At 46.1% G+C, this 144179-nt stretch overlaps 1 protein-coding gene and 1 long non-coding RNA gene across 4 annotated transcripts; one reads left to right on the forward strand and one right to left on the reverse strand.

Annotated features, from left to right (window-relative positions):
* Nucleotides 1–5795: 5795 nt before the first annotated feature.
* CUL1 (cullin 1) lies at nt 5796–75077 on the reverse strand. 3 transcript variants are annotated; one of them, XM_058655001.1, is made up of 22 exons: nt 74948–75077; nt 46783–47083; nt 33392–33566; nt 32450–32617; nt 30198–30248; nt 29905–29995; nt 29095–29258; nt 24243–24405; nt 22934–23064; nt 18206–18313; nt 18011–18117; nt 16459–16507; nt 15625–15756; nt 14582–14699; nt 13664–13740; nt 13207–13338; nt 11762–11854; nt 8137–8184; nt 7974–8056; nt 7391–7496; nt 6901–7014; nt 5796–6302 (listed from the first exon to the last, which is right to left on the reverse strand). In XM_058655001.1, the coding sequence occupies exons 2-22, from the start codon at nt 46920–46922 to the stop codon at nt 6222–6224; spliced, it is 2331 nt and encodes a 776-aa protein (XP_058510984.1). In that variant the 5' UTR covers nt 46923–47083; nt 74948–75077; the 3' UTR covers nt 5796–6221. The 3 variants fall into 3 exon arrangements, with proteins under 3 accessions (XP_058510984.1, XP_058510983.1, XP_058510985.1); XM_058655000.1 differs by lacking the exon at nt 74948–75077 and adding an exon at nt 74663–74817; XM_058655002.1 differs by lacking the exon at nt 74948–75077 and having other exon boundaries at nt 46783–47089.
* A 153-nt stretch (nt 75078–75230) lies between these two features.
* Nucleotides 75231–100798, forward strand: LOC131477967 (uncharacterized). The gene is made up of 3 exons (XR_009244223.1): nt 75231–75554; nt 75928–76070; nt 100611–100798. It is a non-coding gene; the product is annotated as an uncharacterized LOC131477967 (long non-coding RNA).
* Nucleotides 100799–144179: the final 43381 nt, after the last annotated feature.

Genomic DNA, 144179 nt, shown 5'->3' on the forward strand with positions numbered 1-144179 from the left:
CCGATGGGTGCTGCCGCCCTGACTGGTCTGGCCTGCCTCTAGGCTTGGCTTTCATGCTCACCAGCAGGACAATGCCCACATTTCCCCGATCAGCTCTGCCCCCTTACAAGGGGGTACTGTGGATCCAGCCTGACATGACTTGCACCCAGTCCTGGCTTTGCCATTGGGTGCCACAGTTGAGCCCAACCTGGCCTACCGCTAGATCTGGCCCACACAAATGCTGAATGCTGAAGCCCTGCCTGCCTGGTCCTTTCCCCAGGCCCAGCTGTTGTGTTCCCCAGCGGGAGCTGCAGCCTACAAGGAGAGTTTCTCAAGTTCCCCTGCCAGGCCTGCTTCCAGTCCCAGATATTACATATGCTGGTGGTTACAGTGGCCCTGCTGGACATGGTATGCCCTCAGCCCTGGCCTCTTCCGCAGCTCTCTGTGTGAACTCGTGGGTGCTTCATTCCCACAGAAGTGAGCCCACAAGTCCCTTACAGAGCCCCCCCAGATCCAGTTCTCTAGTGTCTTAATGGGTGCTGTGGCCCAGCCTGACATGGCCTACCTTTCAGTGGATGCTGTGTCCCAGCCTGACATGGCCTACCCTGTGCTCCAGCACTTGCAGACTGGTACCGTGGCCTATCCCAGTCAGGCGTGCCCCCCAGCCCCAGCTTTTATGTGTACAAGTTGGTGGTGGGTGACGCTATTTACCCAGCCCAGGTCTCCCACATGGGTGTGTGCCTTGGCCTGACCCAGACATGTCCTATTTCCCCCCTGAACCAGTCCATCCCAGCTCCCTCACCTGCCGGCAAGTGCAGTGGCCCAGTCCGTGGAAGACCCCAGAAGTCATTCCGTCCCTAACCATTCCTGCAGTATGTCCCTGGACCCTTTTCTCCAGGCAGTCCGCAGCACCTTGCCCCTCCCCTGCCAGGGTGTGTGTCTGGCCCAGTGTTTCCTGCCTTCTGTACTGTACTTTTGAAAAAAAAAAAAAAAAAAAAAAGTAAGAATAGGCAACATGCTGGCATACTGGTATAGTTAACGCAAATTTGGCAAAAATCTGGCTCATAGTACGTGCCAGCTCCTGGCTGTTTTTCACCCAGCAGTGGTGTAACACTTGCCTGGGTACAAGGCAACCTATGCGGTTGTCTACAGCTAGGGACTTGTTTGCAGATTAATATGATATATAAGTAAGAACTTACGTTGCTGTTGCCTGTGACTCCAATCTCTTACATGTTAATCCTAAGTTCTCTCCCAGTTTGTTCTTTTTAAAATTATTTTTTGTTTGAAAGGCAGTTACAAGAGAAGGAGAGCCACTCCCCGAATGGCTGCTCTGGCTGGAACTAGGCTGGCTCGAATTCAGGCGCCAGGCACTTGTTCTGGGTCTCCCATGTGGCTGTATGGGGTCCAAGGACTTGGACCATCCTCTGTTGCCTTCCCCAGGCCATTGGCCAGGGACCTGAAGTAGAGCTACCAGGATTTGAACCGGTGCCCATGTGGGATGCTGGTGCCATGGAAGGAGACTCACCGTGCTTCGTCTTGGTGCCGGTCTCCTAAAGCTAGTGCTAAGGAATGTTGTCTCTGTTCTCTCATATACCTGCTGCGGATTCACAGTAGGAATTCCCAGGGTTTGCTCTTGGCACTCAGCAGGTCACGTCTCAATGACGTCACTCCTCACTACCACCTGAAGGCCAGTTCAGAGGTGGCTTGGCTCTAACAGTAACCGCTGAGAGCTCATTGCAGCCACAGCTCTCTGTGCACCCCCAGAGTCAGTAACCGGCAGGGGGAGCAAGTCCAGCCAGGTGCTGTGCAGCAGCTCCTCGGTCCCTGGTGTAGCCTTGGTGGGGCGCAGCGATTTTGGGCACCGACGGGTGTAATTTTTTTGCTTTGTTTATTTTCCTTGTCCAATGCCTGGACCCCCAAGCTGGCCCAGCCTGAACCCAAAGGCCCAGAACTCCATCCAGGTCGCCTTTGTAGGTGCCAGCATCATGAGCTCGTGAGCGGTCTGCCGCCTCCCTGGATGCTTTAGCAGGGAGTTGGAGCAGAAGCGGGGGTGCTGACACTCTGAGATGCAATGTGGGTGTCTCCACGGGCAGCGACCTGCTGTTCCCCAGTTCCCTGGTGTTCATGGACAGCAAGCTTTTTATAGCGGGTTTAGAAATGGCACTTCTTGGGCCTGGTGCCATAGCCTAGTGGCTAAATCCTCAACTTCCATGTGCTGTGATCCGTTATGGATACTGGTTCTAAACCTGGCTGCCCCACTTCCCATCCAGCTCCCTGCTTGTGGCCCGGAAAGGCAGTCAAGGACAGCCCAAAGCCTTGGGACCCTGCAGCCGCGTGGGAGACCCAGAGGAAGTTCCCAACTCCCGAGCTTCAGATATTGTAGCTACTTGGAGAGTGAACCAGTGGACGGAATGTCTCTGTAAATCTGCCTTTCCAATAAAAATAAATCAATTTAAAAAAAATAAAAGGGATTTCCCTAAATATACTGAGTGGCTTCTATGACCATGAAGTTTTTTCCTGTCAGAGATACTTGACATACACCCATTTGATAGATGCTGTGCGGTCAGCTGGAGACCTTGGATTGTGTAGGTGAAAAAAAAACAGCTTTACATCCAAATCCAGGCTCCTCCCTCGCGCTGCGGCTACAGGCACCGCAGAACAGCACTGCTTTGCTGGTCAGAATCCCTTTCTAGGTTATCTTGTACGAGAGTACTTCAAAAATTTGGAAAACAGTTAAAATGTATATTACTAAAAAAAAACCTTGGATTTTTTTTTTGTGGGGGGGTGGTCAGGTTTTAAATTACACTTTCTACAGATTCTGAAGTATCCTTATAAAAGTGAGTTAGAACCACTCGCCCTGAAGCTGCCGTTCATTTTTCAGTACTTGCTGGCTCATGCCCTTCCCACTCTGTCCAAGGTGCTGGGGACGCCTGTCAAATGGGATATATAAACCAACAGAGATGAGTGAGGGCAGGTGGCAAGTAGGTCATTAAAACAGAATGTGAATAAGCATTTTTGAAGATTGTTATAGGAAAGGCAGATCAGATTTTATGGAGAGGAGAGGCAAATATCTTTCATCTGCTGGCTCACTCCCCAAGTGGCTGCAGTGGCCAGAGCTGCATCGATCCGAAGCCAGGAGTCGGGAGCTTCTTCCAGGTCTCCACGTGAGTGCAGGGTCCCAGGGCTTCGGGCCATCCTTTGCTGCTTTGCCAGGCCAGGATGGGAAGTGGAGCAGTCGGGACACAAACTGGCACACTGGGATCCCGGTGCTTGCAAGGTAAGGATTGAACCATTGAGCCATTGTGCCAGGCCCTGAATTTAAGCATTTTGGAAAAACTTAATGTTTTTGCTAAATGAAATACATACTTATTCCCTTAACTCTGTTGTAAGCGTTCCAGTGAGGCTGCCTCTGGCCAAGGAGGATCAGAAGTAGTGAAAAAAACACTCACCTGTTGGGACAGTCATGTTGTCTGCCACAGGACAGTCGTGTCCAAGTCCTCGGGCAGGTGAGGCGTTGTGACTTCTGTTAACATCACCCGGTGCAGCAAAGGAGCGAATAATGCAGACGTGAGTCGGCTTGCTTGCTTCCTCACATGGGGATGGGGAAACCAGCTTCAGAGGAAAACTATACTAATGTTCAAGATGTTCAAAGTATTTCATTCTTGGGGCCCCATAGTTCAGCTGCTTTGTCACAGGCAGTGACAAGGGCAAGATTCCCCTCTTTGTACACGTGACACCTGCCCCACCTGGAGGGTCTGCTGCCCTCAGGGTGTAGAGACAAAGTCCCCCTTGCCTGGTCTCCCCACCGGGCAAGAGGAGTTTGCTTGGGACCCAGCGGGCCACGCTTGCCCTGCTCCTCTGGGCTCAGGTCAGAGCCTGTTCTGCGAGGCTGCAGTGAATTTTTACTCCGAGTTGTCAAAGGAGGGGTTTCAGTGTCGTGTTGGATAGAAAGCGAACCTTCGCTTCCGGGTGTGGGTGGGGAGGTGCTGTGCCTACTCCGACTGGAATTCAGCAACAAGTACCCCTACCCTTGGTTCTAGTGGCTTTAAGAAATAGTTCCCGTGCGGCAGCAAATAAGGCTGGTGGTCGGTATGACCATCAAAAACATCCTGCTCGAGGCATCCACTTCCTGTCTCAGACGCCTGGGTTTGGGTCCCAGCCCTGCCTGCTGGGGCACAGCCTGGAGGTAGCGTGACCATTCAGGCGGCCAAGTCTCCACCCCATGGCTGGCGGGCAAGGCCAAGGCCATCTGGGGAGGGAAGCAGTGCGTGCAGCATCTGCTTCAACCTTCAAGTCAAGGTGAACAGGCATAGGTTAGTGACACGGGGCTTGGACCTGTCCCACCTCACGTCTGCAGGGTGCTCTGTGCTCACGTGACACTGTGAGCAGATCCAGTAGGGCACTGGCACTGGGTGTGTGGAGGCTGCCTGCTTCTCTAGTCCTAGGTGGTCCCGCTGTCCTGGATGGGAAAAATATTCACAAGTAGAGGCAGGAGTAACAGCCAGAAGGCTAAGTGCACCTGCAACACCATGGCACCATGTAGTACTCCAGCCAAGGGACGAGGGGCCAGAGGACCAGGGGCTGCGCTTCTGGGATGGCCAACCATGTGGCCTTCCAGGAACTGGTTTTGGCCTTTGCTGCACACATCCACCAACCTCGCCTTCATCTCACAGGAAGGGCCTTTGACTCAGACTCCACCTGAGCCTCGCTTTGTTTCTCCGTGACAATATCCAGTGTCCCAAGACACTCACCCAAGAGGTGCCAGCTTCTGCAGGCCCTGGAGATCCCAGCAGAACCTCCTTCCGGCATTCTGGTTCCGGGTGGGACTCGCGCAGGTGCAGAGTGGGGTCGTGGCTGCTTCACAGCGGAGGAGTGAATCGTGAGAAGCCATGTTGTGACTCACAGCTCAGGTGCTGGGGACAGTTTCCAGCAGAACCCGAGTCCCGGGCTCCTGCACTGCAAGGACACAGGATTCCAGGGAAGGACCTGAGGGGGGATGGCTGAGTAGGGGAACCCTTGAAGTGCTGGGCCCGTGCACCTTGCTGCATGACCCACACTGCTTTAGGTGAAACGGTTACGCACCAGGTTGCCAACCACTGCTCACCTGAGCGATCCTGTCACTGGCTTGCAGAGCTGGCCTTGGGCACTGAGGACTGCTGGGAGGACGGCTCCCAGCGCAGAAGCTGTGGCCCTGAGCCTCACTCCTAATCTCCCAGGCTGCTGCTCTGTGGCCTGACACGTGCAGGGAAGGGGGTCTCCAGGACGTGAGCAGAACCACAGCACCTTTTGTAAGAGCCCAGCAGGACTGAGCCTCTAAGCCAGTGAATCACCCCAGGGAGAGCGAGGTTTCCATCTGTGCTCCTGTTAGGCTAACTAGCTAGGGCCAGAGCAAGCCTGGGAGGAGGCTCCACTGCGCCTCCGGCTGCCAGCGTCCTCCAGGCCGATTGTCTGATTGTGCAGGGAGCAGGGCCCCAGGGGTCTGGGATGCAGGGCCTAGAGGCTCACCTGCGGCTTAAAGGCTGTTCCAAGGGAGTTGTAATTTCCCACACAGCATGTCAGGATTAACCCTTTCCATCCTCACAAGCGTCCAACAGAGTCCTCCGTGGCCACAGTCTCCGGTGCTGCGTTCCAGTCTCTAGGGGAGTGCGGAGAAACCAGCAAGCCAGATCACAGCATTGAAAACCATCTTCAGTCTGAAGGATGTGGCTCTTTTTACACTACAGGAAGACACTAGGAATAAAAACCTGCACAATCTATATCTTTATTTACATATAGAAATTAGTAAAACTTAAAACCAAATGCAACTTGTACAGAAATCCTTTAATTTTCTTTATTTCACACATTAGAAAATGAAACACACTATACAAATGGTTCTTCATAGCAGAGTACACGTGGGCCCGTTCAGACTCGCTCTCCAAGTGCTGGCCCAGCCGGCAGCTGGCCCTCAGGCAGCCAATGTATTGATTTAAATGCAGTCGCATGCAGCCCTCAGCATGAAAGGTTCAATTCCCCTCTGTTCTTAAATTAGGTTAAATGGCATCGGTGTCCATATTTACAGACTTGAAATGTGACAATCCTGAGCAGTTCTGGTGTGGGCCGAGACCGGCTGGTGGGAGTCCAGTCTCAGCTGTAAAAAGGGAGGTCCATGGTGGCAGGCTGGCTGCTACGAACTCGAGGTGTTTTCATTCTTTCCAACATGAGCTGTTTGCCGCGGGTCACGCAGTCAGACCCTTCTAGAAGGGCTAAGCCAAGTAGCTGTAGGTGTCCTTTTCACCATCCACCCGCTCCAGATACTCCTTCTCAATCAAAATGTCGATGCATTTCTGGGGGTTTGAAAACGAAGAGGAAATGAAACGGGAAGAGAAAGACAATTATGAGCCATGGGAACAGGCCAGCCTCACCTCGGGGTCTGCCCCTCTTGGGAGTTCAGTGGGCAGGAAACTGACCCCACACAAAAGGCCTGTCCCTGGGCAGCAGATACTGCCTGGAGAACAGAGCTGGGGCATCTCCTTTGCTGGGGTGCCGAGCCCTCTGCAGAGCTGGCCGGCAGCGCCCGGGCCCCACTCAGCCTTCCTGCCCACATCGGGCTGCCTCCAGAGCAGGACCGGTCACACCCTGCACCCGCATGCAGTGTAACTTGAGGGTCACCCAGGGCCCCCCACTCTGTTGCAGGGAGGTGGGTTTTCCTGCTGCCCTGAGATCACCAGCGTGAGTGCCCGAGCCTGCGCAAGCTGGCCAGGCTTCGTCTTTGTCGCAGTGACCCCCAACACAGGTTCACTTTGTGTAAATGGCCAAATGGTGTGCTCTGTATAAATGTATTCCAGTTAAAAATTGCGATGAAGTAGATTTTCTCGCGTGGAGTGATCACTGAAGAAGCCACCTGCCTTCGCCACATGGGGAAGGCCCCTGCCAGCTCCGTACCTTGATGACGGGGACCCGAGGCTTGAACCTGGAGGAGAGCTGCGTGAGAACCTCGCCGAGTAACTGCTGGTGTTTCAGAACCTTCCTCATCTTCATGATCCTCACAATGGCCGCCTGCGCAAGCAAAGAGACGCACTCCGGCTGCTGCCCGCAGCGCCAGCGCCTGCTGCCACCCGTCCCCGGGCTGCGGGGGGCTGGGGAGCCCCTCCTTCACACAGGCTTCCGTTCCAATGCGGCCACAGCTTTAGTGGACTCTGACCTTGTGAGCACTTTCACCAACAATCACAAAGCATTTTTAAAGAAAAAACCCAAAAAACCAAAACAGTAACAACAACAACAACAAAAACGCATCTTCAGGCCCGCGGGAGCTGCTCATCCTCTCCTCAAACCACCTGCCATGCCACCACAGCCCCCGCCATCCCGGCCGCCACCCCCAGGCCCACCCAATGGGGACAAGCAGCGCACGCCCGCGCCCACGGCCGCCGCTCACCTGAATCAGCAGTTTGCGGTCTTCCTCTATGTTCTTGTGTGTGGTTTCTTGCTCCTGCTTCTGCTCAGTCTTCATTGGCACATTGATGTTAACCCTTAGCTTCTTACTGTCAAGAGAGTCGGGGGCCAATCACTGTCTCAACAGGAGGCTGACTGAGGCTTCCGGTTTTCTACCTTGACAGCTCCTCCCACGCAAGTCCCGGCCACCGCAGGGAACGTGCTGCCCCCAGCTCCCCATGTCCCCAAGCAGGGAGGTTTCCTTCTCTGCTGCCAGCCATGCCATCTGTGCTGCAGGCAAGCCAGCTCCTTCGGCTGCCTCCCCAGGACGTCAGACAAAACAGAATCAAGACGCCTGGACACAGGAGTCTAAACTTCCTAGGCTTACTTGTCCAACAAAACCCCTAAACTCCGAGGCAAGTGGAAGGACCCCCAGAACCTCCACTATGTGGCCTTGAGGCTGGCTGTGTCCGGCTTGGGACCCAGCAGGCCGAGTTTGTCGTCTGCCTCAGGTTTCATAGAAATGCACTCGCAGGGCTGGGGGATGTCTATGGCACAGGACCACCTATTTATTAGAGTTTTCTTACTTTTTATAACCAAGATATAATTTTATTAAAGTATCTGGCTTCAGTTCCACCTCATCAACATTCGCATTTTCATCTTCCAAGACCTGTAAGAAAAAAAACGGCTGTTAACTACACAGCCTCCAGGGGCGGCTTCCTGGGAACTGCATAAAAACACAGCACGTACCAGCAACTTCGACTTCAGCAAAATCTGTAGGACCTGGGCCAAAATGTCCTGCAATTGAAGAAAAACATGGTGAGGTAAAAGGAAGATGTACTTCTCTTTACAGTAACAGCCCCAGACACCCCCATCGTCCATTTTCCAGGGGGCAGGGTGGGGTGGCGGAAAGAATCAACCATTTAATGACAACAGTCATCACCCAATCAGATCATGTCCACAGGCGGGAAACGCACTTCTTAGAGGGTCTCTGAATTTACTACTTCCTCTCCCTTCTAAAAACCAATCCCTTCCTGGCCTTGATGGATCAGTAATAAAAGCTGACACTTGTTATATGTGGCTGTGGGATAGAGGCCCCCGAGAGCTCTCACCCTGTGAGAGCACAACCATCACCCTCCGTGGTCACCCCCTGCATGCCCCCAGACAGGGCACTGCTTCTAATGCCCAGGCTGCCAGGGCGACGGGCTGCTGGCCTTGCCACTGCTCCAAAGCCCCAGCTCTGAGGCCACCAAGGGTCACTGTGTGAACTGAACCTGACTTGCCTGGACAATGTGTACAGTGGGGAGGGCGACAGCAGCTATGGCCTCAACAAGGGAATGCTGCCGCCGTGGCAAGGAGCTTAGACTAGGACAGCGTCCGGATTAGCAGGCCAAGCAAAGGTGGCCAGGCCACCTGCCAGCCTGTCGCCCGATCCTCATGTGAGCAAGGAGGATGAGCAAGGAACCCCAGGAGAGGCACAAGCTCACTCTGTTATTGGATGCTGCAAGAACATTTGGGACTGACTTGAATAATCTCTAATTGAATAATCCACAGTGTCCAAACGTGAAACTCTCTGCGCACCACGACGGCGCTCAGCGGCTTTGGGTTTGAGCCAGTTTGGACTTAGGGTTCGGTTTGCTCCTCCTGCAGCAGCCCAGGGAAGGAATGGCTAGACTCTACCCCAGAACACAATATACTGGCTCAACTAGGACGAAGCACTCCACGGACAAACAGCACAGAGTCATCTCAACAGAGCAAGATGAGCAGGAGGAAATCCAACATTACTCCATCAACTATAAAACTCCAACAAGGGAACCTCTGGAAGAAGCCACAACTATGTCACAAGGGACAGCTTTGTCCCTGAGAGCAGGAACAAGATAAGGAGACTTACTCTGACCACACCTAGTCAACATTCCAGCAGACTTTCAAGTTAGAATGGGGCAAAATGAAAGCATCCCAACAGAGAAAGGAGGAATTAGAACTGTATTTGCGGATGGCATGATTATATTTTTAAAAATCCTAAGGAATTTATTCCCTTCCCCAAACTACCAGAGCTGGTTACTGACTTTGTGAAAGTTACGAGTTACTTGGTGTGGAATCCAGCCATTTCTTTCTGTTAGTAATCATCAATCGGAGTAAGAAAGTTATTTCATTTACAATAGCATCAAAAATACTCAGAAAGAAATTTAACCAAAGTACAAGAAACACACACTGAAAACTGCAGAACACACTTGAAAAAGAAAAAAAGACCTCAACAGACAGAAAGCCGTATCACATTCATGGATTGGAAAATCACACTGCGACAATGCTAACACTGCCCAAGGCACTCCACAGGTGCAGTGCAGGCCCTTAGCAAGATCTCCACTAGCCTTTCTCCAGAAACGGGCTGGGAATTTCATGTGGCAAAGGAAGGGACTCAGAATAGCACTGAAATGTTTCAGAAGCAACACTGAGTTAGAAGTCTGCACTTCAACACTTCACTACAAAACAACAGCGATCAACACCCTAAGGGCAAAGGGGGAAAACATTCGAGTCACTGGAAAAGTACTGAGAACCCGTAACTCAACGCAAACATCCTTGGCCAACTGCCTTACAATCAAGTTGCTGGCACTAGTCAGTAGAAAAGTAATCTGTGAGTTCTAACACGCAATAATTCCTCAGTCATTATACCAAAAATCGCACACAACTAAAGAAGGAACAAAGTGGGCCTCATCAGAATTTAAAAAATTGTCTATGTGACTAAGTGGAAATACATCTCACTGAACAGGAGAGAAGGGTTCGCACGTCACGGATCTCCTGTGGGATGTATTTACGAGACCGTATGAAGATTTCTTCCAATTCAGCAATGATAAGGTCAATAACCAAACTGAAAAATGGGCAGGGGTTGAAAAGACATTTCACTGAAGACACACAAATAGCTAATAAACAAATTAAAAGCTTCCAAATAGCGTCTATTGCCAGGACAGTGCAAACCAACACGACGATGGAATTGCTTCAAGCCCACCAGGATGAAGCGCCAATGCAACAAGGAAGGAATGGAAAGCCACCGACGTGGAGGATGTGGAGCCCTCGGGCTGCTGGTGAGCGTACAAACCGCCGCGGCCAGCGTGCGCTGCTCGAACCCGCCAACGTGAACTACAGACACGAACCAAGAACTCCTCACCCGGTATGCACCCATACGCAGAAAGGGAAACGGTTCAAATGTCCACCAACTGCTGAATGCCAAAATATGGTCCATCCAGAGACTGAGCACGGGGCAAGTACCAGAGAGGGACTGAGAACATGCAGCAGGTGGCCTTGAGAACAGGGCACCAGGGGAAGGTGGCACACTCCAAGGCCACACGTTATGACTGCATTTAATATGGTGATTTTTTTTTTAAGATTTTATTTATTTTTATTACAAAGTCAGATATACAGAGAGGAGGAGAGACGGACAGGAAGATATTCCATCCGATGATTCACTCCCCAAGTGGCTGCAATAGCCAGTGCTGTGCCGATCCGAAGCAAGTAACCAGGAACTTCCTCCAGGTCTCCCAAGGCTTTGGGCTGTCTTCAACTGCTTTCCCAGGCCACGAGCAGGGAGCTGGCTGGGAAAGTGGAGCTGCCGGGATTAGAACCGGCGCCCATATGGGATCCCGGCGTGTTCAAGGCAAGGACTTTAGCAGCTAGGCCACGCCGCCAGGCCCAATATGGTGAATTTTAATATGCAAAATTGTATTATCTGAATTCTCAATTAAAAAACAAACAATAGTAAGAATAATAGTAAAATTAAGTAAAGATTAATGCTTAGTAGCAAAAGTCTAGCTGGAAAAAACATTTAATAACTGATTATTTGAGGGGACCAGCATGATGGCTCGACTGGCTAAATCTGTCTGCAAGTGCCCGAATCCCATATGGGTGCAGGTTCGTGTCCCAGCTGCTCCACCTCCAATCTAGCTCTCTGCTCATGGTCTGGGAAAGCAGTCGAGGACGGCCCAAAGCCGTGGGACCCTGCACCTGTGTGGGGAGACCTGGAAGAGGCTCCTGGCTCCTGGCTTCAGATCGGCTCAGCTTTGGCCACTGAAGCCATTCTGGGAGTGAACCAGCTGATGGAAATCTTTCTCTGTCCCTCCTCTCTGTAAATCTGGCTTTCCAATAAAAACAAATAAATCTTTTTAGAAAAGAGAGACGGTTACTTGAGTGAGAGAAAAGCATGCCATGGGGTGTGAGTGTTAAGACGGAAAGAAAAAATTCAGCCCTTTGTGAGCTATATTAAAATCCTGGGATAAGAGCAAATTACATTCATGACGCAAATGTCCATTTCAAATCAAAGACACCCATACTTTCTCCCCTTTCGTGCCACACACACACGAGCAGCTGGGTGACGTGTGGGTACCATTTTGATCTGCGTGCTGTCGGTCAGCTGCTGCACGGTGTACGCGTCCTCCGTGTTGTACTGCAGCAGGATTGCCATCTGGAACGTAGAGGCCTTGGGGGCCCCACATGTAAAACAAAGAGAAGAGAAATCTAAATGCGTAGAATCAACAACCCCGAATGCAGCTTAACTGAAGGATTCGTCAGTGGGATCAATCCTGCACTGCTAAACTGGTAAAGGAAGACAGTGAAATCATACCCACAGCCACTGCAAGGCCACGCGTGGCTCAAAGGGCATCCCCACCTTCCCCAACATTAAAGTGACCTTGACTTTTCATCTGAAGTGTGCTGTCCATGTAAAAATACAGCACACCCGCCTGCTCCCCTGCCACACAGCCACGTCTGGCACCAGCCCTGCCAAGCCACTTTGGCACCTGCGCCAAGGAAATCCGTCTTTGGTACATTATGGACCAGCACCTGCGCACTGAGTGAGCACATCTGTGAGGCAAAGCCCAGCTGTGCGCAGACTCACTGTTCTGAGCTGGAGCGTGAGGCAGTGAACAGTCACGCCACCTGACCCACGACAACAAGCAGGCAAGGCACTGGTCCACGGAAAGTGAAAGGGATGCTACGTGTCTGTTTCAGGACCCCCTTGGCAGCAGACCTGAGTGGGCAGCAGGCGTAGGGTTCTGAGAGGCTGCGCCGGCAGAGCCGAGGGGGTGAGCGGCAGGTGCGGAGGGAGGGACTCTGTGCTGGGGCATGCCTAGGGGTACACGTCTGTCCCATGTGGCTAGGAAGGACACTCAAGGTGACCTCTGAACGGGGTGGGACTCAGACCTGTAAGGATTTTATGGCAATAGAGTCACTGAAGTTTGCAATCCTCCAAGTTCTGAACAGTTAGAAGCACCGAGAGCTCGCGAGACTGTGACGGCCACCCTTCCCAAGCGCCCAGCTACGAAGCCCTTGCTCGAAACTTGGTCTGGCACACAGAAGCAAGGATTCAGAGCCACTCACCTTTCCCAAAGCCCCATTTGTCTAATCCACAAGAGGCAAATGGTACTAGCTACCCAGTCACACAGCACTCAGTACTGCTGTAGGGACTGAGGGTTAACATTGATCTGAAACTGCTCTGCCAAAGGCAAACAGCTGTCGCCGTAATGATGCTGAGGAGTCCAACTTCGTAAGCCCCCATCTGAACTTTTCACATGTTCCAGGGAGATTATGCTACATACTTAATATGTTATTTCATCAAATTGTTGCACCACTTCGAAAGTGTAAGTGTGAACATCACTGCTTCCTGGAGGAGAACCCTGAGGCCCAGGCCTGCAGGAACTTGTCCCTCTCCCGGAAGGACCCGGAATCAGCTCGGCTGCCTTACAACCTGACCTCTGGCCTTGGCCTGCTTCCCCAGAGGCTCTGCCAGTCATCTGATTCTACCAGGTGTCCAGAATGAAGCAGCGACCTTACCTGCAAAGTGTATCTGTTTTTGAAGCAGTTGGTCACCAGCTCTCCTTTGGACAGCTGGTAGAGCCACGTCAGCTTCCTCCCGCTGTGCCGGCTGGCGTAGAAGGCCGTGAAGCGCTGATAGCTTCGCTCCAGCTGCGGGCAAGGACAGGGCCAGTGGCACACGTGTGCACCCCTGGGGGCTAGGCTCAGCATGGCTAAATAAGGCACACTGTTGGTGGTTACAGGACAAGACTGGGGCTTCCAGAGGAGGGCATGTGACCGGTGAGCACTTGAACCATCAGAAGATACAACCAAGCAAGCTTTTACTAGGCACTAGCAAGGCTATTACGGACCATACCGGGTTCCACTCTATTCAAGTGGACCAGTCTGCTGTGGTGAGCTGTCACATAGATGGCCCATGCCCCCAACACCCCCAGTGCCCCTGCCAACAGTGCCGCCTGCCCGCTCCCACCCTCACCTCGGACGGCAAGGCGAACGTGCAGGACTGCTGGAAGGGCCAGGATCCGGAGCTCAGCACCTGAATGCTGAAGTCCACTGCGGGAGGGCGGGAGGGGTTCGGGACACACCGTCAGCAAAGGCATCATGACACACTCTGCCCGAATGTAAAACTCAGAACTGAACCTAGCAGGGTGTTAGCAGAAGTCTGAGACAACAGTTCTCTCCCTCCTTGTAACCTTTCTGCATGCGTGCGCTGGCTCAGGAAGGCGCTGCAGGAACTTGGGGAGCAGCTGCACGGACCCGACAGGGCCCCACGGCACTGAACTCGGGCACCCCAAAGCGGTGAGAGCAAACCGCTTCCTTTCCCATGGCCACTCACTACTGGAAACACACACACAGTAACTTCACATGAGCAGACAGCGGAAATCTTCATTTGTAAAAATCTTAAGATTGATAATGGAATAAAGTTTTGGTTTGGGAACAACAAAATTCCCAATTTTTTCATTTAAAACGACAAAAATGCTCACGTGATGAGCTAAATATAAGTACGCTGGCCTCTTGTTAGAGCAAGCCCTGAAGAAGGCACACAGCTGCCTCTCCCAGGGCAATGGATGCCCGCAGCTCAGGGCCCTGACCCCTAATCCCACCTGCAGTTACCAGGACCTGGGCTTAGCTAGTACATAGGCCAAGCAAGTTTCCTTAAATTTAAAAAAACATCTCCTGCCCCCTCCAAAAAAGAAAAATCAACCAGCTGGCAAGTCCCTCTCTGGAGTGTGGGCTGGCCAGTCCTCGGGCCTGGGACCCCACGGCAGGTCCCTGGGCCAGCACCGAGAGCTCCCCCGGGCCACCTCGGCAGGCACAGTGCGGCCAGGAGTGGACAGCCAGGCCCAGGAGGAATCCTGCTCGCACGCCGGCAGCTTTCCTCACACATACTCACAGTCCAGGGGTTCCGAATTCGTCAGGTGCTTTTTGAACTGCTCGTTCAAGTCTTTGCTTACACCGATATCTTGAAACATTCGCTGAAGCTTAGATGTATACTCAAAACCACAGGCTTGCTGAAGTGAACCCAGGCCGCCGTGTCATGAATTTGTACAGGGATGTATGCACGCAAGAGAAGGCAGAGTACGTATTATTACCTAACTGTATGAACCTACTAGCAAAGGCACAAATATCTACAGTTAATACACCATTCAATAGTTCAGGTAGGAGCTAGAGAGTTTGGTCTGTAATCGTAACAGCCGTTACTGGCGTTCCTAGGAGCAAGCTCTTGTGTCGCTGTGGGAGAACCAGGACGAAGGAACCTCTGCTCCTCACCCTACTCAGGATGGCAGCCACACTGCCCCGCCCCCCAGGGATGCTACTTAGAGATGGTGTCTGTGGGACACACAGGCTTTAGCTGAGGTCTGAACCTTGGCCTGTGTCCTTGTCTAAGACACAGAGAGCTTCCTCAGGGCTCCTGGTCACGGGAGGAGCCAGGGAGACGACCAGCCCTCCTTGGGGGCCCACCAGCTGGCACCCCGATCTTAGACTTTGTGGCCTCCAGAGTTGGGCAGACTCCACTGCTGTCGTGTGAGCCACACTGTCTGTGGTGCTTTGTGCTGGCAGTCTCAGCAGTCGGCCAGCCACACAGCTCTAATTTCAGATCAAAGCGAAGCATGCCACGAGACATGCAGTCACTTGACAGGCAGGCAAGCGGCAAAACACGCACAGGCTGGACTGCAAAGAAGCCAGAGGAAGAACTCCTGGCCAGCCAAGGCCCTGGTGGAGTGTTAGCCAAGTCCACAGCAAACCAGGATGGCCCACTGGCTCAAAGCCAACCAGGCAGGAGCCAGGAAGTCTGGGAGGGAGAGAGGACACCACAGCTCTGGGGGACTCTCTGCAGGGAGCAGCAGAGCTCACACTGCACTCTAGGCAAACTGCAGGCACCAACCACTACTCAGTGAGGCAAACGGGAAGGTTCAAGGTCAAGAGGAAGCTCACCTTTAACTTGGAGATCATGCTTGCTTCAGCGTCGTCGCTCGCGCTGTTCTGATGCACCAGTCGCTTGGCCAGCATCTTTGCGTAGAACTTCTGAAACACGTCCTTGTCCTCTATGTACTTGAAGACAACCATCTGCCAAAGCCCCGAGAGAACACACTTCACCAGGCCCGCTCCCAGGCTGCCTGGCCTGACCGCACGCTGCAGCAGCAGGCATGCTTAGCTGTGGCTGGGCCTGGCTGCCGGCATTTATATGGTTAAAAACAAACACAAAAACTACACCAGAGGCTTCAGGTATTTCCATTCACCTCTTAAAACCACATTAGGGCCCGGCGGCGTGGCCTAGCGGCTAAAGTCCTCGCCTTGAACGCCCTGGGATCCCATATGGGCACCGGTTCTAATCCCGGCAGCTCCACTTCCCATCCAGCTCCCTGCCTGTGGCCTGGGAAAGCAGTTGAGGACGGCCCAATGCATTGGGACCCTGCGCCCGCGTGGGAGACCCAGAAGAGGTTCCTGGTTCCCGGCTTCGGATCGGCGCAGCACCGGCCGTTGCGGCTCACTTGGGGAGTGAATCATTGGATGGAAGCTCTTCCTCTCTGTCTCTCCTCCTCTCTGTATATCTGCCTTTCCAATAAAAATAAATCTTTAAAAAAAACACAGTAAGTAGGACTAGATTTGGTAATAATGAACAAAATAAAATGCTAAATTTGTAACTCAGTTTAGGGAGTAAAATTATAGATTTGAAACATTTTCTCATTCAGACATCCTATATGAATAACCTAACAGACAATCCATGAAATAAACAGGGAAAACAAATGTGATTATGAAGCACCTTACCACTTGATTGAGTGTGTCTTCAAGCTCAGCCTCCTCTGGGTTCTTGGAACTGCAAGTTTTAAGAAGGCACGGTGTCGTGAGCCAGCCCGGCAAGCATCTGACCACACGTCACTTAGCCAGCCGGCCCAGCAGCGAGCCGAGTCGGTGTGCAAACGATCCGCGTGCAAGAGGGAAGCTAACTTCCCTTGCCTGCAGCTACGTGGAAATTCCATACTGTAACCCTATCGCCAGTACACGGACGATGAAACAGTCATTTGGAATATGCAACATGACAATCAACAGAAGATATTCATAGTCTCCAAAAATGACCTTTTATCTAGCCCTAATCTTCACACCTGGAGGCCAGCTGTTGCTCTTTCCCGGGAGAAGCCGAAGCCAGCGGCTACTGAATGACACTAATACCTGCTCATCATGGAACCCTCCAGAATATCTCCGCCCGGGTGACTCGGTGGACTTCACGAGGCCACCAATGAAAATCCAAGCATACACGTTCAGTGTCTGTCACACAGCAGAACTAAACATGGTGAGCTCCACGCTTGAAGTCATTACTTTACAAAACTGCAATGAAGCCCTTTTCATTCCTGGAAACATTCCATCCCAGGATCTGCTCAGAACACACCAGACCATCCCTGCAGTAAACAGGACCAGACCCAGCCCTCGGCATCTCACAGGCTCTGGGCGAAGACACACCCCCACTGACCGCTTCCAAATGCTTTCTCACCGTCTACCAAGATGACCATACAGTGTGCACTTAGTTAATACAGTAAATCACATTGAATTTATTGCTACTGAGCCTTCCTTACATTCCTAAAAATGAAGAAATACATTTTAGCTCACTGCTTCAATTTGGTTTGTCAACACTTTAGTGAAGACAGCCGAGAGCTCGGGCTGCGGGGCCCTAGCGTGCAGCTTCTGCTGTCCTGTCGTTCGGAATGGGCTTAGTTAGCCTTGGCGAGCTGCTTCAAACATGACTAATGAACCCCAAAGCAGTAGAATGTGGGCGTTGAAAGCCTGAAGAGGCCCCATCCCCTTGCATGGAAGTCTTACTTTGGTCGATTACCGTTGGGAATAGTAAAATACAGCCCCGAATACTTCTGAACCAAACTGGCAAAAGTGAAAAAGCAGCTCAGGAAAGTCAGAACAGACACAGAAAGGACAAATCAAATGAGAACTTCAGAAATATAACACGGAGGTGAGAACTGTATTAGACATGTCACCTCCAGCTCTTCATTCACATAAACTAATCAGGAGAAGTATCAGTTGAGAGACTTGATCAAAACCACAGACTGCAACAGTAACAGACTCATTTGAGGGAGACAGTTTGGGAGCACAGCAAACAGCAGGAGTGCCCTCGCGCACGACCTTCCGCTTTAAAGGACAAGTAGTGGGAGCTAGTGCAGGTTCCCTATTGCAAAGAGGATGTTACTACATTTTCAAGTATTTTCTAAAATGGCATGAAATATTTGTAAAATGTAATGTAAATTTCATTCCCTAAATACAAGCTGGTATTTCAAATAAGCTCACTCAGAAAAAAACAAAGTCATCTAAATACCTTTTCTTCAACAAGGAGTCACAGTATCGAGCCAGCAGCTCAGGGGACTTACTGGACGACTGAGCCATTTTGGTTACTGCATTGTTGTTGATGAAGCGACCACAGGCCTGCAGAACACAAGGCAGCGTGAGGCCCGGCGGCCTGAGCTCGCCCGCACGGAGGGTGCGGAGCCCGAGGCCCCAGCACGCGCCTCACCTTATCAAGTGCAGCCACGAAGCCGGCGTCGTTGTTGAACGCCGACATGACCAGGGCGTTGTACTTCCTGTGGACATCCAGCACGGTCTGCACGTACATTTTGGGGTCCTTGGCAGGAGAGAAACACAGGAGTTGATTACTATGGTCGCATTAGGAGGTTTAGATATTTCTGTAACAAGTTAACCAATAAGATATACTAATAATAAAATTATAATAACCACCTTTGGCTGTATCTCTGAAACACACGGGACATTTTATCTTTAGCTTTAATTCAAGAAAATAATTTTTCCACACCCAAAATTAAGTAGATTTCAAGCTTGCACTAAAAATGGTGAAATCTCAGCAGATTGATGAAAATGACATTTTCACAGTGACAGCTTTGATCAGCCTATGTTTTGGACGTTGGCCAACTGACAGCCAGGTGACAAGACAGAACTCAGCCGGCAGGTGATACAAGCATTGCCTGGGCTTGGCCACAAAGAAGGGAGCTCCGACACAGGCTGTGAAGTCAGAGCAACCCAAGAACCTCCTGCTCCTAAGATGGGCAAGGGAGAGGGATGGGGGGCCCCGGGCCAGCCCACAGCAGGAGGGTAGACTGAAGACCACAGGACACCATGAGAGCAATGAACTGCAATTGTAGGTGAGCAACGTGACAAAGGACACAAAGCTGAGAAAAAATAATAAAGACAAAATCTACAGCACACACAGTGTGGGGATCATCCATCAGTCACACTGCAGTTCGCCCCGGACAAGGCTGTCCCGATCACATGGAGGCTGCTGCTCTGATTCCCATTTTACAGATGAAGAAACCAAGTCACAGCTGAGCATCCTGCCTGACAACAAGAGAATCAGCACTGAACTCACACAGCATTTCCTCAACACCTGGGAAGAAGGACAAAGCCCATGTGCTAAGTCAGGTAGGAGCCAGGAACCTGGAAGCCTGGGAGGTGGACATGACAGCCCAGCCGGCAGAGCTCAACTGATGACACGGCCACAGCGCAGTGAGCGGAAATGGAAAAGTATATATAATCTTTATTAAAAAAAAAAAAGATAACTGTAGCTTTAATATTATAAAGAAATACAGAATAAAGACAATTTCAGGGGCTAAACTGTGGTACAGCGCATTAAACTGCAGCCTGCAGCCCCAGCATCCCACGCCACAGCAGCAGTTCCAGCACCTGTTGCTCTCTCTGAAGCACGTGGGCCCAGGCTGCCCACATGACACCTGTCTCCCGGCTTCGATCCAGCTCAGACATGGCCACCGCAGCCCCCTGGGGGAGTTGAACCAGCAGACAAAAAAAAAAAAAAAAAAAAAAAAAGGTCTCCGTCTCTTCTGTCACTTCCTCAAATATTATATTTATTGGAGAGAAAGATAAATTTTTCATCTACTGGTTCGCTCCCCGAATGCTGCAATGGCCGGAGCTACGTCGATTTGAAGCCAGGAGCTTCTTCCAGGTCTCCAATGTGGGTGGGTGGGTGCAGAGTTGCAAGGCTTTGGGCCGTCCTCTACTGCTTTCAGAGGCCATAAGCAGGGAGCTGGAGGGGAAGTGGAGCAGCCAGGACACGAGCCAGCGCCCATGGGGGATGTCAACACTCGCACACCAAGGATTAGTCACTTAAGCATTGTGGCAGCCTCACAGAAAAAACAAAACCATAATTTCAATAAAATAGAATTATGCTCCCTACCTGCACAAATATTTGATGAAGGACAGCATTCAAAGGGAACAGAAAGCGGGTGAGAATGAAGCAGGTGGGGTTTCAGCTCCCACTGGGGACACCTGCGCCTTGTATGGCAGTGCTGGACGAGCCGCACCCAGCTCTCCCTTTCAGCTTCCTGCCAGCCTGCACCCTGCGAGGCAGCAGGTGGTGACATCTCTGGCGCTGGGCTTCCTGCCACCTTGTGGAGATGGCAGACCCAGATGGAGTTCTGGGTTTCCATCTGGCACAGTCCAGGATGCTATCTGAACAGTGCTTCAACATTTCTTTGCCTTGCAAATAAATAAACGTGTTTTTCTTTTTAAATATTTATCTCAAAATTGGCGTTAGAGAAGACACATTTGAGATCTCGCACTGTTGCTCATTCCTCAAATGGCCAACACTAGGCATCCCACGTGGACAACATGACCCAGGCACTAGGGTCATTTTCTGTTACTTTCCTAGGCTCCTAGCAGGGAGCTGGATCAGAAGCGGAACAGCCACTGTAAGTGGTGGCTTTACCCACTATAATTTTTTTTCTTTCTTTTTTTTAAAGATTTATTTATATTACAAAGTCAGATATACAGAGAGGAGGAGAGACAGAGAGGAAGATCCTCCGTCTGATGATTCACTCCCCAAGTGAGCCGCAACGGCCGGTGCTGCGCCGATCTGATGCCAGGAACCAGGAACCTCTTCCGGGTCTCCCACGCGGGTGCAGGGTCCCAATGCATTGGGCCGTCCTCGACTGCTTTCCCAGGCTACAAGCAGGGAGCTGGATGGGAAGTGGAGCTGCCGGAACTAGAACCGGTGCCCATATGGGATCCCGGGGCGTCCAAGGCGAGGACTTTAGGCGCTAGGCCACGCCGCCGGGCCCGTCATGTTACTTTTTTAAAGTTGTTCCTCTTTCAGCTAGCGGGATTCTCCTCAAGTTGGCCCATAGGCCATGCCCTTTCTCTCCTCCGATCCCAGCAGGTGTAGCAGCCCCAGCAGCCTGACCTCCCCCACTTTTAACTTTTTTCTACAAAGGCTTTCTGTATTGCCACTACTGAACACGTCTGTGCTTTCCCCACTCCCATCAGCATGGAAGACCTCTCAAATTTTTTTATTTACTTGCAGAAAATTTCTAACGCTATGTAAAATGTGCAAATTTACCATCATGTCCTGCTTGTTTTTTCAGTCCAAAATGAAACATTGGGGTAACCTGCTATGAAACAATTACTGATCCTGCTGTTGTCCAGCTCTGAGCCAGGTTTAAATCCCACGCTGGCCTATCTGTGTACCAGTCTCCCAAGTCACCGCATCAGCAACACTCTCATGTGTCTTTGGTCAGAGCAATGGGGTGTCAGCATCGTTAACCTCAACCAAGGCTGCCAGAACTGCAAACACACCGGGACCTGCAGAGCAGGGAGCAGGGTGCAATGCCAACACCGTGCAGCCTGCAAGCCCCCGTTCTCCACGGGGAGCCAGGACCTGCATTCCCAGTGTGGTGGCTGGCAAGGGTGTCTGTGCAGGGCACGAAGGGCACGAAGGGCTTTACCAAGGCGGACTGCCACTTTTAATTCAGTACAGAAAGGCTATCACGAGGGGAATTCCCCTGCAGCCAGTTACTCAGGCATAGCCTTTACTGCCCACATCAGCATTTAAGTATGAAAACAAAATCCTAAGAAAAAAAAATCAAAGTTTCTAAAGTACGCAGCATGAAGATACTACTGGAATCATACTATGAATATACAATCTCTAGAAACTTCCATCTAGGCCACTTAGCAGTAAAGATAGTTTTCAACAAGATTAATAGTGTGATCACAATTATGGAAGGACCAGATGAATGAAAACCTTGGGAGGAGGCCCCCTTCAGGGATCTTACTTAGCAGAGGACACTGTTAGGGCACCGTGCAGCCCTTCAGTCCACAGCAAACACATGAGTGACCCAGAACGCCAAGGAGTTGGTGTTGAGTTGGTGCTGGAGCAGTGCAGAGAGCTGCCACATGCAGTGCGGCACCCCCTACGGCCGCCGGTTCAAGACCTGAACACTCCCTGCTGGTGCACCTGCGGAAGCAGTGGAGGCCCTGCACTCACGTGGGAGACCCTGAAGAAGCTGCTGGCTTCCAACTGGTTCAGCTCTGGCCATTGTGACTATTTTGGGAGTGAACCAGTGGATAGAAGATTTCTTGCTATGTACTTTACCTTTCAAATGAAGTGATCAATCTAAAAAAAAAATTGTACTATCATCTATGGCATTAAGATGCTAATTGTACATATCTCAGATACAAGGATTCAACTCAATCAGGCAAAACTCTACAAACATTAAAAATTAGGTTCTCAAAGTAATGAGATGCTGCTAAAATTATTATTATATATAATTATAAAATTATTATTATCCTTGTGCTAATGCAAGACAACCTTATTTGAGCCAGTGGTCTCTAGAAAGCCATCATGGATGACGTTATAATGTATCTTTTGTATTTACCATATATGATTAACAATTATTTCCTAATTATTGTGTAGCTGCACTTGTTCAATTTTTATTCTTTCTTACAGCAAATATTTTAGTTTCTACTGTATGCCAGTTACATACTGGGTACACCTGTTCCTCCTTGAGCTTCTTCAAGTTCCTGGCTGCCCCATCACTGGGAATGGAGACGGTGAGGAGGCAGCACCCAGCAAAGGCTGCGCAGAAGCACAGAGCGCCGAGGCGGCAGTGCAAACCGCGCTCCGAGAGCTCGCAGCGAGCAGCCCAGGGAAACACGCAGAGCATCAGGTTTAGAAAAACCATTTTTCTTAATCAGAAATGTTTTATGAGTTCAATATAAAACCTGTTCTTAAAGAACTAATTAAAATCTTCTCTCTTCCAGTGTAAGAACACAGTAATTATGAAATGATTTTAAACAGCACCTGAAATAATTCATGCAAGCATTTGCTAAAGATGTCTGAGAACTCTGCTTCAAAAGTCTCAACCAAGGTATGTAAGACTCGGGGTGACTTGTGTCTGCTGAGAGGTTAGATACAGCCGACTTCCAATGAAGGGCTACTTACATTCAGAGCTGCTTCTCCACACTTTTCAATTGCTGCAAGGCCCTGATTATGAATGTGTGTCTCCAACAGCTTTTTCAGTTCTCCTAGGCCATCCTGGATTCTCGAGACAAGGTTGTACATGCGCCCCAGATCTGGAAGAAGAAGGTAGCACTGAGACACACCGCACAGCACTGAGACACACTCCACAGCACTGAGACACACCGCACAGCACTGAGACACACCGCACAGCACTGAGACACACTCCACAGCACTGAGACACACTCCACAGCACTGAGACACACTGCACAGCACTGAGACACACTCCACAGCACTGAGACACACTGCACAGCACTGAGACACACTTCGCAGCACTGAGACACACTCCGCAGCACTGAGACACACTCCACAGCACTGAGACACACTCCACAGCACTGAGACACACCACACAGCACTGAGACACACTCCACAGCACTGAGACACACTGCACAGCACTGAGACACACCACACAGCACTGAGACACACTCCACAGCACTGAGACACACTCCACAGCACTGAGACACACTCCGCAGCACTGAGACACACCGCACAGCACTGAGACACACTGCACCCATTATGTGTTCTATTCAGGAGACACTCTTAGACAAAATAACCATGAGTTTAGCCCTTATGACTCCATACAATTTTAACACAATGTTTTCTATTTGGTATACAAATGCCAATGAAGTCATACTATTGCAAAGTTTACTTTTTCCTTAGGATAAGATGCCATTAACATAGTAGAGAAGTTTTCTATATGAAACCATAGTAATAATACTTTGTAAAATTGAAGATCAAGGTATCATTTGTATTTGACCCATAGAAGGCATTCAAACATTTGTGTAAACATGAATAAATCTATATGGGTATACTAAAAAGTCCTCTAAATTCTTCATTAAACATATGTATAGCCTATGTTCAATTTTTGAGGACCGTAGACAAAAACATTCCCAAATCTGAACTTGCATCCTTTAAATGAGCTCTGGCTGTGTCCCAGTAAACATGCTGCTAAGGAAAGCACAAAACAACCTCAGAGAATTTTCAAAGGAAGACCACCCAAAGTCAAAGTCAGAGGTAGAATTACCTAACGTTCAAGCACGTGGGACAAGCCGTAGAGGCACCCCGGAAGTACTCCCCAGAAGTGTGCCACAGGAAAAGCGCACCCTGACATCCATAAACACGGCAGCTTTGGAATGCGTTGTACTAACACTGCCCTTTGTAATACTGTCATTTCGGGGCAGACTCTCCAAGCTGCAGGTAAGACCACCTCCTTTCACAACTCTTAACGGCTCACCTTCGTTTTTGTCGGCATCCAGTAAATTCTGAAATTCTGTGTGGAAGATTTCCAGGTGTTTCTCGATGAGGACCTGTTCACACTTCCGGGCTAACTCATCCTGCGTGCTCTCATGCAGGTAGACCTGCACCCTGCGCTGCTCCTCCAGCAGACGCGCCTCCGCCTGCGGACAGGGAGCCTCAGTGAGTGCTTCAGCTGCGGAAGCGGCCAATTCAACTCACAAGCCTGCTCTAGTAAGACTCAGAGGGAGAACGCCCTTTGGTCTTAGGGTAAAAGTCAATCATATTTAAACAACCACGGATGTGTTCTGCAAAATGTATTTCTGTTTAAGACAACATGTCTTCACATCAGTTTCTTCCTTCAGAGACATTTCATCTCGGACAGCTTGAGGAACCTGGGCACAGGCACACTAAGCAGCTCTGCATTGTATTAAAAGTTACTTCAAGAGCCACATGAGCATACTCTCTGAATGGCCAGCCAGAAACAATCATGACCAACCAGACCTCAGAGACAGTGCAGCTTCTCTAATTAATGACTGGGCATGGGCCCCTGGAATCTGCTGATTATCAATATGCCGAACTTCTTAAACTTCTTCCAAGAAGACAGGAAAATAGGCAATTGAAAAGAGCAGTGATTTTTTTTTATAGAATCTATCACCAGAAATGTGTCATGCAAAATATTACCAAAGCACCTCTAAATTACCAAAGGAAGAAATTTCATTGATTATCTCAAGCTATTCTAATGATCTAAATGAGAGACTAAACTATTTTGATTATAAAAGACTTCAGTATTTCCCAAAGTGATTTTCATATTTCATATAATTTGCAGAAACCCTGAAAACGCAGGAGGTATTATCAACCATAGCCAATCATTTAAATCACAGACATTAGCATGGCCTAAATTTTGAAAAATACACTTGAAAAATACCGATAGCATATATTAAAAAAAATCAATATATTTTATACATGGTGATCTCCAACACATCAGTAAATATACCCAAACAAAAACAGGTCAAAGGAATAGACAATTTGCAAATAAAAGTTCAAAGTTCTTAAATTTTCAATATAGTAATTTTGTTAATGAAATACCACTTCCTCTAAAATATACACAATATATCAATATAACAGATCACCAGTGAGCAGGCTGCAAAAAACCTACAGCATTATTCCAACCTAAGTTGCACACATAATCAGTAAAGGTGTCCCAGGGTTGTAAACACATTTCTTGCATTTTCCAAAAGGCCTATAACTAATACATAATGTTGCTTTTCTGATCACAAAGTTATTTTAAAACAATAAGAGACTCTAGGGGTAGGTGCAATAAATAGCTCAACTGCAAGTGCCAGTATCGCATGTGGGTGCTGGTTTGTGTCTGGCAGCCCCACTGCCCCTCCAGCTCCCTGCTATGGCCTGGGAAAGCAGTCGAGGACGGCCCAAAGCCTTGGGACCCTGCACCTGCATGGAAGACACATCAGCACCTTGTAGCTCCAGCCCAGCTCAGCTCTGGCTACTGCAACTGTTTGGAAGATCTTCCTGTATCTCTGTAGATCTTGCACCCCAATAAAAACAAAATCTTGTAATTAAAAAAAGAGAGAGACAGAGAGAGACTCTATAGTTGTAACTTGGAAGTCCTAGATTATTAGAAGTGCACCGCTCCATTCTGCTGTTTCACGAAGAACAGAACACAGAACATGGGAATGAAACAGCACCACCCGTTTCTTGGACGAGCATAAGCACTCTGCGTAGCAAAGAAAACTTCATCCCTTTCCAGCTGAAAGACCGGTTTTTGGTTTCATTGCTGATTCCTGTTGCACCAGCTTTCCACTCTTATGCAACAAACAGCAGCTGGGCAAACAGGCATCCAAGGGATTCCAGACATGTTCAAGTCGAGGCATACTAGCATGTCTTACTGCTAAGGAAGCCATAGTTGTAGGAACTAAGTGTAAAACGACTTTGTATGGCTGCATGAAGGACAGCCATCTTCATTCTTGGTGGCTTTCAAGCCATACAAAGTCGTTTTACACATAGATTTTTAACCTATTTGTATTTACTTGAATAAAAGAATGACAGCGACCACAACCAATCTTGCATCTGCTGGTTCACTGCCCAGATGCCCGCAACAGCTGCACCTGGACTGTCTGGGGAGTGAACCCACAGATGGGAGCTTGTTTGGCTCTTGGCTTTTTGCCTCCCAGATAAATACAATTTTAAAAATTAAAAATTTTAAAGATTAGAATCCTTAAACAATCACACAAGGTTTTAATAGTTTGGCTTGTTCTCAATCATTCCAGACAGATATTACAAAAATACTACCATGGCTTAGGTCTATTTGCTAATCAAAGCCATTCTTTCAAATACAAGCCAAGGAATTTCAAATCTTTCCAGTCAAATGCTCCTGACCTCAGAGGACAGCGTCCTGAGGCTGCCAGGCAATCCGCACGTCTAGCCCGAACTGACTGCTCAAAGCAGAATACTTCTTGCAAATCAACACTTCAGTATTGTTCATGAGATGTTTTACTCTATTTCCTGCTGGAATGCTTCTTTTAACCTAGGTGTCACTTCTTCCTCAGTTACTGACTAACATGTCTTCCCTTTCGCCATGCAGCTCTGCGTCTAGTCAGTCACATACGGGAGCTTCAATTAGATGAGTATACACCAAATACTCCCTACCAGATGCTATTCTGTGTACTTATACACACAGAAGTTAAAATCTCATTTAAAGTAATTTTAAAATTAAAGCTTTCCATTATTTATTTCCATTATTACTATTTCCATCACTATTATTATTTACACGAGAAAATTATAGAAGAGAAAGGTTTTGATCATTTCCCCTTAGTAAATGGTGGAGTACGGATTTAAAATTAAGATTCATGTTTCATTTGGAGACAAAAGTGAACAGTACAGAATCGCATGATTGAATTCTCACTTATGTTTATAGACTGCTTGCATTACAGACTTTCAGAATGCGATGGAAGGTATACCTGACATGATCCAAGCAGAGCTGAATCTAACTTTTAACTTCTAGAAAAAAATACCTTTATGGGAATCAGTGCTCAGGCAGGGCTCAGGATGGACAGGACGGGAACACGGCTTCTCCAGCTGCCTCTGCTTTCAGGCCTGACTTTAAACATCAGTTTGTCTGCTGATGTTGTGTCCTGTCCAACTGGTCTCCTTGTACCACAGTGCTACCCCCTTCTCCAGGATGAATCACTAACTCAACGACAATACACACACAAGTCAGAGAGAAAACAGGCCTCCACTATTCCTCACAACAGGTTCCAGTGGATGGTTCAGGGCCCGGCGGCGTGGCCTAGTGGCTGAAGTCCTCGCCTTGAACGCCCCGGGATCCCATATGGGCACCGGTTCTAATCCTGGCAGCTCCACTTCCCATCCAGCTCCCTGCTTGTGGCCTGGGAAAGCAGTTGAGGATGGCCCAAAGGCTTTGGGACCCTGCACCCGCGTGGGAGACCTGGAAGAGGTTCCAGGTTTCTGGCTTCGGATCGGCGCGCACCGGCCCGTTGCGGTCACTTGGGGAGTGAATCATCGGATGGAAGATCTTCCTCTCTGTTTCTCCTCCTCTCTGTATATCTGATTTTGTAATAAAATAAATAAATTTTTTTTTTTAAAAAAAGTGGATGGTTCAAAGGGATCACCACACAGCAGATGTCAGCAAGAGACGGCCTCACTGACTGTAAAACCAAGTAACAGCAATGCTAAGATTCAAAACAGATTCTATTTCAAAAGCTCATCTATCAGGCAGCTCTCTGAAATTCAGATCATCATAAAACAGTTGAACTCCAAAATACAGATACACAAAGAACTAAGAGTATTTCAGGCATAACACTCCTGAATCACTCTATTAGTTTCTTAGCTTTTGAGAGTAAATTTGTTGCTGTTGTTGAAGACTTTCAATTGCAAAAATTCTAACGGCCCTCCCCTTTTCCACACATGCAGAACTCCAGGAACGAGCTGGGCAGGACTTTGTTTGGCAGAAGCAGAGCTGATTCCCCTCACTTTCTCTCATCATACAGGCATGACTGTGCAGCCTGCTCACTCGCCAAGTGCACAGGGGTTAAAGGGCAAGATCCATAACTCACCAGAAACCCAGCACATGCACGCGAGGCTCCACGGGCCATAGCGCGGAGGACAAAGCACGCCTGCTACCTTCTTTCTTCCCTTTTAAATGCAGACAAAGCTGTACCGGCACCTAACCACACGCCCTCATTCTCACAATGCTAGGTCTGCTTTTGCTCCATGGTGGTAAGAGAGACCACTGGGCCACAGACACTGAAGTATTATTCTCCAGCATTTGGCACAGAAAGTTGCTGACTCCCGATGCAAGTCCTTCCTCAGAGCCCAAGCCCAAGATTCCTGTATTTCTAAGAAAATGCAGAATATATCCACCAAAACTTGGTCACACCACTTGATACAGAAAAGGATGCCCCATGGTTCTCCCCCACGACGAGTCAAGTCCTATTGCAACAGGACCTGACTTTATAGACTCTTAGGGAGGCATTTAGAAGCAAAACAAGCACTGAAGACTTTCCAAATCTGGTATTTATTTTTTAAAACGTTCTTACATAGTAGATTCATATCCTAGGAAAAATAGGTCAAAAAGGCAAGTCACGTGGTTCTTACAACACACAGCAAGAACTCCTGGGCACAGCTACCAAAGGAATTTCTAAAGGTTTCTTGGAGAGTCAGAAGCAGTAGTTACAGCCGCTGAAGACATGCTAGCACAACAATGTCCAACAAATGACTTGTGCGAAGCAGAGTGCAAAAACAGTAACTCACTTGAAATGACAAGGGCTGTTTTAATTTAAGTCTATTTTAAGTATTACATGTAAGCTTACCTTTTTCATATACTCAGTAACTGGGTTCTGTTGCAAGAATTCTGTACTCTCTCTGGTATAAAATCTCTCTGTGTCAGCCAAAAATTGAGATTCAAACGATTCTTTATACACCGTTAACGTAGGGCCCTTGGCAAATGCGTCATCTTCATTTAGCCCCAATTCCACTAGAATTAAATATGAGCTGTATTTCAATTATTCTATTTTTACGATATATTTAACAGAATATACTTATATATAATACCAAGTTAAAGTTAAGACTTAAATATAAATGTGAAATGACAGGGCACAAAGGCAATTATTATTTACTAATACTAAAGCGTATTATCTCATATTATATCCAGGACATACAGAAGTAATTCATAGTAACCCATAGTCATGCATGTTTCATTTGGAAAACTTTGTATTTCCAAAAGCAACAAAAACTTCTAACAAAAACTTCTAACTTAAATTTCCAAAGAAATACCATGCTAGACAAGGTTTTTAAACACCGTATTCCCTTTTTCTGTCTCATTTTTCAAGCTGACAGGTTTATCATGCAATTCAATAACACTGTGCCACATTAAACAGCCAGGAGTTTGTGATGAAACCAGAAAAGAAAATTTCAAACATCTATCTCATTAAACTTTCTCTAAGACAAAAGGATCAAACAACTTTTAAGAGGGTAAAATCAAATAAAATATCACTGACTAGGAATTCCCGAGCACCTCTGCCAATGCTAATGCTTCTCCTGATAATGTTAAATCCTTTAACTCTGGCCCAGCACTGCTATGTCTGCCATTTGATACAAAAACTCCAATGAACTGGATTTACCGTAAGACTGCACAACTCCACTGATCAGTCTGGTATTGATGGTTTCACCATTTCTTTCCTTTTCAATTAACTTTAAGACAGCATTTGTTACCTTGAAAGAATATAGGAAAACTATTAGACATATGAGTTACAGAATTTAACATTTGGTATGGCATATCTGCTTCAACACTCAGTCATTAAACAGTTTGAGATGAGATGTACTCTCCAGGAAGATGCAAGCCGAGCAATGCTCATGAGAGAGCCTACAGCATGGGGTCCCACCAAGAAGCACACACAGCCCCCCAAGCAGGTACCTGTTTATTCAATGGCCTGAAAAGACAGTCTCTCCAAGTCACCAATGCAAGCTGGATGGGGAGAAAAACAAAGTGTGAAATGTCTATACTTGTGTCACATTTCCACAAGACTTTTGAAGTCACAGGAAATATATACATGGATATAAGATTTTACCAAAATATTCAAATGATAGCTTGGCAAACATTTATTTACCACAATGAAACCAGACCACTCTAAGAATGGATACTTTATCAGCTCACATTTGAACAGTTTAAAGGGAATTTTGCATTAGAGAGAACATTCCCATCAGCTTAAATAACAGTGGATTCAATCTACAAATATGCTTTCTGGGTCAAATAATTTTAACATTTGACCTAGCAGAATAAAGATAATTCCATTCATCATCATGGCTTCCTAATACTCTCTAAAATAAATTATAGACTAAAAATCTAAGCTCTGAATCGTGGTGATGATACACAGGTAAATATACAAGCGCGCACTTTAAACTCCAGATGCTTCCGCTGGATGCAGGTCAGGTGCACGAGCTGAGACCCCCACCTTCCCTGCACGTACATCCACGCACAGCACACTCATTTGTAATGAGCATATATAAAGATGATACGGTTTATTCTATGTGTTTTTCTAAACTTCCCACAGGAGTCATATTAGCAAATTAATATAAAATGGTTTCTGAAAAGAGGAATATTAGAATGTACAGATGAGTACTCTGTTGAGATCATTCAGTTAAATTCAACTTTGTTTACATAAAAATATACTGCTGACTAGCTCTTTAAATGTATCAGCCTTATTTCTTGCCAAATTCAAATTGACACACAGCTCGATATTTTGAGGTTTATATTTATATTGTATTTATTGAAAAGATTACATGCAAATCTAATCATCAAAAACTTCAAAGTAGTATTTTGGCTAAAAATTATAGGAATGTGAAAGTTAAAAAAAGAAAAATAATAACACGAAAGTAATATTAAGAAAATAAAGTAGTAACAATATAAGAACAACATATACTCAGGACTAATTAAAGGGTTAGAATGCACGGCTCTTGAAAGTGAACTAAAAAAACTCAAGAAAGATGACTATACACTCTAGAAAGCACCTCTACTTTTTCCTTTATATTTTCTTTAACTATTGTTAAACACAGTATGGGAAAAGTTAAAAACTAGTCATTTTTCAAGAGTCTGGGTAATACTGTTGGGCGTACATGGTTCTGTAGCTAAGTAGGCTTCCAAAAGCAATCAACCAAAGTTACAGAGCTCCTATGCTGAAAATGCTGAGGCTCAAGAAAGCATTTGCATATAGCAAGAAGCCAGTCCACCGTGGGTACATGTATCGAAGCAGCACTTGCATATGATAAACATACACATGCACAATTTTGCCAATTAAAAATTAAAATATAAATAGGGGGAAGTATAAAAACCTCATGAAAAAGATAACTCTAGGAAGTTTAAAATGTTATGATGATTAAGGGGGCATTTGGTTCATCAGCTGCCAGTCTGGGTGCCTGGTTCGATCCTGGCGTCTTGGCAGCTCACTCCAGAGGCAGCAGGTGACGGCCAAGCCCTCCGCTCCCTGCTGTCCATGGGGGAGATCTGACCGACTGCAGGCTCTGGGTGGTGGCTTGGCCCAGCCCTGCCTAGCGCGCGCTTCTGCAAGTCAATCAGTGCATCTTGCTCTCTGCCCGCTGCCTTTCACGTAACATGAAAATAAGTAAGTTTTCAAAACCTTTACGGGGCTGGCACTGGGCCTCTGCTTCTACCCAGTTCCCAGCTAGCAAAAGGCCCAAGTGCTGGCGCCTGTCACTCGTAGGGCTCCGAGACCTGAATATGTAAGTCTAGTCCCCTTGCGTCCACCTGGCCTAGCCCTAGCCACTGGCTGCAGCCATCTGAGGGGTGAACCAGCATACTGAAGATCCGTTCCTCCCTGCCCAATCCACTGTAACTCCAAATAAACACACCCTTAAAAAAAGACCCTTCACAAGTATACTGCAAACTCCAGTAGGAAACAGTGCAGGTCTGTCACACACATCAAACTTTTTAACAATAAAAATTAGTCATACTTCTGAGCCGCATCGTATTCCTTCTAATTACATTTGTCAAGAGTTAAGCAATGAGATATTGCTGCTGTGCCAACATTCTTGAATACAGAGATAAGTTCATCCACTACTCTGAAAACAGCTTAATATTTGCCTCCATCCCCTTATTGAAAGGCGAAGTAGCTTAGGAAATACACATGCAAAGGTTAAAAAAGACCTTACTGAATAGATTTCATATATTCCTTTTCGTCCTTCATCACATTCGCGGCGAACCCAATGTCTGTTGAGGTAGGCACAAATTCCATTCAACACTTTGCTTGAAAATCGATAATCTTCCCATTGTTGAGTGTAGAATTTCAGGACACTCTCATCCATCAAATCTTCTCCATCCTAGAAATAAGTGAGCTCAAACTTTAAGATGACTAAGTTGTCATGTAACAAAGATGAAAGTGAAAATAAACTGATAGCTTTAAAAACCATTGATGCATGCTGCTAAATTATTCTGCACAAAACATGCTAATACACATTCTCACAAGAATACAGCAACATTTCTTCCAAACGACAGAGTCACTCGTCCACCTTGTGGCTGGACGTGAGCGGCACAATACTCTGCGACAGAGCATGAAGACTGAGCGAGGGCAGGGCAGCCGCCGGGGAAAGACCCCACTGCTGCCCTAGCAAGGCTCGACACAGGCAGCACTGCTCCAGAGGGATGCGGCTGGCTGGAGTGAAACCCGATCTGGCTGACTGGACAATTTCACGGCTGTTTTGAAAAACGTATTCCCAAAGTATAAATAACCTTTTAATTATTTATGTCGTTTGCTAGAGAATGCCATTATTTGGGTCAAAATAAAGCACAAGTAATCTGAACATACAATTACGTGCTTTAAGTGAAAAAGCTCATCAACCTCCAGCAAATACAAAACCACTAAATCGTTTAAGGACAGTACTACAATGGTTTTAAGACTTATCAAAACCTCCTAATGTAACAAATTAAAACAGAGTATGGTTATGAAGGTTCTGTCTTCATTACAGTAAAAAGGCTAGGCAAGTCATGTTAACACCTAAATAAAATTAACAAACAGTGAAAGGGTTAGCATTTAGGTTAAAACCATTTCCATTTTTTTGCATGCTAATTGCTCATATAGATGTAAAATATCTTACCTTAAGAAGATTTGTCAAGTAATTCTTCAAAAATTCCTTAAGTCGTTTGTATAATTCCAAGCCAACAAACTGAGCTCCACCAGGCGTCTGCCCCTTTTTGGACTTGGAAGGTGGGACCCCAGCCCCCCGGGCTTGGTTGGACTGGTGTACGCTAGTGCAGTAGTTATAAACATGACTTGGAAGAAAGTTAAGGAAACTACATCGTAGATATTGACAGTAACGACTGTGAACACATCTGCTTACAGTATCTACATGCTCAAAATATCAGCCAAAGCCTACTGAGAAACTGGAACAGAAAAAGATCCCATCCAAATGATCAGTAACTGACTGGCGAATGCCCCATTTGCAAAGCTGCAGAAGGCCGAGGGGGGAGCACAGTGGAATGTTCCAGGATACTGCCACAAAATCATCATCATCATCATCCTCGAGACCTTTCAGATGATCTACCACGACTGACCTTGTGGAAAAAGTGCCGAGTGTGTTAGACTGCATGGCAAGAGCCGGCAAGGCAGGCACAAACACGGGCTTGCAGACGCAAAGGGAAAAGCAACTACGGCACTGAGAAGACAAAGGGAACTAAGTAACCACACGCTCTGCTCGTGTTCGGTTAGGAATAATGTTCCCACAAGTGCACATTATAAATAAAGAAGTAACCAAAACTTTTCTATAACTATTTTTAACATCAAGCAAAACCCCATTTTGAAGATGAGTGATGAAAACAAAAACACAAACAACAGTACGTAAGAACCACGGCCAAACATTAAAGTCACTGACGTCCAACACCGATCAAGCAACAGCAGTGCACACAGCCACACAGCCACGGAGAGGCAATTGAGGAAACACAGGTCGGCCAGGAGCAGAGATGGGCAGAGACAGGGAGGGCCGAGGAGGCAGACACAGGGAGGGCCGAGGAGGCAGGAGACAGGGAGGGCCGAGGAGGCAGGAGACAGGGAGGGCCGAGGAGGCAGACACAGGGAGGGCCGAGGAGGCAGGAGACAGGGAGGGCAGAGGAGGCAGAGACAGGGAAGGCCGAGGAGGCAGAGACAGGGAGGGCCCAGGCAGGGCCAGGAGTTAAGGAAAGATAGTCTACAACAGTCTGTATTTTAAAATGTGTTACACATGGCTTAATAAATGGAAACTATAAAATAAAAAAAAATACATAGGAACACGTACCTGTTAGGGAAGTCCTTTCTAATAAGCATACTGTTGATGTAAAATTCTTAATTGAAGTAAAAACTACTATAGACTAAATTAAACACAATGTAAAAATGGATCTCTACAGAAACACATGTAAAGAAAAACACTGACAGAGCATCCCAAAGAAATTTTTACTAATGGCCAAAAACTGAATATTCCAGCCCTCAGCAGCAATCGAGGAACTGTTTCCTTACGAGCTGTTTCAGAGTTCAGAGAATCACAGGTTACAGACGACGAGGCCCAGCATCAACTCGCCTCCCGACCTTCCCACACTTTCTCGTCACCTGCAGCCCACCTCATCTTCTTATGGAAGGCGATGCTAAGTGTTAGCAACGCTGCGCTGCCCACACCCACTGCTCCCTTTTCTCACCCTAAGAGCAAACAGTCCATCATTTGGCAGGTGACAATCCTGCCAATGTTCTCACTCTGCAAGATAGCAATACAGGAAATACATTCTTCTGCCAGTTTTATATTTTTATATTACATAAACTGCAACGTGCATTTGTTTATGACACCACGAGAGACGTCTACCATATCCTCTATGGGATATATCTCTAGTGATTTTTCCATTCTCTCGTTGATGAACCTTGCTAAGGATCATTTCAGCAGCTAAATTTCAGGTTTTTACAAACAAAGCTTGTAAGGAATAGCAGGGGAGCTTACAGGTCCACGGAAAAATGCAACTGTCATATGTGAGCTTGCAAACTTTCTGAGGTCTCCTCCTATAACAAGCATAGATAAGCATAACTGCGTATCCCCTGTAGGCACAGGCTGACCGGATGGTAGGAGGGGTGCAGATGAGCCCTACAAGGTGGCTGTACAGTTCCCAGCAGTGCATGGATCTCCACTGCCCACAGCCTCACTCAAGCACGTGCAATACGCATGTCTCTGTAGTGCAAGGAAGCATCTTAGAAACTTCGCGTTTTTAATCCACCTTTTGCACACCATCTGGTTTCATCCTTCACCCACCGAAAGGTTTGCTCAGACATTACCAACGTGAGTGCAAAATGTACAGTTTCAGAAAACAGTTCGGCAATTTCTTAGGCAAATTGTGATATTCATAGAATGCTACTTGGCAGTTTAAAAAATGAACTGCATCATGAATGAATCTCAAAAATATGGTGAATGGATGAAGGCAGATACATACAATTTCATTAAATAAATTCCCAGAACAGGCAGAGACACTCCTAACATGGTGACAGAGTTCACCGAAGTCCTTTCGTTTGCTTTGAGAACTCAGGAATCAAGAAAGGGGCCTTGAGACAACTTTTTGCTTTTCTTTCAAGATTTTAATTTGTTGATTTGAAAGGTACAATGCAGAGCGAGAACAGCGAGAGACGACCCTCCACTGGGTCACTTCCCACTCGGCCGCAAAAGCCAGGCCCAAGTCAGGCTACAGCCATGTGGGTGCATGTGGGTGCCCGTGGGTGCAGGGGTCCAAGCACGCAGACCATCTTCTGCTACTTTCCCAGAACACTGAACTCCAAGTGGAACAGCTGGGACTCGAACCGCCACACATACGGGAGGCAGGTGTCACACCTGTGGCCACTTGGGGAGGGAGTCAGAGGACAGAACACCTTTCTGTTTCTCTTCTCTGTACTCCAAAGGGCCTGGCATGCTAGCCTAGCAGCTAAAGTCCTCTACCTCACACGTGCCGGGATCCCACATGGGTGCCGGTTCTAATCCTGGCAACGCTGCTTCCCATCCAGCTCCCTGCTTGTGGCCTGGGAAAGCAGTCGGGGACAGCCCAAAGCCTTGGAACCCTGCACCAGCATGGGAGACCTGAAGGAAGCTCCTGGCTTCGGATCAGCTCAGCTCCAGCCATTGTGGTCACTTGGGGAGTGAATCAGTGGACAAAAGATCTTTCTCTCTGGTTTTCTTCCTCTCTGTATATCTGACTTCCAAATAAAAACAAATAAATCTTAAAAAAAAAGATTGTCCCCAAATTGCTGTGTCCCAATGTTTAGTTTTCAACCTTTATGTTTCTGTTTTGGTGTATCTATGGGAAGCTACCACAGCAAATTTATTCAGTTGGCGGGGAAGAGCCTGACAGTTTGCTAAGTTTAGCTTTACACTGCTCCTGTGCGATTGGTTGGTTCCTTGTGCCTCCTGGAGTCTTCCTGTCCCCCTATGGAGATGGAAGCCCAGCACACTGCACTTCTTGTAGACACTGAGGCTAGACACTCCCTGTTCCCGCAAGGGCACGCCACACTCTAGGTGCGCACTGTGCCCTGAGTTGGTGCTTGAACGCTCCTGGTCACAGTGTCTTCATGGACCACCGCTCCTATTGCGTACGCGTCCGACATTTCATAATCTCGTATCTAGATTCAGGTCAAACATTTTTCATCACTTCATCTTCATTCAAACTTCCTAGTCTTTCTTGATCTACCATCTGGTTAAGTAATTTTCTTTCAGCTGTGCTAAATTGTAGTTAATTTTAATGACTTAATTTTATATTCATAGCATCTCTGAAAAACATCTCCCATAGTGTTTCATTCCTCTGGTTTTTTTTAATCCTTCGTTATTATTTCACACTCGTGGCTCTCTATGGGTCCTTTTAAGTTCCTAAAGGTCTAATTATATTTGTCGCATATACTAAACTTTTAATTTCAATCAGGCTATATTTAATTGCCATGCTAAAATCAACTTATTACACTGTTTCAAGATTCCAGATTCTAGAAATTTGGCAACTACAAAAAATAAGACATTTTCCATAAAAAAGTCTATAATAATGAGATTTCAAAGAGCTCATGGAAAAAAAATGAAATTAAAAAAATGACACTCCCTTTGCATGAATTTTTTTTTTGACTCTTCAAATGTAGACACTAATTTCTGCCGCACCCTGCCCCGTCGCTTACTTCTCCAATACCAGAACCACTGGCACAGAGCCTACGCTCCCAGAGCCACGTCCTCACCCGATTCCGGACCTTCTGTGTTCGCTTTCCCTACAGTGGACTCTCCCTCGCCTTCCAACTTTAACTCACATTTGGTGGGATTTTCCACACTAATAATTTGGGGAAATCTTCACATCAGCTGCTATCACAAACACCAACCCTTTACCTCAGGAGCTGACCACCGCGACCGTCCCTACCCTTCCCACAGCCTGAGTTCAGCTTGAACACTCACCTACGTGTGTCCTTGGGACAGCAGGTCATGATTAATATTATTTTTACTTCACCTTTCTACTAACGGGTATCTGGGCTTCCCAGGGTTTCTATGTCCATGGCAACATGCTTCCAGCCCATTCCTGCCTGCCATGCACAAGGCTTTGTTTGCAGCTCACCCCCTCCCAGGATCTTCCTGCTGCCACCCAGGGGCTCCCCACTGTCAGCGCCTTCATTCCATCAAGCCAGCAGTACACCTAGGATTCACTACATAACTCACCCAGCAACCAGTGCTAGTCACTTGGTTCCAGGGCTGTTTCCTAGTATTATATTGCTTTCCAACTATTAAGTTAAAAATGTTCTTAAACAAAATTAAACCCAATGGTAGCTAAATGCAGGAAACTGAGGCCAGACAGCTGACATGCTTATAGTGTTTCTGGAGGACTGTCTGGAAACATTCCCAACTCACCTGTATCCCTTCTAGTGCAGTAAGTGCATTTCTAAGCGTTTATCACAGGGAAACCACTATGGAAATACGTTTTCAGTATTGCACATAATAGTACAAAAACTTTCAACAATCTAATTGTCTAACACAGGGAAATAGTCAAATCCACTGGTGGGCATTCATTTCGATAGTTTACAGCTTTTTCATGACAGAGAATATACAGTTAAAAAGACCAAACTGTATTTACTAGGCTTCAACATATCAATATTTGCATTTAAGGAACAAAAAGAAAAAAATGCTGCCATGTAAAATAACATACATTCCTATCAGGTGGAACTTCACCGAAACAGTATCTGTTTCAGATTTGTGACAATATTATCACAAGTACATACGGAAAAGACAAACTGCTAAGACATCCCTAGAATGTCTTCCTCTTCTCACTGACTCTGCTGAGGATGTCTGCTCTCCCACATGAGGCTGCCCTGAGCCATTGAGTGCCTGCCCACTGAAGGGCAGTGGTCCGAAGTGGACCCACTACCTCTGCCTTAGCAAGTCCCACCCCTCCCCAGGCCTTTCAGGGCACACGGGCTTCCACGTGGTTTACTACAAAGGACACGGGTGTGTTATGACTATGGCTGCTCTGCTGTGCCACAATGCATAATCAATGCGGAAAGACGTCGATTCTGGAGCAGGAGAGAGAAAAGACGCACTGGAAGCCAAAGAGGCTAAAAACCTCTTGCAGACAGGAAAGAATTACATGACAAATGCCGAGAAAGAATTAAAATGGTCATTCACCACTCAGCCAAAACAACAAAGGTCAGATGACAGCAGAACAGCTTTAAATGCTGAAAGAAAAAAACCACTTTATAAATTCAAGATTCTGTATCCAGTAAAAACATCCTTTAAAAAGTAGGGAAAATGAAGATACTTTCAGATAAAATACAACTCGAGATTCCCACAGTCCGACCTGCTCTTCAGGCTAAAGGAGACGGGCAGCAGGTGGACGCCCACATCCTCAGGAGGAAAGGGAAAGCTAGGTCACCCAGCTACACCACAGCCCCCTCAGGCACCCAGAGACACCGCAGCCCCCTCAGGCACCCAGCGACACCGCAGCCCCCTCAGGCACCCAGCGACACAGCAGCCCCCTCAGGCACCCAGAGACACTGCAGCCCCCTCAGGCACCTAGAGACACCACAGCCCCCTCAGGCACCCAGCGACACCGCAGCCCCCTCGGTCTGCACAATGAGAACCACGAGGACCCAACGCCATTTAGCAGAACACTGTCTCCATCCATAAGGGATGTAGGACCCAGTTCCAATCTCTAAGGCAATCTCACAACCTCACATGTATGTACTCCGCAGCGCTGCAGCCAAAAGCCAATCTATAGTAAACTGAAATTCTACATGATCTCTAATAAACCAAAAACAGAGAGGAAGGCAAGACCAAAAACAGTGTCAGGCAAGAAAGAAGAAACAGCTCTAAAATCCACCACTTTGTATAATGAATGTGAATGGGCTAAAGCAGTGATCAACATGCAGAGATGTAAGGATGAATATTAAAATATGAGGAAGATACAATTCACAATCAGATAAAACCTCTACGACTGAATTATAAAAAGTAAAATATTCCCTGTAAGTGAAACAGAAGCTGGTAAAAGACTTTCCAAAACACACTCACACGGGTATCTAGCAGACCACAAGAGTGCAGGGACACGAGGCTTACACATGGTCCTCCCGGGGACAGGGAGGCCAGCTGTGAGGCCAGAGAGGGATCACCGTGGCTGGGTGGCCAGGCTGAGTCAGCAGAGACCAGAACCACAGCGGGTCTGAGAGCTCCGCGCCCACATGCCATTGCCAAGGGGCTGGGGTTCCATCCAGGGTCTCTCCCAATCCCACCTTCCTGTGTGCTGTGGGAGGCCCCAGGTAACTGCCACTCACACAGGAGATCTGGACTGAGTTCTAAACTCCTGGCTCAGCCTAGCCAAGCCCTGGCCACTGTGGTAACTAACGACACTTAGGAGAAGGAACCATCAGTTGGAAACTATCTCTTGGAAACTAAACATTAAAAAAAAAAAAAAAAAAAAGCAAGGATTTTGGAAGAGAAGTCTTTCTGAATTAGCAGGAAGGGTGCCCCCTGTGTGGGGGGGTGTGCAGGGCAACGCTCTTAATGGCTCTTAATGAACCAGGATCCTGCTCGCCTCCCCTTCCCAACTGCTGTCCCAACAAGCGCCAGTAGCTACTTTAGATGAGTACGGAGACTGGATGATAAATACTGATATAAAAAGTGGTCACCTCTAAAGTTACTCTCAGGTAAAAAAAGTTAGAATATAAAATAAGAGGTAAACATAGGAATAAAAATAAGGAAACAAAAATGAGAGAAAAATAACAACAACAACAAAACAATAAAAGCTTCATTCAGCAGACAGAAGGTTAGGTTTTTCTTTTTCTTTAATTAGGATACAGAGTCTAACAAACCCACACATTTAACTTTGAAGACTCTGAGCTTCCTTCCCAAGGCGCCCCAGCAGAGCTTCCTCGGCAAAAGAGAATGAGATCCAAGCAAGATATTGGCGTTGCGGCACAGTGGGTAAAGCTGTCTGGTGCTGCCGCTGGCATCCCATCTAGGCACCAATTCCAGTCCAGGCCCTTGCTAACACATGTGGGAAAGCAGTGAGAGATGGCCCAAACACTCGGGCCCTGCACTCGTGTGGTCGACCTGGAAGAAGCTCCTGGCTCCTGGCTTCCGCCTGGCACAGCCCTGGTCATTGAGGGCATTTAGGGAATAAACTAGGGGATAAAAGATACCTGTCTCTGCCTCTTTAACTCTATTTTTCAAGTGAACAAAAAAGCAAAGTTGCAGATTAACTCTAAGACCCGATGGCATCACAGACGGAGGGTTAACCTGTACGCAGACCCCAGTCATATTTTTTATTGAAAATTTCCCCACTTAGCATGCTTAACTACACTGGAAGTATTCTGTGTATTGTGTAAGTCAATCATTCCAGTCCAACAATATTCGTAACAACAATCCCACCCAAGAACAAGATAGCGGAACAGGGTGAGGGCATGTCAGAACGCACGGAGAAGGAATGACCAATAAGCAGACAGGTGTGATCCGGGGAAATGGAGGCCAGGCTGACAGCGAGGGACATCTGGAGACCCTGGACACGGGAAAGGAGCAGACAGCGCACTGGTGCTGCACTGAACAGATACCCCAGCGGCGACTGGAGCTCCAGGGGGAAGTGGAAGGGGAATTCAGGAGGCAAATCCAGCCAGAGCACTGCAGGCTCCACTGATGTTCTGAACCCATCACAGGCAGAAGCAGAGTGGCAGAGTTCCAGCAGACGGGTGTGAGAACGTGGCAGATTTCACGGTGCGGCCACCACCAGTGCCACAACAGATGCTATTTTTTTTTAAGATTTACTTATTTTTATTGGAAAGTCAGACATACAGAGAGGAGAGACAGAGAAGAAGAACTTCTGCCCAACAGTTCACTTCCCAAGCGGCCGCAAGGGCTGGGGCTGAGCCAATCTGAAGCCAGGAGCCTGGAGCTTCTTCTGGTTCTCCCACGTGGATGCAGGGTCCCAAGGATTTGGGGCAACCTCGACTGCTTTCCCAGGCCACAAGCAGGGAGCTGGATGGGAAGTAGAGCTGTCGGGATTAGAACTGACGCCCATATGGGATCCCGGCGCGGTCAAGGCGAGGACTTTGGCCATTACACTATCATGCCGGGCCCAGATGTCATTGTTTTAGTTCGGTGGCAAACGCTCTGGGGGACAGACAACAGCAAGCTGAGGATGCACTAACCCCGGGGAGCACTCACTTCTGGCTCATTGTACTGGTCCCACTGGGGAGATATGCCAATTGACAGCCCATGGGTCCCTCAAAAATAGGTTTGGGTTGTCTCTAGACCTAATTGCCAGTAGCTTCCATCAAGAAGAGGAAAGAAAAAAATCGAAACTCTGCAACCGGCGAGGTGACAGCCCTGTTGATCTAGTTTAAAGTCACAGCTTGTGTCTCTTTAATCCCGAGTACTGCAGGAACCGGGGTCAGAAGAAAGGCTGAGCGGGCAGTGGTGCAACCACAGCATGGGATCACAGGGTACAGAGGCGACCCAGGAGCTTCGGCTGCAGAATCGGGGACAGGACTGAAAACTCGCTAGAGGGCATGGTACAAGTGATGGCAAACGAAGAACTGGGCACTGAACAGGACCAGTAAGGTCGCCTTGCAGACCTGTGGAAGATACAGGTTAAAGACTTGTCCCAAGGAAAAAAAATCCACTAATCTTAGCTTCAATGGTAAGGGCAAAAGAAGAGGCACACACAGTGACTGAAGTTACTGATGCCTCCCCCAACAAGGGGCAAAAGTTGATTACAACCTCAGAATTAACTGAAGAAGATATCGAGCAAGTGCCAGATAAAGAATTTTTAAAAACGGGTATGAAGCTCCTTAAAAACAAGGAGCACATACAGGAGTTGTTCAAGCAATTTAAGGAATACACTACACAGGAAGTAACAACACTGAAACCAAATCAAATTAGATTATTAGAAATGAAGTATAGAGCAAATTAAAAATTCAATGGAAATCCTCAATAATAGAATGAATGAGGTAGAAGAAAGAATCTCAGAACTGGAAGACACCTCCTGCAATAACAATGAAACCAAACACTGGGAGAGGAAGCGAGTAAACTAACAAAAGTATCCAAGAATTAAGGGACACCATCAAAATGCCATACATAAAAGTTATGGGAGTTTCAGAAAGCGTGGAAAGAGAAACTGAGCTAAAAGATGTATGCAGGGGCCCAGCACAGTAGCCTAGCAGATGGAGTCAGTGCCTTTCATGTGCCAGGATCCCAAGTGGGCACCTGTTTGTGTGCCGGTTGCTGTACTTTCCATTCAGCTTCCATGTGACCTGGGAAGGTAGCTGAAGGAGGGCCAAAACCTTGGGACCCTGTATCTATGTGGAAGAAGTTCCTGGCTCCTGGCTTCAAATTGGCTCAGCACCAGCCCCTGCAGCCACTGCAGCTACTTGGGGAGTGAGCCAGTGGATGCAGAGTCTTTCTGTCTCTCCTTCTCTCTGTAAATCTGACTTTCAAAAAAAACATCTTTAAAAAGAAAAAAAAAGATGTATCCAATGAAGAAAGAATTGAGAATTTCCCTAACATGGAGAAAGAACTGGAAAACAAAATACAGGAAGAGCGCAGAAATCCAAGTAGAGTCAACCAAAAGTGCTCCTTGCCACAACAGATCATAATCAAGCTCTCTTGTTGAACATAAAGAAAAGATACTTAAGTACGCACATGAGAAAAGTCAATTATTTTACAAAGGAACCTCAATTAGACTCATAGCTGACCTCTCAAAGGCAACTCTACAGGCCAGAAGAGAATGAAGCGACATAATCCAGATGCTGAAAGAAAAAAAATTGTCAGCCCAGAATAATATATCCAGCTAAGCTTTCCTTTGTATTTCAAAATGTTTTCACAGCAAAAACTGAAAGGCTTCGCCTCTACCAAACCTGCCCTATAAATGTTAAAGATAACATACAAACAGAAAAAAAAAAAAATAACGCTTCCCAAACTCAAAAGCAAATATAGAGAACATCTCAATAAATTCACAAAAGCAATCTAAATACAACAATGAGAAACCCAATGCTAAAATGACAGGACCAGATCACTACCTGTCAATATTAACCTTGAATGTAAATGGCTTAAACTTATCAGTCAAAAGACACAGATCAGCAGACTGGATCAAAACACAGGGCCCATCTATCTGTTGCCTATAGGAGACACATATTGCCAACAAAGATACTAGGATATTGAAAGTGAAAAGGATGGAAAAGGATATTCCAGGCTAATGGAAAGGAAAAACAAGCTGGTATAACCATTCTAATATCAGATAATATAGACTGACTGAAAAGCATTAAAAGAGATGAAGAATACCACCACATAATGATCAAGGGATCCTTTAAGGAGAAAAAATTAACATAACAAATGTATACAAACCAAATGCCAGGGCACTCAGCTATGTGAAATAAGTATGAATGGATTTAAATGGAGAAATGGGTTCCAATACAGTAACAGTGGGGAACCTTAACACTTCACCAACTTCAATGGACGGGCTGACGAGACAAAGGCAACAGAGCTCAACCGAACAACAGAACGAGCGTACGTAACTGATTCCTACAGAATCTTTCGCCTTACAGACACGGCACACACTTGTTTCTCATCAGTACCGGAAACCTTCTCCAGGACTGATCACAGCACAGGCCACAAACCAAGCCTCAGCAAATTTACAAACACTGAAATCATACTGTGTAGTTTTTTTTATTAGAGTTTCCTCTACTTTATTCATTCAACAGTCATTTATTAAGCATGTAATATGAAAGTTAAATAGAATCCAGCCATAGGTAAAAAAAATACAGTTGAGATCCTGAAACTCTATTGGCCAAGTGGGAAGCACAGAGGTACACAGTAAGCTGAGTTATAGTATCAGACACGGGATGTTAGAGGTTTGCACGAGGTCCTCCAGGAATGGAGAAAAAAACCAGGCGTGAGTGAGGAGGGAGGCACCATTTGTACCAAGTGTGGGGAGGCAAATGGGCATTGCCAGATAAGGGAGTGCCTGAGGGCCGGTGCAATGGCTCAACAAGGAAATGCTGCACCTGCAGCAGCATCCTGTACGAGTACCAGTTCTAGTGCCAGTTCTAGCGCCAGTTCTAGCGCCAGTTCTAGTGCCAGTTCTAGTGCCAGTTCTAGCGCCAGCTGCTCCACTTCCAACCCAGATCCTTGCTTATGGACCATAAAGCAGCTTGAGTCCTTGGGCCCCTGTAGTTTATCAAACCATCACGGAGTAAAGCTGAAGACCAACAAGTCAAATACCCCAGAAGATATGTAAATGCTTAGACACTGAACAAATATGTTGCTAAATGAACAATGGTTTACAGATTAAATCAATGAATAATTTTAAAAAAGGCTTGATACCAATGAAGGCATCAACACAACATATCGAAACTTGTGGGACACAGTCAAAGCAATGTTAAAGAGTAGGGTTCATTTCAAACAATGCTGTGTCAAGAAACATGAAAGGTACCCCGTGGAACAGCTTAATCACATATCTGAAGCAGCTTAAAAAAACAAAAACAAAAACAAAAACCAGCAGGGCCCAGTGCGGTAGTCTACTGGCCAAAATCCTCGCCTTGTATGCGCCAGGATCCCACATGGGAGCTAGTTCATATCCTGGATGCCCCACTTCCCTTCCAGCTCCCTGCTTATAGCCTGGGAAAGCAGTTGAGGATGGCCCAAAGCCTTGTCACCCTGCACACACATGGGAGACCCAGAAGAGGTTCCTGGCTCCTGACTTCAGATCAGCTCAGTTCAGCTCCAGCCGTTGCGGCTACTTGGGGAGTTAGCCAGCAGATGGAAGATCTTTCTTTCTCTCCTTCTCTCTGTAAATATGACTTTCTAATAAAAAAAAAAAAATCTTTTTTTTAAAGTGCCCTATAATATAAATGTAGACACAGGGATATGTGTATATACAATACAATTTAAGTTCATTATGAGATACAAAGTTTAATATCTGCTTAAATTTAATGTTATTTTAGGATTCTAAAATATCTGCACATTTAAAGGTATACCAAACTATCACATAACCTAGTTTGCTAATCATGGATATATGCATGTTAGACTTAACCTTCCATTGAAGTCCTAGAGTCGGTAGCAACCTGTAGCCTTAACTAGGTTAGCTTTAATTTCAATTTTATATTTGTATTGAATCAGATAACTCTACAAGTTAAACAGTGTTTCTCTGAGGATATATTCCTAGTAACTCTACCTTATACACTCTAATGATCTTTGTTAAATACAGTTCTTTTATATATCAGGAACCAAATATAAAACACCTTTTTGATACCATGTCAGTAATAAGGACTGTAACAAGAAGCTTGTTCTATGTGCTATCCATTTAGATGAGGTCAACAAACCTTTCCTACAAAGGGCCATATCATACAAACTGTAGGCTTGATAGACCAGATTATTTCTGATAGAACTACCAGCTCTGACCCTCCAATGTGAAGGCAGACACAGATAACATCCAGACACACGGACACATACAAAGACATGACACCCTCCACGCAGTCACTGCTGTCTAAAGAACTTCGACAGTGACAGAACTGTTCTAATGTCTGAGAAGCATTTATACTGACCAGCAACCCGTTAGACTACTAACCAGCCCATCTGTCAGCAGAACAGCAACCCATCAGACTACTAACCAGCCCATCTGTCAGCAGACCAGCAACCCGTTAGACTACTAACCAGCCCATCTGTCAGTAGACCAGCAACCCATCAGACTACTAACCAGCCCATCTGTCAGCAGACCAGCAACCCAGACTACTAACCAGCCCATGTCAGTAGACCAGCAACCCATCAGACTACTAACCAGCCCATCTGTCAGTAGACCAGCAACCCATCAGACTACTAACCAGCCCATTTTACTTGTGTTCAAATAACTGAAAGCTAAAAACGAACTCTGTGATTATAGCACAAGATGAACTGGAAAAACAGTGGGACATTTCTTAGATTATAATTCATAGATTATACCAGTAAATAATCACAATTCTGACAGCTTAATCTCCACTTTAGCATGAGGATACGTATAGAGTTCCATGTATCTGGATTTAGCCATACTTTGTCTGGTATACACCTGCTGGATCCCAGCTCTGAGGTCGTCCCAGATCTGATCGAGGCCGATCTGCTTCAGTCCATGGGGATTCTGACTCCTGTTGGAGGACATGGTGAGCAGTATTCCGAGGTCGTCCAGCGCAGCAATCCTTGTCCAAGATACAGCTAATTCTCCATTAGTTGAAAATACACAGGAGCATTCCAAATTTATTCACAGCAGCTCAGAAAGGATGTCCTTGAAATGTAGAAAATGAAATCTCATTGCAGGAAAACCTAAAGAAGAGATAAAGACAATGAATGAATTCTAACACCCTGGGGTAGGTGATAAGATGACACCCACTGACAGCAATATTCAATCTGTGAGGCCTCAACAGGTACCAAAGATCCTCCTCCTACGTGGAAACCCACTCACATTAGGCGGGCGACTTAGGTGTCTCATTCAGAACCATGATGCTCAGCATGCATGAGAAATGCTGAGTTGAACTTGGCACAACACAACCTGTCCCTGTTGCCTTTTCCACCTTCTAAAGTAATCAAGACATGTACCTTCTGAGCTATGAAAAATCAGAACATCTCCCCCTCCCCACCAAAATGACATGCTCAGGTCACTGCCAGAAGGATAAGCACAAACCACTAATATATAGGAAAAACCACTCCAGCTCGCTAGTTTTCTGTGAATTTTAGCAATTTTTCACGTAATACTTGACAAAAATACAAATGCTGGTGAGACTGGGGGTGAAGGGAAAGGGGCGCTCCCGTTTTAGGAGTGCACTGGCAAGAATTAACAACATTAGAAATGTATCCTGAATTCAGGGTCCCGGCAGCAGCCAGGCTTTCATTAAAAGTCAGATTCACAGGCTTTGAGGTAAGACGCCAGAACAAAAAACCCAGTATCACACAATCAGAAATCTTAGGTCAGATTAAAAAAAAAAAAAGACTTATTTTTATTGGAAAGTTAGATATACAGAGGAGCAGAGGCAGAGAGGAATCTTCTGTCCATTGATTGGCTCCCGAAGTAGCCACAAGAGCTGTAGCTGAGCCAATGTGAAGCCAGGAGCCAGGAGCTTTGGGCCGCCCTCGACTGCTTTCCCAGGCCACAAGCAGGGACCTAGATGGGAAGCGGGCTGCTGGGATTAGAACCGGCGCCTATTTGGGATCCCGGTGCGGTCAAGGCGAGGACTTTAGCCACTAGGCTACTGCGCTGGGCTCAGGTTACAGGTTAGATTTTAAAGCCAATATGGATTACATAGTAGCATCATTTTTCCCAAGAAACTTTTGTGTTTCCTTTTTGTCACCCATGTGTTGGTTACTCAGCGGCACGTTTTTTCATGGTGTTATAATTTGTTGTTGATATTGTTGTTGTGGCTGTTCTAACTCATACCAGTTGTTGACCTTGTTTCATGCCTTCTCAATTATGGAAATGTATAGTGATGGAGTACTGGGGTCTACTATATATAGATGTGGGGGTACAATGGAACATGCATCCCTGCTTCCAGATGAAAGATGGATTCCCAGTGAAACTGTTGGACATGTGCAGACAATGGGATGCTGGACTGACATTGTCTGTACCAACAATGTCGGGGTACACGTAAATAAGAGATTGATGGAATTATGATTCCTTATGAAGGACTACACCATTGTAGTAAAATGGGGAAAATTTGTCGGAGGGTTGGTAGTTTGGGGGGGAAATCCCAGCCTACATGAAATTGTACCACATAATTCCAAATTTAAAATAAAAATATATATATATATAAAAAAAACAAAGATTTTCAAGCCAGAACAAAGTATGTACATGGGCATGGACTTGACAAGTTTTTGCACCTAAACAATTTTATCTTGAATTCCATTTTCTCACGCATTTCTTCAAGTACCCTTCCTCAGGAAATCGGGCCATGACCAAGCTCGTCACCTGTGTTAAGCACTGTCAGTGGTTTTGAGACGCACGGCCCGCAGCCTGGCCACTCCGGGCACTTGGCCTGAGCTGCCAAAACAGAGGGCAGTGAGCAGAGTGCAGCACCGAGGCCCAGCCAGCGCCGAGGCCCAGCCAGCCCCAGCTCTCACAGCTGCAGTGCTCGCCGGAAGACACACCATGCTCACGAGCTCTCGCCAGGGCCTAGAGAGGGGCAAATTTCATTTCCTTGAGGAGGGAAAAAAAGGGCAGAAAATGCAATGTATCAAAGACAGGAACCATGGCGGAACCAACCGTATCTCCACAACCAGTGCAAATGATCACCTCTGTGGCCCGACATTACACTTGACTTTCATCTCTCTAGGCAATACAACATGATGGAACGCAAGGACCAAAATCAACAGGCCCAACAGAAGGAGGGCTGTGTACTTAGGAGGAGATAAAAGCCGACAGAATCAACTTTAAACCCAGCCCCTTACAGGCAAACCATAAACTAATCAAACAGCCCATTTCTCAAGATTAACGAGGCATATGACTTCTTTAAGAACTACAAACCCACAAAATAATCTTCAAGAACCATGAAAACACATCCCCTCTGATATTACTCATTTCAAGTTTCATCTGCGCATTCCAAGTATCTTTTTAAAAAGCACACTGACAACAGCCTTCCTCTACACATGAACTGAAAACACCGGCCGACTTCAGGTATATGAGCTTCAGCGAGATGAAACTCTTGGTTATAACACTTCAGAGACCTTGGTAAGAGAACAAATTTTATGAATTTCCCTCAAGTTAAGCATCTTGCACTCAAAAGACTTAGCCATAAGATATTCCAGAAAACACTAGTTCAGGGAACATGGCTTAAAATAAAAAATAAATAAAACAAAAAATAAACTTTTCTGTGCTAACCCACATATTCATTGGTCTTTTTTCACTTAAGAATGAGATATACCTCACTTCACTTGATGAAATACACATCACTGTCTTCCTGAGGTATGTAATATTCTACTATTCCTCCAACCAGTCCCTGCTACACAGTGTTCAGGTATTCGCTTTTCATCAAGTACACAAGCAGTCTTGTAATTATTTTTACTTAAGTGAGCATAGGATAAACACCTAGTGAAAAGGCCAAGAGGTGCTTCCTACAGAGGAGACTCCAGGAGCACCCGAGGGATGAGGTGGGGAGGCAGTCACACGTGCAAGGTGTCCCAGACAGTTTTAAGCATGCGCAGCTGACCCGAGAGCCTGTAGCAACCAGTGACACTGGGAGACCCAACGGAGCTCAACCTGTGCTGAGGCAGCAGGGCGGCCCCTGCCTGCTGGGGCTGGGATTGCGGCCCGGGATTGCGGCCCAGCCCCAGGCACTGCCTGCTGCACGGCTGGGAAGTAGGGTGGCCTCTGCCTGCTGGGGCTAAGCTGTGGCCTGGGATTGCGGCCTAGCCCCAGGCACTGCCCGCTGCACGGCTGGAAAGCAGGGCGGTCTCTGCCTGCCGGGGCTGGGCTGCAGCCTGGCACTGAGGCCCAGCCCCAGGCACCGGATCCCACCCGACAATTCCTAAACACAACAGCAGAGAAGTACACAAATAATGAGCACGACTGTACCTACTCTCAGGGGGAATCCACAGATTTTAAGAAAATTCTGTGCCCTCCTCAATTTTGATTCAAATACTGCAAACATTGAATTACCTTTTTTTTGGGGGGGGGGCGGCAATCAACGCAATCCTGATAGTTGCCTTCGTTCCAATGAATTAAGACCAAACACATTTACCCTGTTATAAACCCCACTGATGCAGAGCATAAACACAATTCAAACCAGAGTAGTAGCACAACACAGCAGTTACAGCATTGCTGAGAAACAGTCTCTAGCTCAGTTAACAATCATGTAGGTAAAATTCACTGTTAAAAGTCAAACAAAACTAAATTTAGCTTTTTCTAGTTTAACAGCATTTTCCAATCGGACTACAGTCAATGACCTGAGTACTGTGCAGCACACCGTGTTTGGAAGCCGCGGGGAGACGCAGCTCTGGCACTCCGGCTTGGGCCTGCAGCGGGCAGCCTGCAGCGGGGTGGCCTGTAGTGGGGTGGCCTGCAGCGGGGCGGCCTGCAGCACCTGCACTGTGTACCAGGCAGCACACTTGGACACATCTGCTGCGTTGTCCATGAAAGCAAGACACATAAACCGGAAACAATCCACACACCAACCAACATAACACAAGCAGGACAGTCACAACAGATCACACACAAAATAAGCTGGCTTCAGCCACACACTGAACGTAGGGACGAGTTTCAGAAAGACTATGTAGTGAAGCAGGAATACATCCAGTACAAGATGATCACACAGATTCATTCAAGAGGCTGCTGTTGTGGCACAGCATTCTGGGCACCTGCCCACAGTGCCGGCTGCTCAGTTTCCAATCCAGCTCACTGCTGGTTCACCTGGAAAGGCCTCTGCGTGCACACGGAGACCTGGCAGAAGCGCCGGCCTCCTGGCGCCAGCCTGTGCGGGCTTCAGCCGCTGCAGCCATTTGAGGAGTGAACCAACAGGTGGAAGATTATGTCTCTCTAGCTCTGCCTTTCAAAAACACAAACAAAAAGCTAAAACAAGTTAAAAAATAATAATTCAAAGAGTATCTCTATAAAGGAAGCCTGACACAGCAATGATAAGCATGAGCCTACACAGCACGTCTGGTGGGGTGCTGGTCACCACAGCTGACGGCGCTCATCACGTTCCCTTACGCTCACGTGCACACCCTCTGATACACATAGTTCTGGTTTCCTTTCAAAAGATTTCCTGATTTCATTGGAAAGGCAGATTTACAGAGAGGGAAAGATATAAGCTTCCATTTGTGCTTCTCTAAGTGGCCACAGCGGCTGGAGCTGAGCTGACCCGAAGACGGGAGCCTCCTCCAGATCTAAAGTGGGTGCAGGGTCCCAAGGCTTTGGGCCGTCCTCTCCTGCTTTCCCAGGCCACAAGCAGGGAGCTGGATGGGAAGTGGGGCTGCCAAGAAACAAAGCAGTGCCCACATGGGATCCCAGTGCTTGGAGGTGGAGGATTAGCCAATCAAGCCATTGAGCCGGACCCAGATTCATATACTTTTATGGGTAAAATTATATGATGGGTGCAATTTAAGATGTTGTAGGTTAAAAAAAAACCCCTGGGTCCAGCATGGTAGAGTAGCAGCTAAAGTCCTCTCTTTGGCACGAAGATTCCATACGGGTGCCAGTTCTACTCCCGGTGGCCCCACTTCCCATCCAGCTCCCTGTTTGTGGCCTGGGAAAGCAATCGAGGACGGTCCAAAGCCTTGGGACCCTGCACCCACTTGGGAGACCCGGAGGAGACGCCTGGCTTCTGCCTTCGGATCAGCACAGCTCTGGCCATTGTGGCCATTGGGGAGTGAATCTGCGGATGGAAGATCTTCTTCTCTGTCTCTCCTCATCTCTGTATATCTGACTTTTCAATAAAATAAGTAAATAAATAAATCTTAAAGAAAAAAAGCCTGAGTGATTGATATGCAGTAGGTGCTATTCCTCATAATAAGAAGTTAACATAAATTATGCAAATCAATACAACATAGGAATTAAAAGCCGAAAGAAAAGCAAAAGAACCTGAGGAGAGGGCTAAAGGCCATTCCAGATCGTGTTGGGGCTCACATAGACAAGGGGGGACGGGGAGGCCGCTCGTGGCCAGAGGAGCGCCCTTGCTGCTTCGCTCACAGACGAGACCCAGTGATGGTCTATCACAATTTCTTACATGCATAGGAGAGCTCTAGGCTAATGTGTACACCCAGTACCAGAGTTAACAACTGGAAAGCTCTCTAGCTGAGAAACTCTTAAATTAAGTTTTAAATGAATATAATGTTTGCAAAAGCCAGGTAGTGAGGAGCAAGCATTCAGCCTAGGATGCCAGAATACACCGTCTGAGCACTGCGATTCCTGACCCCAGCTTCCCGTCGGTACAGGCGCTGCACGGTAGAAGCAATGGCTCCACTCACTGGGTTCCGGATACCAATATGGACACCTGGAGTGCATCCCAGTCCTGGCCCCAGCCAGGCTCCAGCCAGGGTGGGCATTTGCAGAATGAATCGGTAGACATGAGCACTCACCCTCTAACGTGTGTACACACACTCTGTGGCTCTGCTGTTCTGAACATGGCTGTTCAGGGGAAAAAGACCAGCAGGCACAAAGCAGGGCATCCTTAAGCACCTTGTTAAACACAGTAAGTCTTTGAGGGTGAAGTTCAGTTCAGTTCACTCCCAGAAGAAATCGGGGTCCACAAGGTGACCAGATGCCATGTCCACAGGACCTTAGCACAGCCCGAAGGCTGCCATGTCCACGGGACCTTAGCACAGCCCCGAAGGCTGCCATGTCCACGGGACCTTAGCACAGCCCCGAAGGCTGCCATGTCCACGGGACCTTAGCACAGCCCCGAAGGCTGCCATGTCCACGGGACTTTAGCACAGCCCGAAGGCTGCCATGTCCACGGGACCTTAGCACAGCCCGAAGGCTGCCATGTCCACGGGACCTTAGCATAGCCCGAAGGCTGCCATGTCCACAGGACCTTAGCACAGAACCTAAGGCATTATCAGTCAGTGCACAACCAAAAATCAAACTTCAAGAAGTGCTACAGAAGACGTTATCAGGAGAGTGGCTCATGTTCTCCTGCAGCAGTGTACAAAGGTGAACATACAATATAGAGTATGTGCCTGAAGGAGCATGCCACAGGCATGCATGACTTACTACCACATTAAAGATAACAGACGAACATAGCAATGCAAGTTCAAGGGGGCAAAGAAATCATTATGGGATAGAAAGATCAAGAGACCTTCAACAAAACAAACAAGTTATGAACCACTCTGCAAAGCATGAATAGGATTCGAATACAAGTAGAGGAACAAACAGAAGAGTATGGAGCAGAGAAACAGCCCCAAGGCTGAGTGGAGACTGGTGCACAAGCTATGCGAGGCATGGGCGGGGGGAGCCCGCACCAAGGGGACACAAAGCCTCTAAGATTTACGGGAGGCTTCGGAGAAGGGAGGAGACAGCTGTGCTCCGTGGAGTTTCCATGAGAGAGAACACAGGCAGTTAAAGTACCTGGGATGCCATCTGACTGGGTAACAGCTCCACTCACCCACAGCAACAGGAAAAGCAAAATGTCTAAAATCACACACACCACACAACACAAGACAAAGTAAGAATTAAGGTGACTGAGCTCACCAGAACAGGGTAGCATGACATAGGTAAAGAAAGAAGAACGACCAAGACTGGCTTTCAAATTTATACTTTCATTTCACTAAAAATATAGAAGAGCTTAGCTCTTATTGGTGGGACACTTATTGCTCAGTGTCACAAACAGGGACCTGGCTATATCTGGTAACATCACAGGTACAATCAGCCCCTGGCCCCGCCATCCACTTCTGGGAACAGAGCTCCAGAGGAAACCAACCAAAAACTACAGGGAGTCACAACTCAGTCGCCGTAAAGACTGGAAATCAAACCAAACCCAACAGGAAATGGGAAGACTGAGGCATATACACAGAATGGAGCATCGTGCAACTATTTTTTTTTTTTAAATTAGAACCATCAAAGCATTTTTAAAGATTTAATTTAAAGGTTTGATTTCTATTTATTTGAAAGATAGTTACAGAGAGAAAGAGGGAGAAACAAAGATCTTCCATCTACTGGTCACTTCCCAAATGGCCTTAACACCTGGACTGGGCCAGGCTGAGGCCAAAGGCTTCGTCAGGGTCTCCCACTGGTACAGGGGCCCAAGCACTGGGGCCACCTTCTATTGCTTTCCGGGGCCATGAGCATGCAGCTGGAACAGAAGTGGAACAGCTGGCAGCTTAACCCTCTATGCCAGTGCCAGTCCCAGGACCACCTCCGTTCTCATATGGATTCACTGAAAAAAAAAAAAAAAAAGCAACATATCCGTTGAAAAATAAGGGAGGTAAGTAAATAACTAACACACAGGGATGAATACATTTTCAGAAAGAAAAAGGCAGCAGGAATCATGGTACAATGGCTTCAAGTCCCAGCTACTCCCCTTCCACAGCAGTCTCCTACTAACGCACACCCTGGGGCACAAATGCCCACAGGGCCCTCCTGGCTCTTGGCTCCCCCTGGCCGGTACAGGCTTGTGGGGAGTGAACCAGCAGATGGAAGACCTTGCTCTCTCTGTGAGTCTCTCAAGAAAATAAATCTTCAAACACAAAACAAGGGAAAAGATGGGTAGGTATCCGGTGCCTCAGTTAAGACAGCCACACCCATACCAGAGTCCTGCTCCACCAACCACGGAGCTTGTGGACGACGGGCGCTCTGGGAGGCAGTGACGGCTCAAGTGTGAGCTCCCTTCCACACTCACAGGAGAGCTCTCCTGAGTTCCAGCTCCTGCAGGCACTTAGGAAGTGAGGCAGCACTGTCTCTTCTCCCTCTCTCCTTACTGAGAAAATCAATTGAAAACAAATAAAAATCGTTCCCCGTGGGGGATGGAGAACCCAGGGAGGAAGAAGCTGATAGAAGTGGCATCCTAGAGATTCTGGGGGAAGAGCAAACTTAAGGAAAAAGATGGGCGCCTCTTTCCCATCCAACTTCTGACAGAAATTGAGCAATTACTTCCATTGCGAAAGTAGCAAAAGACCATAGCAGTTTCAGCAGGCCTTCTTTACAGCAAGGAACTGGAGCTGTCCATTATCCCATGACAGGTGACAGGCTAGTATCATTTATGTTTATCAAGTCTGAAATTAGAAAGTAAAAATCCTACTTACTAGATCCTAACTAGGAAGTATACAGGCTGGCATGCGTAATTCTAAGATACGGACAGATCTGCTGCGCTTCGACATCTTAAATGATAAAAGTCATACGGAAAAGCTGTAAAACATTGTATGACTGTATCTGGCCTGCAAGATCTCAACTAATCATGCTCTCTGCTTAAAAACAAAGGTAAATAAATATGAACTCACAGTACAAAACTTGACGGCAACTTAAGGTTAAATGACGACTATACAGACACTGGCAAATTACACTTACAAGAAATTCTTTCTGCCACTAAATTGAACATTCAATTTAAAACTCGTGTTGGTAAAATCCTAGGGGTAAAAGGAGCTTGACAGAAACAACCCTGGGGTAGGCACTGTGGCACCGCACGTTAAGCTGCAGCCTGTCAGCTTATGGCATATCCCATATGGGCACTGGCTCAAGCCCTGCCTGTTTTACGTCTAATCCAGTTTCTTTGTAATTCATCTGGGAAAACCAGTGGAAGCACCCGGCCTCTGTTACCCACATGGGAGCCCAGGAAGCTCCTGCTTCAGGCAGGCCCAGGCCCAGCCTTTGTGATCATCTGGGGAGCGAACCAGGGCATGGAGATCTCTCACTCTCTTTGCAAATAAATCTTAAGAGAAAAACAACCCTACAAGAAAAAACCTGGGATTATTAAAATAGAGTAATAAATAAGTTACATGAAAAACCAGATTCTAGAGAAAAACAAAGAGTTTAATTTTAGAAATATCAAGTGTTTAGTGATTCACACACACACTGAAATAGGGGCCAGTGTTCCGGTGTAGAGCTGCTGAAAAAACCACCTGCGGTGCTGGCAGCCCATTACGGAGCACCACCTCGGGTCGCTAGGTGGGTTAGCCACCTCAGGTTGTGGCTGTTCTGCTTCGATCTAGCTTCCTGCTCATGTGTTTGGGAAACAAGTAGAAGATGACCCAAGTACTTGACCCCTGCTACCTCTGTGGAAGACCCAGATGGAATTCTGGGCTCCCGGCTTAAGGTGGTGGTGACTATTTGGGAAGTGAGCCAGAAAAGGGAAGATCTAATATGAAAACAACAACAAAAAATCACTACAAGAGCCAAGATGCTGGTGGACTTAAACATCTGGCAGGCTCCACAAGCAGACAGAGCAGCTGCGGCATGTGGAGCTGACCACCAGCTTGGCGACTCATGAGAGTTGGTGGCAGCTACTCCGTGACCAGCTCAAAGCCTGGGGAAACTAGTACCCTTCCCACCATCACAGAATGACACTAAAAGCCATGGTTCTCCTTTGAAATCACAAAGCTAATACGGAAACTTACATTACAAACGCATACAAATATAGCCATGACAACATACATCACCTTCCAAAACAAACTCTGCATCTTTCTCAAAAATAATGCACAACCAATGATGATTATTCACAACAGCAATCTCACAATACTACAGTGGAACACATACAACTCTAAGACCAACGTCTGGTATTAAGTGGATCATGTATGTCCACGTGTGCTCAGGCTTCCTGATGACTGACCCCTGCCGTTAGATCCCCTTCGTCTCACCAAGATGACCAGCAGAGGGCACCGAGAAAACACAACAGTGATCATCACAGAGAACCTATATCAGCTGCTTCTGAAAGGCAGAGTTACAGAGAGTAGAGAACCTTTGAACTGCTGGTTCACTCCGCAGATGACCTCAAGAGTCATTTCCGGGACAGACCAAAGCTAACAATTTCAGGGGCCCAAACACGTGGACCACCATCTGCTGCTTTTCCAGGGACCTGCATCGAAAGTGGAATAGCTGGGACAATAACTGCCACCCATATGGTATGGCGGGGAGCTGCTTAACCCACTGACTGAGCCACAAATCTGACCCAATTCATTCTTAGAAGATTATTTAAGTCTGCAGTGCCAGCACCCCACATGGTTCAAGTCCTGGCTGCTCCATTTCTGATCCATCTCCCTGCTAATGCGCCCGGGCAAGCAGTAGAGAATGGTCCAAATGCTTGGTTCCCTGCACCCACATGGGAAATGGGGTGAAGCTTCTGGCTCCTGACTGACTCAAGCTCAGGTCACTGGAGGAGTGAACCAGTGAACACAAGACCTATCTCTTTCTTTTCTATGTGTAACTCTGTTTTTCAAATGAAAAAAACCTTAACATATGATTTACTTAGGGCAGTGACAGGCAATGGGACAGGCCAAAACCAAGAGCTTCAGCTGTCTCCCACATGAGCACGTGGGCCATCTTCCACTGCCTTCCCAGGCGCATCAGCGGGAAGCTGGATCAGAAGCAGAGCAGTCAGGACCTCAACTGAATGCTGCTGTTGTAACTGGCAGCTCAGCTGCGGTGCCACAATGGTAGTCTAGTCAGATTTACTTAGAAGGTGACCTTTGGTTCTTTCACAATCCTGTTCACTGTTTTTAAGTCTCCTTAAAAATTAAGCACCAGGGTAGGTGTTTGGTCCAGCAGTTACAAGGCAACAGGGTTCAAGTTCCGATTCTACCCTCAAATCTAGCTTCCTGGTAACGTGCACCCTGGCAGGCAGCAGGGGACGGCTCAAGCACTTGGGCCTTTGCTACTCAGGCGGAACACCAGGACTGCATTCTTGCCTGCTGGCTTCAGCCTGGCCCAGACCTGGCCATCACAGACATTTGGGAAGTAAACCGGTGGATGGGAGATTCTGTCTGCCTGCCAAACAGATCAATAGTAAAAATTTTAAACAAACAACCCAGGTGGATGGAGGGGGAGACACTGCTCAAAGAACAACCATTTTCAGTTTGGCTAACCTTGGTACAGCATGGGCTGCAATTCACAATCATGTACCTGTACACTAGCAAAGTACTTTAAAAGTGGCATCTGAGGCAACGAAGATGCCTACCTGCCTGATTTAATCACTTGCCATGGTGCATAAATGCATCAAAGCACCATACTGCACACTGTAAATATATACCAATTTCACTCATCAATTATACTTGAAAAACTGAGGGTGGGAATGAGGTGGAATGTGGGGCATTAAACACGGAAGTACCAAATTCTCAGAATTGGTATAAGGTCAAATGAGGCATCATATGTAAAAATGCCATCTTCTACGCCTGGCACGTCACAGGGATTTCCCAGAGGAGAGTCTGATTGCTTCTGAAAGGAGAAGAGCAGTGGGGGTTGTCCTTCACAATACTTTATATTACTACAGTACTATATTACTTTATATTGCTTTAAAACATATTATTTAATCAGAAAATGAGTAAAATCTTTTTATTTGAAAGGCAGAGCTATGGACAGGCTAGACAGGAACAGAGAGGTCTTCCATCTAATGGTTCACTTCCCAATATCCACAATGGCCAGAACTGCGCTGGCCCAAAGCCAGGTTAGGAGCTTCTTCCAGGTCCCCCATGTGGGTGCGGGGGCCCAAACACTTCAGCTACCCTGTGCTGCTTTCCCAGAGGCACCTGCAGGTAAGTGGATCAGAGGTGGAGAAGCCAGAACTTGAATTGGTATGGGATATGGGGGTACCACTGTCCACGTGGTGGCTTTTACCCACTAGTACACAGTACCAGCCTCTCCCTAGAAGGTAAAGTTAGAGATCAAGGGGATGAGTAAAATCTTTTCACAAAGCCATTTTTAATGTTAAACATTACTTACAAATATTTAAAAATTTTTTTTTAAATTTTTCTTTAAAATTTAAAAAAAAAAATGAGGGCCTAGCGTGATAGCCGAGTGGCTAAAATCCTCACCAGGATCCCATTCGGTCACAGGTTCATATCCCAGATGCTCCGTTTCCCATCCAGCTCCCTGTTTGTGGAAAGCAGTTGAACATGACCCAAAACCTCGGGACCCTGCACCTACACGAGACACCCAGAAGAAGCTCCTGGCTCCTGATCAGCTCAGCTGCAGTCATTGCACTCACTTGGGGAGTGCTGACGGAAGATCTTCCTCTCTGCTCTCCTCTCTGTAGATTGACTTTCCAATAAAAATAAATAAACCTTTAAAAAAATCATAAAATGCTTATATTTCACTCATAATGTATTTAAAATGCAGAAAACAGAAATAAACAAAAACCTAGTATGTAACATTTAATACTATATTTGCTCATTTCCTGAATTCTAAAAGTTTTCGTTTTACTAATTATTGCTATTGAACAATGTTTGACAAGTGGGTTTCATATTTATATCTATTAGTATAAAATGGAAATGTGCCAATAATTAAAGCTTGTTCTTTGCAAATAATCGAATTCTTCGACTCACTGGAAGCGAGTCTATGTGCGTGAGTTAAGAAAGCAGTTTACCAGCAACACATCCACCAAGCGGCATGCGGCTGCTGGAGGCAGACACGCACCTGCAGCTCTGCTCCGTGACTGCAGGTCAGGCGCCTCACTCAGTGCACAACACAAGGCCTCCAGAAACCCTGGGGACTCAACTAGTCCAAACAGCCTAATCTCTGGTAATACATCACATGTAATACCCCAACACCCCACTCAGCTCTCAGCATAGGAACTAAGAGTGTTAAGTGGACTGAATTGTGGTGAATTACACATTATTTTCTACTAGCCTGCTCTCAGTACTGTACACAATAATTATATTACACATAAATGTAATTATTCACACAAGCCATAAAAATTGCAAAATTGATGGTTTTATAAACTAAGAAGCAAAGCCAAGACTCAGCATTCTAGAGCAGGACAGGAGAAAATGTATGCGATTCAAGTTTCGTGGATTAGTTATCTCTAGGCCCTGTCCCATTATCTAGTTACATGAGGGCAGGAAAGGAGTAGATGATTTACTAAATGTACCAGTATCTCATGATCAACAGATACACAACATACATACACACATATAATATATATACATATATTAGCATGAGTAGCCCATGCTAATCTAACTCATACAGACCCACACTTTCATAAGAAATCCCAGATGTCGTTAAGTAAAAATTTGCAGTTAGGGAGCAACCTTTCTTCTTTCAGAATTGGTATTTTAACAAGCAGAAGAAAGGGGTCTTAAATCTTGGAAGTCCACACACAAAATCTTAAAGCTTAATGCTTAAGTGAGTCAACATGCAGTGTTCATATTTCAATTACCGTTAAGACTTTTGGATGAGGCACTGTTAAGTATCACTGGTATAAATTACTTGAGAAAGCTATCACTACATTACAATTAACAGAAGCTGGGGGATCGGGGCACCTTGTGGTATAGTGGGTTCCACTTGGAAGATCTGCAACCCACATGGGCACCAATTTCAGTCCCAGCTGCTCCAGTTTCAATACAGCTCCCAGCCAATGCACCTGAGAAGGGATGTGGCCCAACTGCTTGGGTCCCTGCACCCACACGGGAGACCCAGAAGACGCTCCTGGCTTCAGGCTGGTCCAGCCCTAACCACCGCAACATTTGGGGGGTGAACCAGCAGATGTAAGATTTCTCCCTCTCTGCCCCTCTAACCCAAATAAATAAAATCTTAAAAAACAAAACAAAACAAAAAAAAAACTAACAATTCTGGTGCTGTATCACTGAGCAGTTTATGTCAATAAAGTACTTTCAAATGCTAACAACCGGATTTCAGCTCCCAGTCTTAGCACACACAGATGGACTCACATTCATTTAATGGTCTGGATTGGGACCTGCATGGATTTCAGTCCCAAGCATTTCCATTCACTTTAAAGCAAGGACAGACAGTATTGTATTTGATCATGATCACATACACGTGTATTTTTCAGATGAAAGACTATAGCTTATTATTTTTAAGCTCATAGAATTAGTTTAGTAAATGGCAAGTGGAACTTTGTTGGGTTATCTTACAAAATACATTTACCACACTGATGACAACTCAGGGATACTCATCAACTTCACAGTAACGAGAGTATTTCAAATAGCTAAGATTTTACAGATTAAGATGTCAAACTTCTGGCTCCAAGCTCAGCAGCCATGAGAGACGGCACAGCTGTCACCTTGTGATCAGCAGGGGGGACACCACCACCATCATTTAGGCCAAAACGAAGAAAATTTACATTGCCTGAAAGACTCCAAAACAGTCATGCCAACTGATGGCAGCAAAGCAGTGCTCCCTAAACTTCTGACCTAAACGTTCTTACCAGCACAAGCCGGTTCTCGGCAGCCTCAGGGGCCAAGGAGTCCACCCTCAGCACTAAGCGACGGAGTTTGAGTTTTCTCTGAAACCCCATTCTACTTTAAAACCCACGTCAAGCTCTCATTCTACCATGCAATACAGGTTTGTCTTGTAGGACATTTTCCTACCTGACTCCTGAATGGGCAAGCCACTGTTGTGCGGAACTCACTGAGAGCTGCCACAGCATCTCAGACATTTCTGACTTGGCGTCACATGGTATTTTCAGAGTCCCAAGAAACACAAAAATGCATCTGTGGGCATTTCTGCACTCCTCAAAGATGGCCAGTATGCTGGTGGTGCCAGTTGCTGAGGGCATACACCCAGCAGAGGCACAATCATGGGCTGAATGCAACTGGCAAGTGTCCCTGCTGAGGGCTGTGTCCGAGAAAGGATGTGCAGATGTTCTAGCTCTCACTTAAATGAATTCCACTTCAGCTCCTGGCTCTCACAATCCCGTTCAGTTAGCTTCCAAATGTCTATAGTCAGGCAGCATTCTGCCCCACAGCTGGTAAGCCGCAGGCCTTGCAAAACCACTGATTCAGTAAGTAGGCTTTGGATGCCAACACGCCATTACGTGAACAAGACATTGCTTATCACCTTATCGGGTTTTCAATAAGAAAACCTCTTTCCACCATCTTTCTTCCAAGATAAATAATTTAACTCCAAAATTAAAAAAAATCTGATCAGCAACTTTCCCTGGCTGTGAACTTTCACATCTGCTACAAACTGGGTCAACAGTGTTACATCACTCCGTCTGCTGTGGAGCTTTTAGGTTTTCAGTGTTTTTAAGACAATTTAACATTTTATCCAACAGAAGAAACAGAGATAAGTGAAAGGGCACCCTCCGCTAGGTGCCGCGTTCCCAGTAAACGCTCCCGGAAGCACCTGGGGTTCAGAGGGAAACAGGCCATTTACTGCACTGCCACCTGTCCGAACCGCACACCACTGCTGTGGAGAACCTGCCCACCAAGCTCCTGACATTTAGTATTTTCAGACATGATACATATTAGGGAAGAAATACATATACACACAAGCGTCCATGTAAGCCTGGGCTTCAAATCAAGGCAAATTAGGTTAAATCAAGTTTCTCATTCAGTTGTTTGAGGAAGTCCCCAGAACTCTAATCAAGATACAGCACTCTGCAGGGAGGTGAGGAGCTTTTCCATTGTATTAATCTTGCTTCCCTTTCTGACTTAAAACAAAATGGCCATATCCATAAAAAGGAGAAACTTCATCTGCAATACCAACAGTCTTTACAACATGCCTCCAAATTTTAAGAGGCATGTCCAAAATTTATTTTTAAGAGGCATGTCTCTAGAATTCTGCAGCCTCATGTGTACCTTTTAAAGCTTATTTGAAAGGCAGAGTAACGCGCACCTCTGTGTGTGTGAGTGCGATCTCTCCCTGGTCTCCTACATGGGCAGCAGAAGTTGTGTGTGTGTGTCTAAAGAACTGCCGATAGACACGACCCCTCTCCTTAGTTGCAAAAATTTCTAGTGCATTTCGTTCATGATCCATGTAACTTATTTTCATTTGTCACTATGAAGAATGATGGTTTCCATCAGGGACCCGCTGGGTTGCCATCAAGTGGTCGTCTCCATCTGACTGGGGCGGTTGGGAGGCTGGTATGGCATCTCCCTTTATCTCCTCCCTTCCCCCAGATACAGGAAGAAGAAATAGAAAAGCTGAAAACAATTATCACACCCACTTTTCCATGACCCTCCATCCTCCCCACACTGATCAACTATGCAAATATCTTCAAAAATAAAAACAAAAAGAGTTTTTTAAAAATGGTGGTTTCTTGGTCCAAGTGTGCAGGCCTAGTGGCTGAAGTCCTCGCTACCCGCTCAGGATCCATATGAGCACTGGTTCATGTCCCAGCTGCTCCACTTCCTATCTAGTTCCCTGTCTGTGGCTTGGGGCAGCAGTAGAGGACAACCCTGGGACCCTGTAGGCACTGGGACCCCCGAAGAAGCTCCTGGCTTCTTACTTTGGATCAGCTCAGTCCCAGATGTTGCGGCCATTTGGGGAGTGAACCAGCGGATGGAAGATCTTTCTGTAAATCTGCCTTTCAAATAAAAAAAAAAACTTAAAAAAAGAACAATGGTTTCTTTTCCACAATGAGGTATTACCTCACTCCAGTAAGAATGCCATGGCACAGTTAGCTAGGCCTCCACCTGCAGCACCAATGTCCCATGTGGGTTTGGGTTCAAATCCCAGCTGCTGCATTTCCAATCCATCTCCTTGCTAATGTACCTGAGAAAGTGGGTGGAGGACGGAGCAGGTCCCTGGGCATGCATCCAGGTGAGGCCCCAACCTTGGTTTGGCCCAGCTTTTGGTCACTGCAACCATTTAGTGAGGAATCAGTACATGCAGGATCTGTCTGTAACTCTGCCCTCAAAATGGTTATCATCAAAAACCAAGGGATTCCATACAATGTTAGTGGGAGTGTAAATTAGTACAGCCATTACGAACGACAGCATGGAGGCTCCTCCCAGAAACACAGGGCCATGGACCAAAGCAGCCTGTCACGGCACCTCCAGGCCTACTTCTAAGGAAACAACCACCGCGTGTGAAAGAGACGGCTATACTCGCATGTTCCTTACAGTGTTCACAGCAGCCTTGATGAATGGATACAGACACAGGAACAGCAGGCAGTCACAGGAGGACACCCTGACCCTGCAGATGGACCTGGAGACCACGGAGTCACAGAAACAAATCCCTGTATTTCCCTGTGTAGGTAGACGTGCCTCAGGATCTACAGTGATGTCTAAGAGGTGGAGGGGCAGGGATGGGAGACAAAGGGAAGCTGGGTGACGGGTGCAGTGGAGCCATCAGGGGATACATAAAGCACTCTCCTATACGGAACCCAAACACAGAGAAAGCACAGGAATTGCAAACAGCAACCGCCTGGTTTCACTGCTCCACGCTGTCTATCTGTTGAGATACGGAACTGTACCTCCCCAAAATGCAGAACTACATGCTCATTCAAATTTTTAATAAAATAAGGAAAAGATGACTGGTAATCTGGGCATATTACTTAGGGACAAAAGAGACAAAAGTAGCTCACCTATATGTTGGTAATAACTAACTCACATTTTAATCATATCCTACATTCTCTCTGTTAACACTGCTGCAGACCTCTGCACCGTACCTGACTGGGCAGCATCACATCACTGCTAGCTTAGTCCTTAGGCTTAAGCTTAGGACACGAAGCTTAAAGGCTTTAGCATTCTTGATTCCATATACTCCACTTCCTTATTTTCCCAAAGCTTCCAAGCTTGTTTTCAAAGCCGTCAATTCTTGCTTCCAGCTGAAAATACTTACAGCTGATATTTGATGAAAGGTAAGTAACACCAGAACCACAACTCCAGACTTTGCCTTGTTCTGCAGCAGGAATCCCTGTGTGACAGACACGAGATGACCTGGCCTTTACAACAGGATTCAACTTTCTGAAGTAAAACCTACATCTCAACACTTGTAGGCAAATCACCTGAAAAATATAAGTTAATAAAATAAAGAGCGGCACATCTAGGACTCATTTTTTTTTTCCTGCCACACAAATAACTTGTACTCATTTCTGTGGACATTCTCTGTATTTTGGAGGAGAGACCCTGTTTAGTGAATACAGAGCAGTTTCATTGACTGAATGATTTGGGGAGCCCCACACAGGCCTGTTGGGTCTCGGCCTCTGGCTCCAGCTTGCTGCCCACACAGATCCTGCAAAGCAACAGGCAGACCATGAGCCAGTTCCCAGCCCGATTCCAGTCCCTGCCACTCTGGATGTTTGGGGAGTAGAGCAGGGGGTGGGGGCTTGCTCTTCCCCACCCACCCCCAACCACATTTCTGCCTCTCAGGTACTCTTTTTTTAAGGTTTATTTATTGGCCTGGCACAGCGGGCTACACCACTGCCTTTACGTCAGCAGCTCATAAGAGCAGCATCCCATTACAGGTGCTGGTTTAAGTCCCAGCTGCTTCACCTCCCTGCCAAAGCACCTGGGAAGGCAGCGGAAGACGGGTCAGGTGTCTGGGTCTCTGCAACCAGCCACGAGAAAATCAGGGCCTACTTAAGCTGGTGACAGCAGGACCAAACAGGGAAGTATTAAAAAAAAGTATTTTGAAGGAAGAGCTATTAGGAGTTAGTTCACTGAAGACAGGTACAAAGTGTTAAGCCTCTGTCTCAGATATGCTGGAAGTAGCTGGGTTTAGAGAAGAACAGAGATGAGTCTGGGGTAAGAGCGAAGCAAAGGCAAGCTAGCCTGTGACAGCCAGGACAATAAAAATGGCAGCAAGAACGCTAGATCTCCTGAGACGTTTCCGGGTCGAGTCCATAACCTGGAGTTCTCAGAAAGCCCTTAACGGGGAATAAGCGTGCTTATCCAAAGAAACGACCTCACTCCAGGATGAGATCTTGCTTTGACAGTTCATGCAGTAAGCAGACTGCCCCAGATTGGTTTCTGCACATGGAACACATGGGATTGGAAGGACCTGTCTGCTTGGCTGAGTTGTTTGCTACCAGACACGACGTAGCGCTTACTGACTGGATAGTTAAGAGTGCATGATGCTTCAACTGATGGTCTGTTTCTTGACTGGATAATTTCTACCGAGTGTGAGCTCGGCTGATTGAATGATTCCCATCACGAGCCAGTGCTGTCCCAGCTGACTGGATGATCACTGCTAAAGAACCCCTGAACACGCTGGTCAGGGCTGCCCTCCTCTTCCGGTTACAGTGTTATGGGAACAGCTCACAAAGACTCCGGCCAGTGAAGAGTCGGCCTCCAACTCACTTTTGGGGATGATTTGGTCAACTTGCAACAAGCCAACCAGAGAGGCCTTGACACCTGAGATTAGGAGCTCAGTTCTAACTTGCTCGGAATATCTTAGACTAAATTAAACTGAAAAACTCCACAACAAAACAAACTAGAACCCACGATCAAGTCAGACCTCTTCCAAGCACCCACAAAAGGCAGGAAGACAAGACTGGAACCTCAAGCGTTACTCACAGAACTCTAGTGCCCAAAAAAAGGGGGTGGAGGGGGAAAATTTGGCCCATGATCTAGAAAATGGGCTACAGCTTGTCCTAAGAGGAGCCTGACTGCTCTATAAAATAGGTCGCATTTGTTTGGGGCGTAGTGTGCCAGATCTAACACACGACGGCGACAGTGTTTACACCTAGATCACGGACAATCCAGCCAACAAGGCAGAAAGAACGACCAGCAGTACAGAAGTAGTTACTTTCAACACTCCACCAAAGAACACCAAGTGTCTCAGTTTCAGAAGTGACCCCTCCCTCCCAGCCAGTGCTGTTGCGCTCAGTTTAAGCTGCCACCTGCAACGCTGGCATCCCAGGTGAGCACCAGCTCAAGACCTGGCTGCCCCACTTTCAATCCAGCTCCCTGCTAACACACCTGGGAGCGGGCAACAGAAGATGACCTAAGTGCTTGGACCCCTGCACCCACGTGGAAGAGCCAGATTGAGGAGTTTCAGGCTTCTAGCTTCAGCCAGACCAGTCCCAGCAGTTGTGGTCATTTGGGGTGTGAAACAGTGGATGGAAGATCTCCTTATGTAGCAAATCTTTAAATAAAGAAAAAGTGCTCTCAATAGGACATCACTAAGAACAGGAGAAACGTGACTGAGATGTGAAACTGCCGTTCCCTGGTGCCAACTATGGATTAATGCTGACCCATGTGCCTTCACACTACCACTTTCTGCAATAACTGACAAGTTAGGATTTAGATAAAAAGCTAAACTGAAACAGGTCATTTTTAGGCAACTGACCGTGTAGCTGTGTGCGGCAGAATCTTGGCCGTGAGGCGGCAGCACCGGCCCACTGTACTCCAGAGGACAGCAGTGTTTCTAAGTGCTAGTCGCTGCTCCACCGACGATGACAAACACCAGATTGGACTGGGAGGCCTACAATTCTGCAATCCCCATCGTTTTAAATTCACACTGTTGTTTAATATGGTCACAGAATTTCTTCCTTCAAAGGCTATTACTAAGGGTGCCCCTTCACAACACAACACACACAGGTTACTTCAAAAACTCATTGGAAAAAAAAATTGAAAGATTAGGTTTTTTTTAGTGCAAAATTACTTTGAAATTCATGCCTAATTTTTTTAATGACACGCACTTCCCATGAATTTTTGATGGTCCCTTGTATGTATGAGTCTCATTTTTTTTGCACCAAAAATTAATTTAATTCTATTTCCATGAACTTTCTGAAATATGAATACACCTGTCAGACCAGCAATGCACTGTGCCCAAGCCTGAGTTTGTTTACTCACAAATCCTCCCTCCTACTTCCTTATCTTCCTAGATGAGCAACTTCAGACCAAACTGTTCAACTGCTCAAGTGTGCACACGGCATCCTAAGTTTGCCTGTCCCTGCAGTGTCTTTTGAGTCTCTTGTTGGCCAGGACCTACTCTAAATCCAGGACCCAGTTAACCTTTTATCACCGTATCACACAGGAGACTCATTTCAGCAGTCCCTACCTGCTGTCTGACACAATACATTCCTGGGCTGCTTTTCAAAGTCTACGGCCGGGACCGCACAGCATTAACACAGATTTCTCTCCAATGCAAAGAGCAGACAGCCGAGACTGGGCGAGACTAGGACACAAACCGTGTGCAGCACAGCCTTCGCCAGACATAGGGCTGAGATTAGCCTGTAAATGCATGTTTTCAATCTTTTAAATCCTTAAACTGGGAGAAGTCAGAAGAAATTACTCCAGACTTTTTTCCCTCTCCATGTCCTCCCCAGCAAAAGCTTTTGGGTTTCCAAAGGTAAATATGGGACTTGGTGAGGGGTAAAAGGCTTGGCTCCTCCATCTATCCCTGGGCTTGCATTCGGGAATACAGTCTGGCCCATGCTCCCAGTCACTCCTTCCAGTCTGATTAGAGCGAGCCTCCTGCCATCCTGCAGGAATGGTGACCTGACCTCTCCTGCCTTTTCGTCTCGTTCTCACCTTGGGATTCCAACCAGGCACATCAAACTATTTCAGTTAGCACGTAAGTGACTCCTGCGTAGTAGACATTCCTCCCCCCAGCATGCAGCAACGTATTTCTGTGCACCTATTTTCTCAACATTCCACAGCATTCCCAACTTAGGATACAGCCTTCGAATACTCAATCGTAATCTTTCAATTTCCCAAGCTATCAGAGAGTGACAAAAAAAGATCTTCCACTGGCTGGTTCACTCGCCAGTAGCCCCAATGGCCATGCATGCCAGGCACCACAAAGTCCATCTTGGTTTCCTACACAGGTGGCGGCGGGTGGGGGAGGACTTGGGACACCCCCTGCTGCTCTCCCAGGTGCATCAGCAGGGAGGCAGCTAGGACTTACAACGGCACTCAGATATGGGATGTTGGTGTCACAGGCAATGGCTTAACCCACTGCACAACAATGCCAGCTTCTCAAGACATTTCATTTTCAATTTTCAGCAAATTTATATTCTTACCCGTAAGAACATGGAGTTTATACCTTCAATTTACAAATGTGTCTACTATCACTAGGAGCTGTGAAGCAAGCAAAAACACAAAATTCACAACTAAGAAAAGGAAACTTTCCTGGGATAGATTTAGGCCGGTTCATGGAGGTTCCCTGAAGTATGTGAAGGACTGAGAGGCCAGAGGGAGCCAACCTGAGCATTAGGTCTTCAAAGAGCCCAGCGCTGGGAAGCCAGCCCCATGTCCACACTAGACACTCCACCAGCACGCCAAAGGGGTGGCGAGCGATGTTGGCATTAGACTAAACAGAGACACCTGCCTGCTTCCGCTGTTTCCGGATTAACGTGGTGTATAAACGCAAGGGCAGCTCAGAAAGTTCATGAAAAATGGAATTCAAAGTTTATTTTGGTACAAAACATTTTGAAATTCACTCCTTTTTTTCATAAAAGGTATTTCTGTGCACCTTCTAAAGATACCTTGAGGGCAAACCCTTGAACATTTCTGTATGTAGGGATTTCAAAATGTTATTATCCAAAGACACTCATCTTTTAATTTCCTATCCCCCAAACATTTGAAATTTATCCATAATGAACACTGTAGAACATCAAGCAAAGAATAAGCTAAAAATAAGCCCTAATCCCACTACTATACCAGAAAGGTCACTATTAACATTCTGGTTTATTTTTTTTTTAAGATTTATTCATTTTATTACAGCCAGATATACACAGAGGAGGAGAGACAGAGAGGAAGATCTTCCATCCGATGATTCACTCCCCAAGTGAGCCGCAACGGGCCGGTGCGCGCCGATCCGAAGCCAGAAACCTGGAACCTCTTCCGGGTCTCCCACACGGGTGCAGTGTCCCAATGCATTGGGCCGTCCTCAACTGCTTTCCCAGGCCACAAGCAGGGAGCTGGATGGGAAGTGGAGCTGCTGGGACTAGAACCGGCGCCCATATGGGAACCCGGGGCTTTCAATACGAGGACTTTAGTCGCTAGGCCACGCCGCCGGGCCCAACATTCTGGTTTATAATTGTTTTTATGCAAATACATACTCCCCCAGATACATGTTGGGTTTTACCATTTAATATTCACAACTTCCTACATTATAGAAATGCAAAGATTTATCTCAGCAATAATGAAATCATTTAACTAATGAAAATTTCTTTAACGGCAAAAGAAGAAAACCCTGAAAACAAATGCACAATAATAGAGCATTAGTTAAATAACATGACACCCAGGACAGAATATTAATCTGGTCATCACTTTTTGTATTTTCTTGACTATACCCTTATTTGTAGGTTCAATATTTTGCTCTTGCCAAAAAATCATACTCAGTTACACCCTTTGTAGTGATACACGAGTGGACCCTTTTCTCACCCCTTTTCTAGAAATGGCTTCTTTTTAAGCTATGCCAAAAGTCTTAAATAAAAACAGAAACAGTATCACACTGACTTATATTTCTGGGAATCCTGATGACATTAAAATTCCTTTTTCATGTTTCTTCTAAGAATAGCCTATTTTTACCTATGAATTGGAAAGCACCCCCCTTTTTAAGAAACTGCAATTGCTTAAACGTAATTTTTCTTAGTTTGCCATTTACTTTAACTCTTTCTGACATCTTCACATATGACAGCCTGATAACTCTAGAGAAATCACCATGACCCCTGACGGCTACACGCAGAGGTATTCCGCCTGCTCAAAGTGCCATCCTGCCTACTATCTTTCAGCCCTTAAACACTACTGTTTTGGAAAAATATTTTAAAAGCACGAGAACAAGGTCACCACCCTAAAATTATAAACATTTTAACTACTAGTTAAATAGTTTTACTCGTGCATACACATTCAATGCACATTTTCAATGGCTGCACTCACTGCATTAATCCCTTTCAAAAGTATCTCCCGACATGGGCCTTTGAAAAATTAAAGCTGGTTACGTTTGAACAATCTTAAATGGCTTTACAAATATTTGCAAGGCCAATGAATCATAACATCACAACCAATTAACAATAGCCCCTAAGTTCCAAAGCTGCTCATTTCTGTGCCATCAGCGCCCAATTATTCCCCTCCATGTTACTAGAAGACCAGGAACAACAAGGGCCTTCCTGGGGGTGGGCCATAGTTCTGCATAATGCATTGTTTTTCATTATCCATTATCAGATGTCAATCCTTACAGCATTTTCATTTTAATCTCCTCTAGTCTTCTTAAATCAAACATTCAGTGAACACCTGGTTAAAAGCTCAAGCTCTGGAGTTAACTATCTAATTTGGGCTTCACTACCTTACTAGCACCACTGGTAAGCCTCAGCTTCTACCCCATATCCTACAGTGGCTTACACACGGTCAGGCGGGAGCAGGGTGGAGCCCTTGGGGGCAAGTGCACACCAGGGCATCCACACCCCACAAGAGGTCACCCACTGGAGAGAGCACAGTGACAGCGTACACGGGGCAGGCAGGACACTGGAGCAGCCCACACCAGGGGATTCTGGGAATGCACCTGTCAGCTGATCGCACTCACTTGCTCCAAGTTTCCCAGGGGAAAGTTAAGCAGCAAACTTAGGCTTTCCAACTCTGCTTTGCACACGTGAATAGCACAGATGAACCACGTTCTGTAAGATAACTTTACAAAATTATCGCTAAATGGTATTGCGTTGTCCCACACACTTTGAGGAGCTAAACAAATCTTTAACAGTGCCAATGAAAAACATTGTGTTTCACAAAGCCCTAACAAAGTTAGACTCAAACCAGACCTCTTGTCATTTTCTCCAAGCAAAATATTCCACAATAAGCAGAAATGAATTTCTCTCTCCTGCTCTCACACACAGATGGACAGCTTTTTCAGAAACTAGGAAATATCTCTAACTAAAAATTTGATTATAGTACAATTATTACATATCTATATTACAAACAGGGACTTATAAGTCTCCACGAATAAGCTCAGAGGTCTATCTAAATTTGATTTATTATTCAGTTGACGATCATGTTTTGAAGCAAAACTGAAGGAACTCATCTGACCAATTAGCAATTTGAAGCCAGTTTGATCCCAGACTGCTGAGGGCTCTGGCCCTGAGAGAGCCAGGAATACCAACACACATGATTCAGTTTTGGGGGCCCTGAGGTGTTATTTTTGAGGATTTGTAAGTAACAGTATTTACAACATTTGTTCATCTTGATGTTCCACACCGCCAGAAAGGCACACTGTGGTGGGTCCTGGGTACACACGGGCCAGCGAGTTTCTGACCAAAACTGCCAGGGGCCGGAGCCCGTGGGCCCAGGAGAGGCTTCCTCCCCACTCCTGCAGACCAGCGGCCTGCCTCACTGCAAAGACAAGGCAGTGTGATGCGACCTGGAACAGGGGCAACTCTTGTTTCAACAAGTGTATATGCTTTAAAGACCCGACAAGTTTTGGAGGGAAGAAAGCCAAAATTAGATCACAGCCCGTTTTCCTGGCCCTTGCCTGGGTCTCAACAGCTACAGAAAATTAGTGCATCCTTCCACTGTGGCACCAGTCCTGGGTGCCGGGTTGGTGCTGCGAGACAGGCTGTGTACACGGAAGAGGACAAAGATGTCAACTGCTACTCCTGAGAAGTATCTGGCAGTCATGGAATAATGAAGCGTCACTGCATTATGAACCGACAGGGTGAAGCAAGCGTGTTACCCACATCAGCTCAAGCACCCAAACGCTGGCTTGACATTCAAGGTATTCCAGAAAATTCAGCTGTTCATTCCAAGCGGTAACAACTGAGATATCACCATGACTAACTTCCGTGTTATTGCAAGGGTCTTTCCTGCCTTCAAGATCTCGTGAAATGTGTGGGAAACAAGGCTGAGTTCATGGCACAGTTAGGAAGTAACACTCCACCCGTGGAAGGGAGTCCAAGGGGGGTATAACATCCAGGGATGCCTGCAGGTCGGCTCAGGCAAGCTTTCCCATGGCCTCTGGGGTTGTGGCTGGTGGGGGTGGGGCGGGGGAGGGGACAAGGCATGTCTACAAGCTGGTTTGTTTTAACGCAAAATCTTTTTTTTCTTAAAGCAAACCATTCAACCAGCTCTCTCTAGTTTAATTGGCACTCCACTGAAACCTCCAAAAATGGGCATAATAGAGTTAAAGCAAGCCAGTCTGTGTTTGCATGCTGTGGAATCTGAAACGCGATGCAACTATTTTGACTTACCATGGAAAGCAACACACAGAACTTCCAAGCGACATTTTTTTAATATAACAATTCAAAGAAAAAAACTTCACATCCACCAAACTTTAAAAAAAAAACAGTAAGATGACTGGCTCTACTTTTTAAACGTATCACTTACTAATGCAGACAACACATGAACACTCCAGGGACTCCAGAAAATCCAGTCCATTTTCAGGGAGGCCCCCAAAAGAAGTGCAGAACTTAAAAAACTCCACACACAGGGTGATAAAACATGCTTAGGTCCCAGGAGCTCGTGGCTTCAAATCAAAATGTACTTCCTCTTGTCGAATCTGCTAAGCCCATTTAAAAATACAGCGCAACCCTTTACTCCACTCCAAACTCTGAACTATTTTAACGCTGCGACAGGAAAGAGCAATTACAGAGTGAATAAATACTGAAGCTGAATGCAACTCAGTATTTGCGCACTTACCACTAACCCCGAACTAAATGCAACTACAGTGACCCAATCGGAAGAGAAGAGTGGTCTTTTTGGCATAGCTGCCTGGAGACAGACACTCTTAACTTTGGGGCTTAATCTCAAGAATTGTAAGCATTTCTTAATCACACACCATTACACAGGTGACGGGGGAGTCTTGGGGCTCCATGGGCCTTGGGAATTGAGGCACATGCCTTTGCAGACCCCCCAAGTCCCCGCAGTCTAGGTGGGCGCCCCCGGTTCCCTCCAGGGTCAGGGCGCGCGCAGGCCACGGTGCAAGGCCCCGGCCGACTCGCGAGTGCTCGGCGGCCACCGCACTTGCATCCCGAGAAAACCGGGCAAAAGGGAGACTATTACCCAAGAATACCGCCCTGCACAGCCGCAACAATGCAAGCAGGGAATCCGAAGAGCTACGGGCAGGGAACCGGAAAGCCAGAGAGACCGGCTCGGCGGCTCCCCAGGCGCGCCGGAGAGCATGCAAGCGACGCCCGAAGGAGAAGCCTGAGCCGGAAGGGAGCGAAGGAGAAAGGGCAAAAAAAAAAAGTGCTTCTGTCCCGAGAGGGTCGCCGGCACGAGCGGAGGAGGATGCCCGCGCCTACCGGAGCCACACGGCGGCCCAGGCTGCGAGAGTCCAGCCCCGACGCGGCTGGGAAAGCGCCCGGCGCCACCAGGCCGCCACCTCCCGGCGCGATGAATCGGGCATTTTCCCGGTGCGTAGTCCGGGCCTCGCCGCCCCGAACCTGCGTCCGAAGCCACGGCCAGACTCGGCCAGGCCAGGCCCCGGGCCGGCCCAGGTGACTCAGGGTCCGGCCCCAGCTCGCTCCTCTCCCGCCCACGAGTCCCCCACGGCCCGGCCGCCATTCTGCCCGGCCGCGAATCGGCAGAATGGCCTCGCCGGCCGCCTGGGCTCGGCCGCCGCGGCCCCAGTCACTGCGACACCGCGGCTCGAGGTCGGGCCTGCACCACCGCCGCCGCCGCCACCGCCGCCTCTGGGCCGCCGCCACTCACCCGCATTTCTAAATACCCGAAAAGCTCCCGCGACGTCTCGGCCTGGTCGCTGGCCCCGGGCCGCGGTGAAAACCCCGTCCCGCCAAGGTCTGGCTGCGTCCCTCCGGCACCGGGGCTGCCCCGCCTGGAGCTGCGTGCGACACGGCGCCCGCCTCCTCCTCCTCCTCCTCCTCCTCCTCTCCTCCAGCCCGCCCGCCTGCCTGGCCCTCCTCCCGCCGCCGCCTGCACCACGCAACCTCCGCCCTCTAGCCTTCCCTCCGCTGCTCCCCGCCCTCCCGGCCTCACCGGCTCCGGCGACCGCGGGGGAGAAGCTGTTGGGGGAGGGCCGGAACGCACCGCCATCGGCGTCCGGGGCGGGGGAGCCGGGAAACCGTCGCCGCCATCGCCCCACAAGCCCGCGGCGCGGGAGGGGCCCGGAAACGTCCCGCCCGCCGCAACTTGCGGGGGGCCCCCCTCGAGCGGAGGGGTCACCCCTGCAACCACCCCAGCACCCCGCTTTCTTGGGTTCTTTCTACCTGCAGGTCCAAAGTCCCTGCCCTCACCAACTCTCCCTCCACCCCACCCCAAACGCCCGAGCCGTCCCCAAGGGGCGCACCGGCTCCTCCACCAGGTTTCACAGCCTCCCTGGCCTTGGGGCCGCCTCCGAAGAAGCCCCGGCTTCCCGCCACTTGGGACCCCACGAGCAGGGCTGACCGGAGGGAGGCTGGGGGGAGGGGGAGCTTCAGCCTGCGAGAGAAACTGCCCGAAGCACACCGGAGGACAGGGGCCTCCTCCTTCCCGTCCTCTGTGTGCACACTCTCCCCTGAGCTGACATGGAACACGATTAGCCCCAACCATGTGCCTCCGAGGGACTGGGACGGCAAACCCAAAACGCAGTATCGCCAACCAGCAGGTAAAGTCTGTTCGGACCGATGACCCCCCAAATCAGCGCGAGACGGAAACGTGGATTCCCTTCGCTCCCCTCATTACACCTGCAGTCTTTCGGAGTGAGCGTCTTGTACAAAAAGTCGCTTTCTAAAATACACCAAACTCGGCTTCTCTCCTCTGACCCTTTAGCCAACGCGGCTTTGGCAAATGTTAAAAGATTCGTCTTACCTTAGTCCTCTCGAACAGAATTGGGGTCTTTGATAACATGACGCTTGGCATGAGATGTGGCCATGAAATAGTATAATTTCTACACGCAGTCAGTGGTAGTTAATCTCACCCACTTGGAATAAACTCGTAACTGGGTATTTGGAATATTCAAATGAAGCCCATTTTGGCAGGACAGGTAGCAACAGAAAGGGTGGACTTGCCTCACACAAAGGGGAAGATCCTTATTACCCGGCCTTCACGCTCAGCTGAGAGATGCCTGGCTCCACGGAGGAGCAAGGAAGGATTTCTGGAGGTCCTAGCATCCGCGCCGAAGGTAGGATGGAAGTAGCTTCCGGTGTTCTCCAAACCAAGGTGCTGGAGAGATTCTAGAACCGCTTTAGGGCAGAAATGGTCAGCCGGAGCACAGGCCACTACCAAACTTCACACAGTTTGCCTAGTAATGGAGGTTTCTTAGATGAAAAAACCCCAGAGCTATACATGGTTCCTTCTACTGAAATGGGGATTTTTTTTTTATCGATGTCCGTTAAGCCTCTTTAGTTTGTGAATGCTTCTGTCACCAAAAGATGGATTCCTTAATCTACATAGGTTTGCAAATTGTGGGTTTATGTACTTCTAAATAACCTAGTCAAAGTTAAGATATAGGTAACTACTTTTTATATGGCTTTCTTTAATAGCCTTGTCTCTGCTTATTGGCACACGTGCTGCTTGGAAAACTCAGTCCTCAAATTCCCTCACCTGTCTTCTCCAATCTTATTATTCAATATGATTTGCCTTGCCTGACTTCGCACAGCTGAACAGAATGACTGAATGGGTCAGCTTCCCCTTTAGTGTTTGCCAGAAAACCTTCTGCCTTGTGGGTTTTAAAGCCGGAATGACAGAGAGGAGTTAGGGGGATCCACCTTCCTTGCCCTGGTTTACTCTACAAAATGTGAGCAGCAGCTGGGCCGAGGCCAACAGACGCCAGGAGTCAGGAACTCAAGGGCCTCCTGTTTGTGGCAGACTCGTGTTCTTAAGCCATCAATCCCTACCTCCCAAATGTGCATTAGCAGGAAGCTGGGTGTCCGAATGGAGCCCTGGCACTTCCACCCAGGAGAAGGGTGTACCCAGAAATGTCTCATGGCTCTCATTCTTCACTCACTGCCAGCCTTGACTCCCCACCTGTCTGCACTGCCGTGCTTGGCAGCTGGAGTTCCGCCAAGGCTGGTCGCCACTTGATGAGCAGACCGCATCAACTCTGGGTGAATAGCCTAGCCTCCCACACCGCAGGTCAAGACCACCTACCGTTTCCACTTCAAAATATCCTTCTTCCAACCTTGTGCCCCCAAAATAAATGGCCCTACAAATGACTCAAAGGTTTGAGGGATAATTAACATGGTAGATGTCAGAATCAAAATTTAAAATAGCTTCAAAAGACGATTAGGTGAACCAATGAATTAAAATACAACTTTATTGGGGTTGGCACCGTGACGTGAAGGTTAGGCCTCTGGCTGCAGTGCCGGCATCTCATATGGGTGCTGGCTGCCCTATTTCTGCTCCCTGCTAATGGAAAACAGCGAAGGAAGGCCCAAGGCACTCATGTAGGAAGTCTGGAAAAGCTCCAGGCTGCTAGCTTTGGACCAGCGCATCTCTGGCCATTGTGGCCATTTGGGGAGTGAACCAGCAGATGAAAGATCTCTTTCTGTGTGTGTGTGTGTGTGTGTGTGTCCTTCTTTCCAAAATTCTTTCAAATATATTAAATACAACTTTACAATAGAACATGGGTGGAAAAAGAAATATATTAGGTTTAGGTAGAACTTGGTTTGTACCCAATCTTTTTTTTTAAGGATTTATTTATTTTGATTACAAAGTCAGATATACAGAGAGGAGGAGAGACAGAGAGGAAGATCTTCCATCCGATGATTCACTCCCCAAGTGAGCACAACGGCCGGTGCTGCGCCAATCCGAAGCTGGGAACCTGGAACCTCTTCCAGGTCTCCCACGCGGGTGCAGGGTCCCAAAGCTTTGGGCCATCCTCAACTGCTTTCCCAGGCCACAAGCAGGGAGCTGGATGGGAAGTGGAGCTGCCAGGATTAGAACCGGTGCCTGTATGGGATCCCGGTGCGTTCAAGGTGAGGACTTTAGCTGCTAGGCCACGCCGCCGGGCCCTGTACCCAATCTTGATGACTAACTTTTGCTCTAGTTAAGTCACCTGTTAATTGAATGTTAAAAAAAATCACCTACCTTGTAAGGGTGTGATGAGAATTAATCCTTTGTAATCCCAATGTAATTCCTAGAACACTCTGGAAGTATTAGTTCCTTCCTGTTCTCCTCTTCCGCCAAGCAGAGGCCTGCTGACTTCCCTGTCAGTATCTATAACACTCAGATGTTTTTCTAAGTCATGAAGGTCTAGAAGCAAACTTGGAAATGCTGACACGTTGATTGGGCGTCCCAGAGCTTTACCTTGCTAGAGAATTCTATCGTCTACTTGCACTCAGACCAGGGGGAGCAAGCACTGTCCTCCCCACACCCACTTCCTAATGCAAAAACCCAAGGCCGAGAGCAATACTAATAAGACAATCTGCTCTGAACCACTCAGCCTGGTCAGTAGTCCAACCTGATCCAGTGACAGCAACTACTGCTTTACCAAGACATCTCTACCGTCAAGTTGCTCCCTTATCCTTCTCAATTGTTTCCTGCATCTGGTGTCTTCCTGATCTGTCTGCCTGCATAGTGAATGACTGAGGTTGTATCTTCTGAACCGACGCCTTCATTATCATGCCTTTGCCATTTTCAGCGTCAGTGAATCCCCATCATATACAGCATTCAGTCAAAAAACTAACCTGGCACTTAAGGCTTACCACTGTTGCGCGGTGCAAGTGAGATCACGCCAAACAAGTCGAAGGTTTATTAAGGAATCTTTATTAACCAAACTTGGTGATAACAGGGCCCAATGGAAATAGCAAATCACACGTCCACATAGCAATCTAGTCAATTGAAACCCCAATTAGGACAAATGGTCACTACCCTAAAGTCCATCTGTTAAGCTGAACACCTATGTCCCAGCTTCCCCAGCAACATAAATTATCCTAAGAGACATGCAGTGAATAACCTGGGCACACTTACAAAGCTGCAGACATTCACCTTTCCCTGGCTTCTCTGCTCATATTCTACTACTGCTAGGCCTCACCTCTCCTGGAACTCCTGATAAATTAGAAAAACAAAGCATCTTAGCATTGCTGTCTTCACTGTCCCACCCAACATTGAACAGAGAGTGAGGAATACAGACATAACAGGGGCCATGCTCAGGGGATACCTGTCCTCAGTCTGTCCTTGGGAAGCCAGAGAGCAAGCAGGCACTGGGGAGGCCAAGAATCAGAGTGACAGAGGCACACGACTAAGAAAGTGAGCCTCTCTTTATCATGAGCCTTTATAGGAACTTGTGAGAGGAGTGGTTCACTACAATGCAATGTGGCTCCCTCTGAGGTTCCAAGTGATGATAGGTGAGCGTCACAGGTGGACAGGAGGGAACACCTACATGGTGAGGGAGTGGCTTCCCAGCTCGTGACCCTGAACTAGCCATCTACCTTACTACACCCCACCCCATTCTAACTTACTTTTCCAAATGTATTTAAAAGCAACTCTGAGCTCTGTCCAATTGGCTTCATTTGTCCCTTAATAGATATATCTTTATAGATAAGCAGATGTTGTAGCACACTGGGTTAAGCTGCCACTTGGAATAATTGCATCTCATAAAGGAACACCAGGATTGAGTCTCACCTCTGCTATCCAATCCAGCTTCTTGGAGCAGGGAGACATGAACCTGTGCATGTGTGGGGTATCCATGTGCGATGCTAGAGTCACAGACAGCAGCTTCACCTGCTACACCACCATGCCAGTCCCCCAAAATATCACTTAATTTCAGTTGCCTTGATCTTGTTGAAGTAACCTTGTAGGACCTTTTGTGAAGACGCATTTACTTATGCGAAACATAGAGAGACAGAGAAGGAGAAGCAAAGATACCAAATCCTACCTGCTGGTTATCTTCTAAGCCACAAATAGAAACCAGGGACTCAACCTGGGCCTCCCACATGGATTGCAAGGACCCAAATCCTAGAAGGCAGCAGAAGATGGTGCAGAGACTTGGGTCCCTGCAACCCATGTGGGAGACCCAGCTTGGCCCGGGACAGCAGAACATGCACCTGTGCCGGGGACCCTTTCACTCACGTGGAAGACCCGAAAGAAGCTCCTGGCTTCTGGCTTTGGCACAGCCCAGCCTCAGATGTTGTGGTCCTCTGGGGGCTGATCCAGTAAATGGAAGATCAATTTCCCTTTAAATAAAAAAAAGTTTATTTTGATTACAAAAATATTTTTTAAAGATTTATTTATTTTGATTACAAAGTCAGATATACAGAGAGGAGGAGAGACAGAGAGGAAGATCTTCCATCCGATGATTCACTCCCCAAGTGAGCCGCAACGGCTGGTGCTGCGCCGATCCGAAGCCGGGAACTAGGAACCTCCTCCAGGTCTCCCACGTGGGTGCAGGGTCCCAAAGCATTGGGCCGTCTTCAACTGCTTTCCCAGGCCACAAGCAGGGAGTTGGATGGGAAGTGGAGCTGCCAGGATTAGAACCGGCGCCTGTATGGGATCCCGGTGCGTTCAAGGTGAGGACTTTAGCCACTAGGCCATGCTGCCGGGCCCGATTCCAAAAATATTTTAAATCCTCTTACATAAGAAAGGTTTTTTTTTTTTTAAGATTTTTATTTATTTTTATTGCAAAGTCAGATATACAGAGAGGAGGAGAGACAGAGAGGACGATCTTCCATCCGATTGATGGTTCACTCCCCAAGTGAGCGCAACAGCAGGTGCTGTGCCAATCTGAAGCCAGGAGCCAGGAACTTCCTCCAGGTCTCCCACACAGGTGCAGGGTCCCAAGGCTTTGGGCTGTCCTTGACTGCTTTCCCAGGCCACAAGCAGGGAGCTGGATGGGAAGTGGAACTTCCAGGATTAGAACAGGTGCCCATATGGGATCTTGATGTGTTCAAGATGAGGACTTTAGCTGCTAGGCCACTGTGTCAGGTCCAAGAAAGTTTTAAAAAATCTGTTTGAACTTAGTGCTTCTCAGAGTTTGGGCAGGGGAGGAAAGAAAGACGCTGATTAATGAGCACCAAAGTGGAGTTAGAAGTAAGCCTGGCATTGCACAACACGGTAGGGTGACCCTGGTTCATAATCATGCATTCTACACTTACATGAAGAACTGGAAGAGGCAAGCGTGCAGGCTCCGAACCTGAGCAGCAGCAGGTGGAAGTCCTAAGTACGGAACATGATCAGTTCATGCCATATACCTGTGCTGAAATGCTGCAAATATTGCACTGTGCTCACTCCATAAAGTGTAGAATTGTTACATGTTAAAAAAAAATTTTAAAGCCTTTAAAAATACGTCAATTCGCACATATAGGGGAGTCTACCGAAAATTTAATGAAAAACGGGTATTATTTAAAAATTGGGAGTGGATTTCTAGATTGATTTGCATCAAAGGAAATGTATCTTTTAGTTGCATTTTTCTACAACATTTCCAAGGACTCTCACAGTTCCCTTTCTTTGTTGGCAAATCGTGTTCCCATGCCACACTCCAGCACAGTGTCCTCTCGGGGAGCCTTCTTTCCACCTTCTCCTGGGGCCTGCCCCCACGGCCAGCTTTTCACGTTCTCCAGCTAGACAGTCTGGCCCTTGGGAGCTGTGGCTGTTTCTGAAAGCTAACCGGCTCCCTTAGTGCTGTGCCAAAGCATGTTTGCTTACTACTGAAATGCAAAGGTACTGAGTCACTTGACTATGAACTGTTATTTCTAAGACACTGATAAGGAGCTGGCTAGCCATCCAGTACAAAATATACTGACTTGGTGTGAGAATTTCCAAACCCAACTTACCTTTGAATCAGCTGGAGACTGAACCGCACGTTCCAGGAGCCCCCAACCAGATCTACTGAATCCACACTGGGTGTGAGAGAGCAGAGAGGAAGTTAGAAACCACCACAGTGTACATCCTGGCATCATTAGTAGGGTAACTTTAAGCAAGTAACTGAGCCTCTCTGGGCCACAGTTTATTAATCTATGAACTGGAGATGATAATAATAGTGTCTCATATGCAATTTTTATAAATTAAATATATAATAACACTGCCTATGATACTGCTGATGACTCTGCAATAAGCTGAACTTGGGAATCACCTGCAGTCCCTCCCCTATGAAAGTGTCAAATATTAGGACCTTAAAACTTCCAGTATTAAGCATTATGATACGTTCTAATAAACCTTATTTGTTTTGAAATAGCGTTATTATTTTAAGGAAGAGGAGCCAAGTAAATCAGGTTTTCAATTATACTTATTTAACCCAAAGCATGGAATATACATTATTCATGATTTCTTTGAAAAACAAATTCCTTTTAGGAAAATCACTACATACATAATGGAGTAATTCAATCAGGTTACTATTCAAAGGAAGCAAGAAACAGCTGAAATAACAACATGATTTCTTCTACTTCACAGAGCTATCAACTCTTCTGGAAGAAGCAGGTTTTGAAATCCTTTAATTTATTAGAAAAATTTTTTATAATTCATTTTAGCCCATCAAATTTCAAAGAATCAAAATATTTATAAAATATGAAGCAGAAACTTACTAAAGTCTCAGATTGTCCCATGAAGGAGCATTTGAAAATCTCACCTTCTCGATTCTTACCCTCTGAATCTACCCAAATGACTATAGGAAGGATTTATTTTCATTGCTTAAAATTCCAAAGATTCGTGAGCATCACTTCTTGTTTTTAAACGTTTATTTGTTTTTATTTGAAAGGCAGATTTACAGAGAGGAGAGAGAGAGATATTCCATCCACTGGTTCACTCCCCAAATGGCCGCAAAGACCAGAGCTGAGCCAATCTGAAACGAGGAGCCAAGAGCTTTTTCTGGATCTCCCACGTGGGTCCAGTGTCCCAGGGCTTTTGTCCATCCTCTGCTGCCTTCCCAAGTCAGAAGCAGGGAGCTGGATCAGAAGTGGAGCACGGATGACATGAACTGGTGCCTGGGATGACGACATTGTAGGTAGAGGATTAAGCTGCCCCGAGCCTCACTCTAATCTTAAAGAGTCAAGCAGCTCTGGGAGAGTAGGATGGCTTCTCAGTCACTCACACATCAGCATTTGCTATTTCAGTCAGCTTGCTGTCTTCCTGACACAGAGGCCTTGCAGTTACAACTGGGGAGAATTTGGGACAAACCTATTTGGGCTGGAAGGACAACCTTAAACAAAACTAGGGAGAGCCGGAAGTGGTGACAGATTTCAAATGTTTGTGTGTCCAGTTTCAGGTTTTACCTATTAGCAGGCCTACCCCTCTTGTGGGTCCCAGTAAATGTTGCTGTAAAAAAGGGAAAGAATAAAGTTGTTTTTTAAGATGTTCCCTGTGGGCTTAAAACCGTCATAACATTCCATCAGGTTGGATCATAGGAAATTGAAATTCAGTTTTAGGTCATTCAGCCAAGTCTCTGTGACAAATTATTCAGAATTCCAGAAAACTGCCCTACAGTCGCTTCTAGTAAGCTATGACCTGCACACCTTAAGCCCCCTTGGTATCTCTACCAGAGAGGGATTCCTTTCGTGATTCTTTTGCGACATGTATTTACTCTGATTCGGGTGCCTCAGTGCCTCTTACTTTCGCCCCCCTCTGTGTCTCAAGGTCTCAACAGACAGTAAGCTCCTTCAGCTCAAAGACTGTCTTGCATTATATGGCCTACAGCGTTTTGCTTGCTTCCTGCCAAGTAGTATAATGAAGTAATGGTTGGAGGACCAGTGAGGTGGCACAACAGGCTTGTTTTCCACCTATGGTGCCAGTATCCCATATGGACAACAGTTCATGCCTCAGCTGCTCCACTTTTGATCCAGCTCTCAGCTTAGGGCCTTGGGCCCCTGCATCCACGTGTGAGATCTGAAAGAAGCTCCTGGCTCCTCGCTTTACATCAGCTCAGCTCCAGTTGAAGCCATTTGGGGAGTGAACCAACAGATGGGAGAACTCTCTTTCTCTTGTCACTCCTTGTTTCAGTAAATCTGCCTTTCACATAAAAAAATAAGTCTTTAAAAAATTGTTGGAACTGGTCATTCTACTTCCTTGCTCAACAGCTTTAATAATTTTGTTTTCTGCGCAAAACATCACAACACCTCTTTCCTAATAGTAAAGCATCATCTAAAGTAGCTACCCTTTGGCCCCAATGGATCAGTTCATCTGATTTGTCTCCCTCTGTTTTTGCTTTTCTCTTTTGAGAAGTAGAGAGATAGAGGAACAGATACAGAAAGAACTGTTACCTGCTATTTCCCTCCCCAAATACCTGCAAAGTCCTGAGCTGGTCTAGGTGGGAGCCAGGAATGCAATCCGGGTCTCCCAGGTGGGTAGCAGGAACCCACTCATTGGGAACCCACCCCTGCCCCTCAGGGTCTGCACTGGTAGGAAGCTGGAATTGGGAGCCAGAGAGGAGAAGCAAGTCCAAGTGGGACAATGGGTGTTTACCTACTAGGCTAAATGCACTCTGGTTTCTTATACATATCATACTAGATCCAAACTAGACTCCTGTTAATATCCTATTATCCTCCTGGAACTTCCTCATGTAGCTACATATTCTGTATGAACCATTCTTCCCCATCACTGCATACTCTAACATAATCTGTCGTTCTAGGCCTGCCTCAAAAAAGAAACCTCAGTAATAAAAACTTCCTGTTCCTCCTTCCCTTTTGCTGGGTATCTTCTTGGATATGTTCCTTTTTTTTAAGTTTTATTTTTATTGCAAAGTAAGATATATAGAAAGGAGGAGAGACAGAGAGGAAGATCTTCCATCTGCTGGTTCACTCCCCAAGTGGCCTCAATGGCCAGAGCTGAGCTGATCTGAAGCCAGGAGCTTCCTCTGAGTGTCCCACGCAGGTGCAGGATCCCAAGGTCCTGGTCCATCCTGGACTGCTTTCCCAGGCCACAAACAGGGAGCTGGATGGAGAGTGGAGCAGCCAGGGTTCTAACTGGCACCCATATGGGGATGTTGGGATTGCAGGAGGAAGCTGAATCCACAATGCCACAAACCAGCCCCCCAAAAGTTTCCATGTTAGACTGACACTAACAGTAACTTAATTATGCGTGAAAACCTCATTGATGTATCCCTGGATACTAATTCACATTTTGTTTCTAATTCTGCTCTGCCCTGAGCAGGCCCCTTACCTTTCCAGACTCGTGGTGCAGTCTAGTGCCACCTGACCTGAGGGCAAGAACAAGGGAGAGGATCTTAGGGTGGAAAGAGGTAGGAGTTCTTTTCCTAATCAAGTCAAGGTGAAGTAACTTGATTCTGACAGTTTACTGAAAAACTACGACTACGCGCACAGACTGCAAAGGCTCCTGCGGGGCCCAGGACGAGCTCAGGCAGGGGAGGCACACCAAAGCTTAAGCCTCACTAACTCCAAGACAATCCTTTTCTTTGTCTTCAGCCTGACCACTCCCACACTCCAGTTGGCAATTTTGAGCTGCTAGTCAGAGCCCGCTACTTAATAGCCCCTCATATTTTAAACCATTTGCCTTCAAATGTCGCCACTCTTTCCTCCTCCCCCGACTTCTCCCATACCTTCCCCTCTGTTTTCTGTCTGATGTTGGCACCATTTGAGATGCGCTTTGTTCTGGGAAGGTTTGTGTGTTGGAGCTTGGTGCTCAGTTTGGCAGTGAAAGGAAACGGGCAGCCTCCAACAGGTGGGACCTAGTGGGAGGTCCCTGGGAAGAATCAAAGTTGTCCTCCTGGGTCCCTGAGACAGTCCCATGCAGGAAGGTTGTGCTAGGGGAGCCCCTCTGGTGCCTTGTCTTGCCATGTGACCTGTCTCTGACATGAAGTGCCGGAGCCAAGGGGACTCTCCCAGAGCCTGCCTCATGTTGTCTGACCTTCAGCTTCCCACTGTGAGCTGCGTAAACCTCTCTTCTCCATATGTTGTCCAACTTCAGGTGTTTTGGTTATAGTAACACAAAATGGAGGAATACATCTATCCAGTTCAGGTCAGCCATGCCCTCCAGATGCTCTTCCCGCTTCTGGTCCCTCCTTTAATTCTCCCTCCACACAGCCATGGAGATAGATAGCTTTCTAGAACATGGTAATGATTTTCTTTCCATGGTAATGTTTCCCTCAAGGCTGCATGGGCTTGGAAGCTACAATCCAGGTGAAATCTTGCCTGTCCTTGCTGGCTAGTTGTTGGAGCTCAGGGAAGCCATTTCACCTATCTGTGCCTCAGTTGTCTCACCTTTAAAGTGGGGAAGGTACATACTTTAAGGATGGTTTTTAAAAAATAAAAGCATCTCATGGTGCCGGCTGTCTGACACTCAAGGAGGCAGGAGTATGCTAGATAGTCATTACATAGCTCTCCTATGAAAAACTGTCAGGTGTTGCAGCCACATACAAGCATGAGACGTTCCATAAGCATGACCGGAGTGAGACTTGTGTCCCTGTCCACGCCTCTTCCGAGACCTTAGGCTGCACTCACGTGACTAGGCCAGCAGCTTCCTCTGTGGCAATGTCCTCCCTCATTGTTCTCCCTGCATGTGGATCTTAGTCCATCCCCAGGTCCTAGATCTAACAACACCCTCTCTCTCTGAAGTTTCCCCAGCCTCTTGTCTACTCCTCGCTGCGTCCCCAGTATTTCCTTCACAAACACGGGGGAGAGAAAACCTTGGAGAAAAGCCCACTCACGCTTCCCTTTCTTTCTCAGTGGCCAGAAGTGGGGCTTGCAGTTTTGAGCCACTCTTCTTGAAGGCATACACTCAAGTAATGCATGTTATGTGTGTCTTGGATGATCCCAAGTTTTCATTGGCACAGATTGGAGAGAACATTCTAGCCATGAATGATGCAGTGTGTGTGTCTTCCAGGTCATAGTGTTATTTGTGCCAGGAAAAACTTTAAAACCCATCCACACCATGTGTTTATGAGATATATGTTTAAGGAACTGCTACAGTAGAGCATGCACAGAGAAGAAATTTCAGTAATCTTAGTGCTTGATTTTCTTAGTCTACGAGGCTGGTTGCTTTTGACTGAATATTCACTTTAGAGTGAGCGAGATGAGGCCAGAGCGAGCCTGCAGGCTGCATTCATCAACAAGCAGGAAATACCAAAAAAGATATTATACTCCTATTTTATGGGGCAATGTTACCTTTCCTTTAATTATTTTTTCTGTGGGGTGGTCAGTGAAGAGAATTTGCATAACGTCACCAATAATTTTTTAAAATCGTGTGCTTAATTTTGAGTTGAAACCTGCACTGGTACTCCCTGGTTGGTGTTGCTGACAGAGTAAGAGCAGAAACCAAACTCTCTGTACAGTATTATTATTTTTTTTTACAGAGGATGTCTTAGGAACTTTTTCAAGTTCATAACCTACTGCTCATCTCAGCAGCAGCAAAGCCACCAGCAGGTGTTTGGCTGCTCTGCGGATGCTGTCAGCCTTTGGGCCTGCTTCTGAGAGCTTGAACGGTTCAGCAAGCTGCAGATACTAGGATAAGAACATGAATGACAAATATTCCCCATTTAATAATTTGGTAAAGGAACGCAAGGTAGGGGACAGGTGGGCAATGTGTAACTAAACAGCCAAAAGATGCATTCAGATTTTCCTCCGAGTTGAAAAAACTATCTCACCCTTCTCCACTGATTTAAACAATGTTTTTTCCTTTCTGATTTCTTCTAACAGCTCTTTTTGCTAAGCTATTTGAACCAGGAAAATACACAGCAGTGTAAGTTCCTAGTTGTTAAAGGATTACTGCTTCCGGGGCATAGAAATAGGATGGCAGACAGATACAAGGCCTTGCTGCAGGCTGACTCACTTCCCAGATGTGGGCAACGGTCACCCAGGCAAAGACCAGGGGTGAGGAAGTCATTCCAGGTCTCCCACATGGAGGGTCGGAGCCCAGCTTCCTGAACCATCCCTGAACGCTCAGAAGCTGGAGCCAGGAACCCAGGTTCAGGAGGGAGCTCAGTTGCCCCAGCGTGGGAAGTGTCTCAACAGCTGGACCAACCACCTGCCAGTTCTCACAGGAAACGTTTCCTGAACAGCTCAAAAGGTCTTCTATTTTGAAGGTACTGGCAAGACCACCTGGAAACTACTAGCAATGAAACAGAATTGACTTTAAGCCACAGACGCTTACATTTTTCTGATAACAGTAGGTAGAGAGATATAAAAAGTGAAGATGAAACTCTGGTTGTCCCGGATGGAGTGCTGGATCCTGGCTTCTGCCCGGTGTAGCCGTGGCCTTGATGTCATCTGGAGGGTGAACCAGTAGATGGAAGATTGTTTCTCCTCTGTAACTCTTTCAAATAAATAGATCGATTTTTTCAAGTGACTTTTTTTTTTTACTCCCACGGTATCCACTGGTTTGAAAAACAGAGTAAAGCATTTCCTGAGAAAGCATTCCATAAGTGACTTGCTGTCTGATCGACTTCGTCTTCCTCCCCTGTAGCTGAAACACCCACACTGCAGCTCAGACCTGGGCGGGAGGAGGAGGAGGGGGGGGAAGGGGCTCCTACCTTGAACAGTGTAGGATATAACCCTATTGTGACCGAGCCACAGCTGAGCCTTCCGCAGCTCTACAGGCAAGAGGCTACCGAGGGAAAAAGACAGCCTTGGGTGGCCCAGTCTGCGACAGGTCAGGAGGCGGGGAGAAAGCCCCCTCCCTCCAGGCTCTGCTTCCTGGGACTGGTGAGCATCTTTCAGGATGGCCCATTCTTCGGAATGCTCACCGTTCACGTGGACTAAGGTCATACGTACCTTTTACACAGCTCCCATCTTCTAGATGTGAGTTGTTTGGAAACAGGGCCGTGTCCACACTGCACAGTTACATAATTTGTTTCCCACCTCGTCCAGGTCTCACTTTCCATCCCGTCTTTCCCGTCCGCCTCCGCCTGCACTGGGCAGTGTACGGACTGCGCCAGCAAGCCTGACTCCGTCCGCCCTCACGGTGTTTGCTCGTCATGCCTTCACTGCTCCTCCTTCAGGTTCAAGTCGATGGCAATCCGACACCTCCGAGGGAAGTTCCTACCGCGTCAGACTTCCCGGAGGCCCTGGGCTGGGACCCATCTCCTCTTGCGCATTCTCGTGGTTTTGAACTTGGGCCTTGTGACAGCCATCTTGTTGCTTCTTGGTCTCCTGGGCTAGAATCCAGGTTCCTCGCCTTCCCATCCTCATCAGAGGCAGGGCGTAAGGTTTCAGTTCTGACAGTGTCCAGCTCATCAGTTTTTCCTTGTACGTATCATGCTTTTGCTGTCATGGTTGAGAACACTTCACCTAGTCCTGGGTTCCAAAGTTTTTTTTTTTAATTTTCTTTTTTTTTTTAAAGATTTATTTATTTTTATTGCAAAGTCAGATATACAGAGAGGAGGAGAGACAGAGAGAAAGATCTTCCATCCGATGGTTCACTCCCCAAGCTGCTGCAACGGCTAGAACTGAGCCAATCCAAAGCCAGGAGCTCTTCTGGGTCTTCCATGCAGGTGCAGGGTCCCAAAGCTTTGGGCCAACCTCGACTGCTTTCCCAGGCCACAAGCAGGGAGCTGGATGGGAAGCGGGACCACCGGGATTAGAACAGGCGCCCATATGGGATCCGGGCACATTCAAGGCGAGGACTTTAACCACTGTGCTATCTCCCCGGGCCCCATTTTTTTTCTTATTACAACAGTAATCTTTGTTGGAACTTTATCCTTTCTCCGTTGCATTCTTTCAGCAGTTTTGTAAAAAATTAGTGAAATATGTTTCTGGGCTTCTTTTTTAGATTTTTCTGTTGGTTTATATTTCATGTGTCCAGAGTCTAGGTGCCTTGAGGGCCAGACCTGTGTCTTCCTTCCTGATAGCATCTTTATTCATTGTCCTGCAGATAGTAGCACTGATGTGCCTGACATACAGATATTTAATAATGTCTTTTGTTAAAAAGATTTATTTTATTTTTATTGTTAAGTCAGATACACAGAGAGGAAGAGAGACAGAGAGGAAGCTCTTCCATCTGATGATTCACTCCCCAAGTGGCTGCAATGGCCAGAGCTGTACCAATACAAAGCCAGGAGCCAGGAGCCTCTTCCGGGTATCCCACGTGGGTGCAGGGACCCAAAAACTTGAGCCATCCTCTGCTACTTTCTCAGGCCACAGGCAGGGAGCTAGATCAGTTTTAAAGCAGGCAGCACACAAACATGAATATAGGAGCCCAAGCACTTGGGCTTTCCTCTTCTGCTCACAAAGGTGCTGGGCCCAAGCAATTGGGGGCTATTTCATTGCTTTTCCAGGTACAGAAGCAGGGAACTGGATCAGAAGTGGAGCAGCTGAGGCTTAAACTGGCTCCCATATGGGATGTTGGTGTTGCGGGTGGTGGCTTATTATGCCATGATGCTGTCACCACCTGTCTTTATTTCTATAGCTATTTTTTTTTTTTATTGAAAAGACAGATTTACAGAGGAGAGACAGAGAGGAAGATCTTCCATCCATTAATTCACTCCCCAAGTAGTCGCAACGGCCGGAACTGCACTAATTCGAAGCCAGGAACCTGGAGCCTCTTCCAGGCCTCCCACGTGGGTGCAGGGTCCCAAGACCTTGGGCCATCCTCGTCTGCTTGCTCAGGTCACAAGCAGGGAGCTGGGTGGAAAGCAGGGCAGCTGGGATTAGAACCGGTGCTCATAAGGAGTCCCTGTATGTGCAAGGCAAGGACTTTAGCCACTAGGCTACTGGGCCCCAAATTTAGCAATTTTAAGTGTGCTGCTCGATGAATTTTCCTAAATATGTACAGATGTCTACCTATCACCACATTCAAGATACAGAATGTTTTCATACCCAGAGAAAGTTTCTCTGGGCCCTTTTGCAGTAGATCTTCTAATGCCATGCCCGATGCTGCCGGCAAGTGCTGCTTCAGTTACATGGACTATAACGTCCATGTCTGTCTTTCACTACCACATGGTGCCTTTGAAATGTATGTTGTTGAATATGTCAGTTCTTTCTTTTTTATTGCTAAGTAGTAGACCACAGTAGAGAGATCCTACTTATCTATTCAGTTATTGAATGTTTCGTTTTTTCCAGTCTGTGGCTTTTATGAATAAAGTTATACACAAGTAAATGCACATGTTCATTTCCCTTGAGTAAATCTTCGGGGTGGAATAGCTGAGCCTTACAGTAAGAGTATGTGAGACAGCCACTGTTTTCCCCAGTATTTGTGCCATTTTACACTTCCCCAAACAACGTGCAATAGTTCCAGCTGCTCCATAGCCTGCTGATTGGCACTTGATATGGTCAAACTGTTTCATTTTAACTGTTCTAGTAGTTGTACAGTGCTTTTTCGCTATGGTTTTTGGGTAACAAATAGAAACATCTTTTTATCTGCTTATTTGCCATTCATGTATCTTTCGAGGGAAGTTATTTGCTGTCTTTATTGCCTTACCTCTTTGTTATTTAGCAGTAAGCTCTTTATGTATTGTAGATACAGATATCACACACACACACACACACGTGTGACAGAAAGTATTTTCTCCCGGTCTGAAACTTGTCTTTCATTGTACTGACAACATTTTTTGAAGAGAGCCAGTATTTGGCTCGGTGTTTAAGATGCCCCACAGGTAGCTCGTATTCTGTCATGCCCATCATGGAGGCCTGACTCGGCTTCTAATCCCGCTCTCTGCCACTGCACACTGTGGGAGGCAGCGGATGGTGGCCTCAGCGCTCAGGTCTCTTCCTGGGAAACCTGGGCGGAGTTCCTGCCTCCTGGCTTCAGCCCCAGCCCAGCCTTGGTTACCGTGGGACTCTGTGAGAAAAGAACCAACAGACAAAGGAGCTCTCTCTTTTTCACCTGTTCTCTCTTTGTCTCTGCCTTTCGAATCAGCATATATACACACTTGTTTTAAAAATGTCATTTAAAGAGCAAAAGATGATTATAATGAAGTCCTGCTTGCAAAAACATTGTTCTAGTGAGATACACACACACACACACACACACACACACACCAGCATTATTTCCAAATAGAGAAAAACTTGGCAGCTGCAAAAACACCAGCACACACACATCCCACCCCCTGCCAAGCCGTGCAGGGATCCAGTTCCTACACCAACATCACAGTGCTGGGAATGGCAGGGCCGGAAGATGAAGCTGGGTGGGGACCCTAGCGTTCACTCCGTGGCGTGGAAGCCCAGGACAAAGACTTGGAAGACCAAGCAGGTGAAGGTAGACGGCAGAGGAGAGCTGTCCAATGCACGTGCATGGGAAAAGAGCAAGTTGCAGAGAAGTGCACATGGTGTGAGAACAATTTCACCAGAATCTCAGCACTGCGCAATGTGGCCGCATGTGGTTTCTGTAGCAATAGCCTTGGGAGGAGGCTGAACCACCCGAAACATTGCTTCTAGCTGGAGAACAGGCTGGGGCCAGGAGAAGGCATGAGATTTTTTGCAATACAAAGCCTCCATTATACTATTTTTAAAATAAACTTTTTGGTGAACTGTTTTAGGCTCCTAGCAAAATGGAGCAGAAAGTACAGTGAAGTCTCACGTACCTTCAGCCCCCAAGGCACACACAGCCTCTTACCTCCCTGACTATCAGCATTCCAGTACCAAGGTGATATGTGTGTTACCAACTACTTAAATGGGTACATCATTGACACCCAGAGTTCATAGCTGAATGCTGACCCTCGGTGTTGCATACTCTTTGGGTTGGAAATAATGCCATGTGTCACCATTTGGACCATCACACAGTCCTTACCCGGCTCTGAAATTCTGTTCTCCACCTGTTCGCAACGCTTCCTTCAACGTCAGTCCCTGCCAACCACCAGTCTTTTCAGGTCCCCATTATTTTATCTTTTCCAGAATAGCATGTAGTTGAAGTCACATGGTTTATAGGCCTGTGCGATTGGCTTCTTTCATTTCCTAATATATGCTTAACGTTCTTGGTGTATTTACAGTTGTTCCTGGTTTCCAGCTTGTGTCCCACTCGGGCACTCCTGTGGACCTTTTGACATTAATGGGAGCGGGGTGTGTGTGTGTGTGTGTGTGTGTGTGTTATCCTCATTTGAGCATAACTTATGGAACAACTATCCCATCTCCCCTTTGTGTCTGTCTCTCCACTGCTCAAATAAATAAATAAATAAATAAATAATTACATTTTAAAAATCCACTTGTCTACAGGGCAGGACTTTTGTACAGTTTTCAAATGAGGCACGGGATTTCAAGCTCCCGTACTGAAGTGTCTGGGTTCAGATATTTCCTTTGCTTCCTGCTCCAGCATCCTGTTCGTGTGTCCCCTGGCAGATAGCAGGCGATGCTCAAGGAGCTGTGGTGCAGCTCCCCGGGGAGACTGGAGGGCGTCTTAGATTCTTGGTGTCAGACAGACATAGGCTTTGCTCTTGTGGGTATTTGGGAGACTTTATTTCTCTACTCTCAAAAAAAAAAATCACTACCCCATTGGTAAAATGGTGGGGGGTGACACATAAAAAGGAATTAAACAAAACCCATATCCTTTCGTAAGAACACCCAATCAACTAGAAATTGCGAGAAACTTCCTCATGGTGGATGCCATATGTCAAAAAGTCACAACTAACATCATACTCAAACATGAAATAACCAAAAACATTTGTATCAAAAAACAGGAATCAGAACAGAATGTCTACTTTTTTTAAAAAAAGATTTATTGTATTTTTAGTGCAAAGTCATATATACAGAGAAGAGGAAAGACAGAGAGGAAGATCTTCTGTGCGATATTCACTCCACACGCAACTACAACGGCCAGAGTTGAGCCAATTCCAAGCCGGGAGCCAGGAGCTTCTTTTAGGTCTTCCACACGGGTGCAGGGTCCCAAAGGCTTGGGCCATCCTCGACTGCTTTCCCAGGCCACAAGCAGGGAGCTGGATGGGAAGTGGGGCTGTGGGATCCGGGCGTGTGCAAGGTGAGGACTTTAGGCGCTAGGCCACTGCGCCGGGCCCAGAATACCCACTTTTCACTTCTTCTAGTCAACATAGTAATGGAAGTTTCAGACAAAGTAATCATGCAAGAAAGGAAAAAAAGGCATCAGAGTTGGAAATGAATAAGTAAATCTGTGTTTATATGAAAATTACATCATCTTAAATATAGAGATGCTATGGAGTGCATGAAAACACATTTGGAACTAACAATAAATCTGACAAAGTTGCAGGATATAAAACCAACAGAAAAGTCATTTATATTCCTATATACTAGCAGCAAATAATATGAAAAAGGTAATTAAGAAAACAATTATATTCACAATTGCATTTCTAAAAATTATTTTTATTTGAAAGAAAGAATCACAGAAAGGGGAAGGTGGAGAGAGAGAGAGAGAGAGAGAGAGAGAGAGAGAGAGAGAGAGAAATATCTTCTATTTACTGAAATTCATTCCCCAAATGGCCATGATGGCTGAAGCCAAGAGCCAGAAGCTTCTTCCAGGCCTTCCAGGTGGCTGCAGGGGCCCAAGGCCTTGAACCAGCCTTTGCTGCTTCCCCAGGCCATAAATAGGGAGCTGGATCAGAAGTGGAGCAAGTGCAACAAGAACTGGCATTCACATGGGATGTCTGCACTGCGGGTAGAGGATTAGTTTGCTGTACCACTGCTTCAGCCCCTCCCATTCCAAAGGTATCTCCTCACTGTCAAAATATTTAACAATTGGTGCATAGGGACTGAGTCATCAGAGTAGGTGCCAACACTGTGGAGCAGCAACTAAAAAATCTTCCCTGGCTCCCATTTTATTGAATATTTCTCTTAGATTCATGGGCAGTGCAGAAGACTGGCCAGGCAACTGGAGAAGCAGGTGTATGTGTGTGTGTGTGTGTGTGTGTGTGTGTGTGTATGTACTGAGGTGAGGGGACATGGGGGAATACTAGGGTGTCCCCAAACAGCGGATATCAGATATGGGAATGTGTAGTGTCTTAATGATAGCAGGTCCCATGGGTACAGACTGGCTGTCCACCAGGCTAAATGAATTAAATTTTATTTACAAGCTTAATATATCTTAGGAAATATTCAAGTGTGAAAAATTATGGGTTTAGTTTTGAATCCTTTAAATTTTTTTTCTTATTTATGTATTTGAGAAGCAGAGGCAAAGAGTGCCATAGCTGGTTTACACCTCAAATGCATCGAGCAGGCAAAGCAGGGCTAGGCAGAAGCTGGGAGCCAAGCACTCAGTCAAGGTCGTTCTTATGCATGACAGGAACCGTGCTACTTGGACTATCACCTGTAGTCTGCCAAGGGCTACACTGGCAGGAAGCTGGAAGCAGGACCCAGAGCTGGGGCTCAGACCAGCTACTGCAACCTTGGACGTGGGCATCCCAGTTGGTGCCTTAATCACTAGTCCAATGCCCATGCAAGTTTTGATCTTTAGAGACGTAATTGTTCACCTAATTTTGAAAAATCAGCTATGCAAAATTAAGTTCTGTAGGTCCTTGAGTTATCAGGACAGTTTGATCATGGTTGGAAAATAATGTACTCTCCCCTGAAAACGGAGGCACGGGAGAACTAACAACATTTGTGCTTAGCATAGTGTGTTTTAAATGCCACACTTACACCATTTTCTGTTCCTCCATTTCATTGTCACATCAACAATCTACACACTGCCAACAACCTGCTTTTGTTGATGGATTTTAGAGATTGTATTTGGAAATAAATTTAGATATGGCTTAACATGGGACTAGAGAGATAGCCAGAAAGTTTGTGAATCCACAGGGCATGGGAATCAAAGATGCTAGCAGGTACCGTGACAGACACAGCCCATTTCAGGGACCAAGTGTCACTTTGCTAAAGGCAGCTGGTCCAAGTAAACTGAGAAATAAAACTTGAAAAGAGAGCTTATCAGATGCATAGCATACACCTCCTTTTAAACTAGGAAATTCTAACTAGAGCTGAATTGCTATTTTAGTTGGGGGTGGGGGACGGGGACGGTGTGTACGGGAGTAGTCCCTTGGGAACAGATGTAGTAGACAGGCTGAGTAAGATGGTATAATTACATCATTGGAGACTTAGCGACATTTCTTAATGTGTGGTAAGAACAATTAAGATGATTAAGTGATAATTGTCTCAATTTTCTTACCTGAGAAATGACTTTGCCTCTGATGGTAAGTCAAGTGGATGTCAAGTCGCTTCAGCACCGACTCCTTCCTTCAACTTGGCAATTCCAGTTGGAATTAACGTCCAGCTGTAGGCTGTGTCTGAAGAAGCGGGTAGTCTGTCCTCCACCAGCCAGCAGAAGATGTTGGCTTCGGCAGGCTTCTCCTTTGAAACCATCTCTCTGTGATTCGGAATTATCAAGTGTTTTTCGTTTTAATGTTCAATTTCTTCTCTTTATTGATCTCACTGTGAATAGAGCATGCAAGGGACTGACCGAGAATTGTGAATTTTTATTCATTGTGAAATCTCATATAGTGACGCTGATTAATAAGAAATTCGAGTTGACTCAGGCAATGTATAAATTGCATTGTAATGTGACATAATCTTTACAAAAACATTTTAAAATGAAATTCTCACTGTTGTTAAGATTGCAAAGTGAACACATAATTTTCTGGTCCGTAAGGATTTAGAGGTAGCGCTGAAACCTAACTATCCTGCTGGTGACTGAAATCACCGCTGTCTGTTCATGAAATAAGTTTCTTTACTACGTAGTACTTTGTTATCCTAGTCCAGTTTTCATGTTACACTTAAATTATTTAAAAAATTTAAATTTAAATTCAATTTGAGAGGCAGACACAGACAAACAGATTGAGAAGGAGGAAAAAAGAGAGAGAGATAAAGGAGAGAAGAGCTCCTTTTTTATTCAAATATCCAAATGTCTAAAACAGCTGACCTTGGTCAGGCCAAAGCCCACCTGGATCTTTCTCGTAGATAGCAGGGATCCAACCACTTCAGTATTGTCATTATGACCTGCTACATAAGATCCATTTACTCTGTTAAGGGACGTGAGCATCTTAGCAGGTGCCTTAACTCTAGAGTAAACACCTGCTTCCCCCTCTTCATTGAGCATGTACTAGGTGCTGTATGCTTTGTTCAATATGATTGAGAATAAAAATAAACCCGGGGTTGAGTGTTGTAGCATATCAGATCAGGCTGCCATTTGGGGCATCATGTCTTATATTGGAGTGCCAGTGTGAGTCCCAGCCCCTTGGCTTCTGGTCCAGTGTGAGAGACACAAGATGGCAGCCCAAGTATGTGAGCCCCGGCCACCCACATGGGAGACCCAAATGGTATTCTAGACTCCTGATTTCGGCCAGGCCCAACTCTGGCTGTGTAGGTGTTCATCAAGTGGATTGGTAGATAGAAGATCTCTCATCCTCTATCTCTTTAATGCTCTGCCTTTCAAACAGATAAATAGCCCAACATTTTTGAAATAAAACAATAAATATTGAGGAGTCAATGCTATGCTTTGCAGAATAAACTTGGCAAAACTTTTGTAACCAAATGAAAGTATATGTACTCAGTGTAGGCTGTGTCCTGGTTAGGCATTGTAGCAATTCTGAGAGGCATAGCTCAAGGCGCTCTGGGCTGGTGAGCATTGCTAGGCGAGAGGATGTTTGTCACACAGAGAGAAACACGATTTGGTTCTTTCCAAACAACATCAGTCCTAACTTTTATCATGTTACAAACAACTTTTCCATCTCATTTCAGTTCCTATTAAATAACTGGCTCAGTTGGGAATACAAGTGGGAGCAGTTTGCTAAGAAGCTCTTTCTCCAGCTGTCCTCCCCAAACCACTTGCTGTGGGGCTCAGACTGCAGAAGAACTTGGGTTTCTGCTCTTGTTATGGCAAGGGGGCAGGGCGAGGAACCACATGCCAGGTCCTTGTATTTCCTAAATTCTGTAAGATTTTCTCTTGAAGTATATTTCTGGCAAAAACTAAAGTTTTTTTCTTTTTTTAAAGATTTATTTATTTTTATTGCAAAGTCAGATATACAAAGAGGAGGAAAGACAGAGAGGAAGATCTTCCGTCTGATGATTCACTCCCCAAGTGACTGTAACAGCTGATGCTGCGCCATGCCAAAGCCGGGAACCAGGAACTTCCTCCAGTTCTCCTATGCAGGTGCAGGGTCCCAAGACTTTGGGTCATCCTCGACTGTTTTCCCAGATCACAAGCAGGGAGCTGGATGGGAAAGTGGAGCTGCCAGTATTAGAATCAGTGCCCATATGGGATCCTGGCGTGTTCAAGGCGAGGACCTTAGCAGCTAGGCCACCACACTGAGCCCATAAATAAATAAAGATGAGAATATTCATGTAGTAGAAATTGGCCAGCATTACAAAGGAGAACTTTATCTCCCTCCCAGAACTGCTCTTTCAGCAGAGACTGGCACAGCATTGGGTATTCCCCACAGTACCCATCTCAGTCCAGGCAGTTCAAGTAGCCCCACCACAGGTGGAAAACTGGCCCCCAGTGTGCAGCAGATGACAGCCTTTGTGTCACCCTAAGCAAAGACACTGACAGAAAAGGAAGTCACTGAGATGGAGACAGCATGGAGAGACAGAAACAGAGCCCTAAGGACATCCTTTAGCATCCGTATCTAGCCTTGTCTGCAGGTGTGTGAGCCTGATGGTCCTGATTCATCCATTTGCCTCCTAGTTTTGCTCTGAGTCAGTTTGAACTGACTTCCTATCACTTGCAAATTAAATTTTCCCCCCTACATTAAAAACAATTTTAAAAATCACTATTGAGCAGTTACCAAGTCCTCCATAACAAGAAGAGACGAACAAAACCATGCTGGAGTACGAGCTGGTGTTTGGGCGGCTTGTAATCTTAAAGAGCTTTTCCTGGCGCATTCAATTGTATGTGTTAGCAAAACTGCTGAATTCATAGGTCTTTCTGATCCTCTTTAGGTGGCTCAATCTTGAAACATTACATTTGTTTATTGATGTGGTCGTAGTGGATAAAGGGTGCTGCTTGTGACGGTAGTAACTCTCATGGGTGCAGGTTTCTGTCTTGGCTTTTCCACTGCTGATACAGCGTTAAGACCTGCCAAGGACCTGGGCAAAGCAGCAATAGATGGGTCAAGTGTTTCAGCCCCTGCCACCTGTGCGGCGCATGGGGAAGAAGCTCCTGGCTTTTGCCTTTGCTTTGGTCCAGCCCTGACCGGTGCGCCATCTGGGTAGTGATCCAGTGAGTGGAAGAACTCTCTGTCTCTCCCCCGTCTGTGTGTAATGCTGATTTTCAAATAAACACATGAACCCGAGACAAATTTTGCTTATTGACAACCGTTCTTCCCCTGTGATTGTCCTAGTGCTCTCAACGTGCTGGGAAGAGAAGTGTGTGTTTTCTGGGAAGCATTTCCGGGGGCGCAAAACCCAGCACAGAATCCTGGCCCGGCACTGCAGCACCTTTCCTCAAAATGCCAGATGGCTTGAGGCTAAAAAACGTGTCCAATTCGTGGACAGATCCCAGGATTACAACATCACAGAATGTCATCTAATCCAAATTTTTTGCATGACTTTGGATAAAATCCTCACTTCTCTTCTTCCTCTCCCTGCCAAGTGGGTTCTAAGTGTCTTAAGGGTATTTTCCACTCTATTCATTTCTGTAATCCTACTGTACGCATTTTTGTGACTGAGTATCCATTCTTAACTTCTCATTGTCTCATAAAAAAGATATTTGGATAAACTGCCATGTTTTTAGAAAGGCTCCCAGTTCCACCTTTTGGGGCTGAGGCAACAGGAAGAACCATCAAAAGGCTCTCACTGTGCAAGCAGAGAGGAATGAGACCCAGGAGGGCTTCATTGTGGGGGAAGGAAGATGTTGCATAGCTCCAGCTTCGGCTTCTAGCTCTTGCAACAGCAGCCTGTGATCACAGGTGCTAATTAAATTAATAAAAAAGTGTTTTGTTAAGACATGTGCCCCACACCTGCTGTGTCACCAGGCACAGGGTTGGTTTTTTTTTTTTTTTTTTTGCCTGTTGTGATGGAACAATTTCAGTACTCAGTAATGAAGTCAGCAAGAAAATAACAGCAAGAGAGGGAAGGGGAATTGAAGCCCTGTGTTTCTGAGCCCTAATCCTCAGCCTCTCTCCCTCTCCCTGCACCACCACCCTCCTCCACCTCCAAGCCTGATTATTTGTGATGACACGTCCGGAAAGCACACATTGTGACTTTGCCGTTCTCAATTATTTAGGGTGGGACAACTTTGTTTGATAGTCGTTATAATTACAAGAAATAACATCCTGTCCTTACCCAATTAAGACAAGGATGATGAGCTATGAAATTACAGTCTATAAAAATCAAGCTCTTAAATGCAAACGTGGAATACCATACTGAATGGACTCGGGGGAGGAGCCTCTTGGAACTATTTGCAGGTTCCATGTGTGTTTGTCTAAGGCAGCTAAATATTTAAAAATCTGTAGCTTTAGCTACATTTAATGCGGAAATGGACATGATGTTTAATTCTGAGTTTTAAAATCCCAAATAAGGTCTTGTTTCCCACTCATCTAGAAGTCCTGGCTGAATGTTCAAGTCTTGCTTAGTCCTCTGTGGCCTAGGGACCAGACTATTCCACGCTGCTCTACTGAGCGTGGCCTCCTGTCCTCAAACCTATCTTGCGGGTCAAGATGAAGTTATAGCCAGGGTTGACGTCAAGGTTCATTAACATGAGCTTCGACCTTCCGTAAATGAGTGTAGAGGAGCCCTGGGAATAGGACCCTGGGAAAGTAATTATGGGTCTCCCCTCTGTTTGGCCAAGTGGGATAGGACTGTGATCTTTCAGTTAATTATATCTCACTTTAAGACCCTTGCTTTCTTCTTGGTGGACTGAGAGGAGACACTGGATTAAACCCAGACAGCTAACAAACCCTATTGGAATCATTGTGGGAATTTCACTTTCCATTAATTTTATTTACCATCTTTTCCAGAATGCAAAGATAGCACATGATTCAACAAACCTACTATAAATACACAAACACAAAACTGAGAGTCTGAATGGCCACCTGCCCTCGGCTCTCCCAGGCTTGTGTAGATGTCTGTCCCAGCACTCAGACTCAGCTCTGAGCGAGAAAGAGGGATTATCAGAGTCATTTCTGTTGCTTCCAGAACCTTTAAGGTGAGACGTGCTATTCCACGAGCTGCCCTTCTCTTTCCTTTTTCTCCACTGAAGATCTTGTTAGTAGAAGATATACTACCTTGCAAGGTCTTCGCTTTTCATAGGACTAACTATTGCCCAGTTTTTTGGCATGTCTTCAATAGGAAGACAGTAAGCTGGTCAAACATTTTCACCACGTGGAGTAAATGGGGCTTGAGTAAGTCAGGAAGCAATGGTACGGTTGAAGGCAGCTCAGGGAGAATTCAGTCCAAATCCCTTAGTAGACAGACCGGAACCGGGGTTCATGAAAGAGAAATGATGTGCATAGCTCATGAGTGATAATGCCCAGGACTTCCGGTTCACAGCAGCTGTGGAAAGCTGGCTCTCCTCTCGATCAGTTGGGCTCGGCTGGAGAGCAGCCCTTACAGGAAGCCTTGGTCACAGGGACTCTTTGGGTTGCCAGAAGGCATAAGAAATCCAGCTGTCTGCTTCTCCATTTCTCCTGGCAGCAGTTGTGTACAGGAGGGGCCTTGCTTGTTCTGGAAAGGCTAGTGTCTTCCGGGCCGAGAACCCAGCACAGTGGCTGCCTGGAGACTTGTGGCAAGTGGTGAGCATACGATCCAAGAGACACGAGGTGGGCGCAGCAGCCTTGCTGTGCCCGTCTCTACAGCCTTCTGGAGTGACTCCTGGATTTTCAGGTGATGTCAAGCAATTGGTTCCAAATCTATGGCGCACTTAATTCACTTTGGTTTCATAGGATAGCTTTTGGGAAAAGGAACCGTGTCAAATTGAGATCATGCAGAAAGATTGCTGACATCTTACAGAAAGCTGGCGATTGCTAATTAAAAATTAATGCAAATATATGTGGTGGTATAGTTTGTAAGGAGCATAAATACTTAGTATATTACAGCACATTTAGTAATTCCCAGGGGCATCTGTAGGAGGACATTGTGAGGTCAGTGAGCACAGGATTACAGTTGATTGGACAATATTTGTATGATAAACAACTGAATGGGTGTGACTGATTGGATATCCTTTGCATGAGAACAACTGTATGGCTACCTTTTGTATACCTGATGAGATATAATTTGTATAAGAACAGTTGAGTGGAAAGTAATATACAAGAGAAAAGGACTTCCAAACAAAGGCATAGAAACAGTTGATGGTTTTGTTGATGAACTAAGTATCTCTACCCTAATCCTGTATGGCCCTCAGTGTATAAAGTCTGATGCTACTAATAAACTACAGCTTTTGACCATCAGTCAGGGTCCACGTGTTATTATCGGCTCTGTGCACCAAGTCCATCGCTGCAGGACAGCGACAGCCATCCTCATAAATGGATGATATTTTCATAGATGTATAAAATATATAGATATATATGTGTGCATATATAGCCATCTTATGTTGGGATAGCATTCACATGCCATATACACATATACAATACTTACTAGTAATAGGGATATAATATGAATTATGTGGATACATTTACGTTTTGGTTTGTGGATACACATGCACACAGAGCACTTGTGTATTAGCGTGTATGCATTATTCATAAATATAATCATGCCTGTTTAAGTTAAATATGTACATCTCATACATGTATATTCGTAGAGTAATACACACATATATGTGTATCTGAAGTAATATAGGCATAGATAGTCCTGTATATGCATACTCATCATGGAAATGTTATTTATTTATAAAGATGACCCTGGAAATCAATTAATAAATGTGCTAGGCTGTACTAAGAATTTATGTGTACCGATGTTCACATATACACACATAAAACACATGCATATACACATATACATACATGTGAGGTCACTCTCCTTCACATACATATATTTCTAGATGTCATATACTTCTCTCTTTCATATTCTTTGCTTTGTCCTCAAGAAGTGTGGGAGTGAAGAGAAAAGAAAGGAGAAGAGAGCACGATTGGGTAACCAAGTTGTTCAAACATTAATACGAGAAGAATAAATGCTTCATCATAATAATTAGTGACACAGGCCCTTTTAGAAGCTCATATGCCTTGGCCTAAGGACAAAAATTGAAATAGCACATTTTAAAATGAAGGAAATTCTCCTTTTCTTACTTCCTAAAACCAATAAAAATCTACCCCATATTGGAAGTCATTACAGCAGAAGCATTAGCCAGGATGGGCCATTTAAAGTTAAATCTGTCATTAATTTACTAACTACTCATTTGAGTCTCATGAATAATTTTGAGTAGAAAGGGCTGTCAAATGTGATTAAGGTCATTATTTCAGGTGAAAGTAGCTGACAGACTTTTCTGGTATACTAAGCTTTTCATAGAAGAACTAAGGATTCTTCAAGGTGAAAGATCTCTGGAGCCCATCCTTTGAAATATAATGTGATGGAGGTGATCTGGTGGGGAGAAGTCGCTTCAGAAGAGTGGACAAGGTTCTTTAAGGTCAGGGGCAACTGAGTAAGAGCAGACTGTAGTCTCTTAGGATTTGCTGTTTGCTTGGTGTTGAATTTCCAGAGTAAATTGTGATATATATTTTTTTGTCATTGAAAATCCTAGCATTTGTGTTGAGAAAATAATGGCCTAAGCACCAAGGAGTTTACCCCACATATATTTAATTAACACTAATTTCTATACTTCAGACACTCTACTAGTTTCTTAGGATGCAACAAGGAATCAAATCAAGTTCCTACTTCCAGGGAGTTCAGACTATAGGATGGAGGCAGGCAACGAAAAATATAAAAACAAAAGAAAACAAAGCAAAGAAGTAAACATTTAAAAAAACCTACAAGAGATAGAAATATGTTTTAATCTGCACCAGAAAATAGACGCCCATGCATAGACAGAGAGCCCAGTGTGGAGGTTTATGGGTTGGGAGAGGATGGGGACAATTTCCAGTTTGAAAGTCTCGAGTCTGTGTTCCTCGAGCAGGTGGCGGTTAGCTGAGACATACTGGGTAAGGAGGGCTTGGCAGAGTCCCTGTGGGTGAGGCTTTGAGGTGAGATAAGCAAGGCGTGTCCCCTGCAGAGTGACCAGCACCAGCAAGGTTCTGAGTAGAGGAAGCCCTGGTGAGAGAGGTGGTTGTGTTTTAGGACCCCACATGGAGTGAAGAGTGAGGCTGGAGGAAGAATTTGGGAGAGAGGGGTGGCATGTCAACCTGGTGAATTGCATAGACGCCTGGTTGCCCTGCATCTTGAAAACTACAAACAGAGATTTGAAATTTGTTTTGAGAGTAACAAGAAGCCACCCTTGTGTCTTTTAGTACGAAAGTGACACCATCAAATTCTGCTTAGTAGAATCCTGTGTGAAGTGGATTGAAGGGGGAATAACAGTATACACAGGGCCTGGGTCTGTGGCCTAGGCTGATCTTTCGCCTATGGCATGGCATCCCATATGGGCACTGGTTCAGGTTCTGAGCTCCACTTCTGATCTGGCTTCCTGCTTATGGCCTGAGAGAGCAGCTCAGGATGGTTCAAGTCCTTGGGCTCTTGCACCCACGTAGGAGACCCGGAAAAAGTTCCTGGCTCCCAGCTTCAGACTGTCTCAGTTCTGGACATTGCAGCCATTTGGGGAGTGAATGGCAGATGGGTGATCTTCCTCTCTGTCTCTCCTTCTTTCTCTGGAACTCTGCCCTTCAAATAAAAGTAAAGAAATCATTAAACAGCAACAATAAAAGACTAGGCAGAAGGACGATCATGAGCCTGCTTCTGTGAGCCAGCGAGGAGGGGATGGGATGGTAGGTGCCAGTGAGTGACAGTAACGACTTTATTGAGAGTCAGCACTGACTATGCATTTGAGACATTTCTAAGTGCCTTACATGTTGGAGATGCGATTCCTCATGATTGCCACTACATTTCACAAGTAAGAAGCAGAGATGCCAAGTTGCTTACATCGCCACATGATAGATTGTAATTTAAGTGTTTCCTACAATTTTCTCTCAAGAGGTAGACTGATTTAGGACTATTTAGAGAGTAGACCTGATAGCAGTTAGTGGCTGATTGAATTTGGGAAGGAGGAGAGAAGAGGAGGAATCCAGGATGATGACTAGATCAGTGATAGTGTTTTTCACTAGGAAAAGAAAGGGATTTTTGTTTGTTTTTTAGGGCATGAAACTGAGTCTGATCTTAGGTGTTGTTGAGTTGAGATGCCCCATGGAGCTGTCCATAGAATTACAGGTCAGGGCTGGCAAATGTAGATTTGCCAGGCCTCAGCAAGGTTTGCAATTGGAACCAAGAAGTAGGTAAAATTATCTCAGCATAGCAGTGTTTAGAGTGACTAGAGAAGCTGGTTCACACCCCATGGGATATCAACATTTAAGAAATTGAGTAAGTAATTTGAAAACAAGGTTGACAGGATGTGGCTAGAGAAATCAGAGAAAATCTTAAGAATGTGGCATCACAGCAATCAACTTAGTGAACAGGGTCAGGTGCTGTCCAGGCAGGTGAAGACCAAGCCACTGTCCGTAGGCACAACACGGTAAGGTCTCTGGGCAGAACCACTGCGGATGACAAGAGTAACAGCCAGCTCGTGGTGGGAAATGGACGTGATGGGCACCCACGGTTCAAGAGGAAAGCAAAAGGATGGTGGCTGTGGAAAGACAGCAAGGAGGACACGGGGCTGAGCAAGTTTGGTTGTTTTTAAACTGAGGGTCCGTCTGTGTGCGCCCACTCACGTGCCACTGATGACAAGCGCTTCGGAAGGAGGGAAAATCAGAGCAGGCAGAGGGGCTGCATTCCTTTGAGAGCAGCAGCAGGACCTCACAGTGCAGGGGGAGATGAGTTCATTGTGAATGAATGTGGATTCTATGTAGGCGTTGAGGTGGGTCCACCACAGGACTTTATTTTGCTAGCGTTGAGTGAAAAGGGGAGAAGTAGAGAAGCTAGAAGTTGGAGGAGTGTAAACAAGGTTTTGAGTGAATTGGGGTTTAGACTATGAGAGAGAGCATGGAATGGGAAGGAGTCTTGGATTGTTGCCTGTGTCCGGGATCCAGATATGGGGGCAAAAATCTGAGGTTGTGTGATACTCCCTCCAGAGATGAGAAGCCCTGACTTGCTCTGAGTTTTTTCCCAGGTGGTTGGACAGAGTGGGCAAGAAAGTGGAGAGGTGTTGGACCTCAGTCTTGAAAGGGGAGACGGGGCTGGGTTCTCCGTCTGCCTTACCCATGGATGCTGTTGTTTTGGTTGAATCTCTACCTGTCTCTGAGCTTTAGTTTTTTTCTCCTCCTTGCTTAAAAACAAGGCTGTTAGATGACGGTGAAAGTTTCTTCTAGATCTTACATTCTGAGATTAAGCTTTGCAAAAGCTCAAGAACTTTCTGAACTCGGAGGAGAGATGCCACCAACTCCTTCTAAAATCATTTGTGTCCAACCAACCTCACTATGCCAGAGAAGCAAAGGACATTGTTGCAATTCTTCTCTTTTGTCTAAAAAATATGCAAAATGTGTAGCAAACTTCCCAGAAATAGAAAAGTAGATGGTGGTAGTACGATTCCACTGTTCACTTCCCAATGTGTACTTGAATCAATCAACTCAATTTAAGGACAGTCACTGACAGTCTACGTTGCATACGTTGCTGTGATGGCAGTTGCAAAGGACATAAGGATAGGATGGCAACAATCATTCCTTTGGTAACAGGAAGTCCAACGGGAAGGATAAGATCAGTACAAAAATAAGTATGTACAGACTATAAATGTTAGTATTCAACCCAGGTAAGAAAGAACAATTTTCTTTCTCTGTTTTCCGTTAGCAACTAAATATCTGTTTTGAGTTGTAGTTTTTACCAGATTGGAATAGACTCGGTTGGGATCCTCAACATTTTTTTGGGTCACGACTAATTCCAAGGGCTTATGTAACATAAAAGCATCAGGAGGTGGGGTGCTTTTCTGATCTTCAATGTCATCCATCAGCACTGTTTGCTGAAATATCCCTGTCCTTGAGGCTGTGTGCTGTCAGATCACGCAGGCAGCCACCAGCACACCGTCCCTCCCTCTAGCTTCCTATTCTTACTGCTCCTTTTAGGCCTCTCTGAGGGTGTGGTAATCATAGCTTTGCTCAGGATGCTTAAACATGCCACTTACCAATGTTCTCCAAGGAGTCCTGCTGGCTCCTACAGTGCTCTCTGGGACATAGGGTGAAATACCTTTTCCTGCATGATGAACTGATATTTTGGCTCAATGCAATTGGTTCCATTTTCCCCGCTTGTTTCTGATCTGGCGAGTTCTCTGGTTTGAGATGCTTGTCTAAGTCAGGTGGGTGAGCCTACTAGTATGAGTAAGGTTTGCTTCAAGATCGTTCGTCTATGTTGTGAGCCATTTTCTGCTACTGGGAATTGCTTTCTTTCTCTTTTTTGTACCATCACACACTTGTAAGACGATGAGCATGATGTGAACAATGAGGAGGAGCAAGAAGGGAGAAAACTAAATGTGGGGAAATGACAGAAGCATGTCATTCAAGGCAGTATTAAGTTGTGCTAGGGGATTAACGCGCATTATATTCTCAGATGAAAGGTGTAGCAACCTTTGATTGCACATGAAAGAACTGAACACTAGTTAGGTCAGGAAAAATAATAGGCTTATTGGAAGGATCCTGTGTAGCATACTGAATAGTAAACCAGAGCTAATAGATGCTGTGACAATGACAGAATCTAGAGTAGCAATGGTGATTGTGGCAGGAGAAACTTCAGAGCCGTCCAAATGTTAGAGGCAAGTGACTCAGTTGCAGTCACATTGTGTTTGGTGTGGTTCTACTCAGTAGCAAATCCCAAAAGGTAAAACTTGATTGGCCAACTTGGGTCAAATGGCTACACACACACACACACACACACACACACACACACACACACAGCCAAGAGTTCTCTGTCTGGAACGCCACCAGGCCCATATGGAATGGGAGCAAAGCATAGGAATGTTGGGATGCAAGACAGACAAAATAAGACAAAGCAATGAATCAGCCTATTCAAGGGGAAGGATGGAATAAGTCAAACAGAGAAGCTTAGGAGAGAGGGCATTTATGAAGGACTTTGAAGGATGCTTAGGGTTTGTATAGGCAGAGTTAAGAGATGAGTATACAAAAGGAATAAATCTGGGCACTGGTTCATGTCCAGGCTACTCCACTTCCAACCCAGCTTCCTTTTGATGGCCTGCGTGTACCAACCAAGGAGGTCTTATAGAGGGATGCCATTTAAGACAAGTCTTTAAGAACGACTGGGGTTTTTAAAGAGGAGAGGTAGACAGACTCTAGATCAGAAGGCTCAGCGTGTGCACATCTCAGTGGCAGAGCAGGGCTGGGGAGTATTCTGGTCCAAGGGCCCTTGAAGGTTTGCAAAATCATTTGGTCTGGCCCTGTCAAAGCAATCACAGGCAGGACTCAAAATTGGCTAGTAGTATTTTATGCCCCATGAGTGAAATTGTATATATTAAAATGATTCCTGGCAGAAAAAAGAATTCTTCACTCGGACCCATTATCTGCTTACATTAAATTCTGTCATCCGTGTGGCTGCTGATTAGCTCTTGAGTATACATGTAAATAGCTAGGTAAGTTTTATTGTAAATAAAAGAGAACACTTTCCCCATTTGAGTTATGAAGGTCAGTATCTCTATCTTAATTTATAGTAGAAAAGAAAAATACTGTTTTTAATAAAAGGTGTGGGACAAGTGTGCTGGTATAGCAAGCTAAACCTCCCCCATTGTGATGCCAGCATCCCAAACTTGCACTGCTTTGAATCCAATCCAGTGCCCTGTTAGTGGTTTGAGAAAGCAGCAGAGGATTACTCAAACTTTAGGGGGCTAGGACAGGGTGGGAGGTCACCATGGAGGAGCTGCAGGCACCTGGCCTTGGATGAGCCCCATTCTTGCTGCTGCAGGCATCTGGGGAGTGAACCAGTGGATGAAAGCTCTCTCTTTGTCTTTCCTTCTCTATCTGTAACTTTGCCTTCCAAATGAAAACAAATGAATCTGTTAAAGAATGAATAAAAGAACGAGTTGTATTTCCTCTCTTAGCAGAGACCTGTAATCTAGACAGCAAGGAACTTCTCTTGGTCTCCCATGTGGGTGAGGACTGAGTCATCCTTTGCTGCTTTCCCAGGCCCTAAGCAGGAAGCAGCCAGACACAGCCTGTGCCCACACGGGATGCTAGAATCACATGGTGGCTTCACCCACATGCCACAATGCCAGCTCCTGCGACATAGCTCTTCAGTGCAGTTCAAGGTCAGTTGCCTTAAACATTTGAGCACGCATATCAGTAACCAGGGCTTAGTGTTCTTGGCGGCTCTTGTTTTCTTTCGCTATCACACCGTGAAAAGCTCAGATCTCGAGTGTATTTTCCCGTGAGTTTTGGCTGACTCCTGTTCCCACGCCAACTAGCTACCACTGACTCCGTCACCAGCCTCCATGCTTTCTCGACAGATCGTTGCAACTGTCCAGAACTTTGTGTAACTCCTCTTTTTGTGCAGTCTGTGGGAGATTCACTCATGATCGTGGATCTATCAATAACACATATTTCATTGTACGAATATATGCCACTTTATTCTTCTTTTAGTGGCTACCTGATGTGTTCCTGGTTGTTAATACTCTATGAACTTTTTCTGGAATGATTGTAAAGGTCTTTTTGTGAACACCTCTCTAGGGGTAAACATCCACATGTGGATTTTACAGTATTATTTGTTTATTTATTTTAAGTGATAGTTTCTTTAAAAAATATTTTTCTTTTTTATTTATTTTAAAAGGCAAAGAGATCACCCACTGGTCTACTGACCGTCAACAGCCAGGACTTAGCCTCATCAGGAGCTGGGACTTAATTCAGGTTTCCCAGTTGGGTGGCAGGGCCCTGGGTGCAAGCCATCACCTGTTGTGTCCTAGAATGTGTGCTAGGAGGAAGCTGGAATCTAAAGTGGAGTGGGAATGTGAAAGCAGGCACTCTGCAATGGGATGCAGGTATCCCCAGCAGCATCCTAACTATGACACCGACACCTGTTCCATGGCATTGTTTTTGATGCTTTTGGTTAGGGCAGAAGTTCACTAGATGCTAGCATCACTACAGCTCAGAATACCTCACATTTCTACCTTTCTAGCCATCTTGTCTTTCCTCTATTTTTTTTTCCCTTCTTATTACCTTCTTTCTCCTTTTCCCTCCCTAACAAAGTTCCTTATTCTCTCTTTTCTCTCCCAGCTGGACACTCAGGTTTCATATTATTTTCTCACTATCCTATTTTTTTTTTTCCTCTAGAAAGAGGCAGCATAGTGTAGACAAACACCCTTGATTCTTTTTTTTTTTTTAACTTGAAATTTTTTTTTTTACTTTTATTTTGATAATCTTCACATCGTTGATTAGGGCACAAAGGGTCAAGGGCTACAGGAAAGTGGGTAAGGCCCTTGTTTCCACATTCTCTCTCTCTCTTTTCTGTATCTAGGGTAAGAGGGGAGATAAAGGGAGACGCCCACCCAGTCTCCCACCCATCCCAGGTCCCCGACGTGGGGCATGCTCTGAGGGCACTGTTCAAGTGGTTTTGAGCGTTCAACAGTTCTGAATTGCTGCTGATCTCGCCACTCCAAGCACGATGAATTCCTTCCAGAATCCACTGGCTGACATAGTCCACCTTAGAGTCTCCGTTTGCCCAGATATTCACGGCCAACAAATGGCTGGGGTAGTTGATTGATTTGTTCTATCCTCTGTCCTCTGTTGTGGTACCAGATGTCCTCTGCAGGTTCCAATGTACTGCCATATCCTCCATGTGCACCTGGATATGCTGTCCACTGCTCTAAGTCACTGAGGAGGCTCAGCTTTGACACATGCACTCCTTGATTCTTGGATTGCATTCCAGAGGTGCCTCTGCAGCGCAGCTCCGGGCTGCCCGCTCAAGAACCCCTTGCTCTTTGAAGAGTATGGAGGGGCTGACTCTGCAGACCCTTTCCCAGCTCTGAGTCTGTGACTGCCTCTTCCAAGATGCCCATCTGGCAGAAAGCCGAGAGGCAACAAGGACACAAGATCAGGACAAGACAAAACACAGTAGTCTTCCTGCTGTGTGAGGAGCTCCGTGGACTTAACGGCATGACCCATCTCGCGGTCAGGTTCTCTCTCACTCCTGGTGCTATGTAGGTCCTCTCCCATGACCTAGCCTTGACCTCTGGGGCTGGCAAACTCCATCTTCTCTCTTGCCCTAATGAATGGAAGTGAATTCTGTGCTTCAGAGATGTTCATTGCACCTCTTAAGACAGCCTTGTAAACAACTTATGCCAACAAACTATGGAGGAAATGAAAAGTGGCCCATTCTTGGCCAGATAAATATATGCCCTTTATTTATGGCTTTGCCGTTGTACTGCACTTGCTTTTATTGCATAATCTAGAGGGAGGACGCCTAATGTTAGGAGGCTGCAGCCCAACAAGTGAAGAAACAGCACAGCAGACCATGCGAGCAGCTACCTATGAGTACACAGAACCCCAAGTTTCATCCTGTATGCGCATGAGAACACACACCCCAGTTTTTGGGTGAAAAGATTTGACCCTGGGCATGTCTACCAATAGTATTTGCAGGTGTCTCTTGGTACCTTGGATATTTCTTACCCAATAATGATGTGCAGGTATGTCATGTTAGAAAAGGAAGAGTTTTTGTTTGGTTTTGAGAGAGGCAAAACAGAAGGACAGCATACTAAAGGAAGGGGGTTGGGGACATAAAAAAGAGAAGAGGTGGTGCAGAAAGAAAGGGAAGAGGGGCGATAAGGTGATGGCAAATGGAAGATGAAGAGACTTAGAATGATGCCAAGGAAAAACAAAGAGTCTTGGCTAACCCTTTTCAAGTTTCTAAGGGCGGGCATTTTGCCTCACGATCAAGACACTGTGTGCCACAGCAGACTGTCTGGCTCTGACACCTGGCTCTGTTTCGGATGCTGGGTGCCTGCTAACACAGGCTCTGTGAGGCAGTGGTGAAAACCCATGGAATTGGGTTCCTGACACTCAATGAGAGGCCTGGATTGAGCTTCTGACTCCTGAGACTTCTGTGCTGGGCATTTAGGGGGTGAGTCAGAAAGATGGGAGTCTCTTTGTCTCACCCCCACTTCTTTTCCTTTCCTCCCTCCCTCCCCATCATTTAAACAAATACATATTTTTTTTTGTCCTAAAACCTAATCCATGAAACCTAAATTTTAACCGTAGTGCCCCCTGGCATATATAATTGTAGCCATATAATACATCTTTAGATCTCTAATGTATTTTGATGTACTCAAAATGTACTCATATTTCACAACAAACACAAATTAATTATAGTTCAAAAGGAGCTGAGGTAGGCTTTCAATTCAAATTCTAGGCAATCATATTAGTGATTATTTTTCTGTTTCTAATTACCAATTAAGCTCATTGGAGTTCACCTAATTAAGTTACTTCATTCAAAGATAAGGGAATCATACCTTATAGTAAACATGGAATGCGCCTTAGCTCTTAAATAATTGCCTCTCTGAGACTTGGGCTCTTCAATTTCCTGTGTTATGGCAGTACACTAAATCTCCAGAGTTATGTACAGCGAAAAGAAAAAGATATCTAGACACTTCTAAGGCTCTCTGTCCTCATAAGAGGAGCAGATATGGGCACCGTGACTTTAAGACTCAAGGGCAGGCACCTGTGGGAACTGGACCACACACCAACTTGAAGAGGCCTAGCCGCAGCCAAAAGCTGGGCTAGACTGCTTATCATTGTCATCTAAACCCTCTCCCACAGGGGAGGGAGGACTCTAAACTCTGGGCATGCTTCAGAACCATGTGCTGTTTAACCCCTAAGAAGAAAGGATATGGAACGCAGACCAACCAGAGCCTCTACCTTTGCAAACTGCAGAAATTAGGCAGCTTTAGATAAGGAAGATCAAAGAAACGAGGTCAGGTTCAAAGCCCTCAGAGCCAGGGCTTGGGTCCAAGCAGAGGAAAGGGACAGGGAACAGAAGGCCTAGTTTTGAGAACCCTGGGTACAGGGCATGCAGCTGCACAGGTGTATCAACGGAATTTTCACAAGGCCATGTGGGCTTTCAACTGCAGCTAGGGTGCAGAGGTAGCTATTGCCTTGTTGATCCCCAGCATAAATAGCCCATTCCCTAAAACCCCAACACTACCCGAAAAAGGGCTCTTTTGATTCATCGAAAGGGGGAGAGGTTATTATTTATTGAAAGATGGACAGCTACATGCTAGTCACACTTCTTGCATGGGCCGCTGTCTTGGAAGAGAGCATCTTTGAGTAAGGCTGTTCCTGGGACTGTGATGGGTGCACCATGAGGAGCCTAGCTGGAGGACAGAAGCATTGGTCCTGAACAGGGAACCTGGGTGAGCATCTGCCTATCCATTACAGTCCGCTCCTCGAACTGCTCAGCTCCATTTACTTCTTAGAATAAGTCAAGCCTATCTGAGAAAGTTCTACTAGGATTCCAAGAGGGCCTGTTTCCTGGGGAATTGATAAGGGAAGAGTAACTGGGATGACCCACTTGATCTCAGGGTTGAGCTGCTATTCATCTGCCCACTCCCTTCCCCTTTATTCTAGATCTCTCTTTTCTCTTTTCTCTCTTTATTCTAGATCTTTTCTTTTCTCTGGCTGGCATTTCTGCTGGTTTATGTGGCTTGCCCAATGTACTGATTTACTCTTATTTCTTAAGTATGCCAGCCCCTAGTTTCCTTGATATTCTCAGGCTGTATCTGTTACGTATGTCCATTCGCCTTTAACCTTTGGCATGGGAGCACCTAGAGGGCCACCTGAGTGCCAGACCTATGCCACTGTGCGGTAGCGGACTTACCAGCTGTCTTCTGCTGCTGAGGAATGATAATGTTCCCTGCCAACCAGGTGACTTCTCTCCTAGTCCGCTGTTCTTTTGACACAAGTATTCCAAAAGGACTGTGCGGCAATCATGGATTCAAGTTCCATAGTGTTCTTATTGTATCCCCAGATTGAAGTGGGACACACTTCTTCCTCTGGGAATAGGAATCTCTGGATTAACAATGCTTAATGTTGTAGGGCAGGAGCAGAAATGCCTTAAGAGGCCTAGTGGGGGTGATGATAAGTTGAGTTCCTTTTATTTGCACCCTATTGGTGCTCAGACCCGTGTACCCTGCCTCTTGAGAACATAGCAATATATAATGTTTGTTGATTTAGGCTCTGTTACCTAAGGAGTAGGATGCCCTGCTCTTGCGGGGAGAGCATCATCTCCAAGCTAGTGGCCAGCCATATCTTTAGGCCAGTGGCTTCTTGGTGGTATGGCCTGTGAAAGGACCAACAGATGTCATGATCATGGGCCCATTGCCACAGCTTTTTTTTTTTTTTTGGTGAAAAGTTACACTTTGTTATGGGAGATTCTACTTCTGTGTATAGAACATTTTAAATCTGAAACGATAGAGTTGCCCCAAGTCATTGAGGGCTGGGAAGGAAAATTCACCTCTCAGATTTGCTACCCCAGAGAAGAGAAATTTGTTTTTCCCAGGATAGAAGGGGTACAGTGTGATTAAACTGCTACAAAGGGGTCAATATCCTTAAAAGATAATGCTACACTGTGGCTGGCATTTGGTAAACACATTCATTAACTAATTCAAAAGGCGAAATGAGAGTAAGGGAGGGAGAGAGAGAGAGAAATCTTCCATCTGCAGGTCCACTGTCCAATGGTCTCGAAAGACTAAAATTGGGAACCAAAAGCTTCATCTTTGTCTCCCATGTGGGTTTCAGAGGCCCAAGTACTTGGGTCACTTCCTGTTGCTTTCCCAGGCACACTAGCAGAAAGGTTGATCAGAAGTGAGGAGCACATTCTAATATAGGATGCTTCCATCATAGGTAATGATGCAATATTTGGTGCTGCCATGCTGGCCCCTGGCTGGTGGTTTGGATGCTCAGCAGTTAGAGAAGCCGTGGTGAGTGGAGTCCTGTATATATTCCCAGGCCTAGTCTGGGCTGTCCCCTATCATGATTCTTGGCACTCGTCTGCAGGGACTGTTTCCTGACAGAGAAGTTGCCAAAGCTCCTCCATCAGAACCTCTCTCAATGTCAGATCTTGTGCCCATCAGTGGGTCTACGGGCCATCCCGACTTAGTTTACATCCTGTCCTGGAAGGAACAGTGGCATTTCCTGACTGGCTTCAACCCATTCTGGTTATTACTGTTGGGTGTTACAGCCCAGCTAAGCCTGGTCCACACCCAGACACAGCTCACATATGACTCAGTAGGGGCAGATACCTAGCCTAGCCAGTCCTACACTTACCGTGGTCCTCAAGAGCACCAGTACTAGAACTGGGCCCTGCTCAGTTTGCTTCCATCCCTGGCTCATGCAAACTGGTAGGTGTGACAGCCTAGCCCAGCATGACCTGTGCTCCAGTCTGGTTTCTGCACTTGCTGGTGAGCTAAGGTTTGCTCGGCCCTGCCATGTCCTCCCCCTTCCAAAACCAACCCACACATTAGCCAACAGTGGGAGCTACCTTGCCCAGACTACCCAACACCAAGGACTGGATCATATGCTCACCAGCAGGAGCTATAACCCCGCAGGGGAGTTTCTCAGGTTGTCCCACTTGGCCCACTCCCAGACCCAGATCTTATGCATACCAGCGGGTGCTAGGCCCTTGCCTAGCATAGTGTGTTCTCTCCACCTAGGCCTTGTAAGGGCTGGTGAATGTTGTGGCCCCACCCACCTCACGCCCTGTTTTAGGATGCACTTGCATGTGCTGTAGCCTGGGCCTGCCCAGACTATTCTCAGTCCCTGTCCGCATGCGTGTTGGCAGGTTCCATAGTCACACCTAGTTCAGCCCATCCCCACCCCAACTCTTGAGCTAACCAGTGGGACTTGTATTTCCACAGGTTTGGGCCCACATTTCCTCCACAGGACCTGGTTCTCTTGCATGCTTGTTAGTGTCATGACCTTGCCTAATGTGACCTGTCCCCTGTTGTGACATTCAGTCAGGTCCTGGGATCTAGCCCTTCCAGACAGACCCCCAGCCATAGCTTTCGTGAGGACTGGCATGTGTTGGTCAGCAGTGTTCCATGCGAACAAGTCCTGCTTAGGTTCCTATGTGGGCTGGTGAATCAGTCTGAGCCATACAGACCTTTTGGCCTTTCTCCTCCAAACCACCAGGTCTCAGTTCCCTTGCTTACCTGCCAGTTTAGTGGCCCTGTCACTGGGTGTCACACAGGATTCATCTCTCACCTACATGTACAGTGGCCTAGATTCAGGCATGCTTTAACTTTTAATAGATATAACCCAGTTGATCCCTCCAAATAGGCTTTACTAATTTATAGTTATATATTTATGTGATCTATTGTTTCCTCAACTATAGAATCTTCATTAGTAGAGTCTATCACATGGAATAATTGTTGCGATTCAAGGGTAAAAGAAAATAACAGCAGTATTTGGAGGTAAGTGCTGCTCAAACTCTTTATGCCTGAGAGTCCGAGGGAAGAGCTCTGTTACTGGAACTTGTCATCTAGTTGCTGGTGGAGAATGAGGGCAATCAGAGCTCCCATTGTGCTATGTTTTCATATTTGATGAAGTTCAGAGGCTAACTTTTTTTTTTGAGGAATTGCTAAAAATTTATCTGAACATGAAAGAACTCCAGAAACATGATGATATAATTTTTGTTGTTATGCCAAAACTTTTCTGGAGAAGCTTCTCCTCTGATCATCTGATGTAACTATTTAGCTCAATGAATGGGACCCAAAACTTTCACCAAAAAAAGTTAAAACCTGTCCAATAGCAATGCTGATGATTTCTGTCTGTTGGAGAAAACAACAGACAGAAATTAATTCCTTATTCTGCTAGGAATTAAAGAGCTTTATAGCTTATTTAATAAGTTTATCCTAGCCTTATTTTCTTCTGTTGACTACCTGTAATCCTTCTCTTGCATTTCTCGTTGACTCAATTTGTCCTTTTGTTGACTCCTTCCTTGATAAACTAAAAATCAACTTCAACATAGACTCATTTTTTAAAAATCATTCTTTTTTAAGATTTATTCATTTTATTACAGCCAGATATACACAGAGGAGGAGAGACAGAGAGGAAGATCTTCCACCCGATGATTCACTCCCCAAGTGAGCCGCAACGGGCCGATGCGCGCCGATCCGATGCCGGGAACCAGGAACCTCCTCCGGGTCTCCCACGTGGGTGCAGTGTCCCAATGCATTGGTCCGTCCTCGACTGCTTTCCCAGGCCACAAGCAGGGAGCTGGATGGGAAGTGGAGCTGCCGGGATTAGAACCGGCACCCATATGGGATCCCGGGGCTTTCAAGGCGAGGACTTTAGCCGCTAGGCCACGCCGCCGGGCCCTAAAAATCATTTTGAAAATAAAATTTTGACAGTGTTCAAGATCAATGCATGCCACTTTCTTTACTCTTCAAAGATGGATTTGTGCTACTTGGAAGGACTCTACTATTGTAATAATATAGGGGAAATCAGTCAGGGGAGGGGCATTGGGGAGGATGCGTGGGCAAATCCCAGAAACTGTAGAACTTACCTGAAATAAATACATTAAAAAAAAAACCACAAAATGAAACACAGCTGGATCATGGTTTGGGACTTTTATTCATTTCATTGTCTTCTTTTGAGTTCTCTCAAAATTCTCTGTTACTGTGGAGAATAATCAAACCCAATGGTCAAAAAAGCAGAGAGGGTCTTTCCTGAGCCTCCTGCCCCATGCCTGCAGTTCTCATCAGCTTAGATTCCATCATTACCCTTGTAATATTTACCATGCCACCCAGCTTGGTGTTTCTTTCTCTGTGAATTCCTTGGGAGCCCTGACTGTATTGTATTTACCTGTTCATACCCAGTGTGCACACAGTGCCAGGTCGGGAGTAGTGACTCATGAGATATTTTGAATGAATGAATTTTGGGATGACTCACACATCAGTCTTGCTTCTTATTTTTTTTTGAAAGATTTATTTATTTTTTTATTACAAAGTCAGATATATAGAGAGGAGGAGAGACAGAAAGGAAGATCTTCTGTCTGATGATTCACTCCCCAAGTGAGCTGCAACGGCCGGTGCGTTGGCGATCCAAAGCCGGGAACCAGGAACTTCTTCCGGGTTTCCCACGCAGGTGCAGGGTCCCAAAGCCTTGGGCCGTCCTGCTTTCCCAGGCCACAAGCAGGGCGCTGGATGGGAAGTGGAGCTTCCGGGACTAGAACCAGTGTCCATATGGGATCCCTGGGTGTTCAAGGCGAGGACTTTAGGCTCTAGGCCACTGTGCCAGGCCCGCTTGCTTCTTATTTTAAGGGTGCTACAGTTAGAGGGACATAATTTGTTGCTCTAATTTAGCAATTGTAACCTTTAGCTTGTTTTTTTTTTTTTTTCAAAGATTTATCTCATTGTTTTATTGTGAAGTCAGATATACAGAGAGGAGAGAGACAGAGAGGAAGAGCTTTCATCCATTGATTCACTCCCCAAGCAGTCACAAGGACTGGAGCTGTGCTAATACAAAGCCAGGAGCCTCGAGCCTCTTCTGGGTCTCCCATGTGGGTGCAGGGGCCCAAGGCTTTGGGCCATCCTCGACTGCTTTCCCAGGCCACACGCAGGGAGCTGGATGGGAAATGGGGCTGCTGGAATTAGAACCTGTGCCCATATGGGATCCCAGCCCATGCAATGTGAGGACTTTAGCTAATAGGCTCCCGTGCCTGGCCCTAGCTTTTGTTTGTGTGTCGGTCTCCCTTTTGAGGATTTTGCTGTTGATGTGTGTTTGTGCGTGAATAAGTCTGCATCAGACACCAGTTTTGCTTTGGTTTCTTTCCTAATTTTTTTGGAGTACTGCTCTTGCAAGCAGGAGCCTGCATGTAGGGGAAGAGGTCCTGAGAACAAACCTAATTGGTGTTGGTTTCTCCACACCTGCTGTGTGCATCCCTCTTCTCCTTTAACTGGCTTGTTCTCAGCTCTGCCCCCAAAGACTCTGGGTTGAGGCTTGTCCTGCTTCCAATTTGGTGTAGCTGGCCCGTGGCTGATTTTTGGAACTCCACCCATCCTCAGATTTTTTTATCCTCATTATTTTTATTATTATTCTTTTTTGACCAGCTTTGGCATCTCCAGGTCCCTGACCTCAGCTCAACCTGCTTTTGGCTTTGCATCTCCTGTCCAACACACACACACAGCTGGAAGGAACCTGCCCCTCTGCGAGGAGTGACATGGGCTGGCTGCATGCCCTGGCTGAAGTAAAGCTTGCATGGTGGGAGCGAATGTACACGTTCATGGCCTTTATTGAAGGGGCGTTTTTTTACATGATACTTTTGTTTCTGCTTTTATTATAAGATACATGTTTTCCCAATACCAAATGGAATCTTCCAGAAGTAAGAAAAACCGGTCGACTGTTGGTAACTGGAGCTGTATTTTTAGTTTCTTTTCTAACTTCCTGTACAAACAGGGGTAAACCAACATTTTGGACAAAACTGCCACCTACCCTGTTGAGTTAGCACTGCCGGGAGTAACTATATGTCATTTCTCTCCCTTCCTATATGTGCATATACACACGTCTGTATATATGTGAATATATTTCACAATATTTTAACACATATTTTATGAAACTCTTATCATAAGTTACAGTCATTGTGGCTTAAAAAAATGGAAAATGGCTGTTTTAAACAGTTGGAACTAATTTCTAGCTTATTAACATGGTGTTTAAGCCAACTTGTTTCTTAGACTCCAGGGAGTGCATTTTGTGTGCGACTTTTCAGAGTGACTCTTTTCAACCATTTTAAATTTGTGGTTCTCAGGTTTTAAAACAAAGTGATAGGAGCTGTCATAGTAAATCGTTGGCTGCTGGAATCCCTTGCGATTCAGGCGGGGTGAAGAGGGCCGGCCTGGGGCATGCACGTGACGTCACAGGCATGCGACGAGACGTGCCTAGTTGGGGTGAACACAGTGCTGTCTGTGAGGAGCGCTGGCGAGGAGACAGCAGCCTGGCCCACATCACCACAAAAAAAGAGCAGATTTCAGACGGGCGGTTTTACAGCTCCCACTTGTTGCCGTGCCAATTTCCAGCCACTTCTTTCTCTAGCATTGAGTGAACCAGACAAAACGATCATTCTTCAAAGGTTCTGAATATATAGGGCGCTTGTTTCTTTCAGTTATCTTTAATCTGTCCAGTATTGATTTACCTTTCTACACCGATCTGCTCAATTTACGCTTAAGTCAAGCTTTCAGATTAAGTGCATGCTGGAAAATAAGCTGCTTAAAAGGATGAAGGCTGTTCAAAAACGGACTGCGTGCTTTTTTTTTTGTTTGTTTTAATTGTTGTAAAGATGGAGATGAGCAGCTTTTACAAAATGGTTTTCATTCTGGTCTTGGCCAGTTCTGGTATTTTCCTAAATCGGCTCATGCATGCCACACCTGCTGTAAATAGTTTGCTTGATAGGATTTTTATTAGAAAATCTTGCCTTTCGTTTGCTTGGCTAAGGAGTCTGTTTGGAGAGAATGTCTAGGTCTTGCTTCCCGCTGCCCTGGTTTCTGTCCCATGTGGTTGTGTTTGCCTGGCTGCACCATCTGTCCACGTAGCCACGGCTCCCTGTGAGTACTAAGAAACCAGGGAGTCCCTGAGCCTGTGTCTGTCAAGAGAGGGGGTTCTGAGGATGTAGGCGCCTCCACTCGCCCTCAGGCTGGGTGAGGAATGCATGAACAGACTACGGATCCAGTCTGTCAGCTGTCAGATCGAGTTGCATATCCAGTCGTCAGCGCAACGAAATTAGCAAGATTTTTAAAAAGATTTATTTATTTTTATTGGAAAGTTAGATACACAGAGAGGAGGAGAGACAGAGAAGAAGGTCTTCTGTCCAATGAGTCATTCCCCAAGTTGCTACAACGGCCACAGCTGAGCTAATCCGAAGCCAGGAGCTAGGAGCCTTTTCCGGGTCTCCCACAAGGGTGCAGGGTTTCAAGGCTTTGGGCCATGCTGGACTGCTTTCCCAGGCCACAGGCAGGGAGCTGGATGGGAAGCTGGGCCACTGGGGCACAAACCTTCAACACTTGGTCAGTGGGCCCGGTGCATGCTGAGCTAGGACTCAGCTGCTAGGTTACTGCGCTAAGCCCACTTACCGAGTTTTGAAGTTACACTCCCAGAATCTTCCTCTTGGCTTTTGCTAAAAATCTGTTTCCCATATTATTTGAAAAAACAGAGTCTTCTCCCAACCAATGATGATGTACACACAATGATGTACCATGAGCATTTTACTACAATAAATTGTCATTTCAACATTTTGATGGAAGTCAGTGATGTGGCACAGTGGGTTAAGCTCTCGCTTGCAATTCTGGCACAGCTGCTTCTTTTTGTGCCTAGGAAGGCATCAGAGAATAACCCAGGACTCAGCTCCTGCCACCCACATAGTGGACAGTTTCTGACTCCTGGCTTCAGCCACTGTGGCTACTTGCGGAGTGAACCAGTAAATGGAAGTTCTCTCTCTCTCTCGCTTGCTGACTCACTCTGCTGTTCTGCTTTTCAAATAATTTTCTCTTAAAAAAAAGTAAACGAAATCATTTGTTCTTACCAAATATAGAATCTATTCAGTTTGTTGTATGGAAAACAGTTTTAAAACCAATAACCTCATTCCTGATATTTTAAAGTTTATGTGGGGGTATCTATGTAATAAATTCCTCTGAGTAGAACCGCAAGAAAGAGAGGTACTCACACTATAATTTTAAAAGATTTATTTATTTTTATTGGAAAGTCAGATTTACAGAGAGAAGGAGAGACAAAGATCTAACATCTGTTGGTTCACTCCGCAAGTGGCCACAAAGCCCAGAGCTCAGCCAATCTGAAGCCAGGAGCCAGGAGCTTCTTCCGGGTCTCGCATGCAGGTGCAGGGTTCCAAAGCGTTGTGCCATTGTCTACTGCTTTCCCAGGCCATAGGCAGGGAGCTGGATGGGAAGTGGGCTGCCAAGACATGAACTGATGGCTGTATGGGATCCCGGTGTGTACAAGGCGAGGACGTTAGCTATTAGGCTAACATGCCAGGCCTGATTTGCTAATTTTTTAAGTTGAAATACTTCGAAAGTTTATTCTTTTTATGGTGCAGATTAAAAGTTATATGGTACTATGTGATTTTTGGTATCTGTAAATATATAATGTTCAAACCAGTATACGCAGGTATATCTTCTCAAATATTTGTCATTTCTTTATATTAGGGACATTAAAATCTTTATAATCTTTTTGAAATATGTGACACGTTATCTTTACCTGCAGTTACACTACTGGGTGATAAGCTTTCCCATTCTTAACTTTTAAAACCATGTAATTGACAGCCTTATTATCTTGCCCATTAGCTTTCATTTAAATATCTTTTGTGTGATAGAATACTTAAATTTAAAAAAGAGATCTATTTATCTTTATTGGAAAGGCAGATTTACAGAGAGATACAGAGACAGAGAGGAAGCTCTTCCATCTGCTGGTTCACTCCCCAAATGACCACAACACCTGAAGCTGAGTCAATCCAAAGCCAGGAGCCTGGAGCTTCTTCTGGGTCTCCCAAATGGGTAGGAAGATCTTTCTCTGTGTAAATCTGATTTGCCTTTCCAATAAAAATAAAATAAATCTTTTTTTTAAAAAAAAATGATCAAGATTGAGGAGAATGACTTAGAGCTGACTCTGGGAATGCTGGAAGTTGTTGAGAAGTTTCGTGTTGTGTAGCCAGCACACGAGACGGCTTGATGCAGCTCCCTTAGGAGGGGCCAATGTTAAACGCACTGAAGACAAGCTAAGTGCACCTTGGGAAGGTGCTGAGACTTAAGTCCTGAGGAAGGAATTAACGTCATGGTCATTGGTTTTAGTAACATTCAGAAATAGACGTCGTTCAAAAAAGTGGTGGAGGTCTGAAAGTCATTCAAGAGGCAGGTCAAAGGTCAGGTGACAGCTGGAATACAGGATCTCTGCCCCCATACCTCCCAGCAGCCGACAGGATGTCCACTAAGATGAAAAGAAAGTCTACAGGAAGATGAATGAACGGTCCTGGCCTGGGCAAGACGGGTGAGAATCTGAAGGAGGAGGAGGAGACTGGCTAGGGGCAACTGAATTGACGCTTAGCCCCACGGAGAAACTCCGACTGTGCTACGAGCATGGACAAAACCCAAGTGGGAGTGGCTGGCCCTGGCCTCCCTGGAACATCTTTGAGATGGCACGCGGAAGCCTGTGATCCCTCAGGTTCAAAGATGACTTCGGTATTAAGAAGACGCTCACAGAAGCCTCTCAACAAATCTGCACTGACCCACAGCTCAGATGGAAGAAGTGTCCTCTTATCTCTATGACGCTCTAGCTGCCCCATCACGTTGTACCAGGTGACCTGCGCCATATCGGATCTCATTTCTCTTCTGTATCTTTCATCTCTGCCTTGCTACTCCGTTGGCTTGAGGGGTTACCTATGCTTACACGTTCCATCCTAAAAAAAACTTCCGTCAAGCGTACAGCAGGTAGGAGCTTCATCAGCAGTAAAAACATTAGACATTTGCATTTTCAGACATGCCAAAAGTCTGCACGGTGGGATTTATGGAAAAGATGAAACATTCTGGATCCATGAAAGATCTGGGATAAACCAATGCTTACTGAAGTGATGAGGATTGGTTAAATAAAAATTGGTGTGCCCACGTAAGGACATACACCGCAGCCAAGTGACCTCGATGTGCTATTACAGGTTTGAGTTCAGGTGACCTGGAACGCTGGTATTCTTGCATAAACGTGCTGTCTCTTTAACGGCAGCTTGATACACCCACCTTCCCAGGATGCTATTGTTGTAACCAGGAACTGGGTGCCTTCCTAGACCCTACTCTATTTGCATATGCCCTTTTGGTACAGCTTGCTTTACAAAAAAAAGGCGAAAGGCCCAAGACAGATCTTTCGGCCATGGATATCCCATAGATCTGCGCTCTTCCGCGGCGGAGCTCAGAGGACCTTTCCTGCTGCCCCGCTCTCTGTCCGGCCTTTACAACCTCGGGTACTGTTCTCAGGTTTTTTGTTTGTTTGTTTTGTTTTTCTCTGGAGTTCATGGCCAACTGTCTGGGTGGTTTACGTTGGGCGTTTCTCAGAGTAGGGGGCACATTTATTCCCGCTCTGGTAGACGTAACATTCCACTTGGTGGTTCTGTCTCTGGGAGACAGGAGCGTGGATTATGAGAAGTGATACACTCAGTGCCCACGACAGTGTGTTTCAAAGGAGTCACGTGGAAACGAACGAAAGGCCGGTCATGAAACACGTTGCTCTCATTTTTCTAGGAAGCAAATATCTGCCTACGGTCTCTCTGTCTAAATGACGTTTTGCTAGTTTTGGATTGGTGACTGTTGTCATAGTTTTAAAAGGTGTATTTTTATTGGAAAGTCAGATTTACAGAAAGGAGAGACAGAGAGCAAGATCTTTCATCTGCTGGTTCACTCCCCAAGGGGCTGAAACAGCCGGAGCTGAGCAAATTGGAAGCCAGGAACTTCTGCTGGGTCCCCCTTGTGGGTGCAGGGTCCCAAGGCTTTGGGCTGTCTCCTCTGCTTTCCCAGGTCACAAACAGGGAGCCAGAAGGGAAGTAGAACAGCTGGGATACAAACCAGCACCCATAGGAAATCCTGGTACTTGCAAGGTGAGGATTTTAGCCTCTATGCTACCACACCAGGCTGGTTGTCATAATTTTTAAAAATTATTCTTGATTGAGTGTCAATTTCCTCTCATAGCAGGAAATCCAATATTTCTCTATTGCAGTGTTGTGTCTGTACTTTTCAAGCATTCTACTCTTTTTCTCCTTCCATCCTCCTTCCCATCTGGTTTGGCTAAGAACTCTGAGCTCACCTGGGTTCCCATTCTGCCTGTTGGGTGTATTTGGCCACGTCTGTAAGACCATACATGTAAAATAGAGCATGTCTTCTAGGATGGCTGCAAATACTCAGGAAACAAGGCTGTCGAGAGCCTACAGCAGTGTCTAAGACATGGCGTGCTTAGCACATTATTGTCAGTGTATGTGTTGGATCATATGCAAAGGCATAATTTTTTAATTGTGATGGTGTGAATGAGGTCCCCACCCGTTTGCTTGCTGAAGTCTTAATCGCCAGTATTATTGGCTGTATTTGGAAATAAGTCTATATTCACTCATTTTTGGGGCAAAGATTTATTTATTTTTATTGCAAAGTCAGATTTTACAGAGAGCAGGAGACAGAGAGGAAGCTCTTCCATCCGCTCATTCACTCCCCAAGTGGCTGCAATGGCTAGAGCTGAGCCGATGCAAAGCCAGGATCCAGGAGCTTCTTCCAGGTCTCCCACTTGGGTGCAGGGTCCCAAAGCTTTGGGCCGTCCTCAGCTACTTTCTCAGCCCACAAGCAGGGAGCTGGATGGGAAGTGGAGCAGTTGGGACACGAACCGGTGCCCATATGGGATCCTGGTGGATGCGAGGCAAGGGTTTAACCACGAGGCTATTGCACCAGGCCCATGACTCTTTATTTTAAGATGCAGTGAACTCAAAGCAGGGCTGCTGAGTTGGGTTCTCATCACATATAAGTGTGTTCCTATTGAAGAAAAAGGTTAGGACATAGAGATGAACAGAAGGAAGGCCCTGTGAGGACACAGGGAGGAGACAGACTTGTGCTAGCCAAGGAGAGACCTCTGCTGAAACCAATCCATTTTGATCTTGGACTTGTAGCCTCCAGAGCCAGGAGGAAATACGTTTCTATTAAGTCTTTGTTACTTTACTGTGGTTGCCCTGGCAGGCTCTCATGAGGGAATTAAAAAAAATCATGGAAAATATAGAATGTGAAAAAAACACATGTACTTCACAAGTTTTTATTTATTTTACCAAACAAGCTTAAAAAGATTTGTTTGTTCTTATTGGAATAAAGCCAGGAGCCAAAAGTTTGTTCTGGGTCTCCCATGTGGGTGCAGCATCCCAAGGCTTTGGGCCATCTTCTACTGCTTTCCCAGGCCATAAGTAGGGAGGTGAGTGGGAAGTGGAGCTCAGCATAGAAACCAGAGCCCATGTGGGATCCTGGTGCATGCAAGGCAAGGATTTAGCCAGTGAGTTATCACACAGGGTCCACAAACTTGCTTTTTAATTCAATTTTCTATGAACTTTTTGCAGTAAGTATCCTCATTCAGCAGTATGATTGTGGAGAAAGGCAACAATCACACTGCTCCATTTTCAAACCAATAAACATCCCCCTCATTATTATTTAACTACATATGATGGATTTTAAGTGGTTTTTAGGTGACCATGGAAAACAAACTGTGACGCCTGAGTTAGCTGAGACCAAAGCTAAGGGTGGAGAAGGAACCCCAGGCTGCATCCAGGAGGAGCTCTCTCCTGCCCCAGTGGAGTTCCTGGCTCTGAATTAGATAGCGTGCCAGCCAAGTGAGGGGGTAGACAGTGGGGGCAGCAGGTCCAGCTAGGACCTGGTAGAGTAGTCCAGGCAGGAGGAGCAGGTCTAGGCAGCCTGACGGGCCGTGCCAGTTTAGGGAAGGGACAGCGCAGGCCACAGCGCATGCTGGGCACTTGTGCACAGATGCCCCCTCACCTGGTGACAGGAGGATCTCACCAGGGCAGGTCTCTGCCAGTTCCCCCTCAGTAGAGCAGTGTTCTTTCCAAGCTGGACGTGTGCCCAGTTCAACAAGAAGAAACTTAATGAGTTTACTCTTGCGTCAAAGAGTGGAAGGAGGATGAGGAAAGGGTCCATTAATTCAGTGTTTTCCAAGCAATGTATTGTTAAAACCACACTGGAGCAAAGATGAAGTTAGTTCTTAGTGGGATGGAATTATGGGTAAGCTTCAGGATCATTACTTTGCATTATGATCTAATCACACTCTGCTCTGTGTTTGGATGAAATGTCTTTGGAGAGCATGCTGGGCTGATGCATGGCAAGCTGGTTTTAGGGGGGCTCTTATCCTGTTTCCTCTGACATTCAGCTTGCTGTTGCCAGGGTGATCTATGTCTTTCCCTGCTATCTTTGTATCTCTCTCACTTCCATTTACTTGAAAATTTTTATGGGGGTAATATTAGGAGATAATATAAACCATTCTAAGTGAACAATCCAGTGGCATTTAGCACATTTAAAATGGTATGCAAACACAATCTGTATCTAGTTCTTACAAAATCTTTGTGGTGGTTATTTGAAAGGGAGGAGGGAAGGTGAGGGAGAGATAGAGAGAGGGAAAGGAGGGGAAGAGAGAGAGAGAGATCTTCTCCAACTGCTGATTTACTGCCTAAATGCTTGGAACAGCCAAGACCATGAGGACTGAAGCCAGGCACCAGGAACTTTATCTGAGTCTCTGACATGCATGGTTAGTTTCTGAGCCAGCACCTGTTGTTTCTCATGGAGCCCATAGCAGGAACCTGAAACTGGGGGCAGATCGGAGACTCCAGCTCAGCCAGCCTCATGTGGGATGTGGCCTCCCAAGCAGCTGCTGCACCGCTAGGCCAAACACCTGCCTGGACTTGCCCCTTCCTGAAGCATTTCCTCCATCTCATGAGCACACCTCGTAGCCTTGAAGCACTTGCACTCCATTGCTTCTGACTCTAAGCCTATTGGAACCTTCCATGTGCATTCTGTCTCCGTGGAGTAACCTCCTCTGGGAATGTCCTACAGATGGAATCCTGCGATAGGTGAGTGGTAATGACTGGCTTCTTTCATTCAGCACGTTTTCAAGATTCATTGGTATTAAGCATGTGTCAGTACCTTATTCCTTTTAATGGCTAAGTAATTAAGTATCTCTGATGTGGATTTATCAGAATCTGTCATTCATCCTGCAATGAGGGTTTGTGGTGTTTTCAGCTTTTGGAGACAGTGGTACTGTTGCAATGTTAGAGTATTGAGTCTCTGCTTTCAGTTCTTTTGGGAGTGGAATTGCTGGGTCTTGTTCAGTCTATATATTATAGTACTTCTACTACTCATGAGCACTTACTTGTTCTTATTCACTGTCTTCTTTTGAATGAGCATAATTGACAAGAAGCGTCGATATTTGTGCTGTACAATGTGGTATTCTGTTGTAGGTATCCATTGGGAAATGATTATTGTAATCCCTAATTAACCTAATATATACAGTCTCTTGGAAGTAATGCATTACTCATGTGAAGAAATCAAAGCGAATGAAAGGGGAAAGGAAGTGTCTTGCTCTCTTTGACTCAGCCTCTCTTCTCAGAAGTTACCTCTGGTGCCCTGAGGTCAGCAGCTTTCGTCTGCTCATATGCTGTGTGCATGCAAACGCGTCTCTCCCTTCCTTGCTTTGCGCTGAGTCTGCACCCCCGTGTTCTCTGCTGTGCAACCTGCTTTCCATTTAGGCACAGTTTCATCTGGGTGTTCTCCAGCTAGCTGACGTGGATGGCAGGGAGGCCTGCCTGCTGGAGTTGGGTGGGTTCTTTCCCTCCTGTCTCTTCATCTGACTATAGTCTAAATCTGAGGATGGCTGGCTCTGCACATCAGCCCTGCTGGCACTCCAGCCTGCCCTCTGGGTGTGAGGCTACAGGCTCTGGCACATTCTGCTGTGGAATGCCAGGGTCCAACAGCCGCCATGCTCGTTTAGAGCTCACCAAACACGCTGTGGTCGTTTGGCACACTTGGGAGTTGAGGATTTATTAAGTAAATTTGAGAGAGGTTGTTTATGGTGAGAAAGCTACCTTTCCCGGGGAATCCCAAGGAGTTCTCTAGCCCAGCTGTTGATTTGTGGACTCTGCTGGGACAGGACTATGTTTTGGTCACATGTGTGATCTCCCTGTCTCCAAAACAGGACCTTGGGCGATTGTTGATCAGCATACATCATTTGACTGATGTTTATATCCTGAAATGATGTTTATTCTGAAAACAAAACACTTCCCAGAAGCATAATTAGATTTTAGATCTAGATGTGAGTAAAGGTTTACATAATCGAATCCTGATGAACAAAGCAGAATAACTTAATTGGAAAATGCTGAGGGGCAAAGCTAAAGGCTCCTGGCTCAGCATCAGGACATTCTTTGTCTATAACAGTGGCAAATGTCACATATTATGATGAATGTGATGGGGGCAGAGAATAGAACAAAATGTGTTAGCAAATTATTTGGTTAACTGGAGGCTTTCCTCGGTCCTAAAAACCAGTCATGTCCCTTGACTCCTATGAACATCCTTGCGATTTGAGGAACCAGGGATGGTTCAGACACCCTCGATTTCTTCCATTCTTGCCTCCTTATTCAGTAGTCATATCTGTCAAACATCTTTTAGGTCCTTGAACTTGTCTCTCTCCCTACCATTACCTTTGTCCTGACTGAGGATAATGTTACGTCATACGTCCTTTTCATTATGAACTAATTTCTAGAAATGTCTCTTTTTGCTTTGGTTTTGCTTCACTTCAGTGTAATCCATCATTAAAGTTGAAATTCCCATCTACCTCACTGGCCCAAAGCCATCCATCGGCTCTCCACCCCTGTCAGAATCACCCTGTGTGCCTCCTACACGTCGTGGGAAAATCTGAACCCTGAAACTGCAAGACATGGGGTGTCCTTCATTCTTGAACTCAGCATTCAGCCCACGTTTGGGGATCAGCTTCCCAGGAGCTGGGCTTTTCTGATATCCGTCTTATCATGTCCAACCCTAGAGAAGGGCTACCCCGACACACACCCATGATGCTGTTGCCCCACCTTGGTCAGTCCTGGGTATCTGCTTGCACTTCCAAGTGTCAGCTGTTCTAGAGGCCCGAAGATCATGGGGTCTGCAGGTCGTACTGCCTCTGGAATCCCCAGGAGGAGGTCCTTGTTCCTGCCTTTGGTGGCTAGGGTGGCCAGCAGTCCTTAATGTCTCTTAACGTCAGTCAGTTTCTGCCACTGTTGCAGGTAGCCATGTTTTCTCAGTGCTCATCTCATTTCCCGCTTCTTATGGAGATATCAGTCACATCAAGTTAGGAGTCCACCCACGTTATTTCAATTGCATTCACTTATATATGCAAAGGCCTTGTTTCTAAATAAGGTTGCTTTCACAGGTTCAGAGGGAGAAGACTTCAACTAAGTGCTTTTTTTTTTTTAAGATTTTATTTATTTTTACTGGAAAGTCAGATTTACAGAGAGAAGGAGAGACAGAAAAAGATCTTCTATCCTCTGGTTCACTCCCCAAGTGACCACAGTGGTTGGAGCTGAGCTGATTTGAAGCCAGGAACCAGGAGCCTCTTCCAGGTTTTCCATGAGGGTGCAGGGTCCCAAGGCTTTGGGCTGTCCTCAACTGCTTTCCCAGGCTGCAAGCAGGGAGGTGGAAGGGAAGTGGAATAACTGGCACATGAACCGGTGCCCATATGGGATCCCAGTGCACGCAAGGTAAGGATTTAGCCACTAAGCTATTATGCCGGGCTCCAACATAAGTTCAAAAGAGCATCATTCAACTTCTAGCACTGCTAAAGGCTCTTAAAGATCTAGAGAGCTCCACCTGCTCCGGAAGGCCTACCCAGCATTCCTAGGGCCTCAGTTTCCCAGTGTCCCTCGACGCACTGGGAAGGCCTGGTCACAGTGGTCACCTACCCCAAGCCTGCTCAGCTGCACCTGCTCCCACCAGGCTGCTCTCTCACAACCTCAGGGCCGTAATGGCTCTCTCCTTGTGGGCCCGTTCTTCCCTGCCCTTCCACTGGCTTTCTCTGGGGATCTCTGTCCGGCGTTGTCCTCTCCGGGCAGTCTAGCCAGCACACCCCAGCAGGTTGCTTCTCTGAGCACACAGCATTTCATTTCACATACATTTCAAAGTACAACAGCTTGCTGATATATGAAACCTGAGCCTAGGTCCCTTTGCAGCTCACCTTTCACTCTATTCCCTATAGCTTCGTTCAGTCCACTGTTCCCAGGAGGCCAAGCTCCTCCTTGGATTCCAGTGCTAGCATGCACCTAGACTTATTTGGAAAATAAGCTTTTTTCTCTTCCCTCTGGCTTTCCAAATCCTACCTAGCTTACAAAGATTGGTTCTAGACCTTTTTATTTAAAACAACCAACAACCCTTATAAGACCTAATATTTAAATTATTTTTAAAAAGATTTATTTATTTTTATTGGAAAGGCAGACATACAGAGAGGAGGAGAGACAGAGAGGAAGATCTTCCATCTGATGGTTCACTCCCCAAGTGACTGCAACAGCCAGAGCTGAGCCAATCCGAAGCCAGGAGCCAGGAACTTCTTCCATGTCTCCCAAGCGGGTGCAGGGTCCCAAGGCCCTAGGTTGTCCTTGACTGCTTTCCCAGGCTACAAGCAGGGAGCTGGATGGGAAGTGGGGCCACTGGGATTAGAATCAGTGCCCATATGGGATCCTGGTGCGTGCAAGGTGGGTTTTTAGCAGTTATTCTATCACGTGGGGCCCAATATTTAAACTTATTTTACTTGAAAGTCAGAATCACATAGAGATTGAGAGACACACAGAGAGAGATTCCATGTGCTGGTTCATTTCCCAGGTGGCCACACTGAAGCCAAGAGCCAGGAGCCTTCTTCCGGGTCCTCTATGTTGGTGCAGGAGTCCAAGGCCTTCAGCCATTCTCTGATGCTTTCCCAGGCCACAAGCAGAGAGTTGGATTGGACTTAAGATTGCCAATGGCTTCATCAACTGTTATTTCCAGCTATTTCTTTTCTTGCAGGAAGGGATTTCATAATCCACACAAATTTAGAGGCATGAGTCTTTTGTTTTGCAAAATTCTTACTACTGTAGTCACCAATTCTGGAAACACTTGTGGCTCAAGAGGAACTCACTCACTCCATGCCTGCTTCCCTACTCGGGGATTGCAAGACCTTCTTTCATCCCACAAGGATTTACCTTTTCATTAGAATATCAACACGTTTAAAACACTTTCTCTGCCAGGCTCCATTGGAATCCAAGAAAGTCAATTCCATGACTTCCACTGCTGTTTATTAATGCTCAGATGTTTTGACTGGTTTCCAAACTTCAGATTGTTTCTAGTGGTGATTTCCATTCATCTCACAGCTTTAAAGTGGTGGAGAGAGCATTTTTCAGAGAAATCTTACTGTTTTACCTGCACCAATAGTATCTGAAATTTTCAAGTTTAAAATGAATGTCCTGCTTTGAGTCAGAGAGACTCTGATTTGGGGGGCTCCAATTTCATGGAACTCCACGTGCTGAATGTTTTCCCAGAGACACAAAAGGATGGCAGCCTGTGCCTTCCTCTAGTCCTGTCTACAGCACCAGGTGAGCTCAGCAAAGGCGTGTGCATGAACTAGTATAGACACACTGGCTTTGCTATTCTTGGTAAGGTTGCCATACGTTTTCTCAATAACCTCAGGTCTTATGCACACAGTGGCGCGCATGCTCTCGGGGATTTTTAAGAGGGGTTTTTTCCTAACATAAATCACTCTGCCAAGACGCGATTGGTTCAGTTCCATGCTGGATATTCAGAGAATTGTTTTGGAAGCTTGTAGGAGTGAAGACCCTTTAGAATTCAAGTCGAGCTCTGGACTCTTCACTCTCCTGGGCTTTCAAAGGGTAGGAGGGCCAGGTGATTGAAGGAACAAGTGCTGACGACCGGATCTGACAAGCCTGTCCCTGCATCTATCCACTCCCTGGGCATCTGGGAGCTTGAGGAAGGAAATGCCACACGTTCCACATTTGGTGGGAGCTGACACAGGCCCAGCAAAGCTCATTCCTCTGCATTTGGCTTCTGAAAATAGCATGGGTTGAAAAAGCAGGGCCTGGCAATTAATAAACCACTAATCCATTATTATCACATTCATTGTCGAGGCTGCTAAATAATAACTGAACATATGAAATGAAAGAAGATATAGATAAAGGTAGTTTTAGGAACATTTGCATTTAATGTTAGTTGCTTCTGAAATTTTAAAACTGTATTATTTTGATCACTTCTATGGGAATATCAGTCACACACAGTATCAAACAATGATTTAAGACTTTCTGTTCCATGGTTTTCAGTGGATTCAATGAACTGTGCCACAGCAGGACAACAATCATACAGTGTCTTTGTTAATTAAAGACTCTGTAAACCTACCCAGGCCTCTGAAGACAACCCCTGATTGATTTTCTACCAGAGTAGGTTTACCTATTTGGACAATTCAAGTAAGTGGAATAACACATGATGTGGCATTTTGTGATTCAATTACTTGATTTAGCATCAGGTTTTCAGCATTCACACATACTATAGCGGGTATCAATACTTCATCCCTTTTTTGTTGAGTGGTAACACTTCAACATTTGGATATACTGTATTTTCTTTATCTACTAATCATTTGGTGGAAATCTGAATAATCCTGCAATGAATATTTGTGCATAAGATCCGTGTATGTACATGCTTATTTCTCTTGAGAGTGCGTGTGTGTGTGTGTGTGTGTGTGTGTGAGAGAGAGAGAGAGAGAGAGAGAGAGAAAAGTGGTCTTAAAGAGTCATGTGGTAACTAACATTTTAAGAAAGCCTCATTGTACATTCCCACCAGAAATCCAGGAGGGTTCCAATTTCTCCATGGCTCACCAGCAAATATTTGTGATTCTTTTTCTTTTGAATTATAGTTGTTACAGTGAGTGTGAAATGGTTTTAAATGTAGTTTCGATTTACATATTCCAAATGATTAGTGATTTTGAATACCTCTTTATGTGCTTATTGGCAATTTGTATGCCTCTTCTAGAGAAATATCTATTCATATTCTTTGCCCATCTTAAAATGTATTATTTGTTAATTTTTTTAAAAAAGTTGTTACTTATGAATTTGGAAGAGAGACAGATCCTTTGTCCACTGGTTCACTCACCAAATGAACATAACAGCTGAGGCTGCACCAGGCTGAAGCCAAGAGCCAGGGAGTACATTGAGCACTCCTATGCAAGTGGCAGGGTCCAAGGTCTAGGCTGTCACCTTCTGCCTTCCAAGAATGTTGGCAAGAAGTGGATTAGAAGCAGAGGTGGGACTTGATCCCAGGCACTCTGTGTATATCTCTATGGTTTTCTTCTTTTTAAAGATTTATTTATTTTTATTGGAAATGCACATTTATAGAAAGAGACAGAGAGAGAAATCATCCATCTGTGGGCTCAACTCCCCAAATGGTCACAATGGCTGGAGCTGAGTTGATTCCACATGGGTACGAGGCCCTTGGACTTGAGCCATCTTCCATTGCTTTCCCAGGCATTAAGCAGAGAGCTAGATCAGAAGTGGAGCTGCCAGGACACGAACCAATACCCACATGGGATGCTGACACTGCAGCTGGAGGATTAGCTTGCTACACTACCCTGTTGGCCCCTTTTAATTTTTTGAAGGAGCCATATACACAGAAGAATCTTGGTGCTCCTTCCAGTTAGGAATGAGCCTGAAGCCATGAACTCAGCTGCAGTGTAATAATATTTGCCATAGCAAAGTGATTTCCCTGCAGGGCCCTTCTACCCAGAATTCTTGTTAGGCCCTGTGCTCTATAATAGGGAGAAAGCAGGACTATTCATATTCATACAATAGACAAGCCAAAGTCACAGTAAAATTTAATTTGCCTTTCCTTACAATGAAGAAGGAAAGTCAAGGCCAGCTGGACCTGAGAGCCAAGGAGGAAGGCTAGCACTGACAGGATTTCTGATTACTTAATTGGTGATTTCTAAGGATTTATCTTTGTGGAAAGGGATCACATTTTCCTCTATCTGTTTAAGCAGGAATAAACAAAGGCTTCCTGTTGGGATGTGAAAGGTTGGGTAATAAACACTCTAGAAGAAAAACATCAGAGACTGGGTTCACATTTTATGGGTTACTTGTGGCTGAAAGATGGGGGGAAAAACCCAACAATGTATTAGGAAAGTGAGAGAAAGACAGGGTCTAGAGCTGTTAGGAAAGAAGAAAGATAAACATGAATACAGGAAGTGTGCCAAGGGAAGAGCCAGCTTACCACGGTGCAAGGAATGAAATATGCCCTGCAATGCAGGGGCCAGCGTGTGGCTCAGAGGATTAAGGCAGAGCAGCCCCAAGTCTCAGTGCCCTGTTTCTGTGCAGCTCCCTGGTCACCCAAGCAGGAAATGGCTCCAGTGTGACCATGGCAGACCAGGTTGGGGTTCGAGCCTCCTGGCTTCAGCCTGGCCCAGCCATGCCCGGGGCGGCCATTTTGGGAGTGATCAGAATTTACTAGACTGATCTTTCTCTCTTCCTTTCTCTCTCTCCCTTGGCTCTGTCACACTTGTGCCTTTGAAAGAATAAATATATACATGACTCTAATTGCTTTCATCTGATCACAACAAATGCAATGCTTGGTGGTTCCTAAGTGGAGATGGCCTGCAAAAATTCTGTCAGATGGTGTTCAAAATGGTGAGCGATCCAAACACGAACAGATGCGGCTGTTTGACTTTAGTGACAGTCACCTGAAGGCAGGTGGTACACGGATTCATCAGGAGAGAGCTTCCACGACCTCACGCAGTCCTTCAACCTTTAAACAAAATATCAATAAACACGCATTCTGGAGAAACTGACCAGCACAAAGGATTGTTGAGTGAAGACAAGAAGTAGCAGACAGGCTGGACTCTTTCTTCCCTCGTTTTGCTTCCTGAGAGGACAGAGGTGACTCACTTCCGGCCCTGATCAGTCCGCTCAGGTTCAAGGAGACCCGGATGGAGTTCCTGCCTTCTGACGTCAGCCTGGCCCAGCCCTGGCTGCTGAGGCCATCTGGGGAGTAAGCCAGCAGGTGGAAGATATGAAAGCTAACATTTCCCTTTTCTCTGTCTCTTGAACCCTGCTTTCAAATAAAATAAAAATAAATAAAACATCGAAATGAAATAACAACAGAAAGACACACGGAAGCTTCCCGGGATGCGTGTTTCATACATGCTCAGTAGACACTCGGGGAGCGAGTGGCTCTCGAGGTGGTGAGAACCATGGATGTCTTCAAAAAAGAACGCTGTGTTCAGAGCAGCGGCAAGACAAAAACAAAATAAAGAAAAACCCGAGTCTCTAGGGGTGGCTCAGAAGGGGAAAGGCCAATGGCTGGCAGATAAAGGCTGGTTGCCACTGTTATTGTAGATTCCTCCGGTACCACCTCCAGGCTGAGGGATCTAACTTCCTCCTTTCCATACCCGAAGCCAGCGTCACCAGCACTGGTTATTGAAGGGACGCTGCCTTCTTCAATGTGTGTTCTTGCCTTTGTCAAAACCAGCGGGCCGTCCACATGGGAATGCGTTGCTGGAGGCTCTTCTGTTCCATCTGGCTGTGACAGTTTTGATTGCTGGTACCACGCTGTTATAATTAGGTTTGTGGTATGCTTTGAAATGGGGTATGGTGATGCCTCAAGTTGTATTTATTCCTTTTTCCCCCCTTTAGCTCAAAATCATTTTGGTTATTCTGGCTCCTTTATGGTTTCATATGCATTTTAGGATTTTTTTTCCCCTAATTTTATAAAGAACGCCGTTGGTATTTGGATTGAGTCTGTGGATGCTTTAGTAACAGATTTTGATGAAACCAATTCTGTTAATCCATGAGTAAGGAACATTTCCCCCTTTTCTGTGTGTGTCCTTGGAGATTTCTCTCATCAGGGCTCTAAATCTTTCATTGTGGCTCTCTTTTACTTCTTTGGTTAAATTTATTCCTAAGCATTTAACTGTTTTTGTGGCTATTGTGAATGAGATTTCTTTTTCAGGGAGACAATTATTGTTGAATGAAAATGTTAGTATTATTTGCATGTTGGTTTTGTATCCTGTGATTTACTGAATGGGTTTATCAGTTCTAGCATCTTTTTGATAGAAAGTTTAGGCCCCTTTTGTATGTGCAAAACCATGTTATCTCTAGAAGCATGAATGTTTTTACTTCCTCCACTTCAATTTTGATGCCCCTTATTGCTCTGTTTTTCCAGTAGATCTTGCTTCTGATTCTGTATTGAATAGGGGTGGTGAAAGTGAGGAGAAATGCTTTTAGCTTTTTCTCATTCAGTAGGATCTTGATGGTGGGTTTGTTCCATACAGCCTGTGTATGTCTGAGGCATGTTCCTGCCATGGCTAATTGCTTGAGTTCTTTTCAAATCATGAAGATTTGTTTCATCTTACTAAATGCTTTTCTGCATCTAATGAGAGGCTCGTATGGTTTTTATTCTTTATTCTGTTGATGTGATTTATGATGTTTATTGATTTGCAAATGTTGAAACACTCTTGGATAAATCTCACTTGATCATGATGTATGTAGGATTTTTTTTTGACGCGGTCTTGGATTTGAATTGCTAATAGCTTGTTGAGAATGTTTGTATCTGATTTCTTCAGGGATATTGGTCTGTGATTTTGTTTTTGCATTGTGTCTATGTTTGTTATCAGAGTAATGATGGCCTCGTAAAAAAACTTAGGCAGGATTATGCTCTTTGAAGTATTTCGGAGTACAGTTCCTGTTTCAATCTTGTCACTCACAATGGGTCTGTTTAGATTGTCTGTGTCTTGAGTTAATCTTGGTAGACTGTATATATTCAGGAATTTATTCATTTCTTCAAGTTTTTCCAATTTATTTGGATAGAGTTACAGAGAGGGAGACAGCAAGTTTGACTTTTATTTATTTCTGCTCTGATTCGTATGATTTCTTGCCTTCTGCCAATTTGGGGTTTGTTTGTTCTTGCTTTTCTAAGTCACAAGATATACTCACTAATTGTTTCTCTGAGAGCTTTCTAATTTTTTAAAATGCGAATTCTGACTGCTGTAAACCTCCTTACTATTGTTTTTGCGCTGTCCCATAGGTTTCTCATTATGCTGTTTCCATTTCCATTTGTCTCAAGACACTTGTTGGTTTTCTTTTTAATTTTTTTTTTGTCATCTATTAGTGATTTAGGAGCATGTTGTTGTTTCTGTGCGTTTGTAAACTTTCTTTTCTTTGCGTTGCTTTTTCTAGTTTTATCTCTTTGTGGCCATAGAAGAAACATCACGTGTTTTAAAAAATTCCTGGGACTTGATTTGTGAACTAAAATATGGTCTGTCCTAGAAAATGCCCTATGTGCTGATGACAATAATGTCTTTTCTAGAGTGATTGAACGAAATGTCTTGTAAATATCTGTTGGGTCCGTTTGGTTCATTTGCTCCACTCTGATGTGTCTGTTGGTTTCATGTCTTAATGATCTGTTCCTTGATGATAATGGAGTTCTGAAACCTCCCACTGTTACTGTATTAAAGTTATCTTTCCGTTTATGTATGATAACACTTGCTTTGTCTTTGGGTGATTTTGTGTGTGTGTGTGTGTGTGTGTGTGTGCACATGTATTTATATCTAATGGCATTCTTGGTCCATTTTTACAGTTGCTAAAGTCTGTTTTCTCTGACATGAGTATGTTCCTGTACAGGCTTGTTTCTGGCTTCCATCTGCATGACATACCTTTCTCCAGCCCTTCCCTTCCAGTCTGTGTGGGTCTTTACCTTTGAAGTACATTTCAGGTATTCAGAATAGAGTTGGGTCTTATTTTTTAACCCTTTTAGACAACCTACACTTTTAGTTAAAATATTTAAAGTCAGCAAAGTAATATGCCACAGTTTTCCATTTTTATTTTTCAGAATATCACTTGTGAAAATGAAATTGTGATGCACTTAGGAATAGATCCTGCTGGAATGTTCTGCTGCGTCAGCCTGAGGCTGATGGCCCCTTTATCTTGTTGCATGGAGCTTCCTGGCGCGTACATTGGACCAGACAAGTTCATCACTGTCTGCAGTTGCCCAGTCCTCCATTCTTGCATCCTTGATCAGAGAATGTAATCTATTAATATCCAAGGTTGATGCTGGTGAAGAGCTAACTCCCGTCATCCTGTTGGTTGCTTCATATAGTCTGTTTCTTACTGTTGATCTTTGTGTTTTGGCAGCTTTCTGTGAAAAGCTGGGATTCTCTTCTCTTTCTCTCCTGTGTATGTTGTATTACTGAATTTTGCACCGCTGTGTATTTTCATGATGACCACTTCCAACACAGGATTCCTGTTAGGATTTCTTGTGGGACTGGTCTGGTGATGATGAATTGTATCCGCCTTAGCTTTTGTTTGCCTCAGAGATCCTCTGTCTTCCCTTCAGTTCTAAAGGACAGCTTCACCGGATATAATGTTCTTCATTAAAAGTGGTTTTTTTTTTTTTCCTTTCAAGATCTTGAATACATCATCCTACTCTCTCTGGCCTGCTAGGTTTCTGCTAAGAAGTCTGCTGTTAGTAGTGGTGGGGTCGAAGGAACAAGAAGAAGGGGAATAAGTTGGAGCAGGTGCAGGGCTCATCAGAGTCAACAGACCACTGAGTTTGAGGCTGCTCTCCACTGGTTCTAGGACACAGGAAGCCAGCAGCACGGGGCCAGTTCCTTCAGCCCTGGAAAAGCTGCGCACTACTTTTGGTTGCTTCCATGAAAAGGAAATGCTGCTGCTGTGGCAAAGAAGTGTTGTCATGGTGACACGCAGGGGACCAGCTCTGAAACAGGAAGTCCTTTCTCCTTCAACCTTGGATCTTCTTCTACTCACCTTACTGTCGCAGGCCAACCTGAGTCCAGTGGGCAGAGCAGTGTGGTTGCAGCCTCCCAGCACCGCAGCCACAAAGCAGTGTGATGAGCCGTGAGATGATGGTTCAATGGTTGGCATTGCTAGAGGTGGTCCCTGTTGACCATTCTCTTGAATATTTTCATTTGGTTATACTCTGAACACCTTGTAATTTGCCCTTAGTTTATGAGATGATTCTGACTTTTCTTTCACTTTCTCTTCTGAGTGGATGAATTGTTTCCTGTCTCCTTTTTGTCTTTTTCTATTAGGAATCTCTTATTCATGGTGGTTTGAGTTTCCTCCTTCTTCTTTTAGTTGTTCTTCTTCTTTTTTTTTTTTTTTGTCTACAGAATGACTTGCTTAATTATATTTAATCCATGCGGGAACCTGGGGTAGAGTTTTCTCTGTTTCATCTTTTTGGTGTGTATGTGTGTGTGTGTTTTTTTTTTTTTTCGGGAGGGGGAAGGATGGAACATTGAGCCTCTTACTGTATCTTTTTGTAGTAATTTTCTCTGGGGTTACCTGCCTCTTTCTGATCATTTTTAGATGGCTTTGTCAAGTCTAGCACAGGGAACAGCTGCCAGGGAGCTGGTTGGAGTCCCTACCTGGTTCTTTAGTTAAGGGTGTTCTTTCCTGTTGACATAGTGAGGTGCAGGTTGTTTAATTAATGATGCCTCTATTTTGGTGTCTGGGGAGCCAGGAGTGTCTTCCAGTTGCATGACTGGCATGTTTTGTGGAGTCCTTAATTTCCTCTGCTTTCCTTTTTCCACCTCTTTAAGAGCTGCCCTCCATTCCAAAATGCTGTCTTCTCTGAAGTGGTGTGTTCCTCATGCTGCCTCTTCATGCTACACAATTGGGAGGACCTTCCACTGGATTCTTTAGTTGTCCGATCTGCTCCAACCTAGAGCCTTTCTCAGAGTTCCTTGTCTGAACAGGATTTTTTTTTTCTGGTTTTGATTCTTTTTCAAAATAAGTATATATTTATTTTTGTTAATTTTATTCAAAAGTCAGGAGAAAGGGAGGAAAGAGGGAGGGATGGAGGGAGGGGAGAGAATGAGAGATAGAGAGAGATGAAGGAAAGAAGAAAGGAAGAAAAGAAAGAAGAAAAGAAACAAAGAAAGTTCCCGTCTACTGGTTTACTCCCCACTGGCACCGTAACTGCCAGTGTTGGTCCAGGCCAAAGCCCAGGGTTCAGGAACTCAGTCTGGATGCCTGCTGTGGGTGGCAGGGACTCAAGGGCTTGAGCCATCGTCTTCTGCCCCCCAGGCATGCATTAGCAAGGAGCTAGAATTGCAGTTGGAGCCAGGTGTTCTAATTATGGGGCAAGGGTGTCCCATGCGCCATCTTGGTTGCAACATCAAACTCTGCACCTGACTGCGATATTTAGATCTGTGCTCTGCCCCTGTCAGAATGTCACTTCACTCTCCTCATTTGTTTGTTGTTCTTATCCAGCTCTTGGCTCTATTGTGGGCTCAGGGGCAAGAACTGTGAATTTGTTCCTTTGCTTCCTAACATGTACATTGACGTCTGTAGTATTCTATTCTGGTTAGGATACAGCATGCCGTTTGGTTGGCTTCATTTGCTGCTGTTGCTAATCTTCATGTCTTTCAGAGAATAGAAACAGAGTTACAGTGTTGGGAAGCAGCACTTACCCTGTGGGAATCTGGAAAGGCTGTCCCTTTGACATGATTTCCATTTCTGACCATGGCTGGTCTATTGACGTGTCACTGAGTTCACACTGTTTGGTATCCAATAGTCTCGCTGACTGTTAGAATGAACAGTTTGCAAGCACACAATCATCATTGGATAAGAGCAGTTTTATTCTTTTAATTCCTACAACTCCCGTTTCTTCTTTTATTGCACAGGCCATCATCTTATTTAGTTAGTTATTTTTGTAGCATAATTTGGTCAGCATCCTTGCCCTATCAGTATCAGAGGGAATGCTTTTAACATTTCCCAGTAAATATACTGGTTGTTGTGGATGTGCTAACAATGGCCAAACGAGGAAGTTCTCTTATCTCCCCATTTTAAAAAAGTACTTAATGATGACTGATTTTAAATTTAATCAGGTTTTCTCCAGTCAACTGAGAAAATAGAAGGGAATTACTATAGACTTTTTATTTTTATTTTTTTTAGTTTATTTTTGATGATGATTACATAGTTGAGAAGGGTGCGTGCCCATGTGGGCCAAGCATTAGGGTGGGAAGGGTCAAGGAATAGGGAAAGGTGGATGAGATCGCTGTTTCCAATTTTCTTTTTCTTCTTCCTGTGTCTGGGGGATGGAGGGCAGAGAATGGGAGATGTCATACCCAGTAGCCTAACAGCATCACGACCTGGGGATAGGGGGTGGCCACATCCCAGGGTTCCTGATGTGGAGCATGCTCTGAGGATACTGCTCAATTGGTTTTGGTAGTTCTGGAATGCTGTTGATTTCATTGCTCCAAGGATGAGGAAATCCTTCCAAGGTCCATTGGCTGATATAGTCTACCTTAGAGCTTCCATTCACCCAGATACTTGCTGTCAACACTTGACTGGGAGAATTGTCCAATTTGCTCTGTCCTCCTTCTTCTGCTATGGCACTGGATATCTTCTGCAGGCCTCAGTGAACGGGCCATATCCCCCATGTGTATTTGGGCGTGCCATGCACTGCACTGTCTTCAGCAACTGAGGAGGCCCGGTTCTGGCACACGCACTCCATGGTCAGACCATAGATCCTGAGATTTTCCCTGGGGTTGGAGTTGTGAATCCAGGGGTCCAGTTTGGAGGTCTCCAACAAAACCTCACCAGAGGTAACCCCAGAACTAAGTGCTGTGTATGCCAGCCATTATGGAATCTGCTCAGTCTATCACCCACATCAGCCCATACACACACTGCTGGTTGCAGTTGGGGGTCAGTTTTATCTCCTGCCCTGTCTCTTATGCAAACCAACAGATGCTATGGTCCAGCCTAACCCTGCTCACATGCATTCTACCCTCACACACACCATGGGAGCTGCAGCCAGTCGGAGCAATTCCCAATTCCCCCCACCAGATCCTCCCCAAGCCTTGGTTCCTGTGCCTGTCGCTATGTGCAGCAGACCGGTTCAGTGTGTTGTGTATCCCATTTGGCTTTTGTACATACCTAGCTCAGCCTAACCAACACTGCTATCCAGCCCACACTTATGCTGGCAGGTACTACTGCCTGTCCAGCCAGATCCGCCCCCAGCCCTGGTTCTCATGCTTACTGGTAGGAGTTGCAGCCCATTAGAGAGGTGTTCACAGTTTCCCTACTAGGCCCATTCCCAGTCCCAGATCTTTCATTTTCCAGATGATTCTGTGGTGTAGCATGACAAGCCTCTCCCCCATTCCCAGGACTTACCAGCTGAAGCTGCAGTAAACCCGACCAGCCTACACTTGCTCTGGCTCATGCATGCCCAGTGGATATGGCTGCTTCGCCCAGCCTGGCTCTCTCCCTTAACTCAGCTCACATGCAGGCCACTGAGTATTATAGCCCTGCCCAGCTTCGCCTGCCCCTGGTCCTAGTTTTCACATTCACTAGCGGGAGCAGTGGCCCAGCAGTGGAGCTGGGTTCATCAACCTCCCCACCACCAAGTGTTACATGTGCTGGTGGGGGCTTTGGCCCAGTCTCGCATGGCCTGCCTCACCTTGGCATTTGCTGGTAGGCACTGCAGACTGGCCCAGCCTGGACTGCCTCCAGTCTAGGCCCTAATGTGAACTGGCTGGTCTTACAGCCTTTGTCCTGTACCCTGTCCTGGTTCTGACACCTGCCAGTGGGTGCTATAAACTGGCTCTCCTGGCCCGCCCCCAGACCTAACCCACTCATATGATGGTAAGTAATGTAACTGGCCTGGTCTGGGCTGCACCCACTCTTGAATCTTGCACTCACCTGTAGGGACTGGGCCCTGATGGAGGAGCTCCCCATGGGTTCTTCTATAAGGTCACTTCCCAGTGGCAGATCTCATGCACAACAGCAAGTCTTTGGCCCAGGCTGACTTAGACAACCTCCTGTCCTAGCAGAAACAGCAACCTTGCCCAAATGGCCAACACCCATTCTGGCTCTTACTGCTGGATGCCTCAACCTAGCCACACCTGGTCCATACCTGGACCCAGCTCTCACATGGTGAGAACAGGTGCTGAGACCTAACCCAGCCTGTCCTACACTCACCCTGGCTGTCACAAGCATCAGCGGGTGGGTGCTGGAGTTAGCTCAGTTTGGCATATCCCAGACACAGTGCACACCGCTGCTGAGGGATGCTACAGCCATGTCCACCCCAATTTATCTCTCCCATTCTGGCTCTCATGCTCACCAGTGGGAATCATAACCCAGCTGGAGAGTCCCCTTAGCTCCTTGACCAGGTTTGCTCACAGTCACAAATCTTGTACCCGCCAGTGGATGCTCCAACTCAGCCTACCTATAATCCATCTCCTGACTTGGTCTTTGCCATCGGATGCTGCAACCTGTTCTGGCCCAGCCCACCCCAAGTCCCAACTCTCTCTGGTGGGTGCTGTAGCAAGGCCCTGCCAAGTCTGCCCTCATCCCTGGCTGTCAGGCAAACAAGTAGATGCAATTACCTAGCTCAGTATGGCTTGCACTCCTTCCTGGCTCCTGCACATGCCAGTGTGGTAAGGTTTGGCCTGGCCCTGCTTGGCCCACATACCTCACTCACCTAGAACCAACTCATACACTTGCTGACAAGATGTGCTCGCCAGCAGAAGCTGTAGCCCACCTGGGAGTTCCCCAAGTTCCCTCACCAGGACCCTTCCCAGACTCAGATCTCATGCATTTCAGTGGCTAGACCCTTACCCGACATGTCTGCCCCTTCTGTCTCAGTCTTTGTGTGTACTAGTGGATGTTTTGGCCCAGCCTGCACCACACCCTGTTCTTGTGTATACCTGTAAGTGCTGCAGCCTGGACCAGTCCAGCCTGTTCCCAACCACAGTACCTATGATTGTTGGTGGGGAGTGGAAGCGTGGGAGTTCCATGGTCATTCCTAGCTCAGCCCTTCATTATCTCCAGCTCTTCAGCAAACCAGCAGATATTGTAGTTCCACAGAGGTGAGTCCATATATCCCCCATAGAATCTGCCCCAAAACCTGGTTTTCTCATATGCTGGTTAGTGTC

Source organism: Ochotona princeps, chromosome 25 (genome assembly GCF_030435755.1).
Source record: "Ochotona princeps isolate mOchPri1 chromosome 25, mOchPri1.hap1, whole genome shotgun sequence".
In the NCBI taxonomy this organism is placed as follows: domain Eukaryota; kingdom Metazoa; phylum Chordata; class Mammalia; order Lagomorpha; family Ochotonidae; genus Ochotona; species Ochotona princeps.

Coding starts and splice junctions, on each gene's coding strand:
- CUL1 (XM_058655001.1), bottom strand. CDS start 46,922: ATGTCCTCCAACAGGAGTCAGAATCCCCATGGACTGAAGCAGATCGGC. Junction 18,314..22,933: donor GTGGAGAAGCAGCTCTGAAT/GTAAGTAGCCCT, acceptor TCTCCTGCCAAG/GACCCCAAAATGTACGTGCA. Junction 7,497..7,973: donor TTATATCTTGGTTATAAAAA/GTAAGAAAACTC, acceptor CTCTCTTGACAG/TAAGAAGCTAAGGGTTAACA.